General features: G+C 40.4%; 5 protein-coding genes and 2 pseudogenes across 18 annotated transcripts; 5 read left to right on the top strand and 2 right to left on the bottom strand.

Annotated features, from left to right (window-relative positions):
- Window positions 1-25,893: 25,893 nt before the first annotated feature.
- Window positions 25,894-32,360, top strand: LOC148850815 (mitogen-activated protein kinase homolog NTF3). The gene is made up of 3 exons (XM_088944789.1): window positions 25,894-26,790; window positions 27,224-27,650; window positions 31,358-32,360. Exons 2-3 carry the CDS (start codon window positions 27,228-27,230, stop codon window positions 32,039-32,041), a joined length of 1,107 nt encoding a protein of 368 aa, XP_088800915.1. The 5' UTR covers window positions 25,894-26,790; window positions 27,224-27,227; the 3' UTR covers window positions 32,042-32,360.
- A 24,940-nt stretch (window positions 32,361-57,300) lies between these two features.
- LOC148850814 (bZIP transcription factor 44-like) lies at window positions 57,301-58,852 on the top strand. Its single transcript, XM_088945081.1, has one exon. The coding sequence runs from the start codon at window positions 58,174-58,176 to the stop codon at window positions 58,633-58,635; it is 462 nt and encodes a 153-aa protein (XP_088801207.1). The 5' UTR covers window positions 57,301-58,173; the 3' UTR covers window positions 58,636-58,852.
- Window positions 58,853-71,854: 13,002 nt separating this feature from the next.
- LOC148850812 (HECT-like ubiquitin-conjugating enzyme (E2)-binding protein) lies at window positions 71,855-97,648 on the top strand. Its single transcript, XM_088943077.1, has 5 exons — window positions 71,855-72,347; window positions 73,799-73,880; window positions 77,982-78,782; window positions 80,364-80,624; window positions 95,493-97,648. The coding sequence occupies exons 1-5, from the start codon at window positions 71,918-71,920 to the stop codon at window positions 95,650-95,652; spliced, it is 1,734 nt and encodes a 577-aa protein (XP_088799203.1). The 5' UTR covers window positions 71,855-71,917; the 3' UTR covers window positions 95,653-97,648.
- Window positions 95,329-97,402, bottom strand: LOC148850813 (pentatricopeptide repeat-containing protein At4g21065 pseudogene; annotated as a pseudogene). The gene has a single exon (XR_016098821.1). The product of XR_016098821.1 is annotated as a pentatricopeptide repeat-containing protein At4g21065 pseudogene (transcript).
- Window positions 97,649-99,252: 1,604 nt separating the features above from the next.
- LOC148850811 (tetrahydroberberine oxidase-like) lies at window positions 99,253-100,425 on the bottom strand (annotated as a pseudogene).
- A 1,748-nt stretch (window positions 100,426-102,173) lies between these two features.
- Window positions 102,174-127,562, top strand: LOC148850810 (chaperone protein dnaJ 10-like). Of its 13 annotated transcripts, none has more exons than XM_088943654.1 (12): window positions 102,366-102,818; window positions 102,938-103,005; window positions 103,570-103,671; window positions 103,908-103,967; window positions 104,538-104,620; window positions 104,781-104,946; window positions 105,031-105,160; window positions 106,224-106,382; window positions 106,547-106,719; window positions 112,817-112,897; window positions 124,255-124,311; window positions 126,971-127,036. In XM_088943654.1, exons 3-12 carry the CDS (start codon window positions 103,585-103,587, stop codon window positions 127,019-127,021), a joined length of 1,047 nt encoding a protein of 348 aa, XP_088799780.1. In that variant the 5' UTR covers window positions 102,366-102,818; window positions 102,938-103,005; window positions 103,570-103,584; the 3' UTR covers window positions 127,022-127,036. The 13 variants fall into 13 exon arrangements, with proteins under 13 accessions (XP_088799783.1, XP_088799780.1, XP_088799786.1 ...); XM_088943660.1 differs by lacking the exon at window positions 126,971-127,036 and adding an exon at window positions 125,418-125,817; XM_088943650.1 differs by lacking the exon at window positions 126,971-127,036 and adding an exon at window positions 125,408-125,817.
- A 5,442-nt stretch (window positions 127,563-133,004) lies between these two features.
- LOC148850809 (protein CASPARIAN STRIP INTEGRITY FACTOR 1-like) lies at window positions 133,005-134,331 on the top strand. The gene is made up of 3 exons (XM_088942624.1): window positions 133,005-133,240; window positions 133,465-133,514; window positions 133,939-134,331. Exons 1-3 carry the CDS (start codon window positions 133,162-133,164, stop codon window positions 134,098-134,100), a joined length of 291 nt encoding a protein of 96 aa, XP_088798750.1. The 5' UTR covers window positions 133,005-133,161; the 3' UTR covers window positions 134,101-134,331.
- Window positions 134,332-144,179: the final 9,848 nt, after the last annotated feature.

The raw sequence follows: 144,179 nt of genomic DNA, 5'->3' as shown, positions 1-144,179 counted from the left end.
CCCCAAAAGGAGTCCCAAAAGGAGCCCGAACTCCCCCTTTGACCTCGAGCCTTACGAGGAGCGCAAAGGGCAACAACACGAACTGGCCCACCCCCAAGGCAGTTCGGGCCACACCTCTATCCGAACTCAAAGCCACCTCGCACACCACTCCAGCACTTCATCTCCAGGCCGCCGAACTGAACAACCGTACCTAACACCAAAGGAGTCTGTACCCTGAGGCGACGCACCTGACTGACTTAGGATGTGACGCTTGACAACCGCACTTCAACGACCACCTGCCACCGCCACCTCTAGTTATAGAGATGGCTCTGACAAAGAGAGCAGTGGCGGTTACCTGCCCCAGCAGAGATGATGACACCCGAACTGGCAGAAGTGCAGAGGTAATGATACCCGACCTAACAGGAGCCTGGGGGCGAGTGCATGAAGTAGTTATAAAATGCTCTCTTCCCCCCCAAGAAGGAGGTATGTGATAACTTTGCGCTATCTGGTTTTGATCTTGCCTTTGAGAAAATACTAACTTGAGCTTCGGAGCAATCTCACCGGGTTCATCCCCGGAGATTCCTTGCCTTCTTCTCCGTTTCAGGCACCTGTTGCTCTAGTCAGAGGCAAGGTCGTTGACAGCTAGGACCGACCGGATTGTGCTACATCATTTGGCACTGTCTGTGGGAAGACGCTTCTAAAAGCCTCCCTCTAAAACTTTCGTAGCATCTTTTGACCAAGAAACCCCAACACCTATGGCTTCTTCCAGCAATGCCAGACATAGCACGGAGATGAACGCCACCGGGAAACAACTTCAAGTCCCCATGGTATGTATCAAACAATTCACCATCCCCCTTTTGGTGGATGGGACCCCTAGCCTGAGTACACCTCGAACAGTGGCGCCTATGAATCTTCCCTCCGTGAACATCCCCCTTCCTCTTGTTGGAACCACCTTTGCTAAACCTACCATTGTTCCCCCAGCAACTAGCTAGAACCAATTCGATGACCTGATGCATGGCATGCGGGCCATCCAAACCCAGGTACAACAATTTCAACAACAGCAAATCCACCAGCAACAGATGTTGCACCATGTCTCCCAGTACCACTACCAGCAGCAATTCCCCCAACTACTTCAAAGTCAGCTTCAAAGTCAGTCGTAGCTCCCACCTCAGCACCCCACCGTTAGGTGAGCCAAGCCCTCCCCTCAAGGTGGGCTCCCCCACCAGGCGGCTTCCCAAGCTCGGGCCTCCTAGCCTCGGAGCCTCTCTAGGAGCCAGGCCTCATCCCCTGGCAAGAGAGAGCGAGTTGCAGCCCCTACCTCGCCACGCCCCGACAGGTCAGGAACCCGATCTGTCAAAACAGCATCACCTCAGCACCCTCAGGATGGGCTCCTTCACACCGAGAACCGGTTCAGAGCCTTAGCCGTGGACTACCCCCAACAGTCCAGGCCCATCGAATTTAGGAACACCGAGGCAAGTAATGCCAGCGCTGGGCCTTCCAAGCAGCAGAGGCAAAGAAGAAGCGAGCTACATGGGCTCCGAGGTGAAGTCGTCGAACTGCAACCCGCGTCCTACCCGGGCTCCGAGGCAAAAAAGAAGCGACCTAGGACGAGGTAAAAGCTACCCCTGTCCTCTCAGTCCCTTCCCCCTGTCATTAGGACTCCTTCCAGTCCCCATGCCCAGAGACTTCAAATTCCCCCCACTTGACAAGTATGACGGGTCCTTTGACCCCAACGACCATGTCGATGCCTTCCAGTCCCAGATGCACCTGGCGAGAGCCAGTGAGTCCTGTATGTGCGTAGCCTTCACCACCACCTTTAGAGGAGTGGCTCGCACCTGGTACAAGAACCTGGCCCCCGGGTCAATAAGGATTTGGGTCCAATTCGTACAAGTCTTCACTGCGCACTTCGTAACCAGCAAGCGGTGCCCCCGAACCGAGGAGAGCCTCCTCGACATGGTCTAGAAGGAAGGGGAGCCCATCCGCAGCTACATCAAGCGGTTTAACGACTCATGCCTATAGATCCCACGCCTGAACCCTGCAGTTCAGCTCGTGGCGGCCAAGATGGAGTGACGCACAAGGAGTTCAAATGGCACATAGTGGCCAACCAGTCCACAACCATCGTCGAATTCCTTGATCTCGCGGACAAGTTCATGTGAACGGAGGAGGAGATCCATCAAAGGACCGGGGGCGGGTTTGAAAAAAGAAAGAGAGAAGAACTCCCTAGCCAAGGAGACAACCGGAAGGATCCAACTCGGGTGCCGAAACCGAGCCAACCGTTTCGGGCTCCCGTGGCAAGTCGGACAGACTATATGCCCTTGAACACAAAGCGGGTTGAGATTTTAATGACGATCAAGGACGCCTCGTATGTAAAGTGGCCACCTCGCCTAAAAGGGAACCCAAACGAGAGGAACAAAAACCTATACTACAGTTTCCATGGAGATCACGGTCATAGTACCGAAAATTGTAATAATTTCCGCAACGAGATAGAGGAACTCATCCACCGCGGGTACTTAAGAAATTTTGTACAACATAGTAGTAACAATAATAATAATAATAGTAAGACATGTCGACAAGGGGAGCACAGCAATGATGCTCCTGAATCTAGCAGTAGGCCGGCCGAACAACCACAGAAGCAGCCTCCGGAAGAGAGGCCAGTTCGGGGGACCATCCACGTGATAGTGGGAGGTTCGGTTGTAGCAGGGTGCACTTCGGCAGCGGCCCAGACGTCAGTTCGCAAAGCTACCCGAGAAGACCAAAATCCTCCAAAGAGGCCGAAGACGGAAGAAACAATTCTTTTCACAAAAGACAATGCGCAAGGGGTCCACTACCCTCACGACGATGCACTTGTGATAAAGCTGAGGATCAACGACTTCGAATTCAGGTGAGTGCTTGTTGACTCAGGCAGCTCGGCAGACATTCTATTCAAATCGGCGTTTGACCAGCTCCAGCTGTGGGGAAGTGACTTGAAGCCCGCGAGCACTCCTTTGGTGGGCTTCAGTGGGGAAGAAGTCAGGCCCCTTGGGAAAGTAACAGTATCCGTCGAGGTCAGCACGTGGCCCTGTGCGGTCAGACTCAACCACGACTTACTGATGGTCGCGACCCCCTCCCCATACAACGCCAATAGTAGGGCGACCAATCACCCATGTCTTACAGGCGGTGGTCTCCACCTACTATTTGGTGATGAAGTTTCCCACGAACTTCGGTGTGAGAGTAGCGCGGGGCAACCAACTCGAGTCCCGCAAATGCTATGTGGCCACTTTAAAGGGAAAAAACAAGGTGATTGGCAAACTCGAACTAGAACACCCTATGGAGCAAGGCGAAGAGTGAGCTGCGCCCACGGAAGAAATGGTCATGGTCCCGACTTCGACGACAGACCTAGCTCGGACGCTACAGATTGGTGCTTTCATCCAAGAACCTCCACAATCCGAACTGGTAAGTTTCTTACTTCAAAATTTATATGTTTTTGCTTGGTTCACGGCAGAAATGCCTGGCATAAACCCTGTGCTCATAACTCACAAGCTCAATGCTAACCCCGTAGTTAGACCCATTAGACAGAAGAAACACAACCTAGCCCAAGAACGCTGGAGGGCGGTCGATGAGGAGGTCGAGAAGCTCCTCGAAGTAGACTTCATCAGGGAAGCTCATTACCCGAGCTGGGTAGCCAACCCAGTGCTGGTAAAAATGGCAAACGGAAAATGGCGCATGTGCGTCGACTACACCGACCTGAACCGAGCTTGCCCGAAGGATTGCTTCCCCCTCCCCAGGATTGACCGCCTAGTAGATGCGACCTTGGGACACGAGTTGCCAAGCTTCCTAGACGCCTACTCGGGCTACAACTAAATTAGAATGGACCCAACCGATGAGGAAAAAATAACCTTCATAACCGAGTTCAGCCTGTATTGTTACAAGGTCATGCCCTTCAGACTGAAAAATGCTGGGGCGACCTTCTAAAGACTTGTGAATAAGCTATTTCAGCCCTTAATTGGCACAAAAATAGAATGTTATGCAGACGACATGGTCGTCAAGACACAATTTTCGCATCAATTAGTACAAGACTTGCATTCAGTCTTCCAAATTCTTCGACAGTTTAACATGAAACTAAACCCAAGTAAGTGTGTCTTTAGTGTCACATTGGGTAAGTTCCTAGGGTACATCATCAACCAGCGTGGTATTGAGGCCAACCCGGACAAAATAAAGGCTATCTTATATATGAGACCACCATGAAAAGTAAAAGAGGTTCAGAGGCTAAACGACAGGATAGCCACTCTGAGTCGTTTCATGTCTAAGTCAGCAGACTGTTGCCTGCCCTTCTTCAAGGCAATAAAAGGCAAAGGGTTCGAGTGGAACCTGAACTGCCAGCTCGCATTTGACGAGCTCAAAAGATTCTTCGCTAGCATGAAGTGGTCAGTTTGGTACTAATAAAGGAAGCAGACCGGGTCCAGCGACCCATCTACTATGTTAGCAAGATATTGCAGGGAGCAGAAACAAGATATCTAGAGATAGAAAAGCTAGCCTATGCGCTGGTCATCGCGGCCTGCAAACTCCGCCCGTATTTCCAAGCCCATACCATCGTCGTCTTCACCGACAAACCCCTAAGGCAAGTGCAGCGGAGCTGGTGTAGTTCCAAGCATATGCATTGGATCCTTCACGTGGATGGCTCCTCGAATCAGCAGGGCAGCGGAGCCGGTGTAGTTCTTCGCGGCTTGAGTGGAATAAAAATGGAGTACACGCTACGCTTTGAATTCGCAGCATCCAACAATGAGGCGGAATATGAAGCGTTGATAGCCGGGCTAGCCCTAGCACAAGAAGTAAGAGCGAAGCACATAGTTGTTTGCAATGGTTCCCAGCTCATGGTCAACCAGGTCACCCGCGAATATGAAGCTCGCGAGTCAACCATGATCGCCTACTTAGCAAAGGTAAAGGAAGCTCTCCTCAACTTCCAGTCACACTTCTTCAAACAAATCCTAAGGTCAGAGAACACAGAGGCCAATGCTTTGTCCCAGTTAGCTAGCACTAGTGACAACACCATGAGAACGGTGTATATAGAGGACTTACCTCGGCCTAGTATTCTTATGGAGGCAGAGGAGGTCGCTCCCGTCCTTGAGGCAGAGCCAAGCTGGATTGACCCACTCGCGGACTTCCTGCTACATGGAACCCTCCCTCCAGATCGCAACGCAGCCAGAAGGGTGCAGCGCCAGGCAGCCAAGTATGTCATAATAGACGGATAGCTATACCGACGATCCTACACGCTTCCCTATCTGCGTTGCTTGGGACCTACTGGGGCCGAGCTCGTACTACGTGACACCCATGAGGGTCTATGTGGCGGACACTTGGGGGCAGGGCCCTCGCCCAAAAGACACTTCGACAAAGGTACTACTGGCCAACAATGAAGGCCGAGGCCACCGAGCTCATTAGAAAATGCGACAAGTGCCAGAGGCACGCAAACATCCACCATCAGCCTGCCGCCGACCTCAAGTACCTCACTAGTCCGTGGCCCTTTGCATAGCGGGGCATCAACCTACTAGGACGATTCCTGCCAGCAACAAGTGGGAGGAAATTCCTAGTAGTGGCGGTGGATTACTTCACGAAGTGGGTAGAAGCCGAACCTCTCATAATATCACAGCCTAAAACGTCTAAAATTTCTTTTGGAAGAGCAGAGTATGTCACTTCGGGTTACCTCGGGTACTGATCTCCGACAATGGCAAGCAGTTCAAGGGCATAAAATTTCAGGAATGGTGCCAAGATATGGGGATTCGGTAGAACTTCACATCAGTCGCACACCCGCAAGCAAACGGTCAAACATAAGTAATGAACAGAGCTATCCTCCGTGGACTGAAAGTGCGACTAGAACGAGCTAAAGGGTTGTGGGCGGACGAGTTACCAAGTGTTCTATGGGCTCACCAAACTATCGAAAAAATCACCACAGGAGAAACCCCCTTTAACCTCACCTACGGCACCAAAGCAGTAATACCAGTGGAGATCGAAGTACCCACATTGCGACTAGAAGCATACGACGAGCAGACGAACGGAGAAGAACTACGTACCAACCTCGATCTACTCGACGAGGTAAGAGATCTTGCGTACATCCGGACTGCAGCTTACCAGCAAAGAGTAGCTCGGTACTACAATGCCAAAGTAAAAAAGCAGAACTTCCGCGTTGGTGACTTTGTTCTCCGTAAGATCATGGCACCTGAGCCCAGTGTCGGCAAACTCAGACCGAACTGGGAAGGGCCCTATCGAGTAAAGAGAACGCTCAGAGGAGCATACAAGCTCAAAACTTTAGAAGGCAAACAAGTACCCTGAGCATGGAACGTCGTTAACTTGAGACGATACTATCTATAGATCACCAAGAGAAGTAGACTAAATCGCTACCAAAGCCAAAGGGCTAGAATACCAAGCTAACAAGGACCTCGGCATGGGAAAACAAAGTGCTAACAGCGAACTAGTAAGGACATCGGCATCTCAGAGGCCAAGTGTTGACACCAAAACAGGCCGCGCGAGTGCAATAACCTGGCCATAAAATAGATTTAGGCATATGGTCAGTTCGGAAGAAAGAGTGAACAACACTTAACCAAAAGAACATTTCACTGCAAGATACTTTGTTTACATTCCCAAAAAAAAAACAACATAAGTGAGCTCACAGGCCCGAAGGTACTTCTTCACCAACGGGAGGCACTTCAACGATACCCGAAGGTCCTGCCTCGTCCTCAGAGTCCGGTTCACCGTCAGCGGCGTCGGCCATCTCCTGAGTAATGCGTGAAGTGGTTATGGCGCTAATATCGAGCTCAAGGTACGTATTCCGGATCATCCACAGGCTCAATTTAAAACCCCTTCTGTACGAGCCCACTATTAGGTCGTCAAAATGCGGTGAGGCGATATAGTCTTCGACGACCTTCTTCTTGGCATCCTTGATGCCCTGAGAAAAGATCTCGGTCCTCTCCCAAATGTCCTCTTGAAGGTATTCGACCTAATGCTGCAAGTTCAGCCTCAGGTCCGCCATGTGCTTCACCACCACTCACATAGCCTCGGTGTCTCTCTAAGACCTCGCCAGTCTGGCCTGTGCAGTGAGAGAAGCTGCTTCGGCAGCCCGAGAAGCCTCTTCGGCAGCATGGGAAGCCTCTTCGGCAGCTCGTGCCCGCCTCAAGCTCCTTTCTGCTTGGGCCGCTAAGGCATGGATGGAGGAGTTCACCTACCAAAAGAAAAAATAACGGGTATGTTCAAAGAGCAATAGCAAGAAAGGTAATGACAAGGAGCCCGACAAGAAATCGCTGACTTACCACCATGGCATAAGAGGCAGCACGCCCGGTTACCTGGTTCAAAGGAAGCTCGGTCCATGCCGCGACCTCCTCAGGGTAAATGGCCTCCCTACTTTTTTGAAGAGCGTGGTTCGACGACAACACGCTCATGAACTCGCCTTGGCCTCCCAAGCCTGAAAGTCCAGCTCGCGTATAAGCAATCTCAGTATAAGGAGCCCCCGTATAAGTAGTCTCGGTGTAAGGAGGAGCCCCATATAAGCAGCCTCGGCGTAAGGGGCCCCCGCCGCTTCTTGTACCGGAGGAGCCATCTCGGGCTCCCTGGGCAGATCCAATGGCGGGTAGCCCGGTACCTCGGGCTCCGCATCTCGAGGCAGTTTGGCACGAGTTCCTTTGGAAACTCGCTTCCTCCTCTTCATGGCATGAAACAGGTCCCCACCACGAGTCTTCTCTGCGTCCATTACACCTACAAAAAGAGCTCGGCGTCAGGAAAACGAAAGAACGAAAAGCAAAATAAAATGCAAGCTTCTGAGCAAGGAACCTACCCGAACTCAGGCCAGCCTGGATGAGCTTGGCCTCTGTCAGATAATGGTGGCATTTTAGCCCAAGTCGGGCCCATTCCCGGAGGCCCTTCGCCGCCTCCCTATCTAGCGTAACACAGGGATCAGGGGCAGCCATCCCCCACTCGGTTTGGAACGGCCACCCATTGCACTTCGCACCCCAAAGTAGTCGTGTTTCCATGCCGGGACCTTGTTGGGAAGATTGTGTAAAAGCTTGGAACTCGGGCGAGGAAACAGGTAGTACGCCCGCCTACGCCCGGGAAGTGGACCCACTTGCTTCTTAAGCATTAAAATTGAGGAAAAGATCTTCAGGTATAAAGGAAAAATCTATTCGCGGAAGAGGGTGATAGTCCCAACCAAATTACGGATAGAATTCAGGTGGAGCTGACCGACGGTAACGCCGAAGTGGTTCATAACATCGACGATGAGGGGGTGGAAAGGTAGGCGCAACCCAACGACGAGCTGCTCCCGGAATATCACGATCTCGTCAGGACCGTGTTCCCATGGGAAATCGCTCGAGGGTATAAAGTAAGTATACTCCCCGGGTAGTTTAAACTGGGTGATTAGGGAGTAAAGTCCCTCAGGTGTTATGGTTGAGGGCCCAAACTTGTCTAACATCCGTCCTCGATGGGAGGAGGATGCAAAACTACCGGAGGCAACTCGGCCTACGGGTTCGAAATCTCCCTCGAGCTCTACCTCGGGTTCACTAAGGCTGTCAGGGGTTGCAGCTCGGTTCGTAGAGCCTGCATCTGACCCCCTTGAAGAACTATCTGAGTTGTCTGAGCCAGACATCGGAAGGAAAAGAATATCATGAAGAAAGTACCAACTCACCCAGAAAAAAGCAAACGGACTACGGAAGGTTGACACAAGCTAAAAACTTGGACGCGAGCTTAAGAAGCAAACGCAGAAAATGGCAATGGAAAGCGACTGGGGCCCCCCACTATTTATACCCACAGTGACCGAAAACCGACGGTTCTGATCGAGGTGAATCCAACGGCCCACGATCAAGCTGACTGCACGCCTCCTAAGACCGAGACGTGACTGGTCGCACGTCTTTTGAAACTGAAGCAACACCGCACACATGTCCCCGCATTGAAGGCAGCAGCGACACGTTTTTCAAATTTGAAATAACGCCCGCTATCACGACTCCCAGCGGCGCGTTTTTTAAACTTTGAAATAACGCGCACTTTCACGTCTCCCAGCATTTAAAGATGAATTGGCACGCCTCCTAACTTTTTGGCGCTCAGAGAAACCTAGAAATCTCCTTACAAATGCACACTTTGCACTATCAGTCAACCGGTTCGAAGTACGGGTCAAATCCACCCACCACCTTGCGAACTCCCCGCACCAGGACAAGCCCCTTGGCGCGAGGAGTGGGGGGCAATTCATGAAGGAAGATTTGGCCCGACCTCTTAACCACACAACACGTGGCAGAAGCAACAGCTCGGCATGACAGTACGCTCAAGGCACGAGCTTCAAGAGGAGGAACCAGCGGTCCGAGCTCCCCAGAAGGAGCCCGAACTCCCCCTTTGACCCTGAGCCTTACGAGGAGCGCAAAGGGCAACAACCCGAACTGGCCCACCCCAGGGCAGTTCGGGCCACACTTCTATCTGAACTCAAGACCACCTCACACACCACTCCAGCACTTCGTCTCCAGGCCGCCGAACTGAACAACCGTACTTGACACCAAAGGAGTCTGTACCCTGAGGGCACACCTGACTGACTTAGGATCTGACGCTTGGCAACCGCACTTCAACGGCCACCTGCCACCGCCACCTCCAGTCACAGAGACGGCTCCGACAAAGAGAGCAGTGGCGGTTGCCTGCCCCAGCAGAGGTGATGACACCCGAATTGGCAGAAGTGCAGAGGTAATGATACCCAACCTGATAGAAGCTTGGGGGCGAGTGCGCGAAGTGGTTATAAAATGCTCTCTTCCCCCCAAGAAGGAGGTATGTGATAACTTTGCGCTATCTGGTTTTGATCTTGCCTTTGAGAAAATACTAACTTGAGCTTTGGAGCAATCTCACCGGGCTCATCCCCGGAGATTCCTCGCCTTCTTCTCCATTTCAGGCACCTGCTGCTCCAGTCAGAGGCAAGGTCATTGACATTTGCACTACATCACCTAGTATTATCTTATTTTTTTCCTTGTGTTCCCTTGAATGGTATCTCAACTTAACTTTTCTTGATTTTTCTTTAGGAGAATGGAGGCATGTAACAGCAATTTGCTATCCTTTATTGAGTTTTTATTTTTTCTAATTTGGTTTCTTTTTTTGTTGCTAGTTGATTGCTAATTTGTTGGCTCAATTATTTTGCATAGCTTTTTATGTAGCGCATTTAGTTGCTCTCACGTGTTTGATGACTCGGACGCTGATTCAAAAGCTTGACTTATCAGGGGCCAAGTTGTTATATCTGCAAGAGGGGTAAAATTAGAGCACCCGGGTTTTTTTTATCAGGGGTGGGCACTCCGATGTTTAAGCCAAATATTTGTTTGAGAGTTCTTTAAGGGCTAAGAGTGTTTGAGAGCTTAATCGCGTGTACCTTCACTAGTAAGAATAAAGGCTTTATATAGATGTGAGTGACCTGAGTCTTCTCACAACGGGTTCATGTTCTCGAGGAGCTGTTTCCGTTCACTTGGGATAGTAAATACGTCAGTTACATAATCTGCGTGATGGTTGCAGTCCGTCTGATTAACTCTGATGCATACGATGCGTAGGCCGGTCTAACGATCGATTCATTAACAGTCCAGAGATCTCGGACTAATAACATATCTATGAGACAAGTCAGCAGATTCGCCTTATAGGTCGCCACAGGTTCTTACAACTTGACTTGTCCTTGAGGTAGGTCACAATATGGTGGGAGACCTGTTAACCCGGCCTGGCCGAGGTAATAGGGGTCGACCTGGTCGAGGTGTTTTATACTGACTTGCCGAGCTAATTCACTTACTCAGTGCCAAAGTATCGCTTAAATACCACATGTCGTGATGTAATTTAAAAGATCAAATTACCTCTGTAGGGGAGAGAGCTTCTACTAATTTCTACATTTAAACTACACTTTTTAATAGGTTAGGGGGGAGGGAGGGGGGCACTCATAACAGGCTAATATTTGTCTTTGTGTTGTTTTGGCGTGCTTCTACAATTGTAGTGGGAGGGAGGTGGAGAGACTTCTAAGCAGGTTTTGTATGTGTTTTCTCGGTATGATTCTACGGTTGTAGATTGGCTCATATTATCATGCCTGGGATATGGTTTAGATGTTGCAAATTTAGGATATTACTGACATATTCTTGCTTCTGCTTATTCAAAGCTCACATGCATGCGTTGCTACCCTTGGAATTTATAACTTTTTAGAAAAAAATCAAAAGAATCAAAAACGTTTAAAAGGAATGTAGGGATTTCATGGGGGATGGGAGATTTTACAATTTATAAACATTATCTGTTGAAGAGAATGATAGATGGAGGGGAAAGAGGACGGAAGATTTAGGAATGATCTCATTAGAAAAAGTAGTGATGATTTTATTAGACAAAACTGATGGCTAAGAGGGAGATAGTGGAGCTGTGGGTGGGAAGAGGGAGATAGGGGGATTTAGGAATGATCTTTATTAAAAAAGAGTGCAGACACAGATCATGTTGAAACATGTCAGGACATTTTTTTTTTGTTGGGAGTAGATCATTATAATTCATTGTAATTATGTGTATCATTATAATTCTAGGGATCATCCCAGATCCTATGTGCATCATTGTAATTAATTCAAAGTGAAAATATTCTCTCAAGCAAGTAATGCCTTGCAATATGAAACTGTTTTGGTTACTTCTTACGGTTTAATGGAAGAAAACATATGTATTTTATACGGTCTTCTAGTTGCTTAAAAATCCAAAACATATGTAATTCTCCTTGGGTTTTTTTCCTCTAGGGCTTGAACACCCCAATGAGAGAAATAATACTCCACCTAATAATAATGCCCATTTCCGTTATTTTGCTATCTTATTCTCTCGATTAATCAAATCAGCAATGAATATTTTGGTAAAATTATAGGAGCACATGGTAACTTTCAATCATAAGTGAAAGCGTGAGCCTTCAAGGCCTTGTTCGTTTTTTGGTAAGTTATTTATCCGAGTAAATGTAATTATTTGGATAAGTTTTTTCTCAGAAACACTTATCTAGGTAAATGCATTTACCTATATTCTTTTATTTCTCAAATAAATAAGGTAATGACCATTTTAGCCATAAAAATTCATAATTAAAATGGATATTTTGGTCTATTCAAGTGATTGCAGCATTCCCCTAGTGGGAAATTTATTTATCTATCTAGGAGATGGGTATCACTTACCTACCCAAGAAAATAAACTTTCCCAAGTCCTCACATAAATCTGAAAATGAACATGGAATTTTTGGTCAATGGGAACCAAAATCCTATTGATCAGCTTTCCTCCCTCTCAAAATCCAAAAGAAATAATGCCCCCTAAGTGTCACTACCTTCAAAGTACAAGGTAGTTCCTTGTAATTTTACAAAGAGAAAATGGATTGGTTCTAATACCTATTCAATTTGAAGAACTTACATTGTAACAGGATTAAGATAGCAGTTTAACTCTTTCCTGTGGGGCCCCTCCCTGCCCCTACCTCGATTGGAGTGGGTTTTTTGACCACTAATCGGGGTTCAGGGTGAGTTCTAAGAAACCCATAACTCTGGGGATTGAAGGTGGGTGGGGCCCCAACTATATTATGTGACATAATTTATATATATACATAACACTATTAATATATGCTATATTATATTATACTATATTATATTACATAATATAAAATAATTCTATGTAAGTTTAAAAAAATAAAATTTAAGTATACAAGTAGGAATGACCAAGGTGGGATAGGACAAGGCAAATTCGAGGAATCCCCATTCCTTGCGTGGATGGAGATGAGTTAAAATTTGTAGCCTTCCTAGAGATCGGGATGGGGCATTTGAGTTCAGAGTTGAAGATGGAGTAATCAAAACCCGGTCCCACCCTGCACTATTGCCATTCCTATATCAAGACCATTGAGGCCTGAGCCAATGATCCGAGGCAGGAGGCCCTTCAAATTATGATAAATGCTTGACCTTAGTTCGTACAATTTGCACCCTTTACTACTTGAAGATTGACATCTTAATTTGTGTATAACACTTATAATGGATTTGGCTTGCTTTTTTTTTTAAAACAAAATCTTCTAATTTCATGCATTAAAATGTAATGAAAATAATTCTTTCTATTTCTTGAGACATCATTTTTTCTAAGCATCTCTGCACATTGGAGTCCCCTTGCTATTTTTCAATATATAGGTTTGAAGCTAAAGCAGAAAAATCGATTAGCTATTCTTATTTGTTTTTGTATACATTTCTTTAGGTTTGTTTTCTTGATAGACAAATGGGGTATACAATTAACAGCTTCATTTTTTTTGAGGTAAAGCCTTTGAATGGGTTGATATTCTTTAACATGCCCCTCACACGAAAGCCCAGTAGGCCTGGAATATGAATAAGCACAAATCCATCCATACCTTGTATTGAAACTTAATTAATTATAACGGGGGCAATGAGGATCGAACAATAGACCACTTGGTCAAAGTGGCTCTAATACCATCTCAAAAAACCATTGAACCTAAAAACTTAAGCTTTCAGGTGAGGTTCTTGAATAGGTTGATATTCTCTAACAAATTCAACCACACTTTATCTTTAATCCTTTTAAAGTTTTTTTTTTGATAAATTTTTTTTTAAAGATTATGACTTAGATGGTTGAATAATTAGCTCACCACTTGAATGAAAAAAAAAAATGATTCTATAATATGTTTTGAAAACAATGGTTTCGGGTTTCTCATTGCGACAATTAACCTAATTCTTAGAGTTATCCGGATTTTCATGAATTTTCTCCCTGAATCAGACTATTCGTTTCCTCTGATTCCAAACATTATATCATTCCACACAATCATTTTCGTTATTTATAAGCCAGTGCTAGGGTTAATGATCATTTATGAGTTACGGACTTTGTATCGGGAAACTAGCATAGATACTAGGGAAACATTATCCATGACAAATCGTTTTCAAGTCGGATAAAAACGAGAAAGAATTCTATGAGCCCACGATCAAAATAATAAAACAATAAATGGGCCTCTGATTTTTTTTCTTTCTCTACTAATAGGCCTCTGATTTGATGGAATCATAAAAGAGCATATTCCCTTATTTAAAAGTCGAAAACGCCCCTATTTTGACTTTTATAATGCACCACATTCACAATTTCACATTTTCAGATAATAAAAAAGCTGAGAGCCGAGCTAGAACCTAGAAGCCGAGAAGCTGGAAGCGAAATATTGCATGCCAAGGCAGACGATGCTTACTTGCTTCACCTCTAACCGAATGTCTTTTTATAGGGTTGTTTTTGGTAAATTAATTCTGAAAAGGGATGAAAGGTGTGAGTGAGACATTCCGTAATCCAAAGTAGCCATCTTTCCCTCTTAAGCAAAGTTGCTCACTCCACGTGCCACCTACTGATGATGGGCCGGCTCACCCAAATCCCCATTATATGGGTCCCATTCCCTCTCCAGCCCTTTTCAATTTCATCAAAATACTAGCGGACGGGGCCGTGCTTAGCATCCGAGAATATTATCAATTGTTAAATTATCTAAGTTGAATTAATAATATATGTATTATTATTATAAAAGGATATAAATAAAGTATGCAATGTTATAAATGCATAAATCATAGATATTTTACAGTTAATTATGAATGTTTCCATCTAACTGAGTTATGTTCAATAATATTTTACAGTTATTATTAAGGAAAAGTATGCAGATTTCTGAATTGGGTTGCCACCTATAAGAAACACTCGAAAACCACCGCTAATGGAAACCTCCCGGAGACGACGGAGAGTGTTCAGTTTCTTATATTGCCCAAAAAAGAGGCAAAGTGCAGACAATCCTCACCGAAAGCATGTAGTAGCGCCATTGCCGACGAAGAAATCAAGGAGGAAAATAACACTGGTAGAGAAATTAAAACCACTACACAGAAGTTTGCTATTGGTTATTGATGGAGCGCGATCCGGCTGGTCTTAGCTGTCCGTTGCCCTGCTTCCGAACGGGGTAGCAGGGAACCTGAAACGGAGGAGATGGGAAAGCTCCAGGGGGAACTCGGTGTAGAGGCTCCGAAACTCAAGTTAGAATCCTTCAAAAGCAAAGTAATACCAAATAGGGCAAAGTTTGCATACCTCCGTTGTCGGGGGGCAGAAGGCTCTTATAGTCACCTCGTGCACTTGTCCCGGGGCCCTTGTCAGGTCAAGTATGATTACCCTTGTGCTTGTCAATTCGGTCATCGTCCTTTCTGCTGAGACAGAACCGTCGCTGCCTAACCACCATCTAACTGGAGATGGCGGTGTCAGTGGCGGTGGCAGGTGGCCGTTTAGGGTGCTGCCGCCAAACGTCAGATCCCAAGTCAGTCAGGCGCGGCGCCCTTGGGCACGAACTTCCTTAGTCCCAGGCATGGTATGACTTGTTTGGTTTTGGTGCCAAGTGATGCAAAGTGCTGAGCGAGGCGGTCTTGAGCTCAGAGGTATCTATAAGGCAGGTCAGTTCGGCGAAGTGTGTCCCGAGCTGTTACAAGGGTCAGTTCGGCGAAGTGCATCCCGAGTTGTTACAAGGGGTCAGTTCGGCGAAGTGCATCCCGAGTTGTTACAAGGGGTCAGTTCGGCGAAGTGTATCCCGAGCTGTTACAAGGGTCAGTTCGGCGAAGTGTATCCCGAGCTGTTTCAAGGTGGGTCAGTTCGACGAAGTGTATCCCGAGCTGTTACAAGGTGGGTCAGTTCGACGAAGTGTATCCCGAGCTGTTACAAGGGTCAGTTCGGCGAAGTCTATCCCGAGCTGTTACAAGGTGGGTCAGTTCGGCAAAGTGTATCACGAGCTATCACAAAGGGTGAGTTCGGGCCCCCGGTAGGGAGTTCAGTCCGCTCGTGTCCCCTTGTTCCCGCCTTGGCCCCTTTTGCCGAGCTGTTGTTTTTGCCACGTGTCACGTAATAGAGAGGTCGGGCCAAAACTTCCTTCATCAATTGCCCCCTACTCCTTGCGCCTGGGGTCTTGCCATGGTGCGGGGAGTTTCGCGAAGTAGCAGGTGAATTTGTCCCATCCTTCGAATCTTCACTGCGCGAGTTGCTTTTGCTAGGGTTCTTTCGGTTTTCGAGAAGGCTGGAAACGTGTTTACTCAAGAATGCTGGTGGTTGTGACAGCGCGCGTTTTAAATTTCAAACCAATTCGCGCCGCTGGGACGTGACAGTGGGTCATTTCAAAAAGGCGCGCCACTGCTGTACGTGCGCGGGCGACTGTCAGGGAGACGTGCGGCGCGTCAGTTTCGGAAAGACGCGTGTCGAAGCGACGTCAGTTTCAAAAAGACGTGCGCTGACGTTTCGCTTTTTTTGGAAAGACGTGCGCCAATCACATCTCGACCTTAGGGGTCGTGCGGTCAGTAAGAACGTGGGCCGTTGGATCGTCTTCGGTCTACACGGTTGATTCTTGGTTACTGTAGCTATAAATAGTGGGGGACCCCAGTCGGTTTGTCACTTCTGCGGTTTGTCTACTGAGTTCGCGTCCAACCTTTCAGCTCGCGTCCAAGTCTTTTCCAGTTCGCGTCAAGGCTGGTTATACAGTCTTCACGGTTCTTTGGCTTTGTCTCAAACTTTCCGGTGAGTACTTTCTTGAATTCATCTTTTCCCCAATGTCTAGCTTTGATAGCTCAGACGATTCTTCAAGTAGGGCCGACGAAGGTTCCACCAACCGAGTCGTGTCCCCAGACTGCCTCAGTGATCCTGAGGTGGAGCTTGAGGACTATGAACTAGTGGGCCGAGTCGCTTCGGGCAGTTTGGCATCTACCTCCCGCCGAGGTCGGATGCTAGATAGGTTTGGTCCTTCAACCATGACGCCTGAGGGGCTTCAATCCATACTTCTGTCTTACAATCTTCCTAGGGGGTACACATATTTTATTCCTTCGGGTAGCTTTCCTTGGGAACACGGTCCCGACGAGATCGTGATTTTTGAGAGCAGCTCGCTGCAGGGTTGCGACTTCCTTTCCATCCCCTTCTCGTCGAAGTCATAAACCACTTTGGTGTCACCATTGGCCAGCTTCATCCGAACTCTATTCGGAACCTGGTGGGGACAGTTTCCCTTTTTTGCGAGCAGAACTTCCCCTTAGACTTAGATATATTCTCCTCTATCTTGATGCTCAAGAGACAGGCGGGTTCTCTTCCTGGGGGGAGACGGGCGTATTACCTTTCTCCTTGCCAGGGTTTTAAGCTTCTGCACGATCTTCCTAATAAGGTCCCGGCTTGGAAGTGGGACTACTTCGGCGTGCGCAGTGCACAAGGATGGCCCTTTCAGACCGGGTGGGGTGAGGCCGCTCCCGATTTGGGCATAACTCTTGATAAAGAGACGGTGAAGGGTCTCCGGCAATGGGCACTGCAAGGCATAAAGTACCACCACTACTTAACGGAGGCCAAGCTTATTGCAGCCGGCATGAGTTCGGGTAGGTTTCTAGCTATGCGGTTTCTTGCTTGCTTTGTTCTTTCATTTTTTTCTGATGTCGAACACGTTTCTGTATGTGTGATGGACGCGGAGAGAACTCGTGGGGGGCGGTTGTTCCAAGGTATGAAGAGGAGGAAGCGGATCGCCAAGCGAACTCGTACCGAGCTGCCCCTGGATGAGGAGCCCCAAGCCCCAGACCATACGCCAGAGGATCTGCCCAGGGAGCCCGAAGTGACTCCACCGGTGCACGAGACTGCCGGGGTGCCTTACGCTGAAACCACTCATACAGGCGCTCCTGCGTACTCAAGTGCTCCTGCTCACTCCGAGTCTGCTCATACGCGGGCTGGGCCCTCAGGCTCGGGAGCTCAAGGGGAGTTTAGAAGCGTGTTGACGCCGAACTACGCTCTTCAGAAGAGTAGGGACGCTACTTTCCTTGAAGAGGTCGCGGCGTGGACCGATCTTCCCTTGAATCAGGTTGCTTGTCGCGCCGTAACACATGCCATGGTGGTAAGTTAGATTATGTCTTCCTTTTTTATTCTGTTGCTTCTGCTATCATTTGCTCACTTGTTTCTTTTGGTAGGTGAATTATTCGATTCATGCCTTGGCGCCCCAAGTGGAGAGGAGCTCGCGACAGGCACGAGCTGCTGAGGCTGCCGCTCATGCTGCTGAAGAAGTCTTCCGTGCTGCAGAGGCAAATACCCGGGCTGCTGAGGCGGCTGCTTATGCTGCTGAAGAGGCTGCTCGCGTCGCGATGGCCAGACAGGCGAGGCCTCAGCGTGACGCCGAGGCCATGGGGGTAGTTGTCAAACATATGGCGGACTTGAAGTTGGATTTGCAGCATCAAGTCGAATATCTTCAGGAGGACATCAGGGAGAGAACACAGATTTTTTTCCCAAGGCATTGAAGACGCCAAGTAGAAGGCAGTTGAAGACTACATTGCCTCTCCGCGTTTTGACGATCTGATGGTGGACTCTTACAGGAGGGGGTTCAAGTTGAGCCGGTGGATGATCCGGAATATGTACCTCGACCTCGATGTAAGTGCCATAACCACTTCGCGTATAACTCAGGAGATGGCCAATGTTGCCGATGGCGAGCCGGACTCTGAAGGAGAGGCAGGGCCTTCGGGTGTTGTTGAAGTGCCTTCCGATGGCAAAGAAGTGGCTCCGGGCATGTAAATTTTTTTTTTTTTGCCAATGTACTGTTTCTTGCAATGGAGTGTCTTTTTCCCCTTGCTCATCTTCCCCGAGCTGTTTCTTTGTTGGGTTTTTAAATTTCCGCGGTCTTTTATGCCACGAACAGATTTTTTGCCGAGCTGATAATGTGTTGTCTACGCCGAAGTTCCTCGGCTTGCCTTGTGGCATATAGGGCCTGATTTCGTCCACTTCGCTAGGTGGTTTATAGGTAGTATCGCCTTAAGTTCACGATGTTCCACGTTTGAGGTACTCGTTTGCCTTCCAAGGTTTCGAGTTCGTATGCGCCCCCGAGCGCTGTTTTTACTTTATAGGGCCCTTCCCAATTAGGTCCAAGCTTTTCGATGCCGGGTTCGGGCACCATAATCTTACGGAGGACCAGGTCGCCGACTCGGAAGCTTTGTTGCTTTACTCTGCTATTGTAGTAGCGAGCTACCTGCTGCTGGTATACCGCTGTTCGGATGTGCGCGAGGTCCCTTACCTCGTCCAATAGGTCGAGGTTGGTGCGTAACTCGTCTCCGTTCGTCCGATCGTCGTATGTTTCTAATCGCAATGTTGGTATTTCGATTTCCGTCGGGATCACTGCTTCAGTGCCGTAGGTGAGGTTGAAGGGGGTTTCTCCTGTGGCTGCTTTTTCGGTCATTCAATGAGCCCATAAGACACTTGGTAGCTCTTCGGCCCACAATCCCTTAGTTCGATCCAGACGTGCTTTCAGTCCGCGCAGGATGGCTCTGTTCATTACTTCTATCTGATCGTTTGCCTGCGGGTGCGCGATTGACATGAAATTTTTCCGAATCCCCATGTTCTGGCACCACTCTTGGAACTTGATATCCTCGAACTGTTTGCCGTTGTCGGAGATTAGAACCCGAGGTAACCCGAACCGACATACTATGTTCTTCCAAAAGAAGTTCTGTATGTTTCGAGCCGTAACAGTTGCCAGAGGTTTGGCTTCTATCCACTTCGTAAAGTAATCTACCGCAACAACTAAGAATTTTCTTCCGCCTGTTGCTGGTGGAAATGGCCCTAGGATGTCGATGCCCCATTGTGCAAAGGGCCACGGGCTAGCGAAGTATTTGAGGTCGGAGGCAGGTTGATGGTGGATGTTAGCGTGCTTTTGACACTTGTCACATTTTCTGACGAGCTCGACAGCTTCTGCCTTCATCGTTGGCCAGTAGTATCCTTGTCGAAGTGCCTTTTGGGCGAGTGCTCTGCCCCCCAAGTGTCCGCCGCACAGGCCTTCATGAGTGTCGCGGAGTACGAACTTGGCTTCGATAGGTCGCAGGCAACACAAATAGGGGAGCGTGTACGACCATCGGTATAACCGTTCATCTATTATGATGTATTTGGCCACTTGGTGCTGCACCCTCTTGGCCGCATTGCGTTCTGCAGGGAGGGTTCCATCTATCAGGAAGCTCGCGAGTGGATTGATCCAGCTCGGCTCAACTTCTAAGACATGAGCAACCTCCTCTATCCCCCCGAAAATACTAGGCCGAGGTAAGTCCTCTATGTACACAGTTCTCATATTGTTGTGACTCGTACTGGCTAACCGGGACAGGGCATCGGCCTCAGTGTTTTCTGACCTCAGGATTTGCCTGATAATGTGTGACCAGAAGTTGAGCAGGGCTTCTTTTACTTTGGCCAAATATGCGATCATGGAGAGATCGCATGCTTCGTACTCGCCGGTAACTTGGTTTACCATGAGCTGAGAATCGCTGCAGATGACCAAGTGTTTTGCCTTTACCTTTCGCGCTAAGTCCATCCCGGCGATCAGTGCTTCGTACTCTGCCTCGTTGTTGGATGCCGCGAACTCAAAGCGTAGTGCGTATTCTAATTTTGTGCCGCCCGGGCCGCACAAGACTATTCCAGCTCCGCTGCCTTGCCGGTTCGAGGAACTGTCCACGTGAAGGATCCAGGGCTCCTCATCCCAGTTCGCGCTTCGCCTGACCATGAGAGATGCCACACTGGCTGCTACTTCACGGGGTTCGGACTCTATGGGCTCAGGAGCTCTGGGTTCACCCGAACTGGGAACCTCGGGCTCGACCTGTGGGGCTTCGTGGCTGAAAGTGCACTCGGCGATAAAATCTGCCAAAGCTTGGACCTTGATAGCGGTTCTCGGTTTGTACTGGAGGTCATACTCGCTGAGTTCGATGGCCCATTTCGTCAGTCGACCGGAGACCTCGGGTTTGAGTAGAACTTGTCTGAGAGGTTTGTCAGTTAAGACGATGACGGTGTGAGCCTGGAAGTATGGGCGGAGTTTCCGAGCTGCTATTACTAGGGCGTATGCTAGTTTTTTATCTCCGGGTACCTTGCCTCTGCTCCCTGCAAAATTTTACTGACATAATAAATGGGTCGTTGGACCCGGTCTGTGTCTTTTATCAGTACCGAACTGACCGCCTCGTCGCTCGCCGAGAGGTATAGTTCTAAGACCTCGCCCACCTCGGGCCGGGCTAAGGTTGGCATACTAGCGAGGTAAACTTTTAGTTCGTCGAACGCGAACTGGCAGTCCTGGGTCCACTCGAACCCTTTGCCTTTGACTGCCTTGAAGAAGGGTAGGCAGCGGTTTGCTGACTTAGACAAGAAGCGGCTTAGAGCGGCTATGCGGCCATTTAGCCTTTGAACCTCTTTTACTTTTCGAGGTGGTTTCATATCTAAAATGGCTTTTTCTTTGTCCGGGTTGGCCTCAATACCGCGCCGATTGACAATGTAGCCTAGGAACTTGCCCGAGGTGACACCGAAGACACACTTGTTGGGGTTCAACTTCATGCTAAACTGACGCAGGATTTGGAAAACAGAATCTAAGTCTTGTATTAATTCTTGTGAAAATTAAGTCTTGACGACCATGTCGTCTACATAGCACTCTATCTTCGTACCAATCAGGGGCCGAAATAGCCTATTTATAAGTCTTTGGAAAGTCGCTCCGGCATTTTTTAGTCCGAAGGGCATGACTTTGTAGCAATACAGGCCGAACTCGGTTATGAAGCTGGTTTTTTCCTCATCGGATGGGTCCATCCTAACTTGGTTGTAGCCCGAGTAGGCGTCCAGGAAGCTTAGTAACTCGTTTCCCGAGGTCGCGTCCACTAGGCGGTCGATTCTGGGGAGGGGGAAGCAATCTTTCGGGCAAGCTCGGTTCATGTCGGTATAGTCGACGCACATGCGCCACTTGCCGCTTGCCTTTTTCACCAACACCGGGTTGGCCACCCAGCTCGGGTAATGGACTTCCCTTATGAAGTTTGCTGCGAGGAGCTTCTCGACCTCCTCGTCGACCGCTCTCCAGCGTTCTGGGGCTAAGTTGCGTTTCTTCTGTCTAACGGGTCTGACTACAGGGTCAGTATTAAGTTTGTGAGTTATTAGGTCGGGGCTAATGCCGGGCATGTCGGTCGCGGATCAGGCAAAAATATCTAAATTTTGAAGTAAAAAACTCACCAGTTCGGCTCGTAGGGGGTCTTCGATGGAAGCTCCGATGCTTAATGTGCGAGCTGGGTCCGTAGCTGAAGTCGGGATTGCGACAGTTTCCTCCGTGGGTGAAACTCGCTCCTCACCTTGCTCCGCAGGCCGCTCCACTTCAAGGTCGTCGGCCGCCTTGGTTTTTCCCTTCAGGGCGGCAACGTAGCACTTGCGGGACTCGAGCTGGTCGTCCCGCGCTACCCGTATACCGAAGTCCGTAGGGAACTTCATGGCCAAATAGTGGGTGGAGACCGCCGCCCGTAGGATACGCGTGATCGGCCGCCCTATAATGGCATTGTATGGGGAGGGGGTCGCAACTACCAGGAAATCATGGTTGAGTCTGACCGCACGAGGCCATGTGCCGACTTCCACAGGGACAGTTACTTTTCCGAGGGGCCTAACTTCCTCTCCGCTGAAACCCACCAGGGGAGTGTTCGCGGGCTTCAGTTCGCTCCTCTGTAACTGCAGGTGGTCAAATGCTGATTTGAAGAGGATGTCCGCTGAGCTGCCCGAATCTACGAGTACACGCCTGACCTCGAAGTCGTTGATCCTTAGTTTAATGACAAGCGCATCATCATGGGGGTAGTGGACTCCTCGCGCGTCGTCCTCCGTGAAAAAGATTGGTTCTTCGGTCTTTGGTCTCTTTGGGGGGTTCCGTTCTTCGAGGGCCGCTTCGCGAACTGAAGTCCGAGTTGCTGTCGAGGTACACCCCGCTACCACCGATCCTCCCACTATTACATGGATGGTTCCCCGAACTGGCCTCTCTTCCGGAGGCTGCTTCTGCAACGGTTTGGCAGGTCTGTTGCTAGACTCGGGGGCATCCTTTTCGTGCTCCCCTTGCCGACCTGCTTTATTGTTATTGTTGTGCTGTACAAAGTTTCTCAAGTATCCGCGACGGATGAGCCCCTCTATCTCGTCTCGGAGGTTATGACACTGTTCGGTGCTATGACCATGGTCTCTATGGAAACTACAATACAAACTCTTGTTTCTCTCGTTCGGATTTCCCTTTAGGCGAGGTGGCCACTTAACGTACGGAGCGTCTTTGATCGTCATTAAGATCTCTGTCCGCCTCGTGTTTAACGGCGTGTAGTCCGTCCAAACTGCTAGGGGGGCCCGGAATGACTGGTTCGGCTTCGGCTCCCGGGTCAGGTTTTTTCTATTCACTGGGTTGGAGAGCTCGCCTTCTCTCTTTCTTTTCTCGTTCCCGCCTTCGGTTCGTTGGTTGATTTCTTCCTCTGTCCTCATGAACTTATCCGCGAGTTTGAGGAATTCAGCCACGGTTGCGGGCTGGTTGGCCACCATGTGCCATTTGAATTCTTTGTGCGTGACCCCTCTTTTGGCCGCCGCGAGCTGCATTGCGGGGTCCAACCGCGGTATCTACAAGCATGCTCCGTTGAATCGCTTGATGTAGCCCCGAATGGATTCTCCTTCTCTTTGGACTACTCCGAAGATGCTTTCCTCTGTTCTGGGGCACCGTTGGCTGGTGACGAAGTGTGCGGTGAAGATCTGCACGAACTGGGCCCAGCACTTTATCGACCCAGGGGCCAGGTTCCTGTACCAAGTGCGGGCTACCCTCCTGAGGGTGGTGGTAAAGGCCACGCACATGCACGATTCGCTGGCCCTGGCGAGGTGCATTTGGGACTGAAAGGCGTCAACGTGGTCGTTGGGGTTGAAGGACCCGTCGTACTTGTCCAGAGGTGGGAGTTTGAAGTCTCTGGGTAAGGGGATCGCCAGGAGTTCCGATGCAAGGGGGAAAGGAACTGAGAGAACCGGGGCAGCCCCTACCTCGTCCGAGCTTGTGTCTTTGCCTCTGAATTCTGACAAGGCGCGGGTGGCAGTTTGGCGACTTCGCCGGCGCCTTCGCCGTTGAGCGGGCCTTGTACTGGCGTTGCTGGCCTCCGTGTTACCGAGCTCGATGGGCCCGGAAAGCTGGTAGTCTGCCGCTAGTGCGCTGAATCGGTTTTTGGTGAGCGTGAGCTCGGGCTTGGAGCGTCGGGGTGCCGACCTCGCGGGTGAGGTTCCCGACCCGCCCGCGGGTTGCGAGGCGGGGATGACACTTTTCTCTCTTCGGCCTGGGGACGAGGCCTGGCTGTTAAGGTGGTTCTGGGGCCGGGAGGCCTTCGCCTGGTGGGGGCGTCCATCCTGCAGGGAGGCCTTGACCGGCCTTGGAGCGGGGTGGCGAGGTGGAAGTAGTGGTTGGTTCAGTGGCAGTTGGGGGAACTGCTATTGATAGTGATACTGGGAGATGTTGTGCAGCACTTGGTGCTGGTGAAGCTGGTGTTGTTGGAACTGTTGCATTTGGGCTTGCATTGCCCGCATGCACTGCATCAGGTCCTCCAACCGGTTTTGGCTAGCTGCCAGGGGGACGGCAGTTGGTTCAGTGAAGGTTGTCTCAATGGGGGGAGGAAAGGGGATGCTTGTGGTAGGAGTGTTTACGGGTGTCGCTGCTTGTGGCGCGTTCAAGATGGGGATCCCATCCGCCGAAAGGGGGATGGTGAACTGTCCAACGCACACTACGGGGACCTGAAGTTTCTCCCCGGTGGCGTTTGTCTCCGTGCCACGTCCGGTGTTGCTAGAGGAGGCCATGAGTGTTGGGTTTTTTGAAGAAAAGGGGTTATCGAAGTTTGGAGGGAGGCTTTTTGAAGCGGATTTCCACAGACGGCGCCAATTGATGGAGCGTGATCCGGCTGGTCTTAGTTGTCCGCTGCCTTGCTTCCGAACAGGGTAGCAGGGAACCTGAAACGGAGGAGATGGGAAAGCTCCGGGGGGAACCCGGTGTAGAGGCTCCGAAGCTCAAGTTAGAATCCTTCAAAAGCAAGGTAATACCAGATAGCGCAAAGTTTGCATACCTCCATTGTCGGGGGGCAGAGGGCTCTTATAGTCACCTCGTGCACTCGTCCCGGGGCCCTTGTCAGGTCAAGTATGATTACCCTTGTGCTTGTCAATTCGGTCATCGTCATTTCTGCTGAGACAAAACCGTCGCTGCCTAACCGTCATCTAACTGGAGATGGCGGTGTTAGTGGCGGTGGCAGGTGGCCGTTTAGGGTGCTCTCACCAAACGTCAGATCCCAAGTCAGTCAGGCGTGGCGCCCTTGGGCACGAACTTCCTTAGTGCCAGGCGTGGTACGACTTGTTTGATTTTGGTGCCAAGTGATGCGAAGTGCTGAGCGAGGCGGTCTTGAGGTCGGAGGTATCTATAGGGCAGGTCAGTTTGGCGAAGTGTGTCCCGAGCTGTTACAAGGGTCAGTTCGGCGAAGTGTGTCCCGAGCTGTTACAAGGGTCAGTTCGGCGAAGTGTATCCTGAGCTGTTACAAGGGTCAGTTCGGCGAAGTGTATCCCGAGCTGTTACAAGGTGGGTCAGTTCGGCAAAGTGTATCCCGAGCTGTTACAAGGTGGGTCAGTTCGGGGAAGTGTATCCCGAGTTGTCACAAATGGTGAGTTCGGGACCCCGGTAGGGAGTTCAATCCGCTCGTGTCCCCTTGTTCCCGCCTTGGCCTCTTTTGCCGAGCTGTTGTTTTTGCCACATGTCACGTAATAGAGAGGTCGGGCCAAATCTTCCTTCATCAGTTATGTTTGTACATTATATATAAAATATATAATATAATATAAAATAACATATATATATTTATACATTATATATAAAATATGTAATTTTAAATATATGCAAGCTGGGTCGGACTCCAAGTATTAAACCCATGCCCGACCCCAAAATTTATGGGCCTAACGTAATCCCAGGCCTATATCAGACTTGAACACAAAACCGAGGCCCAAACCCGAAATTTCGGGGCCGAACTGAAATGATCACCCCTACTACAACATTGATCAGAATTCTATCGGTCTGTGTTACCGCCTTACCGGCATACACGCAGAAGCAATTCACCCGGCTTTCCCGGAACGTAGGACTCACGTTTGTAAGTTGGGTCGAGTCGAGCCGCTCTAAAAACTAAAATGAGCCGCTCTAAAAACTCATGTTAGTTTTTACTTTTTAGTAAAAAGAGAGAGAGAGAAATGGGAAGAAGAGGATAGTTTCCACACAAAGGAATCCAAGACACTGATGGAGTGATAGCTGTCGTTGGCGGAGACAGAATCGGGGGTGTTGCAGTTACTGTTACGCGACACGCCAAATTATCCCCTCATTTTGCTTTTTTTCGCTTAATCTCTATCGCCCTTCTAACGCGACTAGAAGATATGTCCAAGGATCGAATTCCTTCAAAGAGATCTTCACAACTCTGTCTCGAATTTTTCATACAAGAAGATATGTTCAAGGATCGAATTCCTTCGGATCTGTGATTATTCTGGCGGGAAAAAAATGAAGAAAGGAGGTTGTCGGGTTTGGGATAATTAGGGTTTAATTTCCGAGAGTGGGAGGTTTTACGTGGGAGAGATTTGGGAATTGTTCAAAATTTGAGTGTTTAAAGTGGGGAATTCGAAGGGGGAAAAAGGGTTCCTGCGAGTTGTTTGGCGGATGAGAGGTTTTGAAGGTTTGAATGGGGGTTCCAGAAGGAGTGAGGTTTTCACTTTGATTTGGAGAAATTTGGAGAATTTTCCTTGAGAATCTCCATAACGGGGAGAGCAGTGGAGCTCGATTTCGAGGAACGAGGGAGGATCTCAGTTTCAGAGCATGTAGGACAGTCAAGTGCAGCATTATTTTCTGCAACGAGGATTTTTTTTTTTTTTCTGAAGATTTTAATAGATTCTAAACTCGCATAAGGAAAGAAGAGGAAACAGAATAACGGCAGAAAGAGAGAGCAACTGAATTACAGAAGATCAAAGCGGGAACTGCTAAAAGCGAAGAACAACAAGCCTCTTTTTGAAAATCTCTCGAGCTTTTTTTCGTAACAAGTAAGGATTCGTTATGTTTTCACACATTAACCATCAGTTTCTTCCTTTCTTTTCCTACTTTTTGCTTTATTCCATTATTTCCTTTATTTGCTTTCATTAAATGGAGTTTCTTTACCCATGCGGCTGCTTGTTTGAAATGGCCCACGTTTCCATAGAAAGAAAGCTTCTTTGTTTTGTTGTAAAATTAAATGTGCATAGTGGTTTACTGGTTTTGGTGATCTTTTTAGGAATCTAGAAGACGAAAAAAAAAAAACGATTCTTATAGTTATGTAGTCGTAGATTAGCTAAATCGTACCATAATATCAGTGTCTTATGGTACAAATTTTTTTCGCCAGTATGACGATGATTCCACTTGTGGTTACGAACCATTGAAAGTCTGTTTGTTGATGAAAGTTCTTTGCCTGATGATTAATGTGATTATGGTGATTTACAGGGAGATGGCAACTTTGGTGGAACCCCCGAATGGGGTCGGATCCCGAGGGAAGCATTACTACACCATGTGGCAAACCCTGTTTGAGATTGATGCCAAGTATGTGCCGATCAAGCCCATTGGTAGAGGAGCCTATGGTATTGTGTGCTCTTCTGTAAACAAGGAAACAAATGAGAAAGTTGCAATTAAGAAGATCCATAATGCCTTTGAGAATCGTGTTGATGCACTGAGAACTCTGCGGGAGCTGAAGCTTCTCCGGCACCTTCGACATGAAAATGTGATTGCTCTGAAGGATGTTATGATGCCCATCCACAGGAAAAGTTTCAAGGATGTTTACCTGGTCTACGAGCTCATGGATACGGATCTTCACCAGATTATCAAGTCCTCCCAGGCACTTTCAAATGACCACTGTCAGTATTTTCTCTTCCAGGTATGCTATTTTCTGGGTCATAGTTTACTTGAACTATCCTGGAAAGTGTTAATGATTTGGCTTAAAGTCTAGCCATGCAGTGATACAATGATAACTTTTAACCATGTTAGAGAACTTCATCCCATGAGCTAACGTTTAGAATCATTTATTTATATCCATCAATCCACTAATTACAAATAGTACTTTCAAAAATCTGATCTGTTGTTTCATACAATTGATAGTCATTTGCTTCAACGTGATTTCACTTTTAGAATTCGTCATCTTATTATAGCATTACACCACAAGATATGCAAAAAATAAACAATTATTTAATTTCTTGTGGAATTTGCCTTCACCCTCAGTTATTGCATAACACAATTTAAGACTTGGTAGCAGAAGCAGAGCAAGATGGTTTCTTTCCTTCTTTCTTTGTTTCTTTCTTTTTGTGTGTGTGTGTGGTGGTTGGGGGGGGGAGATTCTTCCCTGGTTCCTCCTCTGCTTGGTAGCCATGGAGATTTCAATTGATATATATACATGTATGTATGTATGTATGTATGTATGTATGGATGTATGTATGTGATGGATGGATGGATGAATGTATGGATGTGTGGATGTATGTATGTATGGAAAACAGAAACAGATAAAGACATGGGCTTGGATATGGAAAACAGGGACACAACTCTTTAACAGATCCTTGTAGCCTCAACAGGCTGTTTCTGGGTTGATTAGCCAGCCTACTACTACCTTGGAATCCCCTTCTACTAGCAGATTGGTCACTCCAATTTGAGTAGCCATCTGTATACCTTGTACCGCTGCTAGTAGCTCTACCCTTGCTGAATCGCCTTCACTCACCGGTCCTGAAAATAGAGACAACATATTGCTGTCTTTGTCTCTCAGAATCCCACCTATTCCCGATGGCCCTGGATTACCTTGGCAGCTGCCATCAAAATTCAATTTTACCACACCACCCGGGGGGCAGGGGAATCCATTCAGCTTGTGATTTGATCTTGGTGGAGACTGTAGCAGCCACTGCAGCCCAATCTCTCCTGAAGTCATCAAAGGAGTAATCTGCCAACAAGTGTGAAAATTTTAACCATGAGATAGTCCTTGTCAATATGCATTCCTTGGTTTCAGCAAGACTTCTTCCCTGTTTTTGAAATATTTTTGCATTTCTCTCCTCCCATACAATCCACAACATAGCGGCTCTGACACATTTCCACATTAGCTTCCCTCTTTTTGTCAATCTCCCTAAGGTAGCTGGAGTGAACAACAGCTTTACTTCAAAAGGCAAATTCCACCTGCACCCAAATAAAGAAGCAACCCGGTTCCAAATATTGGTAGCGAAAGAGCATGAAAACAACAAATGGTTACAATCCTCACCCATCACTTTACACTGATAGCACCAATTAGGGGACAAGCACATAAAAGGTTTCTTCTTTTGCAAGTTTTCACAGTATTAATCTTACCATAATAGGCTTCCCAACAGAACACAACTATTTTGGGGGGAATTGGTTTTGACCATATCTCTTTAACGGGAAAGACCTGAGAGGAGGGGTTGGAGCAAAAGGCTTTAAAGAAAGAAGCACAAGTGAATGAGCCAACTGTGGTTAAGGACCATGCTCTTTTATTTGGGTTAGGGGGGGTCCAAACACACCGAATCTAGAAGCAACAATAGCTCTGAAACGCAAAGAGATTCTTCATCCCTTAACCCTCTTCAAAACCCAAAATCCCAATTTAAGGCCAAAGGGCAAACCGAAGGGAAATGGCCTTTTAGGGGTTGAGATCTCACCGAAGTATCTTCCCAAAAAAGAATGGAGTTTCCGAAGCAAGCATCGTATCTTACAAAATTGATGAACTTAGGGAGAATGCCAGAGATAGCCTTCCAATGTGTTGTAAGCAAAGCCCTTCGGGATACTCCCGCATCCCAACCTGATTCAGAACAACCATGGATATTTTTCACTACTTCATGCCACAACCTCTCCCTCTCCAGGGGCCACCTCCAAAGCCATTTACCTAAAAGAGCCTCATTCTTGCTCATAACGTTCGCTAATCCTAGACCTTCTTCTTCCTTACTCCGACACACCACCTCCCACCTAATCAAGTGATCTTTTTCCTCTTCACTAGGTTCCCATAAGAAATCCCTCATTAGTTTTTCCAACCCCTTTGCCTCCCTTTTAGGAATTCTAAAGATTGATAGGAAGTATAAAGGCAAGTTGGCTAAAGTTGCTTTAATCGAAGTAGCTCTACCCACCTTCGGCAAGCTCACTTTGCTCGCTTGCCTCTGCTTTGACAAGACCCCCCCTTTCAACTAATGTTATGCATCTTCATTCTTTTTAATATAAAAGATTTTTATTAAAAAAAAAAGAAAAAATGAGATCCCCCCTTCCTCTTCATCCTCCTCCTAACCCCCCTCCTCTTAAGGAGGCTTACGCCTCCTTGTGTTCGGGAGGCTTACGCCTCTTACGTTCTGAGCTACGCCTCATGCCTCTAGGTAGTGGAACGCCTCGCATCACGCCTCCGCGTTTTAAAACATTGGTTTAGTGTTAGCAAGGATCATGGGACAGAAAATAGAGGGATGGTAGTTAAGTGTTTGTACTCATTCAGTTAGAGTCCACGTAATGCGTCCAAGATAAGTCAGTGCATGTTGGTTTGTTATGAAGAAAGTGGTTGCATTGACTTGGGACGCATTGCTTATGGCGGGGCCAAATCTTTAGGAGTTAATTGTAATAGTGGGTCAGTAAGAGTCTATTCAAGTAGACAAATTACAATAAGAATCGTTTTTTTTTTCCGTCTTCATTTCCCTCGAAGTAGACAAATTACAGTTACATCCTACCTGGGATTGTAACATTCTCACTTACAAAAACTGAGTCTCTGTAGAAATAAAAAACTTGTGCATCAAACCATCTAATTTATGGGTTCATTCTGTAGTGAATATGGACAAAGTAGGGATTTAAAAATCAGTCTGACTTTTGAGCTAGGATTATCTGTGTCAATGAAGAGCTCATCGACTTTAATGGACCGGTTGGGCTGAAGACTTGTAACCATCTCAAAATCTCCAAACAAAGTGAGTCAAGTTATTATTTTCAAAGATAAATGTAGCTATTATTTTCAAAGATATTTTTATTTTTTTTATGTCACGCATTTGTTCCTTATTAGTGATCTAAATATGCTATTATAATTTGACCCCATAACATCCACGCTAGTAATTAAGGTTACTGCTGCTCAATAGTTGATGGTTATGTTGGTCATTCTGGTGTAAAACTACAAACTTGCCATTGGTGTGACCATGGTTCAAAGTATTGATACTCTTTATATGCAAATTTTGTGAATGGAGAGTTTCAGCTAACTAAAGTCATTACTTTTTTTAATATTTTTCTCTAACAGTTTGAAAGGAGAGTTGTCTAATCATACATTAGAATATTAAAAAGTTAAAATCTCAAAACTCTTTATATTTTCCATATTGGTAAGCCAAAGATACGATACCATATGTCCAATATGGGATGTATCGCATTGATACTTTGAAACTTGGGTATGAGTATAACTGCTACTGGAAAAGGGTGTTAGGTGTCACCCCATGCTTAAATTTGGCCTCCACACTGTCAGACTCACAATATACTAACATAAGAGGCTGATCAACATTTCTGTTGATTTTTTTTTTCTCCATATGAATGTCATGCCATCCAACTGAATACAACTATTTAAAACTTAAGAATTCATTTGAAATGCAGTTGCTTCGTGGACTGAAGTACCTCCACTCAGCAAACATTCTCCATCGGGACCTGAAGCCCGGAAATCTCCTTGTTAATGCAAATTGTGATTTGAAGATCTGTGACTTTGGTCTGGCACGCACCAGCAGTGGGAAGGACCAATTCATGACTGAGTATGTTGTGACCCGCTGGTACCGAGCCCCAGAGCTCCTCCTATGCTGTGAAAACTATGGGACTTCTATTGATGTCTGGTCTGTTGGTTGCATCTTTGCTGAGCTTCTTGGCCGCAAGCCTATTTTCCCTGGCACAGAATGCCTCAATCAACTTAAATTGATCATTAATGTCCTTGGCAGCCAGCGTGAGGTTGATCTTGAATTCATTGATAACCCAAAGGCTAGAAGATACATCAAATCACTCCCATATTCCCAAGGGAAGCCCTTCTCCCAATTGTATCCTAATGCCAATCCTTTGGCAATTGACTTACTGAGCAGGATGCTTGTCTTTGATCCAACAAAGAGAATCAGTGTTACTGAAGCTCTCCAACATCCATACATGTCTCCTTTGTATGACCCAAATTGCAATCCTCCTGCTGAGGTCCCAATCGATCTTGACATAGACGAGGATCTTGGGGAAGATATGATTAGGGAGATGATGTGGAAGGAAATACTTCATTACCATCCGGAAGCATCTTCAACCAATGCATAGCTCATGGAAGAATGTTTTGTTTGGTAGGAGAGGCTATTGCTGTGAAATCAGTATTCTCTTTATCCTTTTTATTTGACCTTTTCTTAATTTGAAGCACGCATATTAGGCTTGTAACAGTAATGGACAAGACTCGAGATTTTGTTTTAAGAGTTGTCTTATGAGTTTGAGCTTCCTCTGCATGATAAGTGGCCATAAATTGTATATAGGTGTGGTGTTGTATGTGGTATTTAAGACTTATCTCCCTTTGTATATCCATGGTGAAATTATATGACTGTATTATGAGCATATGACTAATAAACTCTGATTATCTCTTTATATATATCTTTTCCTTTTGGAATGTGTTCCATTCAACATTATACACAGACACGTATATGTATATCATTTCATCATCTTTCTATTTCGGAATTTCCATCGTACGTTTTACATGCATACATCTATGAAGCTCCTAAAAGGACATAGAATCTCTAGCAAATTATGCTGCTACTTATTTAGGCAGTTCTTCCCTTCGGTTCACATAAAATGTTGCAACTTGTTGGCTGTGAATCAACTGAATAGCAAAATGGGTAATTGTGGGAGCTGACTGTCAAGATGTGTTCGGGGGAGCAATGTAATTTTGAACTTGCAATCTCTTTCATACAGCTATATTATATGTTTTGTTCACTTTAGATGCCAGTGATGGTCTATTACACTAATCTCTTTGAACAAGGCGAAAAATTTATGGGGTGTTCTTCAAATTGCTTTTTTTTTTTTGTTGCGAGCTCTAAAAACAAATCAAAACCACATCTGGGTTTAAAAAAAAAAATCTGTTTTTAAAACAAAAACACAAAAAGCATGCTCTTGGTCCTACATGTCTTTTGTTTCTGATGGAGCACAATCTGGCCGGTCTTAACTGTCAACGAATTCGCCTCTGAGCTGGAGCAATGGGGAGCCTGAAATGGAAAAGATGAGGGAACTTCGGGGGAAACCCGGTGAGATAACTCCGAAGCTCAAGTTAGTAATCTCTCAAAGGCAAAGTATAGACCAGATGGCGCAAGGTTCACATACCTTGTTGTTGGGGGTAGGGGGCTTTTTATAATCACTTCGCGCACTCGCCCCGAAGCCCTTGTTAGATCGGGTATGATTACCCTCGCATCTATCAGTTCGGGTGTCGTCCTTTCTGTTGAGACAGAACCGTCACTGCCTTTTGTCGGAACCGTCTCTCTAACTGGAGATGGCGGTATCAGGAGGCAGTGGCAGGTGGCTGTTTGGAGTGCGGCCGTCAAGCGTTAGATCCCAAGTCAGTCAGGTGCACCGCCCTTGGGTACAAACTTCTTTGGTGTCAGGCATAGTACGGTTTATTTGGTTTCGGTGCCCTAAGGGCGATGTGGAGTGGTGAGCGAGGCGAAGTCTTGAGTTCGGAGGTATGTATAGGGTAAGTCAATTCGGCGAGGTGTATCCCAAACTGTTACAAGGCAGGCCAATTCGGTGAAGTATGTCCCGAGCTGTTACAAGGCAAGCCAGTTCGGCGAAGTATATCCCAAACTGTTACAAGGCAGGCCAGTTCGGCGAAGTATGTCCCGAACTGTTGCATGCAGGCCAGTTCGGATTCTTTCTAGTTTGGGGCCAAGGGTGAGTTCGGACCCCTAGTAGGGAGTTCGGACTGTTGGTTTCTCCCCTTGGTGCTCGCGCCTTAGGCTTGCTTTTGTGTCGAGCTGTTGCCTTTGCCACGTGTCGCATAACTGTGAGGTCGGGCCAAATCTTCCTTCATCAGTTTCTAAAACTGAAAGCAACATTTTGTTGAATTTTGGATGAGTACAAATACAAATATGTACAGTACAAATATACAAAATAATATAAAATACAAGGTTTTGCACTCTACATATTTGTATTTGTACTCTTTCCAAATGGAGCCTAAGGCTGTGTTTGGTTGCAATGGAAATAAATTTGTACTGATGCAAAATTATGACAGTGCAAATGATTTGAGTGTAAATTTTGACCTATTTTTGTTTCAAATTTTAACATATGTTTAATTACAGTACAAATGAATTAATTAAGGCATGAAGCAGAATAAGATAAAATCCAAAATAAAATTAAACAAAAGAAATTGCATTTTTTACATTTGCACTCATGCATTTGCATTAGTGCAAATAAATTTGCACTGCAACCTAACACAGCCTAAACCACATCAACATGTTTTTTCATCCAGTGGTTTGATGTGATGTTTCATAAATCATAATACCTATACTGAAGTTTTTTTTTTTTAAACAATAGTTTCAGACCTGAATTGCTTTTTAAAAAATAACCAACTTGCTTTTGGTTCTCAAGTAATGACACGGTTCAAGATTTTTATATTTTTTTTCTTTTCTGCAATTTAAAAATAAAAGAAAACAGAAACATTCATGTTAGATTACCCCCTTAACCGATTATTTCCAAGTCAGAGGTACAGGACAGCTACACTGATTTATTATAATCATTATCATTTTTAGGTGTTGCTTTTTGGTAAATTAAATATCACAAACGGATAGTCATTCTACAAAAGGAATTTCCTATTTTGATGGGCTTGGGTGCACATATAATATGCTTACTTACATGAGTGTGAATGTATGATAATGTGTTTTGTGCATGTCTGTATAAATTCGGTAGGTTAGGTTCCAACTAGAGCCCAACTTAGCCGAATATGGTTGGGTTATTAAAAAAAAAAAAAACACACACACAAATATGATTCGGTTGGGTTAGGGTTTGAGTTGAGGTTTCAACACATTGAATTGGAGTAGGTTGACTAATTAATTTTAACCGGTCAGACTGAGGATTTGAGGCCAGCATAATTTTAACCGGTCAAGGTGCTTCACTAATTAATTTTTAAGTTTCTGTTGGAATGTCATCTAGATATCGTAATCTGTACGTTGGCCTCGGCCCTTTAATTGTGGTGGTTCAAACCCCAAAAGATGCTTAAAATTAGGCTTAGGTTTCTATCATTTTCCTCCGTCTGCCCCTTTTTGCACTGGTTAACAGAGGCAGAGGGCCTGTACATCATTTATGCGCTACTGTTAAGCCCACTCTATGTAAATTATACATGGGCCATCCTAAATCATGGTTCAAAGTATTGGTATGATATATGTCTGATACCGAATGTATTATATTGTATCTTTTGAAAAAGATAGGTGTTTTGGACCCCTAATTTTTTTAATAATAAAAAATATCTTATAAGCTTTTCAAAAAATTAAAAAAAAGTATGTACCGGCCGTTTTTAAGTATCGATACAATACGACTGAAACTCGTATCGTATCAATACTTTGAACCTTGTACTAAATAGGCCGTAAGTAGAGTCGTAATTGGATGGCCATGTGGAACGACAATCAAGAAGAGTAATGGGGCTCCATTAGACATAAGATCTTAGATGGCCTGCTATAGATATCAGAACGCCATTAGACAGGTCCCAATTTATAAATGAGTCGGTTTCGGAATGAATCTACCTTGATTTGGATGCGACCCTACTAATGTTTGAATTCAATCGGATTTTATCCGTTGTTCCCTAATGATGATAACCATTAACCACTAGAGGAGATGTTGGTGTTCAAAAGAAGGTTGAGACTAGAGAGTTGAGACATGATATGGAGACAGGGAGACTGGAGAGCTATTAATGAGTCAGATCCAAAATAGTGGACAAGAACTGCAGTGATGTGGTTGCACTTAAAATAAACTTCTGGCACTAGACTAAGAAGGCCATGTCTTGGAGTTACTAGTGGCAACACGGTGAACGGATGCCAAACTCGGTTGGGTGGTTCAGTGGTTGTAACGCCTACTTCACTGGTCCAACCATGGTCTCCAGTTCACAGCAGCTCGGTTCTCAGGCCGGATTGGTCCAGTTGGAATGACTTGGCATGGGTTACACAACTCTCCAACATGAACATTATTTTCTTTTCTTGTTTTTAAACTATTATATATATATATATATATTATATAGGAGTCGGAATTTGTTCCTCACAAAACGCACCTCACAGCCCCACCCCACTATGTATCGGGAATATCTCCTATGAATAACAACATAAATTACGGGAGATGTTCTCAATATATGGTGGAATTGGGCTTTAAGGTGTGAGGTGCGCTTTGTGGGGGAACAAATCCTGATTCGTTATATAATTGTGTCTTCTAAAAACAATGTGAAAATATTTTCAGTTTCTTTAAAACAAGGTGAAAATATTTTCACTTGCATAAGGTTGACAGTTTGACACGTTTCTGGTTTCAGTTTCAGAAACAAAAAACACTACCCAAGCAAGACTACGTGTTCTATTCTTTCCTCTAATGCTTTTTCAAAGCAAGTGTTGTACTTCTGTTTCGGAACGACGAGAAAAAAAAAAAAAACAATTTACATGGGAGAGCACTTCCAAAGCTGGGAAAAAAATAAATGTACAGAAGAATATAACCATGTGATATATTGAATTTAATTAGTTACCCAATAAGTCGTTTTACAAAGTGAGAAACTTAAATAATAGTTGAAAATTAACCTATGTCAACCGAATGGCTCGGTTAAACGAGATGCGGTTTCGAACCTCACTACTACCCACTCTAAATATACCTTTTGAGAAGAATATAATGTTGCTAAGTAGGGTATTATACCATGGAAATTAAATTGAATTACGGCTGCCGGATAGTGGGATAAGGAGGATGCACGCCAGACCCACTAACTTACAGAACACAGAGTGTCTGCTTTTATAAGCCCATAACCTCTCTTCAATGGGAGAGATCAGTGATGTCAAACTGGCCTCTTCAATCTCGATGGTGACTGGTGACCCTTCTTTACATGGTCATTGGTGAGTTTCGCCTTTTTACCCTAAAACTTTGGTCAAAATCCTCTGCAACTGATCTGCCTAAAAAATCCTTTATCCACTTGCCCACCCCCAACAAGGGGGGGGGGGAAGTAAAATGAAAGGACAAATCAGTTGGCTGAAAAAAAGAAAAGGAAAAAGAAGTGCCCCGAAAAGTGGTCCCTGCAGTGGCAACAGTGTGGCCCGGGTCCATTCTGGAACCAGCCTTTATTTAATTCTGCCAAAGTAAGCTGAAATTGGGAGTCATGTCTTAGATCACAGACTAATAATAACAGCTGTTTTGTGCCATCGTACTTTGATCTGGTTATCCTGGACAGATTTTGGGAAGTTTGGATTAGCTGGCAAGGCCTAGCCTCGTGACATGCGGTCCAAATATGGTCCAGATTGGTCCAGCTTTTCCCTCTCCCATGTTCTCACATTCTGTGCAACTTTGTTATTACCAGAAGGATGGAAATCTCCCACCCCAGATTGGTATTCTTCTTATCTGTAGGTGGGTCAGGTTGTCTCAGCCAGTCTTTTACAAAAACTATCTTTTTATTTTTCTCAGACTCCGGTGCTCCAATTTGCTATCAGCATATACCCAACTCTGTAGGAATCTGAAGACTTTTGGTGGGTTAATTACCACTGGCCGTTTGGTTGCAGAGATGTTTTGACAAGGTTTGTCAATTACTTAAAACTTCTCTGTTTGGTTTTTGCAATCTAATTTTATTGAATCTCACCTTTTATGTAATTACCTTACCAAGGAAAAGTGGAGGAAAGAACAGTCTTTTGGTAAGATGGAATCTCATCTCATTCTCTTTGAGTCTTGACCACAAAAGTCCATGAGGCAGTTGCTAGTCATTCTAATCTTTAATATTTTGTGGGCCGAAAATTTTATTTTTTAAACTACTCACCTACCAAGAGACTGATAATTAAGAATAAACTATAATCAATTGAAGACACTCACTTGAATTAGTCATGCATAATACCAAAAAAATAAAAATAAAGGTTAGTCAGTACCCTAAGTATCTCAGGAGGTCTTCGTCTTGTAGTATAATTAATGGTGTTGAAAAGGTAATTAAATAAACATGGTTAGACCTTCTTTTCATCTCATTGGCAGTGATTGTTTGGTGAGGTCTAATAAAGCTTTTAGTTGATGCAAAATTGAAGGTTAAGAATTCAGGAATCAGAAGTGGAAATTGACAAGTAACATGTGATGTGGGTTTAATAAATTCAAGGAGGAGAAAGAAAAAAAGGCAACATGTGTATTGTGTAATGTAGCTTGATTTTGAGGCAGCCCATAGAATTATTAAAGCAAAACGTGTTAATATGGCTCCTCCATCCTTAACCAGATCAGATTGACAAATTAGCCAAGCTTTTAGTGCTTCTGCAGCTTTCCTGGTTTCCCAAGTTGAGTTGAGTTGAGGTGTATTTGCCGTTGATTTTTGACATTCTGTCGGTTAAGCCATCAACCAATCAACCATAAGGTTCTGAATGTATTCGAACCCTGATTTATCGATTTGTATTTTGTAGGGTCACAATTAATCAAGCCAAAGTTATCTGAGTACTGACATATTGTTGAAACTTGAAAGTGTTATTCCCCAGTCCCCACAGGTAGATACTCGACTTTTTTTGGTCTTCAATACACCAAGAATATGATTCTCATTCAACAGACAAAATTTGGCTATTTGGGAATTAGGATGAGAAGGAATGAACTAAGTATATAATATAGAGAGAGAGAGGTTTTCAAATTTAAACTGCATGATCATCAAAGATTAGGATTAAAGTTACCGAGTTCTATCCAATTCCAGCCTACAGCCAAGACCAAACTTGTTATTTGTTGGTGCTAAGCCTGAAAGAATGTTTTCGAACTAGACAGTTGGACCTTTTGGCCTGAAATCATTTAGGCAATCGATTCTATTTTATCCAAAATCTTAGTTTTATTACTTCGAATTTTTTTTTTTTTGTCAGAATAGGCCATCAATCTAAAAACTCATCGCCATAACGGTTCAATTTCATAATCGATTTTTAAAACATTGGCATGAAGCTACTCTATTAGTGGAACCTGGTGCTCTAGTAAGCATAAATTATATGTACAGATAGCACTACTGATTAATGAGATGACAGTTCTTTTTACTGATTCCTCACTTTTTATGTAATAACATTATACTCTTTTCAAATATGTATTTGAAACTGTTAATAGCGGGGGCTGAAAACCGCATCTCGTTTGGTACTTACCCAACTACGTGACAACCGAGCCACCACTCGGTTGGTGTTAATGAGATAACAGTCAGTCGACACATGTAGTTTGGCCTTTCTGATCAGGCCTCTGGTTTCTGGAGTGGAGTGGAGCCCCATCAACTCAACATTCGATACACATGCATACACCATACGCAGCTGGTGGAGAGGCATAGTTCAATCCGCTTCCTCACTTTAAAGTACAATTATACGGAAAGGAAGCAGCAGCACATAATCCTACTCCATACCCCAAACCTCAAACCTCATACATCAGATCAGACCTTTATTCATTTTCCATTTCCAACACATCCGCCCACGGTTTCCTTGGGATCCAAGGCAAATCCCCATGCTCCAACAAATTAAAAAGACAATAGAGCTTTTGAGGAAACACTGAGAGCTTTCAGCTTTTGAGAGATGGATCTCTACGATCTAAACTCTGGATTCTCTCCGTCTTGGTGGACTAAGCCCTAGGGGAAAAAGTAGGGACTACCATTAAATTAGGCACCCAAGAGGCCATGACCCACCAAATCTTCAGAGACTATTTAACAGAGCATATATACAATATACGAAGATGAGATGACTGATAAACACTAAAACCCTCCAATTCAAGGAGGATTTTTCTTTTCTATTACATGGTTGGAAATTGGAATAATATTCATGAACCCCATGCATCCAAGTCCATACTCTAGAGAGTGGTGTGTGCGTCCGAAACGAGTTGGACTCCCTGCATATAATATCCCAACAATCCATCTCCTTTGTGCATTGAGAATATCTTCTGTATTTGTCATGGGAGAACCCATCCGAATTGAACATGTATGCAGGAAGTAGGAAATCATCAAATGGAGGGTCAAGTAACTAGCTTCCAACAAATTTTGGGTTCCACAGTAAGCTGGGTTTTATATATTATCTATCTGCATTGTATTCTGATGAACATCAAACCTGTTCAACTGGTTCTCTTGGTTGTTGTTGGGTTGGCTCCGGGCTCCCCTCTAGTCTTTAGTCCGATTATCAATTTTATCACCGAGAGAGAGAGAAAAAGAATGGAGAAAGAGAAAGTTTAGAGATCCAGTGAGGTGAGATTAAAGAAGTAACAAGTGGTGAGCATGGGTCTGTGTCCTCTTTACAAATTAGAATTATGTCACGTGTATGGATGCTAGTTGCTGTCTAGATGCATGAAATATGAATCCCCCCCCTTGTCCCATACCCCTTTACCTTTTCGTCTATAGAAAAGTACACAAGTTTGAATTGATGAATTATCAAAATACCCATCATTTTCCATCTATATACCCTGTAAAATCACATATTACCAGGGCTGATGGAGAAAAAAGAAAATATCTTAGGACGAGGACGAGGGTGTGAAGTGTGAACCGGAAAAAAAAGGGGCAACACAATCACAATACAGGAAAAGAAGAATAGAGACCCACACCCCAAGCTGTTTTTCTGAACCCTCCAAATGGAGCCCACAACATACTTGAGAGCACGTGGGGCTCGCAACACTCCAAGCTACACGAGCCACTAACGTGACATCGACAAAAAGCTGGAACTGACCGAGACATTGCTTGTCTGTCCCCACCACAAACCGACCATCGGAACCCTTTTGCCGTTGAATGACGACGACTCTTTACTCTTTACTTCCTTGTTGGGTTGTTGCCTACTTGCCCATAGCCCATAGCATCTGCTGCCCAACATCAATCGACTGAGCTGTGTTTGGAACGTCGTAAGCCATTATTAGGTCGCTATAGCCTAGGTATACGATCAAATCAATTCAACATGACCCGAACCAAAACCATACAAACAAAGTGGCAACCAGCTATTCTTTTGTCTTTGTATTACGTAGTACAGTACGTACCCATGTTGATGTTGCATTCTTTTCAAAGTTAAAATACAAAAACAAATTACTCCGGATTCAGTCTTTACTACTACAGAAGGCCCAGAAGCACATAGTACAGACGAACCACTAAAACCGGTTGACAATGAACCGGCCTGCTCATGTTTGTGCTGTGTATATATATAACTGTAACAGGATGTGGTTCAAACCGGTTTGTTCTAGTATCCACGGTATCAAATTATGTTTATATGTTGGTTCCTTGAGATGGTAAAGCGATCATGAGTTGAATGAAAAAAAAAGGGGTTGTTGAGAAGAAGAAAAAGGAGAAACAACAAAACTAGAATCATCAAGAAATATTAATGGATCCCCTTGTGAATCCTTAGCTTTCTTTATGATTGATCGAGTTTGCTTGGTGTTTTGTCTCGAAAGAGGGTCTGAAGTAACGGGTGACATGTAACGTCCGGAAGCACCAGGGTAGAAAAAGAATAATATTCCTTTGTGACCACTAGATCCTTGCCACGTGTCATTTTGAGTAGCCTTTGTTACCAGGGTCGTGGTCCGTGAACAAACATGGACAAGGACATAAATTAATGTCATGACGGGAATATGTTTTGTTTTCTTGTTCAATTCAAAAGACCTCCATGTTTCAGATAAAGGGTTAAATGGAGTGCTTCAAAGTGAATCCATTGCATCTTCTCTCATTTTTATTATTTCACAGTTATTGGAAATATTCTCAATCCCATCCTTTTTTTTTATTATTATTATCAGTAGACATTAAGCAATCCCATCTACCACAAAGATAAATTTTCACCAATTTTAAGGAATTTCTCCTGCATGCAACAACTAGACCAGGGTTAAAGCTTTAACCAAGGTTGTGTATGTGTGATTGATAGAGAAAGAGCATCAATGTTCAAAGTTGTTTTTGTTTCTTCGTAAAAGGGCAAATAAGGAGGTGTTTGATAAGTATTCTTGTGTGGTCTTTTGGGCTTTTTAAAACTTAAAAATCCAAAATTTTTGTTTTTATTTTGTTTTCTGATTGGCACTGAAAGCCAAAAATACATATGCCTTAAGGGTCATTGTTGAGAAAATTGGACTGAGAAAGGATGGGATGAGAAAAGGAAAATTTATTTTCTCAGTTAGTTATAATGTGTTTGTTTGCTGAATAAAATTTTGTGAGAAAATCCACTTTCTAGTGTTTGTTTTGCAAGAAATTTTTTTGAGCTGATTGTCGCCAGCAATCAAAGACAGAACTTCGGATCGTCGCCAGCAAGATTGGATCCAGAAATCCGAAATTGCTAGAGATTTCAACTGTCCTGAGATAGCTGACAACCATTGAGACACGAAATTAACCATCGTGAGGTAGAGATCGTCGGATTCGTCGGCGGCATTGGGTATCCCCCGAAATGGTTTTTCAACACCAATAGAGCCACCGAGTTCTCTGGATTGCTCAACACGAGGATCGCTGTTTGCTTCATTATGATCTTTGGCGTGTTCAATTGTTCCATGCTGGGATGGCGCATCTTCAGAAGTCCTGGCAATGGTTGGCTGGGATTGGGGCTCGGAAGCGAGACAGAGCTTTCTCCCATTTTGCTTGGAACATCCACTATCTCCAACGCCTTCCTCTTGTTTGAAATTAGGGTTAGGGTTAGGATTTGAGCTAGTGGGGGCGGTGGTGCTGGAGATGCGAGAGAGAGCTTTCTCCCGTTTGGGGAGGAGAATCCTGAAATATTTGAGGGAAATGCGAGGGATTGGCATGAGCCATCGCCGAGGGACGTCAGGCACCATGTGCAGGTTCCCTCTGTACAGTGAGATCGCCACCATCTCGTTACTCGAATATCGATTGATCAAAAACGACGACGACCACCCTTCTGTTCCATTTCCTGTCGCTTCCTTCTATTCAGAATTTGGACTCTCGAGTTCCGATCTTGGATTTCACCCATTTTCCTCCTCTTTTGATGTTTCTAGGTCGCCTGAAGGCGAAGGGTGCCACCTTCGTGAGGGAATGCCTTTTTTCTTCATCCGATTGGAATCTATTTTACACCGCATCCTACCTTGTATTAGGTTGCTCAGCTTGCATTTTCTTAGCGTTTTCTTTTCTCACCGGGGTCGCACTGTTTTGGTGCAACCCCGCTCACTTAATTTTGGGATCCTGTGTCCCTCTTGTTTCGCATCCCAAAACATTGTTTATCAGTAAATAAAAACAAGAAAGGAAGAATAATTTGGGAATATTCCCTTTTTTCATTCATTTCTCAGCAATCAAACAGACCCTAAAAGCTTATAGAAGCCAAAAATGACAAAAATTTGGAAGTTTTGTTATCTTTCTGCACCTAAAATCTTATATTTAACAGCCTTATAGATCATGGCAGACTAAGATAGTAAGATACTTACCAAATAGCTTAGATCGATCTTTAAAGATATGACCCAAAAAATTCATTAATTACATCTTTTGGGCATCTAGGTTATTGAAAGATCTTCCTGAAAAGACTTATCAAACAGCACTTAAATATATTGAACTAAAATATTTCAGCTAACATATTTATCCTTTTCACAGCAGATTTACAGAAGAAATTTTATTTGCCAACCCTTTCAATTTGTTTTGATGCAAATGAAAAGGAAAATAAAGCATTAATGGTAAAAGGAATAAAAGTATAATTCAAATATTTCAGCCTGTAAAATTTTCTGGCCATTTCCCCCCAAATGAGGATCAATCTATCAAATTCAAATTCATTTCAATTATATTAACTTTTAGCCTGGTAGCTTTGAGCAACAAGTAACAACTGCAGTGATTTCTTGGTCACTAAGCATAAATCCAGCAAAATCCAAAACTAGCACTGTGCTTTATTAGTTTAAAGTTCATTTGCTGTTATTGGTGGGACTAGGGGCTTGCCGGCTTGTCATCTAAAGTGGTTTCACTAGTTTGGGACTAGGTGGTATCTTATTTTCTTTTACTCCGCTCCTTTTTCTGTTTTCTTTCTAGTTCATATTAAATTATTAATAGCATAGTATGATAAAAAATAAGAGAGAAACACAAAATTGAGGAAAAGTTTTCAAAAAATTTTATGAACTAAAAGGAAAAAGTAGGGAAAGTATAAAAAAGGTAAGGAAACATTTACCAACCTTGTATAGATTTTGATACCTTTTCCTTCCTTTCACTATCTTTTCCTTCAAAACAAACATAGCCTAAAGTTCTTAACAAATTTTCTCAACTCTCTCTCTCTCTCAAAACAAAGCAAAACAAAATAGCCTATAGTATAATAGAAAAACAGAGGTTGGGACGCCTGACAATACATCCTCTGCTAAGGAAAGTTGTTGATTGACCATATTTTTATGATTTTGTTCCTTTAAGAATGTGAAAGAGGGCACAATTTCAAAAAAATTAAGGAAAAAGGAAAGAAAGAATCAGTAGATCTGATTCTAAGTCAATTTTTTTTGTTACTTTAATGAGTTGATTTATTTTCTTTTGCGTTTTTTCTGTAGTTTCATACTTTCATATGATTTTTGTACATTTGTCTATACTTCCAAGTAATTTTCGAGCGTGGCAATAGTAACAAGATTACATATAACCGTAGGTTAAAAAGTGTCAAGTTTTAGTTCCTTATCCAATACCCTGGATAGCCGGGAACCTTTTTAGGTTGAATTGTAAAATGCAATTCTGTGTTAGTTTCAAGTGTTGTTCTTGAATGCTTTCTGGTTCTTAATGAATCTTTTTTCTATCAAAAACAAAACAAAAAGAAAGAAAGAAATCAAATATGGGTGTTTACTAAACCCGGGCTCTTGGAAATTTTTATAAACATGTAGTTTGCGAATAGTTGTTACTTGCTACAGCCTAGAATAAAAGGGTGAACCCACTGTTCCCTTAAAAGGGTCCTGCTATAAACAAACAGCCTATCTGGAGTGGTCTGTGTTGGGATATAAATGGCTTGGAATTAACACTCATGTTCCATTGTTTGGCCACTTTCATTCCCCCACCCAACACAAAAAAGGGGAGAAGCCTCCACTAAAATCGAAAAGTTTCAAATTGAGTGCTACTTTAAATTATTTTGGCTCAGTTTGAAAAAAGTATTAATGCAAATATATACAATACAAATAGATATAAAATAATACAAAATACAAAGTTTTGTATTCTACGTTTATATTCCTTCCAAACTGAATTTTTAATATAAAAAATAATCTTAATTTATATAAACTTTTAGACATTCTAAAATTGTCTGTGCAATGAATCTGAAAAGGTTCAGCGACAGAACATGATTTCAGCAAATTACAGTCGATATATGAGCCAATGAAAGAAGTGATCAAGCAACCTAACAACTCAGTGCTTAAAATATAGCCATAAGAATATTAATACAAGCACCATTTTCTTTTTGATTGTTCACTGTTGGGTTCTTTTAAGAATCTTTTGGATGCCTTAATTGGCATTTATGAAGGCAACTTTTTTTCTAATAACTTCTAGTGGGTAAAGATTTGTGGACAAAAAATCCGGACTGGAGTGATATAGCTTCCATGAGGAGAGAGTTCTGTCCTTCTAGACCTCAGCATCTGTTAAAGCATTTTTTCTACATCATCCTTCAATTATATGTGATGCAAGTGAAAATTTTCATTTCGATTTTTTTTTTTTTAATATCTTTGCCCTTATACATGCGTCACTGAGGTTGGCCAAAACTTGACCTAAATTTGAATGAATTGATATCCGCAAATCCATAAAAAATGGTGAATTTGAAAAATTTGGCTATTTTCCTCTCTAGAACATTATTAGCTCAGTCTCAATCATGCAAACCCTTCCAAATCCATAGCTATCAAGCTGAGGTGTGTGGTAATTGAGGGATCAATTCTCTTCATTTGTCTAGATTCTTCACGTTGATTTGTTTGTTTGGTAAATGGATCTATTAGAGGATCAAATTATGATATTAATTAGGACCAAAAATGTGGTAGGAAGGAAGGTCGCACCCATTATGACATTATCGTCCCCTGACCCACCTGGTAGGGAAGGAAAGGGATAAATTTCTTTTTCAGAATTTTTCGTTTATTCAATCTGTAGTTTTGATTGATCAATTAATCAATCGCTAAGTAGCTTAGACTTTAGTAGGTGAAGGAGAAATTTCACGTTTTTCTCTGCTCGTTTTTATTTTTTATTTTTTAAGGGAGATGTGTAGGACAGTAGGAGACTTCAAGTTCAAATCAGCCCTCCACAAGATTGTCTCGGCCGTGTATTGAAAACATCTCTTGATGATGATATCATCATTTCTGAGATTATCATCAGGAGATGTTCCAATACACGGTGGGGATGTACTGTGGGACATTGTGGGGGGCTGATTTGGTCTCGAACGCTTCTCCCTTATTCTAACATTTCACCAAATGACACAAAATCAAGTTTCAATACATATAGGTCTGTCTCGCTCTAGAAGTGTAAATGGGGCATTGCCGCCATACGGCCCAGCATGATCATGTGGGTTGTGTTGGGCCTGAGGTTTTTAGGTCTACAGCCCGGCACAGCACGACCCATATATATTATTTAATGTTATATATAAATATATATATAGTATATAATATATTAATAAATAAACAATTATTTTCAATTTTATTATATTAAATTAATTAATTGTTGTATATATATAAATAATTGTATACATCAAAATTCATATAAAATTAAAATTATAAGTTTTTTTTCAAAATTTTTAAATAAATAGCTTTGGCCTGGCCTACGGACCAGCCCAGCCAGTGGCATGGCACAGAATGGGCCCAAATGGGCTTGGGCAATGGGCCATACCGGGCCGACCCCCAAATTATCTCAGGGGAGGGAGACACGGCCCGTGGACCAACATAGCACAACCCACACTTTACACGGGCCACTTGCGAGCCTCGCCATACCAGCCCAGCACGACCCGATTTACACCTCTATCATCTCTATAACCTTTGCGGTAGCTAATTATTATTAGAAAGAGCATGTGAATGTGTACTAACATGTGTGAATCACTCTATGCACGGCTGTATCTGTGAACCACTGTAACCTTGCTTAGCACATGTTTTGCCCTTAGTTATAGTAATACATTTTAGAGAAAATTACAGGGAGGAAAGCTTTAATTTGGGGGTTAGTGACACCATGGTTTTTAAAACCAGATTGGACCAGACAGTCGGACTAGAAAAATCGGGAACCGGTCAGGTGGGGGGTTCTGGTTTTCCCCAAAACCGGGTTTTCAAAAAACCGTTGATTTTGGTCAGCAAACCGCTGACCCAGGCGGTTAACCGTTCGAATAGTTTTGACCTTTTTTTATTTTTTAACTTTTTATCAAAACGGGCCGACCGTTTGGTTCGAATGGCCAAACCATTCGACCTAGTAACCATATCCCTGACCGGTTTGATCTCTGGGTCAATTTTAAAAACCATGAGTGGCACTCTCAATTCGACTCCAGATCTCTTGCCCATAAGAACTCCATTCACATCGATCCACAAAAAATTACCTCTTTGTATTAGAAACATTTTCCCATGCATAATAATATATAAGAAGATGAGATGTTTTCCATGTGTGGCTGCAGTGCTATGTGGGTAGAGTTGGCGTGGTTAGAAAATCCAGAATATCTCAATTTTTACTTGTGACAATGAGATATCTATCTTGTATTTTAAGTCCAAATATGTTAACTAACGTCACTGTGAATTATAAATTTACCAACGTATTCATTGATAGTTTGAAATTTTGAGTAATTAAGACAATAAATTTGCAAAATGACAGAAATGGACATGATTGCTTCAGCTAGCATATCTTTTTGGAGGCAAATGCCATATTCAGTTCATTGCTCTAAGCCTCATTCTTTTAATTCTTGTTTAATTTGGGCAAGAATGAATAACATTAGAGTGTTTGGTTACAAAATTTTTGCCAATGGTCTCATTTTTTTCGAATGGAAAATCAACCTATAGTATAAAAGTTGAGATAGCCTGCAACATGAAAAATAATCATATCCCATTTTGCTCATTTTTCATTCTTTAAAGAAAATCTATGCCAACAATGATTTAATGGACATTGACTACCGGCTATCTATCATTAAATATCTATGCTGATGGTTTTGGAAAATTAGGCAGTGGTTTATGCCTGTTGGTAAGAGTTTTTTGAAGAATGAAAATGAACAACATAGGGCACTTGTCAATTTGAAAAAAAGAAATCATATTCTAAGAAAAAGTATTTGATTCATAACGATATTTTTTCATTCTGCCCATTTTTACTTATTCTTAAAATGAGAATTGAATCAAACATGAACAAAGCCTCTCTCTAAAAAACTTGATGCGCAGACAATTGGATTGCTTTAATACCCTATTCATTCAAGTTTGAAAATTTGGGGAAAAGGATTAAGAATATAGTTGAGGTTTCAGAGACGCAATAAAGGAAAGGATAAAACAGTCTCATAAGATATGCAAAGGGTTATTTGAGTATTTTTAAATGTTTTAAGGCAGACATATATCAGATGTAAATAACCGTCAGAATTCTAAAAATTAGTTTCCTATTGATTTTTGATAGTTGAAGTCCTTAAGTATCACTACCCCAAGGTACACGATAGTCCCTGTAATTTTCCGCAAAATTTAACATGAAAAACATTAGTTCAAAATTTGCTAATTAATTGGTTCGAGCCATCACCAACGTGGGTTGACCCACTATCCGACCCAACATGTTTTGTACAAAAAAGTTGTGGAGCGACTAAGTACTTGGCCCTATATTTAATCAACTAGGCATAATAATTCTGGGCAGGTTGAGGTTGGCATGTTCTAATGCAAGAATTAATGTTTTGGCTTGGTCTATTGTTCATCATTATCTAAACATTGTCTCGATTATGAGGTCAGTTACATCAATCTCATTCCATTTTGTCTAAGTGTCATATCCATTATTAAATTATAATTATAAGAGCAGTTAAAATTTAAATTATATTTGATAAATATAAATATAAATTTCATTGATTAAAATCAACGAAGTCAGAACAAACATCAGACTGGAACATTAATACAATTAGCTGAACTTGTACCACTAGTACTGGCACCACCGGTTTCCAAACCAAACTGTAGGCTTATTTTCAAACCAAATTAAAGTCAATCGTTTAACCAATTGATCATTCTGTATTTTATTATATATATAAATAAATATATAATAAAATATTCAAAATATATATAATATATTATATATTATAAATATTTATATAATGCATCTTTTTTCATTTATAATATATATATATATATATATATATATATATATTAGTTGGTTTGGTTAACTACCGATTTTTATATTGATGAATCGAACAAAACCAACCAGTTTGGTTATTCGGAAATTTTAATTCGATTTCACCAATTTGATTTTGCTTTTTTGATCTTTCAGGTTTTTTATGATCACCCTACTAAGGCATAGACCACACTAAGGCCCCGTTTGATTCATTGGAATAGGGGTCTGGAATCAGAATCGAAATGGGCTATTCTGATTTCAACTATTTGGTTGGAATAATTGGAATCCCATTCCTATTTTTATTGGAATGGCATTTCCCCATTTGAGGGAATGGCTATTTCCTGCCTTTTTCATGGGGATAAAATCCCATTCCTATTGATTTTAATTCTCATTCCCATTTCTGTTTGAATCAAGCAAACTATGAAAATGAATCATTCCAATTCCGATTCTGAAAAATTTGAATTCCAATTCTGATTCCAACTACAAACCAAACGGACCCTAAAAACCTTTCACACTGCAGTTTAAACTAGCTGGCTAAGCACCGACTCGTAAGCAATTCCATCTTCAGCTCTACTTATGCACCTCCATTCTATTTGATCAAAATGACCACATTAATTAATAAATTCTTCAACCAAGTAGCCAATTTATCAAAAAACAAAAAACAAAAAAAAAAAAGAAAGTAAAACCACCCATGATTGCCAAGATAGAATTGATGCAATCACATTCGATCCGGATCCTGGGAAGCTTCAAATGCCGACCAAACAATGAAACAATCACTGAATCACATCTTGTAGACATTGTTTAAAATATTTGTTTTGACATTTTTACTGAAAGTGAAACTAATGGTAAAGATGTTGAATATCGCATCATATATTTATAATGTGTTCCATGACAGTGACCACACGCCAAACACCATATATGCATGTATTAATCCCTGCACTTCTCTCGCGCATGCGTGCGGCGATGATGAGTAGACTTGGAAGTGGGTTTGCAGTGAGCGAGCTGAGTGGGCAAACAATGCAACTGTACTCTTGTACTCTGTACATTGTCTTATAAGAAAAGTACAGAAACTAGTCAACCTCTTCTCATTCTCTCAACTTCCTTCCCGCCTCTTGAATTCCCCGACAACATCCAATACTGGTGGTTTGATACAACTTAGCTTGGAAAAGTAGATAATTGAAGCGAGGCCCATTTCTTTACCCATTACACCTACTCGATTTCTCGGGTTAATTAATTAGGGTTTGCTGACCAGTAACCACAACTTAGCTTTTTCTTGTGCTCGTCACGGTAACCAAACAGGCATAGCTTTTTCTTGTGCTCGTCACGGTAACCAAACAGGCATTAACATCTGAAATTCTGGATGGTGAAATCTTGAACATAGAAATTGTGAGAAGGAGAAAAAGTTGATTCAAGGAGAATAAAAACAAGAGATAATTGATTCTTGAATAGGATTTTAAAGATCAAATACGGTAATGAAAGCTTGAGATGCTTAAGAAATTTTATTTGCTTTTTAAGTTGTGAGGACGGTCTTGGAGATTAATCAAAATTTGATGAATAAAGTAGAAAAATATCGTTAATGAAGAAAAATAAATCTAGCACATCATACGAGGAACTTCTTTTCCTGGTACGAGGAAATGGACATTTTAGTGGAGAATCCTCCGATTCATCTCCCATTTTGAGAGAGAGAGAGAGAGAGGAAGCAGGCGAGTGGAAGAAAAGTGACAACCAGAACCAGCTAATTTGACGCATCAACCAGATCATCCACCAAGGGTGTAGCGAAGAAGTTTGAACTTTGAGGTTTGACCTGAAAAATTACTTTGGACCAAAGTTACCCTAACGGTGGTTAGATTTCAGCCCATAACATTGCCGCGTGACCAATAAATTTCTCATTGCCATAAGCTTCCATGTTAAAATACTGGGAAAAACTTTGGCTGTTGGGGGCTAACAGTCGATGCAGTTGAAGTGTGGAGAGTTATTGGGAGTTCCACGTTACCATGAAAATGAGGTAAGATATAATTGTCCATTTTTTTACAAAATAATAAATATGGGCATGAATGAGTGAACGTGTCCAGTCCTAAAATGCTCTCAACGGAGTAGCCAAAATTATCCTAAAATACTGCTTTTTTCAAATGAAGTTAGAGCAAATTTCGTTTTGTAAATAAATTTAATATTATGCAAAATAGGATTTTCTCCCCACTTCACCTTGAGTTGCAGCCAAACATCGCCATCTTCTATTGTGATATCTGCCGCTGTAATATACTGTGGGTAGAGAAAGTGAGTAGGAAATCTGTTTTCAACTAAGAATATTACTCCAATAAAATTAGGATTTTGAGAATAAAATACAACGAATTGGTGGATGGTTCGGATTGACCATATGGTCCATATCATCCCTTGTTCCTCTCAAGTCTCAACAGGGATGATAACTGCGGAATTTCCACCTATTCAGCCTTTTTGGGGTGGGCACATTCACCTATTCACGCCCATGTCTTTCTTTTTTTATCAAAATAAAATAGGGGGAAATTACTAATTGATTTACTCTCACGGTAACATGGCATTTCCAAAATTGCTCTTAAGAGGTGTTTTTTTTTTCTTATTTTTTGGAAAACTAATTTTGGGGCTGAGATGGGTTTTGCTCATACATGTTCTGAATAGGGTATGATGTTAGGCTAAGTTTGACAATGCCGACCAATATATTGAATTTATTAAAATACCTCTGTTGCTTCTTGATGGTGCATGATTTGAATGTTCATAGCTGAAGGGTAGTTTGGACGTTGGTTCGCTTTGCTGGTCGGACGAACTACAAGGAAAGAGAGCTCAAAGGGCCTGGGGTGCGTGCTCCGATGCTTAAGTTAGTAATTGGTATGCGAACTGAAAGCTTATACGCTAGAAGGTTAGTGAGCAAATAATCGTGCGTACCTTGTGACCTTGGGATTGGTGCCCTTATATAGGTGAGTTTTCGTATGTCTTATGAAACACCTCCGAGATCCCTGGCCCATGCTATTAGGAATCCGTTCCACATTCGGAGGTGGACTTCGTCTGAACTGATAAGACTTATCATGTTTGTCCAAACTAGGCAAGATAAGGATAAGGCTTGCAGACATGCGGTATGATCCCGAAGAAATCGAAGATAACTGACTAGCTTCTAAAAGTTGGCTACGTGTCACCTCGACAGGTCGGAATATCACAAGCTACTTAGACCTCGATCTTGGCTTAGGTGCCCAAGATACTTGAGCTAACTCGGCCCATTGAAGTGGTAGGAAGCATTATCGTCTAATCAGTAGATTAGTTTAGTGTGTCCGGGTGTTGATATATATCAGACCAAATTATCCCTCATTACTTATAATTAAATTACCAATATATTGGGAGATATATACGTCTTAAATTGAAAACCTCAAGTCTTCCTCACTCAATAACCCTATTCATGATCTCAATAGTTGTGAATCTAACTCATGCCACCCTCAAATGTGAAGATGGTAAGATGAGAGAGGTTTTTCATGTATGAAGAGGTTTGGGGAGGTGGGTGAAGTCTAAAATTTACCTAGAAAAAATAAAATCATTGTATTGTATTGGTGAACAAGTCAACCTCCATCAACGAGAAATGAATATTGTATGATTTTAATCTAGTGATGTAATGTGGGCCCTGTCGGATAGCTTGGTCCAAATTTCTGTGTCGCCCACACTATAAAAGGTCGTGCTGGCCTGCGGCACACCTATTTTAGTGGGCTATGTCGGCACAGCCCATGCAGGTTGGGGTGGGGCCCAGAACAAGCCTAGGCCCGTGGCCCATGGGCCCGTAATATTTCATTTTCTTTTTTCTTATGTATTCATTACAAAAAAATCCAAAAATTTATAAAAAATAACGAAAATTTGAGGGGAAAATGACAAATTAAATAATTGTAACAAAATTTTGAAAAAAAAAACCATTTTAAATTATTATTTCATCAGAATAATCAATTTATACAATAAATATAAAATGATTAAGTGAAATTCAAAAAATACTATAATAAAATGATTACATGACATGCTTGGCATGAGCCATTCCAACACGAGCCCACATAAGCCACGGGGTAGGAGTTGTGCCCTGCTTGGCATGGCCCGTCACTGTAGCTGGTGGGCTGTGCCCGTAGGCGGTCTGACCTGTTTTACACCTCTATTTTAATCTTAAAAGTTCCTCGGTTTAGGGCTGAAAATGAATCAAATCAAGTCAAATATGGGTATATTCAATGTTGATTAATATATATTGGATTTGAATTAAATTCATATTATAATTGAATATTGAGTAGTATAAATAAATTAAACTAAAAAAATATCAAAATGTTATATATTATTGATAAAATGAATTAAAATGGCTTTAATAATTAATATATATTTCACAAACAAAACTAATTAAAAATTACTTTTATAAAACGTTAACTTACAACAATCTAATAAAAAACAACATTTAAATCAACTCCATCAATATATTACAATATAAATTTTAAATATATATTAAATATCAAATTACATTGGATCATATAGGAGTGGATTCGTATTTGATCCAATTATAAATGGATAAAATTGATATCGCTCTTGATAATATAAAATTCAAAAAATTCAAATTTGAACTCGAACAATCACATACTGTTTGCATCCCTAACTAGGTCAACTTTTTCAGTGTAGCTTCGCAAAATAATTACCAGCTCCTTGTGTTTCATATGTCTCAGTCTCGCTACCATGTCTACTATGATAAAATTATGGCGAGCCTCATGAGAAAATAGCAAGGACAATCTGTTTGTCCTTGTTAACATTAGAAGGAAGCAAGTGCACAGAGATTCCCAAATCGCACGGACTAAACCATCCAAAACATCCTTTGATTTGGAATTCCAATTTCCAAGTTCAAACAATGCAAAGCAGAAGTATAGGCAAATTTGAATGGCTAAAAATGTTAATTAGAGACCGACCAAAACCGATTCTCGGTGCTGGCTAAGCTTTCTCTTTTACTTTGTAAATTTCCTCATAATTCGCACCGAGAAAATATTGAAATACATGTAGAAAAAGTTTTCTAACACCGAATTTCACAAAATAGAGAAAGATAATAAGAAAAAATGGCCATATGATCTTTTTTTTTTTATTTATTTTTAGTTTTATGGACTATACAACCGGAATTCGATCCCAAATCTCCACTACAATCAGATAGACAACCAATCAAAAACCATATATACCAGCTTTTTTTTTCTTTGAAGCGAGCGGCCAAGCGAACTTTCCAACTTGCCAATTGGCAAGTGGCACCTGTATTATTGTTATTAATTATTAAAGCAAGTGCCCAAATCTTTTGTAGGTTCCACAAACCAGGCTAATAGGGTGTATTGTGATTGGTCCCATTTCATAATTATAGTTAATTATGATAATTCAAACTAGATTATTTTAGTGTCGCATAAAACATAAATAGCGTTTTTTTCCTATGCAGATGAATAGGATTATGGGGTGTGATGCTAGCATTCACATTGTAATTGTCGTTGTCCTTGTTATATAGCTTACTCCACAAGGTTTGGATTAGGTTTGCTGTTTTGGTTGGAATTAGTTGTGCTAGCTTGTTTGGTTTGGTTGCGATTGCTTCTCTAAAAATGGATGCAGAACATTTTAGATTGAAATTAATCTTTGTTTTTATAAAATTTTTATATTGAAACATTTCAGTTGTATATTATTTCTATTCTGGTTAGCTTAATTTGTAAGAAGTACAAATATAAATATGTAGAGTGCAAAATCTTATCTTTTGTATTATTTTATATGTATTTATACAGTATATATTTGTATTTCTACTCCTTTGAAACTGAGCCGTTGTAACAAAAGCCTTTCTGTTTCATAACCCATCTAATTTAATTTGTTTGATGTATAAATGGAATGAAAATGAAACTTTTTATCATAAAAAACAAAAATATAATTTGAATATTGAATATTTCAGTTCGAAAAATTTTGTACCGAAAAAAAGGATGCATTACAATATTGTAAGTTTTTTCTTGGTTTCTAGATTAATTTTTTGTTTTTTAACTCTTGGACATACTTAGAATAAAAGAAAACAAAAAAACTCTTGAACGTACTTGTAATTAATTGCAGCCATACTTTGTAATTGGATCACATTAATTCATCATAAATTGTGGAAAGATGATAATATTGGTGGGTGGCAAGGCCATCAAAATTAAGTTATAGTGTTCTACTTTTGATGTCTCCACTCCAGTCAGCACTCAGCCGGCAAGAAGAAGTGAGATTCGAGAAAAGACACAGTATGCTTGATGAAATGAGGAGAAAACGGATTCCCATAGACAGCCTCCTTTGGGTTTCTTTCTTTCTTTCTAATTGGCCACGAATCTTGAAACGGAACTCTGGTCTTTCCACCCAGCCCCTCATTCTCTCTCTCCCTATGCTTATGCGGCACTTTTCAGCACAACAATGCCCCCTACGTGGTAAAAAAGCAACCCTTTCTACTTCAGAATCTCCAACATTTTAAAAGGACAGAGAGAGAGAGAGAGGGTGAGGCCCGTCACCAAACCAGTCTAGACTCTAGATGGTCCACCAAAATTAATTGACAGCTCAATTTATCCCTCTCCATGTGGCATCGAAGAGAGTCCAGGGTAGGAAAAGGAAAATGCAAAACAAACAAACAAGACGACTGTTTGGGCAACAGTATGAGCGATAATTATGATTTTGGCGTCACCCATGTCCATCTGCCATCATTTAAGTACCTCAATCAACTTCATGACTATCTCATGTCCCCGACCTTTAAATCCATTTTACGCAAAGGTAAAATGATCCATTCCACCCTAATCAACTTACGGTTTCGTGGCCCAGCTCATGCATTCATCTCCTCTCCTGCACTCAGACCCAGAGGCCAGATCCCCAGTGGAATTCTGCAGCGTGTGCACCCTGGCACTGTGCTATTGGGTTATTATTGGCATTTGCAGACGTTAGATTACAAATATATAATAAATCAATGCCCTAAAAACATCATCATATTCCGATCCTACCGTGTAGAAGCTCCATCGGGTTAGTATCTCAGCCTCTATCACTCTGTGCAATAAAAGACCATGGATGATGGATCATGGATGGAGAGAAGGTTTCGCAGTAATATCTCGATACTTGATGCTTATCGAGGAATGGGCCCCCATACAGGAGTCTCTTACTCTCTTGGCCCAGAAATTATCCTTCGGAATTCTGATTTCATAATCGCCGGCTATCATATGACATATATGGCGTTTCTCTCATTTTTTAAGTTTTAAGTTTTCAACTTTTCACTAACAGCGTCAACATCTCTAACATTGCTTCTGATCCCTGCCGCGACCTCTCGATGATCGAGGATTCGAGGCCAGCTTAGAAGAGTTTGGCTTTGTGAAAGGACATAGTTGCCCCTGACTACTGACAAATGTATTTTTTGGTAATACCGATCGATGTATTTATGGCAAGGATATTGTGAACATACTTTTATCTACGTGGAACCGTTTCTCCCTCCATTTTCCAAGTTGTGACTTCGTATCGCAGGATCTTGATCTGAACATCTGATCATGAAGAGCACGACGGACGATACGTATCGGAGGGCTGTGCACTCAAGTTGCATACATCCTACCTTTCTATTCTACGCCAAGGTTACATATGATATTATCCCTGTTAATCCAACGCCTCTGGTCTGTCTGTTCCAATACTGTAGGACGAGAGGTCAGAACGCTGAGCCCTGTAACATTTTTTTGTCGTTATATTATCACATCAATTGAGACTACCAATTCTACCAAAAAAAATTGAAACTACCAATATGCACTTTTATAATGTAAAGACCAGAATACCCTTGGTAAATAGTTTTAATACTCTCTCCACCCTTTATGGCCCATGCGGCCATGCCAGTGACTCAGTGAGGACTGAGCACAGTGACAGAGTCTGAGAAGCACGCAGTAGATCTAACGGTGAATTTCGTACAAGTGGTGAAAGAGAGGTAAAAATCTTTTCAAAGGTATTGGTTTTCTGGCTTATAATTTTCTGTTTTTGTTGCTCACCAGCTGGAGTTGGACGGTTGTGGAAATTTTCGTTTCCACCCCACATGCCTCATCACCCCTCCCAACAACTTTTTTAGAAGAGATTCCAAAGTCCTCCACTCTTTTTTTTTTCTTCTTTCTTCAGTTGTTATTTTTTATCCTGTTTTTATTAATATTGGCCTATCTTTTTCTGAGTATTTTATTTTATGCTGTTGTGCTTTTTGGTTCTATAAATCCCTCTATCTACATCCTTCAAAACCTCTTCCCTTCGCTTTTCTTCCCTATAGATCTTGGGGATCCTTCTCTCTCTCTCTCTCTCTTAATTTTTCCCATAGTGCTGAGGTTCTGAAGCTCTGCGGGCATAATCCTTCTGTTTCTTTCTATTTTCAGGGTGGGGTTGTGTTGCCAGTGTTTATCTTCCTGAATTGAAGGGTTGGTTTTGGTTTTCAGAACGAAAACTGAAAGCCCTTTTGCTGGTGGATCTCTGGAAGGTTTTTTTTTTTTTGGTTTTCAGTTAGACAAGAGTCCCGTCTTTTTGGATAACAGGATCTCTATTTTCGAGGGTTTTGTTTTCGCTCGCTTTGACAGCGCCTTATGCTGTTGAAGTTGGCTTTTTGGTTTCAATACCGAAAACCCTTCTGCTAAATCTTGTTGCTGCTTTATCTTTCTCGCAAAAAGCGAAGTTCTCCGTTGAGCTCCTGGTTGCTCTTCTCTTCTTACTATATTCATATCTACGCAATAAGCAGTCTCTTTTCGTTATCTTGATGCTTAATACCTTGTTCTTGATGTTTCAGATTCATGTCTCCAATTGTCAGTGAAATCCTTCTCTCGGGGTTTATGATAAATTCGTCACTGAGACGCAGGACCCACTTAGTTCAGTCGTTCTCGGTTGTGTTCCTTTACTGGTTCTATGTTTTTTCATGAACTAATTCTCATACTCTGATAATATTATCTATTATATTATCGTACGTAATAGCCTGAAATAATTAGTATCTGGGTCCTTCGTTTTTTGCTTCTAAAATCTAGTCCAATCAGAAAATCCTTTTCTTAAAACTTTTCTCGTATTACAATCTCTTTGCTGTAAATATACCATGGCTTCCTCAAGTGGGACTTCGTCAGGGTCTTCCACGCTTCAGAGCTCTGGTTCTGAAGAAGACCTTCAGCAGGTAATCGATCAAAGGAAACAGAAGAGAATGCTATCGAACCGGGAATCCGCCAGGCGATCGAGGATGCGGAAACAAAAGCACTTGGATGATTTGATGGCCCAAGTTGCTCATCTCAGGAAGGAGAACAACCAGATCCTTACGAGTATCAACATCACAACTCAGCACTACCTAACAATTGAGGCCGAGAATTCAGTACTGAGGGCTCAGATGGAAGAGTTGAGTCACAGATTACAGTCTCTTAATGAGATCATTAGTTGCTTAAATCCCGGCAATAATGCTTTCGAAACTGAGGATTCTCAAATCAATACTGATAGCTTCATAAACCCGTGGAATTTGATGTATCTAAATCAACCCATCATGGCTTCTGCAGACATTTTTCAGTACTGATCTTTGTGAGCTTTAAGGCACAGAGGTCTTTTCTTACCTCTCGTCGGCCTGAGTTGAAAAAGACAATGAGAGGGTGGTGCAGCGGAGGGATTTGGTTATTGGGTTCTTGGTTTGTAAATGGGATAATATAAAAACATGGATTCAGTGGCTATCGCCTATCGATTTCTGTAGTTTGCTTCTCTATTTATAATATAGTAGTAATATATTATATTATTTACTTGGAACCGTTCCATTACTGTTCATAGCTTTCATCTCTCGTCTTTGTTTATTTTTATTTATTTATTTTTCAATTTTCCTTGGCCGAATAGTAATAGCCACTCATTTTTGGTAGCTAAATTTAAATGAAATAATGGGATAAAAGAACAGAACAGATGGACTTTGTAGAAGAATTTAACTACTGAATTGTTGTTGTTTTTATTGATTAAAAATACTATCATTATTGATGGTGATGCACGTTTACGTCTTCTCGGAATTATTTTGGTGGACACATTTGAAATAATTTTTATAAAAAGTTGGGTGGTGGTGTGGGTATTTGATATTTGTTGATTTTGTTTTATTTGATCCAACTGAGGTATTTTAGTAATTGTATTTAATGGCTGAGATCTGTTGCTTTAAGTAAGAAAAAAAAAAAGGATGAGATCACGGTTCAGTTTTCCTTTTTATTTCACTATTTTTTTTCCTTCAACTATGGTAAGAATCAAAAAGTTCTTGCATCTGCTTATGGAAAAGAGAAGAAGAAAAAGAAGGATAAGAAAAGCGGCTTGTTAATTTTTTTTTTCGCTCCATACTTCTGGTAATTCATTAAACGCATAAAGGTGAAAAGATCTAGTATGAGCCCTAAAGGCTGAAGATCACTTGGACCAGTTGTCACTTTTTTTATGCTTCCGAGATGAGAGAAATATCAAATATCCTTCCTTCCTCGTGCTCATTACCTACCCTTTGTTAGTCGATTGGATGGATAAAAATAGTTAATTTCTTTTATTAAGAGCAGAAAAAATGAAATTAAAAAAAAAACAAACAAACAGAACCGAAATAAATAACGTATAGTTAGTATATGAATTGGATGTTAGAAAAACCTGCATGGCCGGTGGTCCCTAGTCCCTACTGTAACATGGGACGAGAGTGGGTAGAACTGATGGTTAACAATTAACATTGCTTGATCAGGCCGATCTTTGGAAGGAAACAGCACAGTGGGGTCTGCAAAGCATTCTTGGTTGCCAATTTGAAGTCATGAACAAGACAATAGGATTCTGCCAACTGCCATGACTCCTCATATCACATGTTCTCAATGGAGGAGAGGACGAGGGGTGGGTTCGGAAACCAGTTTAAACCACTAACAATCCACTGCGGTAGCACCCATGACGATCTTACAGTACATCTCACTATACATTGGGAACATCGAACGACAATATGCATTTCACTCCATGAATAACAATATACAAGTACATAAAAATATCATGGTTTTTAAAAACAAACCGGTGATTAAATCGGTCAGCGGTTCGATTATCAGTTCAAATGGTCCGATCGTTCAATCCAAATGGTCGCCCCATTTTGACAAAAAAATTAAAGAATTAAAATTTTAAAAAATTGGAAAAACGGTCAAAACCGTTCAAACGGTTCGAACGATTAACTGCCCGGTTCAGCGGTTTACTAACCAAAATCAACGGTTTTAGGGGAAAAGGCGATTTTGGAGGAAAACGGAACTGGTCAGGTGACTGGTTCCCAGTTTTTCCAGTCCAACCATCCGGTCCGGTCCGGTTTTAAAAACAATGGAAAATATAAACAATTTAGGGCAGGGACGTGCTGTGAAGTTGGTGTGAGGAGCATTGTACAAGGAACAGATCCGAACTCTAATCAAACAGCCCTAATTCCCAAAGCTTTTCGGTGTTTCAGTCCTTTCCCTCATGGTTTTTAAAACCGGACCGGACCAAAAAAGTTGGGAACCAGTCAGGTGACTAGTTTCGTTTTACCCCAAAATTGTTATTTTGTCAAAAAAAACATTGATTTGGTTAGTAAATTGATGATTCAAGCGATCAAATTGTTCAAACTGTTCAGCGATTTTAACCTTTTTTTATTTTTTTAATTTCTTTTTATTTTTTATCAGAATAAGCCATCCATTTTGATTCGAATAGTCGGACCATTCAACCCAAAAATCGGACCCTTGATCGATTCATTATCCGATTCAATTTTAAAAACCTTGATTTCCCTATATACCGACTGAAGGTATGCTAGCTGGTTTAATCCAATATAGATGTGAAATGGATTCCCACATCCTCCAACTTTGGAGGTTATCGTGGCTGAGGTTCAAAATATTGATATATACCAATGTATTGGATGAGGTATATTGACTTGCTTCGAAGCTCACCTTCATTGTTTTTAATTTTTTCTCTCAATCTGATTCAGGGGGCCGGTTTAGGACCCGTCTACTCCCTGAAATAAGTGAGTGAGACCCCGAAACATGATGTATAGGGACATATCGGGGGAACATCAGATACATGGTGTGGCCTTATACGTGGCGAATTTGCGATCTTTCAATCATGGATCGTGGTGTGTATCACCATATACCCAATTCATAATAAATCAACAAAATTTATAGTGACCAAAATGCCCATCATTTGGTACAATTAATCTAGAACGAAAAGTAACATGGTCTAATGGTGAGGCTCATGCTTTGGATCTTTATGGAGATTGGTGCTATGCTAGTTTAAACTTTAGACTGCAACTACCCACAGCAACATTACAATCGATCGAACAAAATCATTAAAACGATTAACTTTTATATGACACTTTTGGTACGAATTAATAAAGAAATGCTTACTTAATTTGTTTTATCTTTATTTATTTCATCTTTGTTAAATATATATTCTTTGTAGCTTAAACTAATATAAACCTAATTTTTCTCCAGCTTCATGTGAAGCAAAGAGGGAACATGGCAAATGGGTTCAACATGATCATTCTGAAAATACAGCCTTGGTTGTCTCGGAGCTCTCATCAATCTGTACTTCGCCCCAATTAAACAACTATCCTAATAAATTAATTCAAGATTCTTTGTAAAAATTCAATCAACCCATTTGTCCTTTCATGCTTCACTGTCTCATCCCTTATTTTCTCCTCAAATTTCACCCATAAATAAAGAATGCAAATTGCAAGCAGACAGAGCCTGTCACGTTTTGGTCACGGTCTTATGTTAATGGTTCCGTAAGCACTAATCTAACTTTTCATTTCCTTTCCTTTTTCTTTTATTAATTTTCTTAAGAAAAGTAAAATAAAAATATTTAGTCAATGATCAAAGTTCATACTAGTATACAATCAAGGATGTATATGCAAATTGCCTAGTTTGCCCTTGACATAAATCACGGAAAGGGACCCTCAGAGTACTTTGCAATTTTGCATCAGGCGCTAGATAGGGGGATATGAAATCTGAACCGCCAGATTGTTTCAGATTGTTCTAACTATTATTAATTGTGTTCCTTCCGTCCTTGACATCATAGAATGGTTTAGGGATTTCATTATGAACTTGTAAGGTGCACTGGACCCATCATACCAAAAGTGACAGGTACACAGTTGGCGTTTTGATCAGTCGTGCTTTAAGTAGGGGTAGATTTGAGTATAGCTGAATCGAATACTTAGTTATTCAAGTTTGATTCGTAGGAAAAGTATCAGGATTGAGCCCGAACTTAAGCTCAATTCGAATTAGAGACTTGAGTTCGAGCTCGGCTTGACTTCGATTATAAGTCAAGTTTTTTTTTGAAAAATAAAAATTATGTGTAAAATTATTTTTTAAACAAAAAATTAAGAATTATAAAAATTATTTAATATTATATATACAACAAATAATTATAAAAATTATTTACTATTATACATATATATGTATGTATGTATGTATGTAATAAAAATGATTTATTTAATACTAGGCTCACGAGTTTCATGCCGAGTTTCATTAGGCTCGAACTCGGCTCGACTAGCAAACGAGCTTATATATTAAGCTTTAATTTGGCTCAAAACTCGGTTTAAACTTAGCCGAGCCGAGCTCGAATAGCTCATGAAAGGCTCAGCTCGTGACCACCCCTAGCTTTGAGTATGAGGTCTCTTATTGTTGGAAAGCTATTAAAATACATGTGGGAATATATCAAAATACTGAAATATTTTAGTACTAATCAAGGGCTTACATTGTTTGAAGCTTGGCATTGGTACTTTTTGTTCCTTTTATATTAATAAAAGTCCTTTCATCACGAGATTGGCTTCAATGTTCACAAAGCCATGTTCATGATGCTCGCATGGTGTTTGTAGCCTTACATTGGGAATATATCCATACTTGTATGTTTTTTTATGGAGAGATATTCCCAATGCAAGGCTGGAAGGGATCTACGAACAACGTGACCATGGTCTTGTGAGCAATGAAGCCAATCTCCTTCATCACCTGGACATATATAAACCTTAGTATGAATAAAGGGATGAGAGAAGTAAGAGAAAAAAAAGGAAGAAGAATGAAAGTAGAGAAGGTGTGATTCTTTTTTATTCATTTCTTGGCGATTGCATGGAGAAAGAGAGAAGAAAAGTGTTAAAGGGTGACAAAAGAGTGGGTAAATTTATGTGCATTCACAAGTAATTCTTTAGCAATGCCATAAAAAAAGTAATTCTTAATTAATTAGTAGAATTAAATCACCATCTAAGAAGGAGAGGATGTTGAAATCACTTCTCATGCATTTCCATGTTTGGACTTTGGATTTGATTTCATGTTAGAGGAAATGAGATATATAGAATTATGTGGCGTTTGATTACATTTTTCAAACCTCTGAAGTTTGAAAATGTTGCTTTTCAGACGTCACCTATGTTTGGATTTGAATTTAAAAAAAGATATGAAATGTATTTTTAGATCTGAAACCATAAGACCCAGGCCAAGCATTGAACGCGGTCAAATGCGTTTCAGACCTGGCCAAAAGTCTAAAATATCCTCAATTTTTTAATAATGACATATTATACCCCTATTTAAACCTGATAGAAGCCCATTCGATTTGTGGTCATCGAACGAAAAGAGAGATGGTGATGGAGAACTTGAAGAAACCCTATAGTCGCCAGTGATAGAGAACTTGCTGGAAAGAAAACCATCTTCAAATTTCATTCCTCTCTCTCTCTCTTCCTGCCACCAACACTACAACTCTCAACAGCATCAATTAACACCCTTGTCTTTAGCTAGTTGAACTCTCAACTGTTCGATTTCCCTTTCTCTCTCCCTCCATCCATCTCCCATGTCTTCCCACCACCATCACTACAATTCTCAGCAGCGGTGGTCCTGTCTTTAGCCACTTGAGTCGTTTGATCGAATCCACTACAACTCTCAGCCGTTCAACTTCTCTCTCTCTCTCTCTCTCTCTCTCTCTCTCTCTCTCTCGTCTTCGCACCACCACCGCTACAAATTTCAGTAGCGGAGGTCTTGTCTTTAGCCACTTGAGTCATTTAATTGAATCCACTACAACTCTCAAACAATGCAACTCTTAGCTGTTTGATTCTCTCTCTCTCTCTCTCTCTCTCTCTCTCTCCACCACCGCCGCTACAATTTTTAGCAACTATGGTCCTATCTTTAGCCACTTGAGCCATTTGATTGAATCCACTACAACTCTTACCCATTCAATTTCCCTCTCTCTCACTCTCTCCATCTCTTCTCCACACCCGACCACTGTCATCATCTCCACTGACAAAAGCATGAAAATGTATATCTAAAGTGCGCTCAACAATTGACATTTGTAAAATAAAGAGCTTAAAAGTAATATTTTTTTCATAATAATTTTATAAGTATCAATTTTATTATTTGTGCAATTTTTATACCGAAAGAATTAATAATTGAGTGGAGGAAAGCCCAAACATAGGTCCAAGAAACCCAAGCCCAAGTTCCATGACCTAAGTATGAGTGTTGATTCGTTTTCCGCATTATTCTGAATAGGATCCGGTATTTTGGGCATATCTTTCTCTATAGATGTCAAAACTTGATGATTCTTGAGGCTATGGATAAATAAGAGATAGAGTTATAATTCATCTGTTGATAACTTCCTCTAAATCAATCTCTATCTAGGCGAAAATTGGGGGATGGACGCGGATCCGGGCTAAGTAGATTGAGGAGCCTGCTAGCACAATAAAAAGGAAAAATTACGCGGATCCGAGCTGAGTAGATTGAGGAGTTTGACAGCATAATAAAAATGAAAAATCAGACCTAAAAGGGGGACGACTTTTAGAGGTTATTTTAACATTATTTTCTCAGTCTTTCACAGAAGAGAAGAGAGGAGAATGGTGTCCAAGCGCGAATAAAGCTTCAACAAGGCTAGGGAGGATCTTGATCGATGAGTTTTACTTGTTATTTTACTTTGATTCCTTGAAAGATTTCTTTTATTGTTTTAATAAACCCTGAAGTTATATTCTTCAAATTCCATATAAGATTAGTCATTCTCTTTTTATGTGCAATTTGTTAGAAAATAATTGATTGGGTATATTTATTTTATCAGTTGATCATTGACTGCAATACTGTCAATATGATATATTGTCGTTATTGGGTATCTTGTAAGAATAAATCATCTTGTTCTTCATCGAAAATTAATTCTTTCAGAACAAATACTTTTGTTCTTGTTGTTGGTTTCAAAGTTATATTTTCCAATTGTTTGTTTGGGATGTGAAACTTGCAATTGAGTAATAAATAGGAATCAAAATCAATACCAGTTAAGCAAATCGATAAAGTGAATCTCGAAGCCTTGTTCATCACAATACTACTTTTCATCCTTTAATCATCGTTACTTTTATTCAAATATTTTTGCTCTTCTTTTTATTTTTAGAAAAAGCATTTTCTCTACGTTATTCACTCTTAGCGATAACACATTTTATTGGTTTAATCAGCTTCTCTATGGATTCGACACCTAAAGCTACGCTTCAACGACCGCTTAGCCAAGGGTAATAATTTTGGGCAAGGCATCAACCCCATTCTTTTCCTCTACAACTGATGTAAAACAAAACGACGTTGCAACAATGTAAAATAGAACACCACTATAACTGATGTAAAATTAATTATTAATTATTACATATTTAATAGTTTTTAAGATATTAATTTGCTAATTATTAAATATTTTTAATTGCTCCATAGACTTTATTACCATTATTATTATTATTATTATTATTATTATTATTATTATTATTATATTTTAATTCTTAATAATTTATTTTTAATTTATAACTTATGTGTTCTTTCCAATTTTATTATTATTTTAATAATTTTTTATAATTTTTATTTGTATTTGTATTAATAATTAATTGCTTTAAGTTTTATTAATGATTAAATATTTTAATAGTTTAAGATATAATTTTCTAATCATTAAATATTTTTTTTCATTGCTTCATGGACTTTATTAATATTTTTATTATTATTTTAACTTTTAATCATTTATTTTTTAATTTATAAATTTATATGTATTTTTCAATTTTATTCTTATTTTAATAAATTATTTTCATGAAATAATGCAAATTAAACTCAAAATTACCAAATAGTCTATTTTAGGGGTAAAATAATAAAATTAGAGAATTTTTTATACTGAATGATTGATCCAACACAAACAACCTTATTTATTTAGACTGTCTAAAAAGTAGAAAACCATATATGCCTCTTTTTAGATTTCAAACACTTTTAAAGTCTTTTTAACTTTTCAAATTTCCGATTTATTAAACGCCACCTTAGAATTGTAGTTAGAGATGATGAAAGCATGTGGCCAGCCATTAATGAAAAAAAGTCTCACATGTATTGAGAGAAAAGAGATATTCCACTTGGTTTTGTTGTAGTGGTTTGTTTTTAGTGCGCAATTAGTTGTTTTAATTGATTATGTGACTGAAAACGGGTTCTGATGATGATGTTAGCCAAAGGGTGACTTGGGGTCTTCTTGCCCAATTATTACACCAAACACAATAAAGATGGAATTGCAGTATTGTCAATTGAAAACTCATGGTGGGTGAAAATGGTCGTCATCACCTGAAACTAATAAAATATCTTGCCTGATTGTGAGAGAGAGAAAGAGAGGATGGGTTGATGGATGGTAGACCTCATGAGCAAGACACAGCATGCTAGCTAGTGTCTTTGTATATATCCTTTCTGTGGATGCTGTTGTTTCTTTATACTGTTATCTCGTGGCAAGTTAAAGTTGAATACGTCACTGAAGAGTGAAGCATTCTAGAGGACTAGAACCTCTTTACACAAATTATCTGAATACCAATGGATGGAAACGGTTTAGGCCTTTAGAATTCTAATTAAAGGCTCAGTTAATAACCTTTTGTGACTTTGATGGATAATGGTATGGGGTGCACCGAGGGATTTCTATATGAGTCAAACAGAATATATATTAGCGAACGGATATCTTATCGTTATATATTTCTTTATATTTCATGTTTTCTATGTTTTTTTTTGGGTGGGGGTGGGTTAAGAATAATGTTTAAAAATTGACTTAGAGGCTAAATGGTTTTTTCTTCTGGATTGCAGGTTACCAGTTTGACCATTCAGGTCAGATGGGTCAGACTATGCCACAATATGTATGTATTTTATCAATAATTAATATATAATTGTGTTATATATGTAATATTTTATATTTTTAATTCAAAATTTAATTTTTTATTTGTAAACAAGTATTAAAAGTTGTGATTTGATGAGGTCAAAAGGGGGTTTTCTCAAAATTAGCAGGGCAAAGCACCTATGACATCTCAAAAAGTTACCCAAAATAAAATGTCATCCCAATTGGACATCTGAGTGCGAAGGTATGGCTTCCAACAGTTTGCATACACATTTAGTATGCAACTTGTGAATCACCAAGTCAAAAGGGTCAATGGTTCAACCACCTAGGTTGGATAGGTTTTGACCAGGTCAACAAATTTTGACAAATTTTTTGGTTTTAATAGAACCAGACTTAAAATCTTGACTGGGTAATGGTTTGAACGGTTCAACCAAGTAAGTCAACGAAGGATTGAAAACATTAACTGAGAACCAACAAGTATCCAATCCATTGATGATATTCACTTAAGAATAGAACAAAATAAAACAATCATTTATGAGACTCTCAGTGGAAGAAATTATTGAAATTCAATACCACTGTTAAAGAAAAACAAAATGAACAGCTTGTTCTTTAAATATTAGTCTTTGGAGGATGGCAAAGGTGTTTTCGCCCCTGGAATTTGCATTCCTTTGGAGGCCAAATGGCCTTTTCTTCGCATTTGTTAATCATTTCTTTCATAAACAGCCTGCAACATTGAGAGTGATGTAAGACTAAAAGCAGATACAAAGTGTATATATATATAACATTAGCAATTATTAAATAGGTCAATAGCATTTGCCACTGTCTCACGCATGACATCTGATGAAATCATAGGCACGGCAAGTTAACTCACTAGTGCTGAAAAATTCAACCATGTAGAAAAATTTACTTTAATATTGCAAGTAGCTTTGTTTCTCTTTCAATTCAATTTTCTAATTATAAGTTGCCTAGCACTACATTTTCTGGATGGTTGAGTGATTATCCAAGTTTACAGTGTTAGTTTAAACTAATTAGAACAATTGTTTAAGTATATATTTGGCATGATGCTGCACATGCAGAGGTGCTGTATGTGTGGGTTGGAAGCACTGTTTTCTGAGAAAATATTGTTTTTTTTTTTTTTTTTTTCTTTGTTTGTTTGGAAACATTATTATCAGGTAGGACGTTTTCTGGGGTAATAGCAACACCTTCTGTTGGTACCGATGCTTTATATCTGTTTTCAGCACTGATATTTTTTATAAGAAGTCCATGTCATTACCACATCATGTACTTATTGATAGTAACGAGCTCTAAATTGAGAAAACGACAAATTCGACATTTCCCCAAGTCATACCTTCTCGATTTCTAAGACATGATTTAAAATACCGTTTTTTATAAAAAAAATTCTAAACATATTACCATTTTCTGGAATACTGATTTTTCCAATATAACGTAGTGTATCACCGTTTTCTAAAACAATGACATCAATAGCAAACACCACCTAAATTCATTGTTATCAAAGTATCAAACTCTAGTGGCACTGTGAGCTGAATTAATACGCGACGAATAGACAAAGAGAACTTGGGGCCCATGATCATAGTTTCGTAGAGAGGCTTTCTACTTGATATTTAAAAGGTTTCTTCTTCTTCTTCTTTTTTTTTCTTTTTATTTCACTAACTCTTGGTTGTTTGGGCAAGGCCATTACAGTATTGCTTATTAATAGCTAGTGGTGTGCTTTTTCTAGTGTTTTACATAATTAACTTTATGCATTGTGAACTCAAAAGTTTGCATAAAAATATCCACCCTCACCCTGAGGTAAGCCACAGTTACTGGATAGTCAAGAGCAACCCTTGATTTCTTATTACTAAATACATTGGGTCTTCTGCAATTTGAGGACCGATGTGGCCCATCTGAAAGGCCTCCTATTGGTGGACCATGGTTGTCCGGCTTTAATTTAGTGTACCGGCTGTCCACTTGGAAATCTTTAATATTTGTGTCGATTTAGACTTTTTCTTCAAAGTCAGAAACTTACATTGCCTACATACAAGGTCGGCCGCAAATCAACAAGGCTGCAATGCCGAGAGGCTATCCACTGTTATATTATTTTCATCATCTAACCCTTTGTTCTAACTATATGGGTCAGTTATATATATTCTATTTTGCTATTCTGTTCTGTTTAATATTATTTCTATTATTAAATTATGAGTACTTAAATAATTTTTTAGGTCCCATTTGATTCATGGGAATAGGGGTCTGGAATCGGAATTAAAATGGGCTATTCCGATTCCAACTGTTTGGTTGAGTGGAATCGGAATCCCATTCTTATTCCTGCTGGAATGGCATTCTTCCATACAAAGGAATGGTCATTTTCTGCCCCTCCTTTAAGAATGAAATCTTATTCTTATTTATTCCAATTTTCATTCTCATTCCTGTCTAAACCAAACAGAATATGAAAATAGATCATCCTAATTCCAATTCCAAAGGATTTTGATTTCGATTCCAACTGTGAACAAACGGACCCTTATTACTTCCATCTTTGCTTTCTTTTTGTTCTATTCCTATCTCTTCTAACCCCTTTAATACGTAACAGATTATTTTTCTTAACAGGCTTTATTTTGGATTCACAGGTCTCACAGAACGGTCTGATCCCCTTAATAACTTTGGAACATGAACATGTCGCATTAGAATCATGGGCAGTCTTCAGTTGGTCCCACCATGAAGATTAAGTGTGCCAAAAATCAGCCAAAAGCATGATTGTTAGGTTGGACCCTTTCAATTTTCAATAGTGGGCTCTAATATTCTCTCTATATACACCAGGTTGCAAGTTATATATGAAGCTTCAGTTGCAGTCTTGCAGATCCTCTTCCCATGATTCTTGGATTACCTGGTTTGGGGTACCGGAGTTTGGGCATATGTCCAACGGCCAAACGCCAAACGGCTTCATAAATGGGTTGGATCTACGTAGTGGACCTCATTTAAATCGAATAACTCATTTGCTGGAACTAGGCCCATGTCTCAGATTTGTGCGAGCTTTTCAAACCACAAAACAAAATTTTATTGGGCTGGGATCAATTATCATTCTTATGATATTATAATTGTAAACAATCATCACTAACTGGACGGACTATCTTCTGCAAGCTATTCTTTCTGTATGTGCTTCTTGCTGGATTTCTTTTGCACCCAAAATAAGGGGAAATCCATTAAAAAAGGCAAATGGTGAAAAGTGAAAACTCATTGAAAGAAGAAAAGAAAAACAAAATAAGAGAGATGCGTTTGACTGTAAAGCTTACGTCCATGGTAATGGCCTAATGGAAAACTCTGTCAACGTAATTGTCTTCTTTGCTAGTACAGTCCTATATAAATGAAACCCTAATAGAGAAAAGAACCCAATCACAAGCACCCATGTGTCAAATAACGGGTATTGTCTGTTGTGTGTTACGTGGGTTTTAAAGCTTGCTATGGCAGTGTTTCTGTATCACATGTCAAACCAAATTTTTTAAGTACTGGTTATACAAGTAAGTCCTTTAGGCTGCATTTGAAAACGATGCAAAATGTATAAATGTAAATATGTAGTGTGTAAAATAATTTATATAAATTGTAAAGTTAGATAAATTTTGCATTAACAGATTTATCTTCTTATCAAACAGACTCTTAATTGTAATAGATGCAAAGTGTAGTTAATTCAATGAAATCCGACAGTTAACTAGTTGAGATTAGGTAGGTATACAACAATGTTCATCTTAGCTTGTATTTGGTTTGAAAGAAAATCAAAGAGAAAACAGAAAGTTGAGAGTAATATTTTGAGAAATTTCATAAATTTTACTTCCACTTTCTATCTTTTATTTTCTATCAAACCAAACGTGACTTTAAGGGCTGACTTATTTACAAATTGCCTTTTGTGTATACGGAAAGTAATTAGGGATGCAAAAATATACGAGAACTAAACCGGAAAGTCTGGCATATGCATAATGTTGCAAACCTCAGTTTTTTTTTTTTTTTGATAAAACGGGATAATAACATAAATAACATAGGGGCTACACATGTCAGGTTATGTATTGATTACACATAAACAGTTCAATCGTCTGATCTGAACAGATCAGTCAAATGACATTTTTTTTTCTAAATTAAGAAAAATAACTAAAATAAAAATGGGTTTTCAAATAAAAATAACCTAAGTCTGGGTTGAATGGCCGGTTTTTGGATGGAACAGTTCAACCGTGGGTCCGGTGAGGTCAATTAAAACCATGGTTTTGCCATTTTGGAAACCGACACATTTCCCTTGGGTCTTAAAAGTCTTTCAACTATTTTGGAAACCAGTCTATACCTTGTGCTAAAATTTAATTAATTATAATGAGGGTGACGAAAATCGAACATTAAATTATTTGGTCAAAATGACTATAATGCCATCTTAAAATCTTAAAGCTTGCCGCGATTAAGTGATATGATTGAATAGATTTTATTTTCTAACATTGGGAGCATATCAAATAATAGTATTAGAATCAATGATGTCATCGAAAAATGTTGTCAATACACAGGGGAACGTTGTGTGGCGCCCCCGTGTGGGGGCAGATGTGAACTCTTGTTTGTGACCGGAAGGGCATACGTGATTTATCCTAGACAGGGTAATGGCAAGGGTATATTGGGAAAAACGTTTTTCTTCCTCCTACTTTTTTTTTCGTTTTTTGATTTAAGCGGGAGGAGAGAACAATGGTGCGAACTGCGAAATCTCGTTAGAAGGTAGAAAGTAGAAACTGATGGATTGTGAGTTTCGCGCCCTCGAAAACCCTAGAAAGTGGCGGTTTACATGGGAAACCCAAGCTCACATCCCAATCCTTCGGTTGTTTCTTTTCAATCCGAACATCAAACCTGTAAGTCAATGCCAGAATTTGAAGGTCTCTTTGAACTTCGAGGACTTTATGCTTCAGGTTGGCTGGATTGAAGGGATCAATGATGGAATTCTCAATTTATCACTTACGGTTCCCGTACCCAGGGTTTTGGTTGATTTGGACTCTTCCGTAGATTTTAGAGCGACGGAGGATCACATTGAGGTTAAGCTTGCTCTGCTTCTTCCAGTTGATCATCCGATCGTTACGAGCCTCATTTCTGCACAGGATTTTCCCGACGAGGGTTTTGTTAATGAAAGTGGGCTTTTGGATAGATTGCAGCCTCTTTCAGTGGATTCTGGTAAGAAAATTTCATGGTCTTTTCATTTCAGACTCTGACAGCAACATGTTATTGCTGTACTTAGCTTATTTATTTTTTCATCTATTTTGCACTTACTTGTGTTATCGTTATTACGAGCTAGTAGTCTGTTGTCACAGACTTAAATATGATATGAATTCATCGTTCTTTAGGTTATCGCTTGGAAAGTGTATCGTCCTTTGCTTAATTGCTTCTTTAATTTTAAGTACATTCTTATTTGCATGGACATTCACAGGTATCCGAATTTCAAATAGTTATAGTGTTGATATTAGGTAAACAATGAGAAACTATTTCCCTAAGAGTGTCTTAAAGGTGGTTTGGGTAATCGCATGGAAAGCATTTAGGCTACCTCATTGTGCTAATTAGGGAATTATATACTGCCAATTAAGCTATGTTAGGGTAATTTAAATGGTTTTACTTATCTGGAGCATGCGGTTTCTTTAGCCCCCGCCCGTTCTGATGGTATAGGAAGACACTGTAATGCCATTTATAACACTTCCTTTTTTTCTTGTGAAATGAAACCAATGCTTTCCTGCCTCAATTGATGCATATGTTGCATGTTAGCTATTAGGCAAGATGGTTGTTTCTACGACTAGCAATGCACAACGTCATTATTTTTGGGTTGGTTGGATATATGACATTTTCTAGTTTTGAGGCCCTGCTGGTAATGCGATTATGCTTTACTTTAGATGAAAGGTTAGCCTTTTTTTATGGTGATTCAAGGGAATCCCGTAGAGAGGAGATCAATTATTTATATTGGTAGTACTTGATGACTTATCAGGTATTTGGACTTCATTGGGTACTAGCAGTGATCTTTCTCACAGTTTCTGTACTCAAATTGGTCTTATTTATGTTTAAGACTCATATTACCAGTGCCTATGAAGTTTACAAATGAGTATAATCAGGGTAAGATTATAGAGACTGCAATTAATTGCCATACATAAAATGTATTCTTCTTTTGTCTGGTGGGGTTCCTCAGATGACTTGCATTTACAGAATTATGCATCTCGTTTACTTTGCGAGATACATTATCTCATTTACTTTCATGTTGATTAGTTCTATATCTAAAAAAACATTAGCTAAGTTTATGGTTACACGGTTTTCTCTGCACATTGATTTGTTTTATTCTTGTAATATATTTTCTGATCATTTTATCTTCACCATGGTATGATTTAAAGTGTTTCTGTGGCCAAAACAGTTGCATGCATTTGTCTGTGTGCACAAAATCAAATTTTATTTAACACGGTTCAATTTGGCTTGCACTCTGGGTTATCTGTTGTTTGGTAATTACTTGGTCCAGAAGAATCAGGCAGTATAGGGGTTTGTTCATGTAAAACATGTTCTATTATCTACTATCTAGCAATACAGTCACTAGTTTGCTTGTAGGTTCTTTTTCTTCTGCATTTCTAACACTATATTATACAATTATTTAGATATAAAGAACCTATCTTCTTGTGGAGGGGTGTATTTCTACTGCAAGAATTGCTCAACTCAGTTGACAGTGAGGCCTCTGAGGTAGTAACCATTTTTTCCACTTTTCCTTCTATTGCTTTTAAGGTTTCAAATATCTGCTTTAATTCTAGATTTCTAGTTACTTGCCTTTACATGTTGAACACTCATTGAGAATGTGTCCTTGGCCCTTGGACTCCTTTCTTGAATCTTTTTTTTTTTTGATAAGTAAAAGTTCATTAAAATTTCATTAAATCAGTAATGATAAGCAACTATTACAAGCTTCCTAGGGGGAGGCATGAGGTGCAGCCTCACTCTTAAAGAAAAAACTGCACAAGAATTACAAATGAGCCCAATACAACTGATCCCTAATTACCCCTTGCTTAGCTAAGGAATCAGCCAAAGCATTAACCTCCCTCCCCACCCATTGTATAATCAAACTCATCTGTTGTGTTAACCATATGAACTTCTTCATTTCATCTCGATAACACCACATCACTGAATTCGACTCTTCTATCCAGCCCACCACCACCTTGGAGTCCCCTTTAGTCACTAGGTTCTCCAAGTTCATATCTTTTGCAATCTGAACACCTTGTAGGACTGCATACAGTTCAGCTTTTAAAGAGTCTTCATTCCCCACTGGTCCTGAATAAAGTGCTACCATATTTCCTTCCTTATCTCTTATGACCCCTCCAATTATGGGACTTGGGTTGCCTTGATTGCTCCCATCAAACTTTGATTTCAAAAAGACCTTCAATGGGAGGTACCCAAATCAACCTTCTTTTAGCTTTCTGTACTAAGCTAGAAGTCATTGAAAACCAGTTCCTCCAAATATCATCAAAAGAGAACTGTCTAAACTAATCCAAAGTTAGTAGCCAATGTATAACCCTGGTCATTAGACTCATTACGTAGTCCATAACTTGTTGTTTACTTCTCTCCTTCTCTTGGAAGATCTTAGCTTGTCTTTCTTCCCATATGGTCCAAATCACTATTGCTCTAGTGCATCTCCATGTTATCCTTCCTCTTCTCTTTGGCCAAGCAAAGGTAGATGGATCAAACAACATCCTAGGTCCTATTTGGCAGTGTTCCTACCTGTTCCTATTCTTTTAGAAATTCCTGTACTAGAACAAGAATTTTATTTCTTGCTCCTCGGGAGTAATAGAGGCGCTTGGCAAGATGTTTTTTGAGAACGCATTTTTGTTCTATTGAAATAGGAATGACGTTTGGATAACGAAACTATTTCTTAATTTGAATAAACGAATTCAGATGATGGAAACTCGACATCTGTTAGAGATGATTGTTGTCGGAGATTAGTTTGGGTGAATCTAGCTAGAGCAATGATAGGTAAATAAGGTATGACGAGAAGGAATATACCTACCTGTTTACGTGAATTTGGCCGGAAATGTTGCCGGAGCTTTGTATCATTTGCTTGACATTCGGTTGTTGACGCAACCGAAGCCAAGGGAGTTCCCTCCTCTGAGATGTGCAACAGCAATGAGGTAGTGTTGAATGAATGAAAGGTGGTTGTTTAGGGCTTGTTTCTATCATTTCGTGTGAAATACCAAACATACCCCTTCTCTTATGTGGGAATTGATGGCATGTGTTTGTTAATATGCATTAACGCTGTGAGAACCACGCATTCTCTAGGAACACGTTCTTTTAGAGTGTCGATTTATCACTGTTCTCACGCGAAAATAGCTTGTTTCTTTCTTTTTTTTGGTACCAAACACATTCCTGCTTTGCGAGAACATCAGGAATGATAGAAATGTCCATACAAAAAAAAAGAATCAATCCCAAATATTTGCAACAAAGGAATAGAAAATTAGTAAGTGGTGTTAACAAGATTCACCTTTAGATTTACAATGATTGCACTAGTTTGGGGAAATACACAAAAAAGGCCTCTTCTTTTGCAAGTAATCCAGAGTGTTAACTTTTCCCATAAACCACTTCCCAACAAAAAGCCTTAATTTTAGTGGGAATCATTTGACACCGAACTTCCTTAATAGGAATGAAATGGGGAATGGCAAAGAGCATTAAAGAAAAAAAAGAGGCATAGGAAAAGAAACCTTTAGAACTTGGGCACCAAACCCTTCTATCCGGTTTAGAAGGCTCTAAGCAGACATTCAAGAAGAAACAAAAGCTCTAACAAATAGATGACTTTTTCATCCCTCAATCCCCTTCAAAACCCAAAATCCCAATTATGACCCAAAGGTAAGATAGGAGGGATTAGAAATTTTGAGATATTCTCATTTTTGTATAAGGAAATGGAATGCAAAGAAGGAAACAAATCCTTTAGAGGCTGGTCACCAAACCAAATGTCTTTCCAAAAGTGGATTAAATTCCCTGGACAAACATCATGCCTAATAAACCTGAGGAAATAAGGGAGGATGCTATGGATTGCTTTCCAAGGTGTCGGCATAGTAGCCCGATGTGATACACCAACACCCCATCCACTCTCCAACCTCCCATGAATACTATCCACCACCTCATGCCACAAGCTATCCCTCTTTAAAATCTATCTCCATAACCACTTCCCTAAGAGAGCCATATGCTTCTTTCTCACATTCCCAATTCCTAAAGACATAAACTACCTTCTTTCTTGCTTTTACACACGATCTCCCACTTAATTAAGTGATCTTTTTTAGCCTCTCCCAACTCCTAAAGGAAATCCCTCATAATTTTTTCTAATTTCTTCTCTTCCCTTGGTGGAATCTTAAGCACAGAGAAGAAGTAGATTGATAGGTTAGTCGAAGTTGATCTTATTAGGGTGATCCTACCCCCCAACGAGATATAATTCCTCTTCCAAGTGGTCAATCTCCTTTCACATCTTTTTACAATGACCAAGGGTTGATAGGACCCTCTAAGCAGCCCACTACCAAATTTAAGGCATTGTCCTCCATGTTAATCCTTGCTATGCAACTCTTATCTAAGTTGATTTTCAAATTTGAGATCCTTTCAAACTTCTTGATCTGTTCTTTTAATCTCCTCACCCTCCTAGCATCTCCCCCTTCACAAAATATTATGATATCAACTGCAAATTGGAGATTAGTACTTGGAACGACTCCTTTCTTGAAGCTTCGTTCATATAGCTTCTTGTTCAACTATGAATTTATATAATTATAGAAGCAGTGTATGTGTAAGATTGCAATATGCTTGTGTGAATTTCATGCACAAAAGTTAGTCTCCAAATATTAATTATATATTAATTATAAAATTGTGGGTTTTAATCTGTGTTTACAGAGGTATTCATTAGTGTATATCATTGCACTTATAATCTATATTATGTGAGAGAGAAAATATACAAAAGAATTTCAATAGAATGGTAAACAAAGAATTGTACAAATAATACAATAACATCAGAAAATGAGAAAGGAATTGTGACATCTTTTAAGTTTTGCAGAAGCTTGTGACTGTAGTTAAGTGGTGAGAATTGTATGCTGTGGTAGCTGTAGAGACTTGCTCTTGAACCCTAAGAGCAATACAATATGTGTAGAAGGGTCTAGAAGAGCTAGGGTTCTGCCAAAATGACTTGGTTGAAGGTATTGAGAAATGACTTGACAGCTAACAATTTGACAGTGGATGTTTCACTTGATAGAGTGGAATGGCCAAACATGATGTTGTAGTAGTTGGGATAAGGCTTTGTTGGGTTGATTTGAGTTTGGCAGAATATCAGCAATGAAATTGTGGCTGATGATGATGCTATTATTTCTCCTTTATGTTGTCCTCACCTTTATTCATCTTCTAGAGGCTTTACCAGGGTTTATACCTGGTTCTTGTCCTTGCCTTTGGTTTCCTAGCTTTGCCCTTTGAATTTGAATGCACTGAATTTATGTAAATTCATCTTTGTAAGGATTATACTCAAAAAGAAAAAAAGGAAAGCCGTTTGAAGTGGATTTGAGTGCCATGTCTCATTCCTTTCGGATATGCTCCTATAAATTTTCTCGTAGTTGTTGAGGTAGTGTTCTCACTGCAATTGTGATTAGTAAACTTACACTGTCCTTCACACATACTGATTCAGAAGTTCTTTAGAACCTTGTACTGGTCAATGGTAATAGGGTTCCTATTTATATCACTTTATCTTTTAATTTGAATACAGCAATTCGAGTGACCCAGTTAACTTTTATAGAAAATCAACTTTAAGTTACTCTTGAGAATTTTCTTGTACAGATTTTTTGTGGAAATGCCATCGGTTAATTGGAGAGAGGTAGCTGATAACTGGTTTGGAGCCTGCTGCTGTTCGTTTGGAGGTGCAAGTGAGAAGATGGTAACTAAGTATGCCAATTCATATGATTGTGCAGAGGGTACTTGCCTAGTAGATGCAGCATCTGTTGTTGTCTGCGAGAGTGACCTTGCTGGATTACCGTTCCATAAGTTAAAATGTGGCTCAGAACCTGATCTTATTGGTGAAGTTGATCGTGCAGAAGCTCTGATAGATTCTTGCAGTACTGATTGTCAAAGTGACCAGACATCTGATATCAATGAGAGATTATTCTGCATGTCGCTTGTGAACAAAAATTGTTCTGCAAACATTGAAGGTGGCCATGCTGAAAAGAAAAAGGACTCTAGTGCTTTACTTGGCACATCTCCTACAATGTCTGATGGATATGTGACACCAGCAGATGAACTTTCTGCCAAGAATCTTGGTTGTTATGAGCATGAAGGGTGCTCACATAATGCATCTGTAATATGTTCTAAGTTTGAAGCACAAGAGTCTAGAGAAAGTATTGGACATCTAGTAAATCAAATGCCACTTCTGAATGGATATCTTGGAAGTGGTTTTATGGTCAGATCCTCCAATATCTCAAAAGATGTTAAGTGGATTGAATTTCTGTGTACTCAATGCTCATCTCTCCTTGGAGCTTACCCATGTGCTAGTAACAATGACGTGCCACTAGATGGTGGCATCCGGCTATTTAAATGTTACATTTCCACTGGTTTGCCAGTTGGTGGATCAGGCGACATATTTAGGTGAGAAAATATTATCTGCAACTTGATCTAAATTACAATGTTATGTAGACCAATCAAACCATAAGAAGCATGTAAGTTCCTCTCTTTTCCTCTGATAGTAAGATGCATTAATGCTCTGGGTTATTGTTATAGTCACATAACATGTAATCATTCCCTACTTATTTAAGGTATTTCAAAAACCTTCAATTTCAGAAAGGGGTACTGGTATGCTCTTGACGAGTGTGGATCTTGAGATGGTGCAATGGATTCATTTTTATTTTTTTGGATCTCACATTCTTTTGTATTTCTGGTAATTGATTTAGAAGTTTAGTTTATGGATCCCGCATTCTTTTAATTCTGGAAGCTTTAGTCAAGTTGCCTTGTGATGGTATTCTGCACTTTGAGTTCAATGACTTTACTTTAAGCACCCAAAAAGATGAGGTCAGAAAGAACTCATTCAAATTAACCCAGGAGTAGCTCCAATAGATGATAAAATGAGGGAAAATACACTTAAGATGGTTTGGTCATGTGCAGAGAAGACCATCTGCAGAACCTATAAGAAGTTATTTGTTACAAGTTGAAGGGGTTAGAAGCGAGGTTTTAAAGGACAAGGCAGAGGCAAGGTGGTTGGGTGTAAGCCTCAAGTTGGTTTGAGGAATAAGTGTCACTGTCTCTCTCTCTCTCTCTCTCTCTCTATATATATATATATATATATATATATAATTTTATGTATGTCAGTACAATTTATTTCTTTTTTATAATATGAATCTTTTGTTTTTGTATTTTTTATTTTTTATGTATATTGCCTTCTCTATCTAAATTAAATGATCTATACATACATACTAAATTTATTGTAATTTTTATGCATTTAAGGATGCAATGTATTTTTTTCATAGCAATTTTTCTTATATTTACTTTCATATATATATATATATATGTGTGTGTGTGTGTTTTAATATTGACCCTATGTTTTTAAAGTTCTATTTTTAAGTTTGTTTCAAGGTTATAACCTTCTTTACCTAAATAAAATTAACCATCTACTTAATTTACATATTTCCTAGTTTATTCACACATATATAACGAATTGAATTTATTTATAATTTCTTTATGCAATTTGGATACAAAGTATTTCTTCCATAGTTAATTTAAGTATTTGCATTTTATTATATTCTTCTCAATATTATGATATTTTTATATTTTATTTTACATTTATAACATTTTCTACTAAAGTAAAATATATGTCACTAAATTTATGTATATTCTAGTATTTTTCAATATAATCTAATTTATAAATGAGGAAGAATGTCTTGTGTTTAGGTTGAGGAATTAATACCAGCAGAGGGGTCTGTGAGGGGAGATAAATGGGCAGACATTTTATTAAATTTTAAATGGCATATGTTTTCATTTGTGGTCTAGGTGTGCTTGATAATGATTCTAACTTTTCTCTTTTATGTATTATTGCATTTTCTTCTCCATTTTCCATATGAGTTCTGTTTTCTTGTCTGTGGTACTAATCTCACCTTGTTGTATTGGTCATTTTGAGTACATATATCCAATGTTAAAATAATTTCTTTAATAATTGATCTGAAATGCCTTGAGCAGGAAGCACACTCTGCAAGGCATGCTTGTCAATCAGCTATTGGAAAGTGCAATGGATGAATTATCATTCCGAACATTGGTCAGGGATCTGAGTTCCAAATTACCTGTTCTATGTATTGTCCTCCTAAATCCTGATGCTTGGTGTTGCACTGGACATTGTTTAGAAATGGAAGGGACTGTTGGACCTGTTTCAAAAATATATCTGCACCCTGTTGTTAAGGTGTTATTTTCTGAATGCAGTGATCCTTCAGAAGTCCAAACAAGGTTAGTTGGTTAGCTTTGATTTGATATATGTTCTATTTTCTTTGCATTTGCACAGTTAAAGGATGAAAAAAAGAGTATCATCTAAAAGCCGGACTTCTATTTATTTTACAAGTATTCTCAGTTGTACTTGAATTAGGTAAGCATGGAGAACTGAGAAACCTAATTCAATGATGAAAACTAGCTCACTCTCTAGGGTTGTGATCTTTGATTGGGAAAAGTAAAATTTTACAGGGATTCATTTGTAGACATGGTCACAAATCACTGAACCATGTTAAAGCTTGTTTGTTCTTCTCTGTTATTGCATTTACTTTGTTTTTTTCTTGATTTCTAACACAATTATATCTTCAACTTTTTTATTCATTTGTTTGGACAAAATTTTGTATAATTTCTTGAAATCTAACTCTTGTTTCAAGGCCCATGTACTTGCAAAATTAATGTCACTTTGCAAAACATGTGAGGAATCAATTTTCCATTTTTCCATTGTTAGTATGTAGGTTCATTTTGTCAAGCTATTTGAGAGGTAATGGGTGACTTTTCCAATGATTTGTTTTGGGTGGAGCTAGCTACATTTTCTATTACATTTAAAGGAAATAGCTTCTTAGTTAGCATATGATTGGAAAAGTGGAGCATTATCAGGTTTTCCTAGTTATATTTGTTAAGGAATTTGATGATCTGGATGGTGTTTGGAAGAAGGGAAGCAGGATGAGGGAGGGGAGCAATGTAGGGTGGGCTTGGGTTTGGCAAAAGGGACATTTCGATGGTTCAAAACAGAAAGGATGAGGGTGGTTGGAGTGGTATCAGCTTTGGGTTGGAAGAAAAGCAAGGAACCAGAGCCTCTTTTGCTGAAAAAGCCCAATTGCTGACCTGGTCCACTAAAGGAAATACAAACTTGAAAGTCTGTTTTGGTATCTGTTATTTTGAACTAGACAGATGTGGGGAGTGGGATCAAAAAGTGTTTCTTGAAGGTTGCTTGTTAGAAGAGGTGGACATGAGCTTGTTGATGGCAAAGCTGCAATGATGGGAGGTAATGCAGTAGGGTATGATATTGGGGGTGAGGGTGTGTCATGAGTGAGAGAATTTCTCTTCATCCTTTCATTGAAGAACTGAGTTAGTAGGGTGCTGAACACTGGGGCAAGAAATGTTGGAGGGGCTTTGTTCCATCTTTACCGGTGGGAACAGGGGGTTGATGTCTGGAACAAGGGAGTTTCTGAGCCGACTAAAGTTTGGGTGCACATAGTGGGCTTACCTTTGTACCTTTGGTGTGAATATTTGGTTTGATTTTGGAAGATTGGTGATTTTTGTGGAGGCTATATTGAAACTGAATACTTGGAGAGAGCTAAGGAAATAGTTGAGTGGATTGGAATAAAATGCAAATGGAAGGGCTATCCACTGAAGGAGGTGAGTGATTGACCAAAAAAGGACTTTAGTGGTACCCTTGTGGATGGAACTCAAGCTGGAGGAGGTTGAAGCTTGACCCTCCATTGGAGATGCGTGAAGAGTAGGTCTAGTAGGATGTTAATGAAGTAAGCGTGTTTAAAGTGAATGGAGAGCTAGATGTGAATAGAGTTGAGAAAGGAAAACAAGTAGCAGTTGCTAATAGTGGCGATGTCATGGGTGGTCTTCCATTAGAAAGAAGATTGGTTGCCAGTGTTGTGGAAGGAAAAAGGGCCTCACAATCCAATGGAAACAAGGGACACGTGGCTTGTATTATAGAGGTTGGATTACCTAGGATTGAAGGTGATGGGGCTATGGGTGATCCGAACTGTAGCTGCTCTGTAGTCGATTTGCAAAAAGATGTAGGAGGTAGTAGATTGTCAAAGGTTCAAATTTCAAACTAGGAGCTTTTGATCGAAGCGGTGGTGGGAAGGTGTCTTGACTCTTGAAAGACTAAGGGTGATATTGGAGAGTTGGTAGGGTGATCACGGGCCAAGTCGAGCTTTACATTATAGCCTAGGCTCAGGCCTGGCCCAGCTTGGGGTTTCGGGCTTGAAACATAAGCCCGAGCCTAGATCTACTGATCTACACGGGCCTAGGCCAGGCCGGGCCTGATTTTGGGCCAATGTTTTTCATATATAAAACATTACATATATATAATATTTTATATTAAATGACATATATACTTATTATTATACATTATATAATATAAATTATACTTGTCATATTATAATATTTATATAAAAAATCTATAATGTAATATTAAATAACATGTGTACATGCATATACATTATACATAAAATGTGTATGTTTAAATATATGTGGGCCAGGCCGAGCTTGAAGTATTAGGCCTAGGTTCGGCCCTAAAATTTGTGGGCCTGATGCAGGCCTGGGCCTGGGCTGGGCTGAAATGATCACCCCTAAGAGTTGGTCTCAAGTTTAATTGGAGGAAAGGGAGTGGGGCCCAATGTTTCATCTAATGGGAGGGTAGAGGACTGGCTTCAATGGGAAGGACATGCCCATCTAAGTGCAGCCAATGGATTTGATCAGGAAGGGCTGGACACTTCTTTTGGGCCAAATTGGACTTGCACTGTGGACCCAATTGGGGAGTATTACTAACCCGATTCATACCCAAAACCTTGTTGAGGTGGGAAATAAGGAGTTAGTAGGCTCGAGAGAAACTGGTTCAAATGTTTTTGGCCTGGAGGGTATGGAGGTTGAAGAAAGGGGTGGTGAGGAGGGAGTGACCGTCCAAGTTAATAAGAGGACAGCGAGAAAGGTGTAGAGTGTTTGGAAAGTCCTCTGGCTACTATTCTAGCAGCCAAGTGGAAAGGAAGCACTTTAGATAGCATGGTGCTTGATGGTGGAAATACAGGTACATTACTGGGTTATCCTTTTGGGGATTGGGGGGGGGGGAGGGAAGAGGCATTGCCTTGGGTTCTCTCTCAAAGCTTCTTTCTATGGGGGAGTTCCTTGGGGAGTGGATTAGAGGAATGGAGGAAACAAAGTTTCTCCTTATGGAAATCGAAAAGAAGGCTATTGAGGAAAAGTCGAAGAACTAACAAGGAGTTATTTTGTTTAGCTTGGGGGCTTAATGATAGGGATGGAAGCAGTGCTCAAGGGGGAAGGGTGTAAACGGTTTTGAGGATTTTTCTTGTTTCATTGAGGGTCTCAGGATAATTACTTGGAATGATACATTATGATAGGGTCTAAATTTTAGTAGAAGCATTGTTACTAACAATTTTTTAAATAAGTGGCACCCAAGTATCTTGTGTCTGCAGGAAACAAAGTTGGAAAGGGTAGGGGTGGTGGTGGTGAGAAGCATTTGAAGGCAGAGAGATTGTGATTATGCATTCGCTCTATTAGAAGGGATAGTAGGTGGAATTCTGGTATTTGAGGCCTTACTGTAGTTAGGTTAAGGGATAAGTTTTTGGGTAATATTTCAGTTTCTCTGCACCTTGAGTTAGTAGTGGATGATTTCAGTTGGGTGCTGGTGACAGTTTATGGTCCTAATGAGGATGGTGATAGGGCTCTATTTTGGGATGAGTTGGATGTAATCCATTTAAGGTGGGACTCTCCTTGTGTATTGGGGGAGTTTTCAGTGCAGTGAGATTCTCTTTTGAGAAAAAGGGGGTACATGTAGAGGAAGCAGGGTAAGGAGCTTCAACCAGTTTATGAACAAGTGGAGCTTGTTTGATCTTCCTTTGACAGGAGCGAAAGTTACTTGGACTAATAATCAGGAAACCCTTGTCTTGGTTAAATTGGACAGGTTTTGCAAGTCAAGAGGCATTGCAAAGACTTGTTTTTGATCATGTTATAGTTTTGCTAGATGATGGAGATATCTCGCCCAAGAAGGCACCTTTCAGGTTTGAGCAAAGCTGGTTTGAAGTTGAAGGTTTTGTGGATTTGTTGCGTAATTGGTGGGTAAGTTGTGAGGTGTTTGGTTTTGCCATCCATATTTTTGCTACAAAGCTTGCTTTCTTAAAGGAAAAGCTGAAATTGTGGAAGAAAGAGATTTATGAGAAGAATGAGATCCTCAAGAGGGAATGTCTATTGACTGTTGCAGAGGACAATAGAGCAGAGGAACATGGTCCCATTGCTCATACGGAGGACAGAAGATTGAAGGCAAATTGACAGGTTGGCATATCAAGATGAAATTAAATGGAGACAGGGATCTTGTTGTTTGTGGCTAAAACAAGGGGACAACAGGCAAGTGGAAGACGAAGGGAAAACCCTACTAAAAGTTGGAGATCGGTGGGGGAGCATAATTGATTTTTATAAGGAGCTATTTAAAGAGAAGTGGCACCGTAGACCAAAGCTTGATGGGCTGGAGTTTGATAGTTTGTCTTCAGAAGAGGAGAGAGAGTTGGAAAAGCCTTTTGAGGAAGAGGAGAAGCCGTTTACGAAATGGAGGCCAATAAAGCCCCTGGCTTGGATGGGTTTATGATGGCTTTTTATAAGAATTGCTAGGGTTTTCTCAAAGAAGTCCAGTTGAAGGTGTTCTTGAAGTTTAATTTTGATGGTGTTTCGGAAAAAAGTCTAAATTCAACTTTTATTTCCTTAATCCCAAAGAAAAAGGATGCTGCAAACATGAAGGATTTTCGTCCTATTAGCCTGGTTGGAAGTGTATAAATTATTGCAAAGGTGCTGTCTTGTAGAATAAAAAGAGTAGTGGGGTCTATTATCTCAAAATATCAAAGTGCATTTGTTGGAGGGAGGCATATTTTGGTGGAATTTTGGACTCTTGGATGAGTAGAGGTGAAGAGGGGTGTGCTTATTAAAGTGGATTTGGAGAAGGCCTCCTGGTTGGAAGTATGCATAAATTATTGCGAAGGTGCTGTCTTGTAGAGTAAAAAGAGTAGTGGGGTCTATTATCTCAAAATATGAAAGTGCATTTGTTGGAGGGAGACAGATTTTGGACTCTTGGATGAGTAGAGGTGAAGGGGGGTGTGCTTATTAAAGTGGATTTGGAGAAGGCCTATGATCATGTTAGCTGGTCTTTTCTGGACTATATGCTCTCAGCAAGACGATCAAGAGAGTGGAGGAGCTGGGCATGATTGAGGGTTTTAGGATGTGTGAGGTGAGGAGCATCCCTCTTTTACAGTTTACAGATGACACTCTCTTCTTTTGTAAGACTGTTCCAGACAAAGTTTTGAATCTGAGTTTCATCTTAAAATGGTTAGAGGCCGTCTCAGGTTTGAAAAGCATCTTTTTTAAGAGTGAATGCTGATTTATTGGCTAATTTGTTCAGCTGTAAAGTTGGCAAATTACCACAAGATACTTGGGGCTTCCACTGGGAGAGAAGTGAATTGCAAAATCAGTTTGAAATCTAGTGATTGAAAGGGTGGAAAGAAGGTTGGAAAAATTGATGAGGGATTTTTTATGGAATGGCTGGAAGGATGGGGGGAAGTTCATTTAGTGGGCTGGAAAAAGGTTTGTCAACCTAAAGAGAGTGGTGGTGTGGGGGTAAGGAACTTGTTTCTCTTAAACAAGGGTCTTTTTTGCATTGTTGTTTTGCTAGAAGGCTGTGGTCCAAAGTTTTAGACATTTTTGGGCTACACTTTTGTTTTCCATAATCTGTTCTGGAACTTTTAACTAGTTGGCGGATGAAGGGCATGAGTGAAAAAGGGAAAGTAGTTTGGAAAGTGATTACTCTGGCAATTTTTCAACTGTGGATGGAAAGAAACGACAGAACTTTTGAAGCTGTTGAGATATATAATTGTATAGGAACTATGGGGTAGAATTCATTCTTGGGTTGCAGTGAACAGAAGTTTTACAAGTATTCCATTCAGCTCTTTTTTGAATTCCACTTTGTTATTTTTGTAATGGTTGAGCAATACTTTTTGTACGGGTGGATATAATGAATTCACAGTTTCTTGCTGTGCAGAGTGGGGGTGTTTTTATCTTTAATACAATAGATTACCTTTTCTCAAAAAAAAAAAAAAACTGCAGTAATTGATAGATTGTATTCTTTGAATGTCATGTTGCTTAAATCAGATAGTTGCAACTTCCTTCACTTGAGGCTGAGCCCCTTCATAATGTTAATGTTTTCTAGTTAACTTGTTCACAAGAACAACTATTACCGGTAATTACAGTTGTATTGCTAATAATTATCGATAATAATTGTAATGATAAAGTTTGATGTGGACCAAGAGAGAGTTCAAAATTCCACATTTGCTAGTGTGCTAATGACACAACCGTCTTTTCTGAGACTATAGACAACTCTGCAGCCGACTTATATAATCAAGTGTCTTGTGTATCAGGATTGCAAGTAGATCTAAATAAGACACTCCTGAAATTAAATTGGAGGAATGGAATCTCCAGCCACAGTTATCAGTAGGTGATAAGGCGTTCATGGCGGATTGCCTTGCTTAATCACTGATTTTTTTTTTCTAATCAACACATATTGATTATTTTCATCATCACCATGTTCTTATTTCTTTCGTCCTTTTCTTTTCTTTTCTTCTTTTCCTAGGACAAAAATAGAGGCTCAACCCCTCTATTTTCTGAAGTTTCATTAATTTCTTACATCTTTTTCTTGAATATGTTGATTTTCTATGTTTCAAATGAAGCTTATATGGTTTTTATGAAGATTATAGAAAATTAATAGTGCAAGATGGTTGTAGCTTGCTACGAAACCTAAGGCTGTGTTTGTTTGTGTGATGGGAATGGGAAAAAAAGAATATTATTCCGTTCCTAGGACCATGCGAACTCATTGTTCTGCATGTTAAGCTATCTTTGTATTTCTTGATTGTCAATGTAAGGTAATAGACCCTAGAGGCATATTTTCAAGACATTGAGGTGAGGTTAGGTGCAAGGTTCAAAGTATCGGAAACGCAATTTTAAAAAACGCATCGGGATACGTTTTAGACACGCATAGATATGGATGAAAAATCAAGATACACATAAATATGATAGAAAATTCAAATAAATCGTAAAAAATATATTAGTAATAATACTTACAAGTTTTATATGATTGTAAATAAGCCATTTAAATGTAAAAAACATATTTTAATGTTTATATAAATGTGACATATCAAGATATAATTAGTAACCGTTGAAAAATGATGGAATAACTAAAATGTGAAAAAAAACAAAAAAAACCTAAAATGTGAATATATATATATATCGATTTTCAAATAACCTAAATAATTTATCTTAATATTTATAATTAATTTCAGCATTTATTAATAAGCACTATTAAGAAAAGATAAAATTTACTTAAAACTAAAAATGTATATAGTTATAACAAGAAAATTGGAGTGGCTTAGTGGCGAAGTTATGGGTGTTAAAATCTAGTGACCAAGGTTCAAGTCTTGCTAATGTTAACATTTGTAGTTTTTATATTAACGAAGTGAAATTAATGAGAGAGAGGATCATTAATTAATCGAATTAATGAAAGAATTGGAATTAGGCACTAAATTTCAAATTTGAATTTAAATTTGTCTTAAATATAGGACTAATTAACTAATTAATGAAGGAGAAGTTAGACATAAATATAGGAGTAACAAATGACATTAATGGGAGAGATTTGGTATTAAATATAAATTAACCAAATTAATGGAAGAAGGGAAACCAAAAGGATTCGGTTTGTATCGGCCTGTTTCGGGTTTGTATCGACCGACACATATCCAAAACATCCCGATACAGGCCCGTATCGATCGATGCATACGAAAAAAATGAAATAAATGATTTAGATGCGTTTCGTGTATTGAGTTCTTATCGAAACGGTACGTACCGGTCGATACAGACCGATACGTTATGATATTTTGAACCTTGGTTAGGTGATGGTTTTTTTTTTGGATAAAACCTATCTTTAACTATTAATTGTCGTTTAGTAGGTGATGGGTGTTTCTTAGAATAAAAACCAGAAGTCCTAGGGTAATTCATGGAGACTACCTCTATGATCCACTACCTTACCAGGAATATCAAGACATATGAAGGTAGCCTAACACGTGGAGCAATGAGTTCATATAATCATGACAATGGCCTTTAAAAAAACCTGCACATGCTATATAAGTCAAAGAACAAACCAATTTATTCTCAAAAAGCCTCCTATTTCTTTCTATACATATTGACTAAAATCATTGCTGCCAGCATTGCTAACCATATGATCTTCTCTTTTTTCGATAGATCTCTCTCTCTCTCTCTTTCTCTCTCTCTCTCTCTCTCTCTATATATATATATATATATATATATATATATATACAAGGATTTAAATATCAATACGATACGTCCAATACGGGGTGTATCGTATTGGTATCGGTTAGTAATGATACGGGATACACTACAAATACAAGCGTATCCCATCAATTGTTCGTATTGAACAGATATGGATATGTATTGGCCTGTATTACATTGTATCGGCCGATACACACTAGTACGTGCTGCGTCCATTCAGTAATCTCCATAAAAAATGCAAATTAGGTGATTCGAACTCGGGTCACCTCACACACATTTAGAATTTGATGCATTTCCAAACCAATAAGCCACACTACATTTCGTGATATAAAGTAAAATAAAATAAGTTTTATTAAGGCTCAGTTTGGAAGGAGTACAAATACAAATATGTACAACACAAATACAAACAAAATAATATAAAATGTAAGATTTTGTACTCTACAAATTTGTATTTGTACTCCTTCCAAACTGAGCCTAACGTTTTTTGTTCACATGCAATTCAAATAAAAAACACATTTATATTTAACAACTCTAATTAAAAATTAAAAAAATAATATTTAAAAATAGTATATTATAAACCAATAGAATAAATAATGTATCAAATTCACATTTATATAAAAAAAGATAATTTTTAATATCAAGAAATTTATACAAATAGAATATTAATAATAGAATAATTATTTTAATACTTAAAATTTATAAAATTGCACACAATATAGGTCTTAAAATTTTTATATACTTTTATTAGTTATTAACTAATATTTTAATTTACATTAATAAGCAATAACAACATATTTATTATTTACAAAGAAAATGAAAATATTATATACAAAATACTGAAGAATATAATATTAAGTTGAATCTATCAAATTCACTAATCTACATTTATTTCAAAAAATGATTTTTTATTTAGTAAAATTTATATAAATTAAAATTTTAATAATGGAATAATTATTTTAGTAATTAAAAACTATGAATTTTTGTATGACATGCATCTTAGAAATTTTAGCAAATTTGATATACTTTAAGTTAAGATTATATTTTTATAAATTATTAATTGATATTTTAATTTGCACTTGAAAATTTAATATTTAGTTGACTTTTTCTTTTTGTTAAAAAATTAAAATAGTAAAACAAAAAATAATTGATATAATAATTAAAATATAATAGGTGCATATGTTTAGTGTCTTGGACTCTTGATTGATGCACTATAAATAAAGTTATGCACCCCGGTTCATTAATCGTAATATATTTCTTAATTTATTATCCTTAATATTTACATTTTTTCATGTATTTATATACTATTTTGTGATCGTTTTGATCTTAAATTTAGTGTTATTAAATATGCTTATGAAAATTTGTATGTATTTCCCTAGTGTATCCATGCATTTCCATCTTTTTCGTCCGTATCAATGCTTTTCCAAAGCGTATCCGTATCCGAGTTGTCCGATACAATACCCGATACCGATACTTTAATCATTGTATACACACACACACATTATACATCTGCTTGGTTCCACCATCATACCTCCGGTAGGCAGGGTGTCACCTTATGTGACTGCCATGCCAAAAAAAGCTACTTCAAGGGGAGCTACAATTTTCCATTCTCCACCTCTTCATAATGCAGCTTGTTGTAAAAAGATTTTACTGTGAAGTCTGTTGATTTTTCCCACACCCAAATCCTTTCGTCACTTCTTGCTCTGTCTGGCCTGATTGTGGTAATTCTTTACATCAACTTCATCCATTGCCCTAACTCCCAATTTTTCAGGTTCCTTCTGAAAACAGGGCACCAAACACCTGCATCCCTTTCCTGTAAAAAAAAGCCTCTGTACTACTAATCAAGCATTCCTTGTTCTTTGCAATCTCAAACAGTGTTGGGAACATCTTTCGTAGAGTTTGATTTCCATGCCAAGTGTCCTGCCAGAATTTTATACTTGTTCCATTTCATACTTCAAAGTTAACTCCCTTTAAATCTTCAAGGTTGACTCCCTTTTTTAGATCAATCTTCAAAGTTGTCTCCCTTCTTAATTTCCCTTGCTGATTTCTGGATACTATATGCTTGTAGCTGCATTTCAAGCTCATACTTTGCTCAGTTAATTTCCATGGTGGGTTGCAATCTTCTAATGATTTAAATATGGGCATGTGACAGTATTACTGAAAAAAAATATGGACATGCCACAACTAGCAAGTAATAGGGCCCAGATTATTTTAGTAGGCTTCAATTTATACTGCACTTCAGCTAATGAAATTGTTTAGATGTAGTTTTTTAGTCAGTTCACATCCAATCCTTATCCCAACTATATGGAGGTGGCTACATGAGTTCTGTTTCGCCAATCCATTCTATTTAAAGCCATATCCATTGTTAAATTATTAGTGCTTAAATCATTTCTTACTACTTCTACCCATGTCCTTTTTGGTCTACCCCAAGTTCTTCTAGCCCCTTCAATGTGTAACGAATCACTTCTAAGTTCTAACTAGTGCAGTTGGTGGTCTTCTATGCATGTGCTCAAACCCAAACCATTTTAGTCTATTCTCTCTCATTTTATTATATTTTTTGATAAATTAATAGATTTTATTGACCAGAGATTAAAGCAGTTACAAGCTCCCCTTGGGGGGCACAAGATGCAGCCACATCCTTGAGCCCAAAAAACTGAAAGTTGAACTGAAAAAATTAAGTATTACAACTCAGCCCCAAATAGTAACTCCCTAACAGCCTCTTGTTTAGCCAAGACATCAGCCATAGCATTGGCTGACCTGCTCACCCATTGTATTCTGATGGTCATATCCCTTGCTAGCCACTTGACTTTCCTTAATAAGTCCCCGTATTTCCAAATAGCAGAATCTGGACCTGTAACAACCCTACCACCACCTTAGAGTCTCCTTCATTACATAATCTGTTGACACCCAGTTGGCTTGCAATCTGAATTACTTGTACTGCATCTAGTAGTTCAGCTCTAGTAGTCTCCTGATCCCACTGGGCCTGAGAAAGGAGAGAATAAGTTGCCAGCCTCTATTTTATGAACCTATCCACGGGTGGAAACCAATATGAAATACTTCTAGTGCTTCTTGTGGAGCTATTAGCCACTGCAAACCAGTTTCTCCATAGATCATCAAATGTATTAGAGTGGAATGAGATAAGGGTTCTCAACCAATGTGTTGCCCTTGTTAATCGTGGCCAGTCCACACCTTCCACACTCAACCTAGTACTCAAAGGCCTTCTGCAAATTGACTTAAAATGCTCCACAAAGGTCTTGGCTATTTCATCCTAAGAGAATATTTTCTGCCCATTGATCTCTAATTTAGTCACCAAGTATAAACTTCTCTCATTTGCAATAGCATGAAAAAATTTGGTGTTCCCATCACCCTCCTTAATCCATGTGTATCTTGATTTTTGTCTCCAGGGTATTTCCTCTCTATAAAGAACCTCATCCAACTCTTTCAACTTCCATCTCAACTCCCTTTCTTGTTCATTAATGAGCCTTAAAGATTCTTTTTCATACAGAGCCTCAATATTGGAAAACAGGGAAAATTTTTGCTCCTCTATCTGCCCAAAATGGGTCCTATTCCACTTTATTATTTTGGATCCGAGTCTTTTCAGTTTTTTTATGAAATTAGACTCCTTTCCACGTTATCCCTGTTAGCTCCTCATTCCACCATTCCTTAATCTTGTGAACAAAATCAGGATGAGCCAACCACATATTCTCAAATCTGAAGGGTCTGGGTCCACTAATTAGGGGTTTCGGGCCTAACTTAATTGGGTAGTAGTTAGAGGTTACTTTGGGCAAGGCTCTAGCAACCAAATCCCTCCAAGGAGTCTTCCAACCCTCATTGAAAAGGAATCTATCGAACTTCGAACAGATTGGGTATTCTTGGAAGTTGTACCACGTGAAGTTGGCTTGCAGCGAATTTCCTTTAAATGGAAAGTATTGATGAATTCATTGAATTTTCTCATGCTGGTTGTTATAAATTGATTAGGGTTATTTGACTCGTTACAAAATCTGATCACATTAAAATCTCCTCCCAAACACCAGGGCCTTTCCCACAAACCTTGGATTCCAAATAGTTCTTCCCACATCTCATTCCTTTCTCTGTATCTATTTGGTTCATACACATTAGTTAGAATCCAAGTGAATCCATCCTCACAAATTTTCAACTTTAAGGCAGTGTTTTCAAAACCGGACTAGATCAGACGGTTGGACCGGAAAAAGGGAACCAATCACTTGATCGGTTTCGTTTTACCCCAAAACCTTTGGCCAAAAACTGTTGATTTGGTTAGTAAACTACTGACATGGGCGGTTGAACCGTTGACTTGGACAACGATTTTAGGCCATTTTTTGTTTTTTGTTTTTTTTTTTAATTATTTTTTGTTAGAGCGAGTCATCCATTCGGACTGGATGGTCGGATTGTTTGACTTGGGAACCAGACCCCAGAATGGCGCCTTGTCCGGTCTGGTTTTAAAAACCTTGCTTTAAGGAAACTGAAAAGTTACCTATAAGTTCCTCCGCTGGTTCTACTGCATCATTCCTCCAAAGAGTAACCAATCCCCTCGAGGCACCCAAGAGGGATCCAAGGTCCAATTCACTTCTCTAGCTCTCCACACACTTCTAACCCATCTTTTGTCTAACTCTGCTAGCTTAGTTTCCTGCAGCATCACTATGTCTGGTCTTTCTCTTCTGAGTAAGTCCTTGATCGTCCTTCTCTTCTAATAAACCCCTCACATTCCAGCTGATTATTTTCATTATAACCAGTCAATAAGTGACCCACTTGTAATGCAGAGCCCTAATTTGGAGCCTTCTTCTCCCTATTCTTTCTCATTCTATTAACTACTGGAGCTACTCCTAGGTTCCTTTGGATAACTTCATTCCCAATCCTATCCTTTCTAGTTTTCCACTCATCCAGCTTGCATTCACATTTCTGCCACATTCATTTTTTGGACATGTTTCTTGGCTGCCCAACATTCTGCTCCATACAACATAGCTGGGCCTCATAACTGTTATAGAATTTTCCTTTTAATCTAAGTGGTATTTACTTGTCACATAAAAGTCCAGGTGCACCTCTTCATTTTGCCTATCCTGCTCTAAATCTTTGGGTGGCATCCTCAATCTCTCCCTGTTATAAATTATCGAACCAAGGTACCAGAAATGGTTACATTGAGTTTATCTCTTGATCTCCAATCCCAAGTGTATCATGATTTACTTTTTTAGTAAGTTTATTATTAAGATAATTATGATTTAGAATTAAGTAAATCAATCAGTAGATAGAAATGAAAAAACTATAAAAAAAGTTTTGCAAACAGGAGATTAATAGGGTTATAAAGAACCTTTGCTTTTAGAGGCACTTGTATAGCTTTCAAGGCACTGAAGCGAGGCTAGGCAATGGGGATGGACCTTGTTGCCCAGGTAGTGATTATTTCTTCTTTTTCTTTTAAAATAAAAATATTGAATCCTAGGTAATTACTTTGGTTTCATGGCAACCAGCAACCATCTTTCATGAGTAATTACCAATAATCTTCATAAAAAATTGTAAACTTCATATTAAAATGGAAATATTTACCGAGGCTACCCATTCTCTGTACTGATATTCTCTTTTTTAATAAAATCATTTTCACTGATAAAAAAAATATTTACAAGAATGATAAAAGTGCCAAGCACTCCAATCACCCCAAAATGATGACTTGTCTCTCTTTTTCTATACCCAAAGTGTTTGAAATCATGTTAAAATTGAGAACCATAATGGAAAGTCAACATAGTCATGAGAAGAAAAATAAGAAAGAAAAGAAAATTCAGAAATTATAGGGGTTGGATTGAGCCCTAGTTTTTTGTCCTAGGAAAAAAAATTAAGAAAAGAAAGGGTAGTTTAAGTTCTTCCTTGTTTATTGGTTCAGGTCAAGGTTGAAAATATCAATACACCCGATATGCCAGTAGAGGCGCATCGGTAGTTTTTTTTTTTTTTCAAATCTGGTTCAGAAGGGTCGGTTTAAGGTCGTCCACCCCCTGTACCGGTCAAAACCCCGATACACTCTCTGTAGGGGTGTATCGGGAAGCTCCCAATACGATATATATATATAAATTCCCAATACGATATGTTTTCGGCCGATACGTATTGATACTTTGAACCTTGGTTCAGGTTTTGAAGTCTTCAGGGGTGCAAGACAGCATACACCAACATGTTTGTTGATTGAACCCTGACAAATGAGAAAATAATAAAAGAAACTAGTATATTAATCCACAGAATGAATAACTTAGTGTAATAATGGGTGCCTTGTCACCTAGGCATTGCCTTGACCAAGGATGAAAATATCAACACCCACAGAACCAAAAATTGGGTATCATGTGTGTGTCTGTGACTCAATTTGAGTGGAGAGTTTGGCACTATTAATGTCTTTTTAGTTGGACTCACCCTTTTTGTCACTGCATGGTCAACCCATAATAGGTTTTTGTGATGCAGTAAATCTCATATCTTCAGATGTCTAGGGTGAACCTCCAGGCCCTCCTTGGGCTTATAGGTATAAATCCTAAGATCAAATCCCTCTTCTAATAGCTAGTCCATCAACTTGTTTCATTGAGAGAAAAAAATGTTAATGAGCACATTTTTCCAATTCTAATAGTTATAAAGCTTGGTCTGTGTTGTTGGTACTTGTTATAGAGTCAAATATAGTATTCTGTGTTTCTTGAAGTACTTTGGTACATTAGCATCCCATTCTCTTTTTGTTTTCCTCTGTAGAGCAGCTAATGAAATTTGAGGTTTATGCAGGATGATGGAGGAGTGGGCAACTAAGAATCAGACAGACGAGGTACACATGATAGCACATCAAATAAAAGAATTGGTTAAATTCCTCAAGTCGGCTCAGGATAGATTTCCACCTTCATGTTCTTCTCTTCAGGGATTGTGTTTAGCATGTCTGGACAGATAATAAATAGCTCGTGCTCAGATCCTTGAAAATAACATTTTTCTCATTACCAGAAATCCCCACAAGAACATTTTCCATTCTTGAAATGGTGGAACCTGATGCGATCTCTAATAATGATCTCTCGCTGGTATATTTTTGAGATCAGTTTCATCACAGAGTGGCAATCCTCACAAGATCGCAAGTTCTTCACAATCCTAATTTTGGTTGTGGGGTTTGTCTTTATTAGCCCAAAAGCAACAGCAAGCTTTTCACTATGGTGGTGCAATTGAAAAGCTTTCTCCTCGTCCTCGATATCAAGCATGACTTCTGAAAGTTTTGGTTGGTAGCCTTGTCCTATCAGTCGCCTTGCTATGTCTTCCAACTTTGTATATATTTTTTTTGCTTCTTGATGACACGAGTCCCCTGCTACAAATTCATGGGTGGTACCTTCCACTTCAATCTTACTAGACCCTGGTGGTTTTTCGAGTTTCTTCTGATTCATCAACTCTCTCACTTTTGCCTTTTCATGCCATTTTCCAGCTGAGGCAAACACATTTCCAAGGAGAACATAACTTCCACTGTCATTGGTTTTGACATTTTGAAGGTGGTTCATCAAACGCTCGCACCTATCAGTATCTCCATGAACTTTAGAGGCCCAAATCAGGGTTCGCCATAGCACTGCATCAGGTCTTATTGGCATCTTCTGGATAAATTCTTCTGCATCTTTCAGATGCCCAGTTCGAGCAAGAAGATCAGCCATGCATCCATAGTGTTGAATTGTGGGTCTTACTCCATATATCATCTCCATATTTTCCAAGTAGTAGTAGCCCTTGCTAACCCAACCTGCATTTCTGCAAGCAGATAAAACTGCAGTTATTGTTCGTTCATCTGGTCTCAGATTAAATTCTCTCATTTGATCAAACAGATCAATGGCATCTTTACACCGTCCATGGCTGGCGAGGCCGGAAATCATGGCTGTCCATGCGAAAATATCTTTGTTTATAATTGCTGCAAATACCCGTTGAGCACTATCTACACACCCGCATTTTGTGTACATGTCAATCAGAGCTGTAGAGACATTAGACTTTGAATCAAGTCCAATCTGTTTGGCAATCTGATGAACTTTCTGCCCGATACCCAGTGCTCCTGTGTCAGCGGAAGCTCTCAGAACAGACACTAAAGTTGCATCATTTGGTGTAATGCCATCATCTCGCATATGTTCAAACAACTTTAATGCTTTGATTGGTTGATCGTCGTCAACATGCCCATCAATGATTGAGGTCCAAGAGACAACATCTCGATCAGGCATTTTCTCGAATACATGTACTGCATAACTAAGCTCTCCACATGAGGAGTACATATGGATGAGAGAATTTTGTATGAACCGATCGGATTCAAGGCCTGCTTTGTAGATGAGTGCATGGAGTTGTTTTCCTTCATGGTTCCATTGTAGGCGTGCGCAGGATTTGAGGAGGAAGGGGTAGGTGAAGTTGTCCGGGTTTGGTGCATGCTCTTGCTGCCACGTTGAGAGGAAAAAGAGAAGTGCCTCGCTAGGCTCTGCGCTTGCTGCATAGCCTCTGATCATGGTGTTCCAGAAATATGAATTAGGGTGTTGGAGGGAATTGAAAATTTGACGGGCATAGGTGAGATTTCCTGAATTCGAAAGGGCAGAGAAGGTGAAGATTTTGCTCAGGGAGAGGGTGTTTTGGTCCTCTCCCCTCTTGATTAGTTGGGCGTGGAGTTGCATGGCATGGTTCATGGTTGTGATTTCCATATTGGGTTGGGGGTGGAGTGGGTCTGGGAGATCGAATGGACTAAGCTTCTAGCAGCTATAGTTTGTATCAGAACTAATATTTTCGGTCATAGTTATATGTGCACCAAAACAATAGTCAATAGCACCGGTTCTGTTTTTCCCAAAACTGTTGATTTTGGTCAGCAAACTGTTGAACCGGCCTGTTAATCATTCGAACTGTTTGAACGGTTTTGACTTTTTTCAATTTTTATTATTTTTTTATTTTTTGTCAGAATAGACTGACCGTTTGGGTCAAATGGTCAGACCGTTCTAATCGGTGACCGGATCCTGATCGGTTTGGTTTTAAAAACCATGATACAAGGTTTTGCACTCGATATATTTGTATCTGTACTTTTTTCCAAACTGAGTGTTAGAGCCTATCTCGTCTATAATAATTCAAAAAAAAATGTTGACAGTAGGTTGTTCGTCACACAACTCGATGGCCATGTATTTATATACCCAATGTTTGTTTTTCAAACGACCACCAAAAAACCACCAACTTTTATCGATAAGGCCATAAGGGATCCATCTTAACCGACAAAATTCATGAGATTGATGTTAGGTCTGAATTAAATGAAATAGATGATGGGTGCTTTTCAATTTTAACTTTCAAGTTTCATGGATATAACATTTCAATGTTTAGGTTAACACACAATTGGTGGCAAGATCAATGTGCTTTCTTGTTTCCTCTAAAGATCGTGTCATGACGAGTAACTTTGAATAAACTGATCAACAAAGAGATTCAATGATGTTAGTAGTTCTATGGCCCTTATATATTGGTTAGCATGTGTTTGGGCCTTTGTCATTTAGAAACTATTTCTGGGTCATGCTGCATCCCTTAATTTTGTTACGAATTAAACAGAGTTAGCAGAAGAGAGGGATATGGTTTGTAAAACCTTCTAAAATGGGGTTCTTTGGAGGTATCCAAAAGGTTAGGGGTGTTTTAGATATTTAAAGAGAAATTTTAGGTGATTTCCCATAAATAATTCTTACCTTCTTCGCGTTAACCAATAATTAAAGGAAATGAAGAGCTACCTGTTAGTGATATTAGCACAACCGTACAGGCCAGCTTATGATATGAAGCACTGGTGGACAGGGACGCCATATTGGTGGTTAATCTAATCGCTCTCCATGATTGGTGTTGGTAAATTTAGCTCGACTCATCTTTATTCCCAACTATTTGAGTTAGATTGTAGTGATAAATTACACCGGTTTATTGGTTATCACTTATCAGTTTTTTAAACATCAACGTTTTGGCAAATCCGGTTGGTTCTGCTCCACTCTTTGTAAGTTTCAAAGAGATCGAAACCAAGCCTGGTCAATCACCATACCATTAGCCAGTTCACATCTGCGCCCCACAAGGGGGTGCCCCACAATGTCCCACAACACATCCCCACCATGTATTGGGAACATTTACCCATGATAGTACCAAATCTAATTATGTCATCATCGAGAGATGTTCCCAATATAAGGCAGGGATGTGCTGTGGGACGTTATGGGGCACAGATCTGAACTCACCATTAGCGGGCCTGAGTTGGCATTTTGAATCTATGGTAATATTTTCGGACGTTCAAAAAAAACCCGGTTGAACCAGACACAAAAGGACAAAAAACTTTAAACCCACTTCTTTCAAAGGAATTCATTCAAACTCCCTCCCATTTCCTTCTCTTCTCTGTGCTATAACCCAGAGAAGCATCCCACCGGCCATCTCCCTACGCACCCGCGTTGGTTAACATGAGATCCACCGGTTGTAAGCATAGAAAGGTGCTCTCTGATCTCCCCAGCTACTCTCTAGTTCTCTTGTTTCAAACCCAACTCTGAGAAGCTCTGGTTCACTTATCTGCAATATATTACCACTTGTGGACGAGCTTCGTTGCTCCTATTGTCTTGGACGGATTGAAAATAATAATAACTAATGGGATTGGATCCAATGTTTTAAAAAACAACCCGGAACCAGAACCGTTATGGCCACTGGTTTCTAGGTTGATGGTTTGACCGCCTGATTTGAAAGGATGGCCCATTCTGACAAGAAAATTAAAAAATAATTAAAATAAAAAATGGTTAAAAATCATTGAATAGGTCAACGGCTTGACTGCCCAGGTTAACTGGTCATTGACCGATTCAACAGTTTTTGTCCAGGGACTGGGTTTGGGGTAAAATGAAACCGGTTGGCTGAATGATTCTCGGGTCAAACGGTTTGACCGCCCGGGTCAATGGTGGTTTGAAAATCATGATTGAAAGTTTGGAACTAATCTCACTTTCCATCGTAGAATGATTCCAAAGTTTGCTGCGCCTCCTCCTTTGATGTCCCATAATAGATCTTCTCCCATGGTTTCTCCATTGAGGATTTTGCCATTTGCATGAACCATTTGTGCATCAATGACTTGATCAGCTCTAAGGCCATATTTTATCAGCATGTAACCACACCCAACACTGCTAGGAACTCAGAAACGCTTACAGTGTGGCAAGCCCCACATGAGAAGCCATGGACGTTACTCTTCTCTGCAATTCTGTAATAAAGTTCACCTAAGGTCGCACCAGCCTAAACCCATGCATTGCTGCCTTTTTTGTCCACAGTGATGGTTTTCAGATTGGACATGCCAACAATGGAAAATGGGACTTCAGCCGAGGCCCTCATAGTCATGGCCTCCGCCTCATCTTCTGATCTCCAACCCATTCTCTTTTGCGCAGATAACAGCTGTTTGGGCGTGGGATTCGTTCAAAGGAGTAATGATAAACAGAAGTTTCAGAGTGTTAGACTATAGGAACCTGAGATTTTGTATAGTAGACGAGTAGATGGATTGATAAGAGGAGTTATTGGAGGAATAAACCACAACAGAGATTGGAGAGGAAGGATTAGAATGAAGGGAAAGGCATTTAAGAAAGCTCTCCTCCAATGAGGCTGAGGTTGCCCATGGAACCAACATAAGGATTGAAAGCAAGGAAAGTATTGCAGAAGTTGATGAATTCCCCATGAGCTTACCACCGGTGGATCCCACATTCATGGATGCCGATGTGTAGTGAAATGGCCGATGGAATGCTTCTCTGGGTTAGTGCCTGAAGGAGAAGAGGAAATGGGAGGGAGTTGAAAAAGCGGGTTTAAGGTTTTTTTGTCCTTTTGTGTCCAGTTCAAGTAGGTTTCTTTTGAACGTCCGTTAATGTTACCGCAGATTCGAAATGTCATGCGGTCATTTCTGATTGTTGGGTTCACACTTTCTGTTGGAATTGAAATCAGAATGGTCTATTCCCTTTACCTATTAGATTCAAGCTGGAATTGGAATCAGAATCAAAATTGGGTGGAATGGATTTTCATTCTCAGGGGAGGAGGGAATGGCGCCATTATATTCCCCCATCTACGGGGAATGGGAATGAGAATCATCCAATCCTGTCCCACCAAATAGTTGGAATTGGAATAGTTGGATTTGGCTTTCGAAGAACACAAGCTGGAATTTAAATTTGGATTGCTTAGGCTCCATTTATTTGCGATACAAAAGCCGAACCAGGGTATTTATGTACCCTGGTTTGCGTTTGTGAGCGCTTATTTAAAATGTAAAAAAGTAATGATTATTAGAGTAAAAATGTATTTTCTGACACTTTTATATTCTGAAAAGAGAGCATTACTGTACCTATTGTTTGGATACAATTTTGTGTTCTATTGATAATTAACTTTTTGACCAAAGTTAGCATAAAATAGTTGGAACATTTAATGATGGGTTCACAATTTTGCACTGATTTCAACCAAACAAGATGAATGCAAAAATGATTTAAAATGTGAATCGTATTTATATTCATGAACCGAAAAATGGATAAATATGTAGCTTACATATTTACGTTTGCATTGCAACTAAACACAACCTTAACTTTTTATTTTCGACACAAAATATGATATAGTACTAACGGCTAAAACAAGGATGCCAAACAATTATCCTCCCTTAAAACATCAGCAACATGCACTGGAGGTTGATAAAAAAACCTACATCAACTACCCTGATTTATAGTGACAATAGCTAACTTGTGAGCACATATATTAGCTTCTAACAGACCTGCAAACCCAAATATAGAACCAGTAACCTGAGCTCCACAACTAAAATATATTTAACTTCACTATTTTCTTATAAACCAATTTTGATCCAATGTAAGTCCGTTCAAGCTCAACTAAAGATCCAATATATTTTAGTTAAAATATATTTAACTAAAATATATAGTATTCAATCAAGCTCAATTTTGATCCAATGTAAGTCCGTTCAAGCTCAGTTTTGGTTCATTATGGGCCCATTTAGCACGTCTTTCCGTATGATTTTTTGGCTGTTTACAAGTTGGGAAAACCGAAAATTAGTCTATTTTCATTTGGCACGTGGAAGATCTAACTGCCAAAAGACGGGATGTCAAAATGATGCACGAAGCCTATTTTGGGCTGATTTCATGAAGCTTCAACCGCGTCTTTTGCATTTTAACTCATGCAGGAAGACCTGAAATGACACATGAAAAGACGTGCATCTGCCAAACGGTCTTCGGGCTGCCCAGATCTTATGTCAAAAGCTCAACGCATCTTTAGACTGTTAGAGCTACAAGATCTTTTCAAAAAGACTTGCCAAACGGGCCCTATGTTTGTAAAACAATCTTAGGGGACGTAAGGATTTTAGTGCATTCAAGTATGATAGTAGTCACCTGTGCATTTGGAACATCTGTATTTGAAAATATTTATTCATGGGAAAATATTCCTAATATATGGCTGAAACATGTTGTGTGAGTCGTGCTTGATAAGAAACAGATCCAAACTCAACCCCTCAACCCATGTACAGGCGAGGATTTGATCCTAAGTCTCCAATACAATCAGCAATAAACCTTACCAGCCAATTGGCTCTCTGTGAGCTTATATTCTTTTCAAACTAAGCTTAAGAGACCAAAATCTATAATCCATTAATTCATGCGGCATGAGGGGAATGCATTATTTCTGGATCTGTTTGCGGCTTCAAGCAATTCTACCAGATTACCACTATTATCTCCGAGATCGCCGTGTTCACACTGTTCGCACTTCGCACTTCGCACAGTCTCTTGCAGCCTTGTATCGAACTCATATTGGATATTCCTAATACAAAGATATTCCGCAGCTTCCGCTATATGTCTGTTTCACTTTCGGCTTCAGAGCCTCCATGGTCTACAATCTCTATATAACAGGGGTAGCTCCAGCGCCAGCGGGATCCAAGTCTCTGTTACGTGGCATTCTCCGGTTGCCCTTGCTCCCAAAAAGAAATATACTATCCGACGTGCCAAACCACTATTGTTGAGGGAGTTCCACACTCTCAGCCTCTCAGGTATGGTTGGTGGGACTTGGGAGTGATGTCAAAACCCTTGGCTGGCTGTTTCGAAGCTTCATGGCTATGACACGTTAGCACAGGTTTGGGTACAAAAGTAATTACAATCAATATTTTTTAATTAAAAAGACAAATAAAAGAACTAAGTGGGTTAACGGGGCATGTGCATTAGATTTCAAATGTTTTTTTTTTTTTCAAACAGGCAAGCTTTATTCTGACGGAACCGAGTACCGACCAGCCCAGCCCCAAACGCGAACTGCCACTCACTCGGTAAGGCGAACTCGTGACCTGGTTATATTTTCATCTGTCTTTCGCTGTTTTTGTCGAATTGGATTACTTGGGTGATAGATCTTGTTCAATTTGCGCCTGACCATCTGAGTATGTCACTCATTCAGTTAGATTTTACTTCTGATCTAATCTCAATCTTGGAAGAGTTTTTGGTGTGATGATCTTTGTTCAATTTTAAGTTTTCAATGTTTGCTTTCAATTCTCCCTTTTTCTCTATATGGATCTGTTCGGAATGTTGATCTTCTGATGCTTTGCTTCCTCCAACTCAACACGTTTGTGCCTTTAATCACTATAATATTATTTTCACCTTTTGTGAGATTTTGTGATCCAGTTTTTCAAATCACTGCAAATTAATTACACTAATTACACTGTAATGCTGGCAGAGAACTCCAACATGATGGTTTTCTTTTTCTATTTATTTTCTCCGCCTTTCCTACCAGTTGATGCCAGTAGACTGATTTTGTTGGGTTTTACTAGTGTTCTACTGTTTGAGCAATTGTCTTATGTTTATTTCTTTTTTAACAATATTTTAGTTTTATTTTCCAGTTAGGTTTGAGAGCAATGGTGAAGGATACTGAATACTACGATATTCTGGGTGTGAGATATGATGCTACTCCAGCTGAGATCAAGAAGGCTTACTACCTTAAAGTAAGGTCTCTCCGTCAGTCACCAATTGTATACAACAGATTTGGTTCCCCGATTTTGACCCAGTTAAGGTTGCATGTTAAATTGCTATTTTTCGTGTCAATAAACTGTGAAACTTTACTGCTGCTGGGTTGTAAATGTAGGAAGAACGATATCAATGATTATGCCATCTTTATTATCTGAATTTCTACTTAGCAAAAAAAAATCATTATTATCTAATTTGTATGTTGCTTTTGTAGGCAAGGCTGGTACACCCAGATAAAAATACTGGAGATCCCAATGCTGCCCACAATTTTCAGGTACTTTATTTGGTTTTATTTTTGGAAAAGTACGGACGGGCCCAATGCAGGATTCTGAATTCCACTGCAGAGCTATACACATTCAAAATGTCAAAAATCCCCACTCTATACACCAATACCCGCCCGTGAGTTGGCATCAATTCCAAGCTGGCACCCACCCCAACTGTACTTTGGGCCTAAAAATTCTGACCCTGGGCTGAACCATCATTTTCCCTTTTATTTTTTGAGATATAAAAAATGTTTTATCATTGGAAATTGTGATTCTTTGTCATGATTGGTTAGTAATGCTGACGAATGCACAATCCTTCTGATCAGTTAAAGGTATTTTTAGCTAAAGCCTAGAATAGCTCCAAAGCCCATTCTTTGTGGTTATTGTTTCATTAACATAGTTTTGGTATTGTGTCAACTAGCCACTGTGGTTATCTTCACATGGTGGTAAACCTTCCATTGTATCGAGTTCCTTTGTACAATTCAAGAGCCATGGCCAAAATGAATTTTTTTTTTTTTTTTTTCTGGTTATCTACTGGATTTCTACATAATTGTTCATTCAGTCATGTTTTATGTGCCAAGGTACTTGGGGAGGCTTATCAAGTTCTTAGTGACCCAGAAAAACGTGAAGAATATGACCAGAATGGAAAGGAAGGGGTATCTCAGTAAGTTTCATAGAAATCAAAATGCAGTTGCACAGGCAACTACTGCATATACCCATTCTTGTACAAAAAGTTGTTTTTTTCCTTTTTTTCCATTTTTATCCATCCGATGATACTAGGGGAGAAAAGAAATTAGTATTTACTAAATCATTTCCCAACTCAGGGATTCTATGGTAGATCCTTCTGTAGTATTTGGGATGGTTTTTGGGAGTGATTTCTTTGAAGAGTATGTTGGCCAACTAGCCTTGGCTTCCATGGCATTTGTGGAGCTTGAAGAAGGCTCACAAGTTCCAGAAGCTCGGACACAAAGAGTTCAGGACAAGATGAAGGTATCTGTGATTATTCATTACTAGTTCTGAAATGTGCCAACTGTTCTATGCACTTCATTAATCTATAATCTTTAAAAAATGCAGGAGTTGCAGAAAGAAAGGGAAGCAAGACTTGTACAAATTTTGAAAGACCGCCTTCAACCATATGTTGAGGATCGAAAGGATGAGTTTGTAGATCGGGCAAAGTCAGAAGCTCATCGTCTTTCACAAGCTGGTAAGTGCATTTTGTTCTTATCCTTTTTGTGATAACATTTTCTTAATAAATTTTAGTAGTGAGAAAAGTGAAGAACTTTACATGGCTAAAGGATCAGTTACATTAGCCATCTTCCTAAAAGAATCTCAGACAGATCTTTTACCAATTCCAGTAAAATTTTTAAAATAGAAACAAGTTGTTACCAATGCTTTAAAAGGTGTCGGAGGTGTACTTCTAGAAGTGTGCCCTCAAAACACCCTAAGGTGCATGCAGGAAGCGTTTATAGTTATAAGGTATTAAGGCGTATACCTCAAACACCTTTTGCATGAGGTGTTCTAGAGGCATACACCTTATGTGCCTTATGCACGCCTTGCATAAAAAGAAAAGGAAAGAGAAGGGAAGGGAAATCTGAGCCCCTGGACCCCCTTGGCTGGGAGGCAAACCCTCCCCTCCCCCCAATGCCTTTTTGATATATCCCAATTTGGTTTTTCTTTTTTCCTTTTTTGGTGTCATGGGGTCCTGCATGCATCCTCAATTCTTTTTAATACAAATCATCTTTCATCAAAAAGAAACAAGAAAAACAAGAACTTCTCTCCCCCTCATTCTTTTTGATACAAAACTTCTCCTCTTCCTCCTCCTCTCTTCCCCCTCCTCTTGAGGAGTCTTATGCCTCTTGCGTTCTGATCTATGCCTTAGTGGAATGCCTCATGTCACGCTTATGTGCTTTAAAACATTGGTTGTTACAAACTTGACTCTTTGACAGTTCATCATAATCAAGTTAATTCAGTCACATTCCAGTAAAAAGTTTGATGTGATCATTTTTGAATGCTTGAAGTCTTCTCCTCTTCTATATTTGTTGTTAAGAGTCCTTATGGTCAATCAAATACTGAAAGCCAATTTAAGATTCTTTTATACTTAATATCAAATGAGTTTACACTAGAAAAAATTAATCATCAACATCTTTCTGTGTCATCCTTTATAATGAAGAGCTCCAGGGGTGGGGTTTTCCTACAATTTCCCCCTCCCCCTTCTCCCATTGTAACTTTGCAATTTCTGTTAACTCATATTTGTTGTAAAATTTCAGCTTTTGGTGAGGCTATGCTGCACACTATTGGTTATATCTACACAAGGCAAGCTGCAAGAGAAATTGCTAAGAACATACGGTTTATGGGTGTGCCATTCTTGGCAGAGTGGGTCCGAGACAAGGGTCACCATATAAAATCGCAAGTGGTGGCAGCTTCAGGTGTGCTTGCTTTTCTTCCCCCATTTCTTTCTTGGATCAATCTTGAAGTGTGCTTTCATTGGCAACTCGGGCTTCTTTGGAAGAGAAATTCATTATATGTCTCTCAACTTTAATCCAAGTTTCTATATGAAAGCATTGAATTTGTTTTTCTCCCAAATGTGTAGGTGCTATCTCTTTAATTCAAATACAGGAAGGGTTTTTGAAGGTGGAACAAGGTGAGAACAAAGAAGAGAACCTGATGAAGCACATTGAAGATAATAAAGAAGCCATGGTTAATTCCCTTTGGAAGATAAACGTTTTGGACATTGAATTTACCCTCTCACATGTCTGCCAAGCGGTGAGCTTTATTTCATTATTATTTATCATTTAATTTTGCTTGAATTTGAAAGCCAATCAGTACAATCATATGACATAATGCACCTCCATGCTGGTTCGGTGACAACCATTTTGAGGATGTGGAATCCCAACTTTGGGTACAAAAATTAATTTGTACACAAGAATGGTCCACGGAGTATAAGTCCGAATTCTCATAATAGTTTCTTAATAATCCATCACATCAATAAGGTACTGTTCAGCAAGAGCAAGAGCAAGTGAGAGACAAGAGGAGAGAAGAGAGGGAGAGAGGAGAGGAGAGCCGAGAGGACTGAAAGCCCCTATTGAACTTAGGGGGCGAAAGAATGATCTATTATTATTTATACTAGTACAGCCGAACAATGTAATCAAAGAGGAAATTACAACAGTACCCTTATGGTACTAAACCTGAATACATAAACATAAACAACTGACAACACTCCCCCTCAAATTGGAGCATAGATGTCAATCATGCCCAACTTGTCACAAAGATCATGATGTCTGGAAATGTCTAAACCCTTTGTAAAGATGTCTGCAAGCTGGTTCTCAGAAGTGACATAGGGGGTACACACTTCGCCTGTGATAACTTTCTCTCTAATAAAATGCTTGTCAACTTCGATGTGTTTTGTTCTATCATGTAGCACCGGATTGGCAGCAATGCTTATAGCTGCTTTTTATCACAAAATAGAGTTATAGGTCTGGTCACTAGGAAACCCAACTCCCCCAACAAATTTTTTATCCACATGCCTTCAGCAACCCTGTGGGCCATAGCATGATATTCAGCTTCAGCACTGGATCTAGCTACCACATTTTGCTTTTTACTTCTCCATGTAACAAGGTTCCCTCCTATAAAGGTGTAGTAGCCACTAGTAGACTTTCTGTCACTTTGGGATCCAACCCAATCTGCATCTGTATAAACTTCAACTTTCAAATGTCCGTGCTTTTGAAACAACAAACTAGTACCCGGATACTTCTTCAAATATCGGAGGATTCTCTCTGCTGCTTCAAGATGAGAAGACCTAGGAGCATGCATGAATTGACTGAGGACACCAACAGCATATGCAATGTCTGGGCGAGTCATAGAAAGGTATAACAATCTCCCTACAAGCCTCTGAAACTATTTCACATCCTTGAGTGATTCACCACAGTTGTCACTTAATTTATGGTTGGGGTCGATGGGAGAGTCAACTGGCTTCACCCCCATCTTTCCAGTGTCCTGAAGTAAATCTAGGACGTATTTCCTTTGAGAAATGAAGATACCCTTCTTTGATCGGGCAACTTCAATTCCAAGGAAGTATCTGGCAGGTCCTAGATCCTTCACTTCAAACTGAGTTGCAAGGAAAAGTTTCAATTTCTGAATTTCATCATCCCAATCACCAGTAACAATTATGTCATCCACATAAACAATTAGAGCAGCAATTTTACCTTCTCCTTTTTTCACGAACAATGTGTGATCTGATTGACATTGCCTGTATCCTTTCTGCTGAACTGCCACATGGAATCTACTGAACCAAGCTCTTGGTGATTGTTTCAGCCCGTATAAGGACTTCTTCAACTTGCACACTTTCTGTTCATTGCCTTGGGCTAGAAACCCAGGAGGTTGAATCATGTACACTTCCTCTTCAAGGTCACCATTCAAGAATGCATTCTTGATGTCCAGTTGGTGTAAAACCCAATCCAGATTGGCTGCAAGAGAGAAAAGGACCTGATGGAATTCATCTTGGCAACGGGGGCAAAAGTTTTAGCATAATCAACTCCATACACTTGAGTAAATCCCTTTGCCACTAAGCGAGCTTTATACCTTTCCACTGTTCCATCAACCTTATGCTTGACTGTGAACACTCATTTATATCCAACTGGAACCTTTCCCTTGGGAAGATCAACAAGTTCCCATGCGCCATTTTTGTGAAGGGCATTAACTTCTTCTCTCATGGCATTTGTCCATTCAGGAACTGAAAGAGCTTCTGCCACATTCTCAGGGATAGAGACACTGTCAATAGAGGTAAGGAAGGCACGGAATGAGGGTGAAATGTTCTCATAGGAGACAAAGTTGGAAATGGGATGTTTTGTGGTGCACAATCTAACACCCTTCCTGTGAGCAATAGGACGGTCAAGATCATTAGCAGTAGAGGAATCATTTTCAATAGATTCAAGGACATCATTGGGAGCTAAAATACCTGAGTGAGTATGATCCTCCCTCGAGGAGTCTGGTGGCACTGGAGGTACAGCTTCCGGATTCTCTACAGCTCTTGGATTTGGTTGGCCTTTGCGACGACGAGAAAAAACACGAAAAGGTGGAGGGTCAGGGAGAGAGGGAAGTTGAACTAGTTTTTCCTCATGTCTACACTCCCCCTGATGAGAAATAGGATAGAAAGACTCATCTTCAAAGAAAGAAACATCCATGGAGATATAGAATTTATGAGAAACAGGATCAAAAACACGGTAGCCCTTTTGAGTGAAGGAGTAACCAAGAAATATGCAAGGTATAACATGAGAGTCCAATTTCCCACGGGTGGGAGACAAATTTTGGACAAAACACCGACAACCAAAGACACGAGGAGGAATAGAAAGAAGGGGAGCCTTAGGAAAGAGAAGTTGATGTGGGGCTTTGTACTCTAACCGACGAGAGGGCATACGGTTTATAAGGTAAGTGGAACAAAGAACAACTTCAAGCTAAAACCGTTTGGGAACATTCATATGAAGTAGTAAACCTCGAGCCACTTCAAGGAGATGTCGGTTCTTCCGTTCGGCCACACCATTTTGTTGTGGTGTGCGGGCACAAGAGCTACGGTGAAGGGAACCATGCGAAGCAAAAAATTCCGTGAGGTCACTATGAAAAAATTCTTTTGCATTATCTGATTGGAAAATTTGGATTTCAGTTTGAAATTGAGTGAAGACCATCCGTTGGAAATTTTGAATGATTTTTGATACTTCTTCCCCGGTTCGCATCGGGTATACCCACGTAAATCTAGAATAATCATCAATGAGGGTAATGAAATACTTGTAGCCACTCTCAGATGGTAAAGTAACAGGGCCCCACACATCAGAATGAACAATGTGAAATGGAGATTCAGATTTACTATGTCTTTGAAGAAAATGAGTTCTACAATGTTTACTCAACTGACACGTTTGACAAGAAAATTCAGAGACAAACATTGACTTAAACAGTTTTGGGAATACAACTTTCAAAGACTCAAAAGACAAATGACCAAGACGACAATGCCATAAATAGACTTTTTTCTTACAGGACTGACTCATAGACTCTGTAACATGAAGACTACCCTTATTCTCCAGCATGTAAAGTCCATCAGCCATACGACCCCTACCAATCGTCCTCCCCGAGGCCAGATCCTGAATCACACAATGAGAAGGGAAAAAAGTCACTGAGCAATTAAATGAATTAGTAACACTACTAACAGAGAACAAATTAATGGGAAAGTTTGGAACATGAAGAACATCAGAAAGGGTAAGGCCAAGAGGAAGAGAGTGAGTTCCTTGACCAGCTATGGAAGAGTATGATCCATCGGCTAGTCTCACCTTGTCTCTTCCAGAAAGAGGGTGATAGGTTTGAAAGTAAGAGGACGTACCAGTCAATGTTTTGATGCTCCAGAATCAATGATCCATGGAGAGTCATGGGTGTGAGAAGCAACATGGAAAGCAGTGGTAGGGTTACTTGACGTAGATGCAATTGAGGTTGAGGGAGGAGTATCCATCTGACGAATTGCTCTACCATAGAGCTCTAAATGGTCACGAAAGGAATTCATAATGTCCTCCCTCGGGTCAGGTCCAGTGAGATGTGTCTGAGTCACAGTAGAAATAGTAGGCTGATGCTCCTGAGTAGCCATGTTGGCCATGTGATGTTTCTTCGTATTTTGCTGCCCGTACTTCTTATTCACCTATGAACTTTGCTTCTTAGTCAGATCTTGAGCCCATTTTGGTTTCCCATGAAGATCCCAACAGGTATCTTTGGTGTGTCGGGGTTTCTGGCAATGAGTGCACCACAATTTTTCCTTATCTTCTGTTTTTTTTTCTGGAGATCTCCTTTCCGGGAAGAAGATCCCCCACCAGTAGATACACCCCCTTTTGCAACTAACACAACAGCATCCCCACCAAGGCTGTTCATCAAATTTCTCCTGCTTTCTTCAGATTGTACAAGAGCATAGACTTCCTGAACAAAAGGGAAATCCTTAGAGCTGAGAATCTGAACTCTGATAGATTCATACATAGGATTCAGACCATGTAAGAATGCAAACACCCTTTGCTGGGAGACAATCTGTTTGTACTTCTTAGCATCCTCATCACACTTCCAATCCACACTCTGGTAGTGGTCCAACTCCTTCTAGGCAGATGTTAAGTCAGAGTAATAGACCGATAAACACCTCTCCCCCTGTCTACAAGTAGAAGATGTTGCCTGCAGTTGATAAATTTTGGCATAGTGTCTCAATTCTGAATATGTAGACTTTGCTTGTTCCCAGATTTCATTCGCAGTTTCAGCCCACATGAAATTCTTCCTGATTTGAGGTTGCATGGAAACCAAGAGCCAGGACATAACAATACTGTTCTCCTGATTCCATCTATCATATTCAGCACTCCCGGAGGATGGTTCTTTTATCCTCCCATTAATGTAGCCTATCTTCCCTCTTGCAGTGATGTATAACTTGATCCCTCTTGACCACTCTTGGTAATTTAAACCATCAAGAGGGACAACAGCCATAGGAAAGGATAGGTCACCCCCACCCATTCCATTCGGCATTGAGGAAACTCCAGATGAGGCTGAATCTTCACTACTCATGATTTCTGGTTTAAAAACAGCAACCAAAGGAGTACTTCCGTACACGGCTATTATAGAAACAGGTCCTTCTGACCTACGGTTTCACTGGGAGCCAAGACTGAACACTGCTGTTGCAGTACTGGAATAGGTCTGTATAACCTACGGTCTTGTAGGAATCCAAGAAAAGAACATTGTAGTTGTAGTACACAATCAGGTCTGTATGACCTACAGTTGTATAGAGGTCATATGACCCTCCAACAGAATAGAAAACACAGGTGAAGTTCACCACACCCCTAATCGGCAGGTCTGGTAGCCGAACAGTCAATGACTGAGATCAATACAAAATCTGTTTTAGGACATCAACAGTCCATCGAAGGGGTAAAGGAATACAAAACAAAGTTGAATACAACTACTTTGTTAAAAAAAAACAGTCCCTCAATAGTCCATCAATCGGCTGAACAGTCAATCCGTAGGGCAGCTGAACAGTAAATGAACAGTACCTCTTTTAACTTCAGATGATAGCCTCTCTGTAAACTAAAAACTCCCTCTACGAACCTCAGATGATAGCCTCTCTACAGTCGAATCGACAATGAATACCACTTCTGGGCTGGAAGATGAAAAGTCTCTACAACTTCTAGGTCGAACTGAATACAACTGATTTGCAGTTCGATGGATACAGCCCTGGGAGATGAAAAGACTTTCTGCTTGACATTGAACAACAGGTTTGCCTGACACCACCCTTCAGGCCTGGACGACTTGCTCTGATACCATGTTGAGCAAGAGCAAGAGCAAGTGAGAGACAAGAGGAGAGAAGAGAGGGAGAGAGGAGAGGAGAGCCGAGAGGACTGAAAGCCCCTATTGAACTTAGGGGGCGAAAGAATGATCTATTATTATTTATACTAGTACAGCCGAACAATGTAATCAAAGAGGAAATTACAACAGTACCCTTATGGTACTAAACCTGAATACATAAACATAAACAACTGACAACAGGTACCTACATTTGGTGAGCCACAACTTGACCAGCCAGTATTTACTCAACTTAGAGTCATGCCATCAATGGCATTCAGTGGACTGTGGGAGTGAGGTCTGTACTATCTATCTTCAAGCCTACCAGTATGACCATCAACTTAAGGATGTATAATTCAGAACAGAAGCCCTAAGTCATTCTTTGTGTACAACAATCTGACATATCCATGAAACTAAGTTGATTTATTGCGTGGTTCTGACAATGTTGATTAATTTGGTTATTCTAGCAGATTTTTCAAGTTGTATTCCAGTGTGCAAGTGCTAACTCATTGTTCTACTTCAGGTTCTCAAAGATCCTAATGTTTCCAAGGATGTGCTTAAGCTACGAGCCAAAGCATTGAAAAAGCTTGGAACCATTTTCCAAGTAAGAGATGGATTTATTTTCTTTATGTGCATGTTTAGTTGTCATGCTTGGTTCTTCTAAATGTTTTTCCAATTAATAATTGTGTCTTGATTATTTACCTTACCTGGAAAAGGAAAGAAAAATCTTAAATTTAAGATTGATTTTCTCAAAATTCTTGCGATGACTTATGTTGGAAAAGAGATCCTAACTCATGTAATCACATCATTGGCTATTTGGCTGGTGAAGGTTTCAAAAACAAAAGAAATTACAAGACAAAGGATAAAAAGTTCCACTCATCTGTTCTTATTTTTTTCCCAACTTCTCAAGAAAAAAAAATGGAAAAGGTAAAAAGTAGTTCTTTAGACAAAGGCATGTCAAGCTCATTTCAAGCAAGAAATTTTTTCATTAAGAAAGGCTGAAAGTTGGAAGGATAGGAAGGTTGGAACTGACCAAACATAGAAATAAGCTTAAAGCTCATTTATATAAAACCTTTTCTTTATACATGTTAATATCTTATTAATTCTCAGGGAATTTTGATTGGATACATGATTGTGATAGCTTGACCTTACCTGATATGAAGTTGGAAGGATAGGAAAGTTTGCAACTGACGAAGGGTTGAACTAGCCAAGGGCCAGCTTGAAACTTAGAGTCTGAAAGATGATGCTTAAGCTAAATACAAAGAGGGGAGTAATGGATTTACTTGTTAACCATCATCTTTGAAGTGGTTGCTATTGCTCCTCAATGGACTAGCTCTTCTCTTCCTTCCCTCCTCAAATTGGCATGGTAAATAGCCCTTTGAACAGAGCATGTAAAACTCAGAAAGTTCCATGTTGGATTAACTTCTTTCTGAAAAAAATGCATCCAAGATATCCAGGTGACACTAAAAGTGTTTCGGCCATTTAAGCAAGATGTTGAAGTGGACTACAAGCAATATATATATGATCAGTAACAGAAATTTCATTAAATGATTGAGGAAAAAATAATACAAGGGGGGAAGCTAAACTATCTTTACTCCCCACAACTGTCACTAAACACCCAAAATACAAGAACAATTACAACTGAGCCCAAAAACAGAACTCCTATTCACCCCTTGTCTAGCTAAGCCATCTGAAAAAGAATTCACACTTCTCTTTACCCATGTGCATCGAACTTCCATGTCTTTGGTCAGCCATTTAAATTTCCACTTTTCATTGCTGTAGTTCTAGAGCCTTGAGTTGTCTTCTTTTAACCAGCTCACTACAGTCTCAGAGTCGCCTTCTATGATCAGTTTGTTTATGTGCAGATCTTCGGCCTTTTGAACCCCTTCCAAAGCTGCTAAAATCTCAGCCCTCAATGAGTCTCCCACTCTAATTGGGTCAGAAAACATGGCTATGGCATTTCCTTTTTCGTCCCTCATGACTCCCCCTATTCTAGAAGGCCCTGAATTACCCATACCTCTGCCATCAAAGTTCAGTTTGGTGAAGCCAAGAGGTAGGGGGTTCCAGTAGGAGCTTAAGGCCTTCCTGACTAAGGCTGAATTTGCAATTTCCTTCCAATTTCTGATTAGATCATCTACTGAAAATTCTGCAAATAGATCCAAGGTTTTCAGCCAATGAATTACCCTTATATGAATCACTTCTACCATTGCTTCCGCACTTCTCTCTTTTTCTGAGAAAATCCTTGAGTTTCTTTCTTCCCAAATAGACCAACACACTACAGCCCTAACACATCTCCACATAATCTTTGCCCTTTTTGTTGGCCAGTTGGGGGGAGAGGAAGTAAACAAGCCTTGCACATTCATTAGAGAGTTCCACCTGCACCCAAACAGAGAAGTAAACCATTCCCAAATAAAGTTTGCAAATTGATAGGAAATTATTAAATAATACCCAAACTCACCAGCAGCTTTGCAGTGGACACACCATTGAGGAGACAAACATCTATTGGGCCTTTATCTTTGAAGCAAATCTCCTGTGTTAACTCTTTCCAGAAAGGCCTCCCAACAAAAATTTCCCACCTTCGGAGGAATAGGTTGGCACCACACCTCTTTAACAGGGAAAGGCAAACCAATAGGAAGAGTCGGCTGTATTAGGGCTTTAAAGAAGGAAGCACAAGTAAAGGAAGTAGAGGGAGAGAGGGTCCAAATTCTTCTGTCTACCTTTGTTGGCTCTAGGAAAACCCCATCGTGGATGGATAATAAGGATAAGGTACTGTCCAATTCTGTGTTCCTGATGTCTCTTCTCAATTCCAAATTCCAACCAATCCCAGAGGTCAAGCTAGGTGGTACAAGGAAAGTAGATATCGGTTCATTTTTAAAGGTAGAGATAGAAAAAAGAGCCAGAAATTGGTCTTTTAAAGGATAATTCTCAACCCATACTTGTTCCAAAAATTTAATGAGGTGGCCTGAGTGCAAGTTATACTTGATCCAGGGAGAAAACAGAGGCAAAATAGCTTGGATTGCTTTCCAGGAGATGCCCTTGTAGTCCTTGCTAGAATACTAGAGTCCCATCCATTCTTTGCAAGCCAATGAATACTACCCACTATCTGAGCCCATAGCTTTTTCTTTTTCCTGTGAAAATCTCCACGACCATTGCCCTAATAATGCCAAATTTCTCTTCCTTATGTTCGCAATGCCAAGGCCTCCGTCCTTCTTACTCCTACACACTACCTCCCACCCAATCCTATGGTCCTTTTTCTCCTCCCAGGTTCTCAAAGGAAATCTCTCATTAATTTTTCTAGTTTACTAGCCACCCCTGCTAGGATTGTAAAAACTGACAAAAAGTAAATGTGCATGTTAGCTAAGGTGGACCTAATTAGGGTGATTCTCCCTTCAAGAGAGAGATAATTTTTCTTCCACAAGGCAAGCCTCTTCTCAAACCTCTCCACAACTGAATTCTAGAACCCCCCCTCTTTGCGGATTATCTCCCAAAGGCACCAATTAATTTAATGCCCATTAGACACTGCACACTCTATATCAACACACTCCATTATCTCCTCTATCCCCAAATTAACTCCTACTATATAACTTTCCTCAAAATTTACTTTAAGATTTGACATTTGCTCAAAAAATTGTATTGTGAGTTTCAAGTTCCTAACCCAATTGAGACCCCCTCCTTCACAGAACAGAACCGTATCATCTGCAAACTACAAGTGAGTAAGTGGTACATTCTCCCTCTCAACTCTCCACCCCCTAATTAAATTCCTGGAATTTGCTCTAGAGATTAGTCTCCCCAACACTTTTGCAACCAAGGTAAATAGAAAAGGGAAAGGGGGTCTCCTTGTCTGATTCTTCTCAATGTCGGAAAGAAGTCCACCATTGTCCCATTCACCAAAATAGAGTAGTGACAAGTCCTAATTGTGATAATTTGAGAGAAAAAATGAATTGATTGTATTGTCTTACAAGGAGCATATACACAACTTTATATAGAATTACAGAGCTAACTTACAAGGTGATAAAATAGGAAACTAACTTTTCCTAGAAAACTAATTTCTATATCAATGGGATTCTCCAATTAATATCCCATGATTCTAGGAAACTAACTTATGTATGTTTCCTAAACTGATGGACCTAAAATTATGGAGAATCAATCAGAGAGTCAATCTTCTACTTTCCAACACTCCCCCTCAAGCTGGTGAATATGCATCTTTCATTCCCAGCTTGGAGATAAGTCCTTGGAATGCCACACTGCAAAGCCCTTTTGTCAGCACAACTTCCAGTTGACCATTCGTTGAGACGTATGGAGTGCAAATTAATCCGCTATCCAGCTTTTCCTTTATGAAATGCCTATCTATCTCAATGTGCTTTGTCCTGTCATGTTGGACGAGATTGTGAGCAATGTTAATAGCTGACTTGTTGTCGCAGAATAATCTCATTGGACCTTCCCATCTGATCTTTAGGTCTTCCAAAATTATCTTGAGCCATAGTAATTCACATATTCCCCGAGCCATTGCCCTGAATTTTGCCTCCACACTTGATCTAGCTACCACGTTCTGCTTCTTACTCCTCCATGTTACAAGATTTCCTCCAAGGAACGTACAGTAACCTGTAGTGGACAGCCTATCCACGGGAGAGCCTGCATAATCTGCATTTGTTTATGCCTCTAGGGCTAATCTAGTATTTCTTTTAAACAAGATTCCTTTGCCAGGATTAGCCTTTAGGTAATGTAGTATCCTATAGACCGCCTGTAGGTGAACATCTTTTGGGTTGTGCATAAACTGGCTAACCACGCTCACGGCATATGCTATGTCTGGCCTTGTGTGGGCAAGATATATAAGTTTTCCTACTAATCTTTGGTACATTTCCCTATTCACGGCTAGATCTTCATTTGCTTCTCCCAATGTGTGATTTGGCTCAATCGGTGTGGAGGATGGTTTGCATGCTAACTTTTTTGTCTCTCTTAAAAGATCTGTTACATATTTGCATGCTAACTTTCCTTCTTTGGAATGAGCTACTTCAATCCCTAGAAAATACTTCCATCTCCCAAGTTCTTTTATTTCGAATTCTCTGACTTGGCATCTTCTCAAGGCTTGCTTCTCCTTTTCATCATTTCCTGTCACAATTATGTCATCGAAATATACCAAAAGAGCCATGACTCCCCCTGCATCTGAATGCTTTATAAAGAGTGTATGATCTCCCTGACTTTGTTTGTATCCGATGGCAAGCATAACTTTAGTAAATCTTCCAAACCACGCCCTAGGTGATTGCTTGAGACCATATAGTGCTTTCTTTAACCTACAAACTTTATTTTCTTTTAGATTTCCTTTGAAGCCCGGAGGAATATCCATGTATATCTCCTCCTCTAAATTACCGTGAAGAAAAGCATTCTTTACATCAAATTGCTCCAAGTACCAGTCGAAGTTAGCTACTAGTGACAACAAAATTCTTACCGCATTCATCTTATAGCCACTGGAGCGAATGTCTCTTGATAGTCAACACCATAGGTTTGTGTATATCCCTTTACCATGAGTCTTGCCTTGTACCTTTCTAGAGGGCCACCTGACTTGTACTTTATCGTGAAAACCCACTTGCAGCCCACGGGTTTCTTTCCTGGTGGTAGGTCAACAATTTCCCATGTTTGATTCTTATCTAGAGCCTACATCTCTTCTCTCATAGCATCTTTCCATTTCTCATCAGATAATGCCTCAGATAAAGTATTAGGAATATGAATGGTGTTTAGACTAACTAGGAAACTCCTATGTGATGGTGAGAATTTTTTAAAGGACACAAAATTTGCTAAGGGATATAAGGGATGTTTAGTGCATTCTCTTGTGCCTTTCCTAAGGGCAATAGGAAGATCTTGGTCAGATGCTAATTCAGAAGAAATTTCTGGAACTGTATTTACCTCATTCTCAGGATTAGGAGTTGAATCTTGAACCTACACAAGATTAGGATATTGGTCTCTTCTTCTTGAATATACCTGCAATCTCATAGAGTCACAAAGGTCATCATTCTCTGTCATGGATCTGGTATGAATGGGTGAAGAAGTTGGTTTGGTTTGAGGTGGTTCGATAGGTGTAGATACGGATTGAACTGGTATAGATGCTGAGTTTGGGTGTTGAGAAACTGTAGGTAGACCAAGCGGGAACAAATCTCTATCCTTATCTTCAATGAATGACAAGGGCTCCCCCCTGAAGATAAGGTTGAGTGAAATATGGTGTTTTTTCTTCAAAAGTGACATCAATAGAGATAGAATTTTTTGGTAGGTGGATGGTAACACTTATACCCCTTTTGGGTGGACGAATAACCCACAAAAATACACTTGACGGCCTTGGATCTAACTTCCCTCTATTATGGCTATGGACGTGGACAAAAGCAGTGCATCCAAAGATTCTTGGGGTGAGATTATTTGTTGTATGTAGGTCGGGATAAAATTGAGAAAGTGTTTCCATTGGTGTTTTAAATCCCAACACCCTCGAAGGTAATCGATTTATGATGTATGCGGCTATAAGCACAGCTTCCCCCCAATAGGTTTTTGGAACATGCTGGTGGAAAAGTAAGGCTCAGGTTGCAACTAGTAGATGACCGTTCTTCCTTTCTGCTACTCCGTTTTGTTGTGGAGTATTAATGCAGGAGGATTCATGGATAATCCCTTCTTTTTGAAAATATGGGGATAAAGTTTGGTTGAAATAATCCCGTGCATTATCCGATCTAAATCTTTTGATTCTGACCCCAAACTGATTTTGAATCATGTTATGGAAATTTGGGAGTACACTACTTACATCTAATTTAGATTTAAGAAGAAAGATCCAAGAGACCCTAGTGCAATAATCAATAAAAGAGATGAACCATCGTGAGCCAGACACATTTGGAATTGTGGAGGGTCCCCATATATCACTATGGATCAAAAAGAATGGGACTGAACTTCTCTTGTTGCTGATTGGAAAGGGCACATGCTTGTGTTTTGCAAATTCACACACATCACAATGAAAATATTCAACACTCAATCCTTTAAACAAGGAGGGAAACATAGTTTTCAGAATTCCAAAAGATGGATGTCCTAATCTAAAGTGATGAAGCCAAATGGTGTCTTTGTTGGATGATGAAAGGAATGACAGATATACCTAGACAATATTTGATTTGCATGATTCTTCAAGATAGTAGAGTCCATTCTTCTCCTTAGCAAGTCCAATCCTCTTCCCCGAATCCTGGTCATGAAATATACAGTAAGAAGGATAGAAAAGCACATTACATTTCATGTCATGGGTGAGTTTTTGGATGAATACCAGGTTAGTGGACAATTTGGGAACATGAAGGACATTTTTTAGAGTAAGTGATTGATTAATATGGATATCCCAAAGGCCAGCTACGGTAGTAAGGGAACCGTCTGCAATGACTATTTTTCGATTGCTTGGGCAGGGGGTATAAGTGCTAAAATGTAGTGAGGAGTGAGTCATGCGATCTGTGGCTCCTGAGTCAATAACCCATAAATCCCTAATAGGTTCATCTGAGACATTTAGTCCATGAGGAACAGAAAACTTACCTGAGATTGCAAGAGAGCCTGCACCACTAGGTTTCTCCAACGATCCCAGAAGCCCCCTTAACTTTTCGATCTCCTCCTTATTGAACTCGGTCTTGTCTGGAGGCTTTTCTTGGCTCGGCTGATTCGTGGTGAAGTTAGCCTGATTTTGACTCTTCTGTTGTCCTCCTCGGTAGCCCCATTCTCTATTTGATGGTTTACCATTCAGCTTCCAACACTTCTCTTTGGTGTGCCTTGGTTTCTTGCAATAGGTACACCAAAGAGACTCCTTGTTGGCCCGTGCAGAGTACAAATCTGTCTTCATTCCTTCCAGTATTTTCGGTTGTTCCATCCTTGTAGCCATGGCTGAATCTTCTAGTACTTGGGGTTCAAGCATAACCCCCCTACGGCTTTCTTCAGCATGAATAAGAGAAATAGTCTCATTTAGAGATGGTACCTCTTCTTTTCTGAGAATCTGGACCCTAACTTGATCAAATTCTGCGTTGCGTCCTGCAAGAAAGTCATAAACGCGATCTTTTTCGATAAAACTCTTTAGGATTGCTGCATCCGCTGCACATTTAGTCTCAATGCACTGATAATGATCGAGTTCTTGCCACAGGTTCTGCAGTAAATTTGCGTACTCGGTAACTGTCTTGCTGCCTTGTTTATTCGCACTAGTCTTGACTTTAATTTCGTACACTTGTGCTGCATCACGTGCCTTTGAATATGCTTGTCGGACGGCATCCCAAATCTCTTTAGCCGTGGATAAAAACATACACGTGTCGCTAACTTCAGGGTTCATTGAATTCCATAACCATGACATGATCATGGAGTCAGCTTCGTCCCATGCATCAAATCTTGGATCTCCTTCCTTCGGTCCCATCCTTAAGAGATGGCTAAGCTTTCCTTTTCCCTTTAAATATGTTTGAACAAAGTGAGACCGCTTCAAATAATTTTTCCCGTTCAACCTATATGCTGCCTGAATGTTTTGCAGGTCGCCAGATGATTGATGGAAGGAAACTTCTTCCGATTGTGCAGTGGTATTTGATATGGTGGCTTCTGACATATTGGGCGGGCTTCAAGAAAGAGAAAAAAACAGACAATGAAATTCTGAAAAATTTAGTAAGGGTTGGTGATGAAGGCCTAAAGAATTTTTCAGCCAATGTCCAAAAAAGGTAACTGTAATGCTCCGCCAAACTGAAGAGTGGATCGAAATCTCTCAAAATCAAAACTGATTCAAACCAAACCAAAGGGATTTAGTAAATCTGCTCCGGGCAACACTAGATCTAAGATTTCAGACTGATCTGATGTCTCTACAAAGAGATCCAAGAAAAAGGATGATTCCGATGGCACAGTAGTCCAGAAGAAGAAAAAATGTAGAGTTCAGATCTGTAGCCGATCTCGAAGAAGAAGAATCAAGGACACTCAAGAACCTCCCAAATACTGTTAGAGAGTTCTTGAACCAGCAGCAACAGAGATGACTGAAGAGATACTATGTGTAGATTAGGTCGTGACCAGCTCTGATACCATGTGATAATTTGAGAGAAAAAATGAATTGATTGTATTGTCTTACAAGGAGCATATACACAGCTTTATATATCAATGGGATTCTCCAATTAATATCCCATGATTCTAGGAAACTAACTTATGTATGTTTCCTAAACTGATGGATCTAAAATTATGGAGAATCAATCAGAGAGTCAATCTTCTACTTTCCAACACTAATACATCCCCATCACCCATCTACACCATTTGTCTCCAAACCCAAAGTTGATCATCACCTCCAACAGGAAGGACCGGTCTACCAAATCGTAGGCCTTTTCTAAGTCCAATTTGCAAACCACCCGCTTTTTCTTTGATCTCTTGAAATCCTCAACACTCTCATTGGCTATAAGTATTTGATCTATTACTTGCCTTCCCCTCACAAAATCTCCTTGGTTATTTGTTACAATGGTAGGGAGCACCTTCCTAATCCTAAGGGACAACACTTTTGCTATAATCTTGTACAAACTATTTACTAGGCTGATTGGTCTATAGTCCCTTGGATGATTTGCTTCTTTTTTCTTGGGAACCAAGGCTATGAAAGTGGAATTCAGTTCTGGGTTGATCACTCCTCTGTTATGAAATTCATCAAACACCATCAATGGATCCTCTTTTAGTATCTCCCAACAATCCTGATAAAATGCCATTGTGAAGTCATTTGGGCCTAGTGCCTTTGACCTATCCATAGAGAATACAACCTCCTTCACTTCTTCCAGTTAAATCTCTTCTCCAACCACTCCCTATCCTCTAAACTCAAGAATAGCCGATCCAACCCCTCAAGCCACACTATTATTTATTGGTCTTTTGAAGATTGATCTAAAATGATCCGCAAAGGCTCTAACAATCTCACTTTGATTGGATAGTGTTACTCCTTCAATTTCCAAGCTTGAGATGAACTTTTTTTCTCCTATTCCCCTCTTTCAACCACATACATCTTGATTTTTGCCTTCAACTTATTTCCTCCTTGAGCAAATGATCTTCTAATTGTTTTTGTAGTCTCTATCTATATTCCTTATCATCTTCTGTAAAGTATCCCCTCACTTCCTTCAAGTCCAGGTCTTCAATTTGTGCAGTCACAGATTGCTTCCTTTCCTCCAATCTCCCAAACTCTAGGAGATTCCATTCCTTAATTCTATCTTTCAAATATTGGAGCTTCTTGTGGAACCTCATTCCACTGGCCACCAATCTTTAACCTTCTTGATAAATCCTAGGTGACCTAACCACATGTTTTCAAACCTAAATGGAGCAGGTCTTGCATTTCCCAACTCGTCCTTACATATAACAATAGGCCAATGATCAGAGGTCACCCTTGGAAGTGTTCTAGATGTCAAGTCCCCCCAGTGCTCTTCCCAATCATTTGAAAAGAGAAATATGCCCAGCTTAGAGCATATAGGATTCACTTGGAGATTGGACCATATAATGCTGTTATGTGACAATGGGATCTCTTTAAGCTCAAAGGCATCCACAAATTGGTTAAATTTCCTCGTGCTTGTAGTCACCCTTTGACTAGGATTATTTGTTTCTTCCAAAAACTTGATTACATTAAAATCGCCTCATATACACCATGGTCCTTCCCACAACCCCTTGATATCACCAAATTCTTCCCATAATTTCCCCCTCTCTATAGTCATTTGGCACATAAACATTTGTTAACACCCATTCTAATCCATCCTCCACCTGCTTAAACTTCAACAAGACTATAAATTGTCCTATCAATTCCTCCAAGCCTATGAGAACATCATTCTTCCACGTTGTCACAATACCCCCCTGCAGCCCCCCAAGAGGAAGTCATAGCCCAACTGATCCCCCTAGCTCACCAAACACAACTTGCCCACCTAATATTAAAGTCTGCTATTTTGGTTTCCTGCAACATTAGCACATCTGGATTTATCTTCTTGATTGCCTCTTTAATAACTGCTCTCTTTCTAGCACTTCCCAGACCTCTAACATTCCCCCAAGCATAATATATTTTTGCAAGAAATGAAATCTTGATGTACTAAATTATTACATATGTAAATATAAATATGCATTATAGTTTTTCTAAGAATGATAATATTTCTAATTATCATATCTGTGTCATGACTTTCTCCCATCTCTTCATCAAACCCCCTCCTCCCCCCAATAAAAAAATTACATGATCTGAACTGTTGATAAGGGATTAGAAATAATTTACTTAATACTGGTGTGATGACTCCCTTGTAGCCACCAAGTACTTAAGATCCTATGCAGTCTGTAGGGTTCCTTGGGCCTTGACTAAATAGGTCTACTGCCTAGGGCATTATATAGGCAATTCTTTTTCTTAACTAGACTGCCCTGAAGTGCATACATGTAACAACTTGTATAGAACTCGCTCCATAGATATGTCAGGGAGTGATTATTATTTTCAGTATTCCACTACTTGCGCATTTGTATAAGTAAAAAAAAAGGCCAAAGTGAACCCAAGACTTTGGCATTGCATCGTATAGAAAGCAAAAAGAAAGTGGTGTTGCATTCTATATCAATATAACTTGTACTGGATTTGAATGGTGAGTTTGTAATTAGTAGTGTCATCATGGATATGGCTCTTGATTAGCTGCATAGCTGATGAAGGGTTGAAAAATAAGCTACACTATGAGAAATTTAGCATCAGAGGATAAACCCAAGAGTATGGGTAATCCTGAAACTTGGGCCATGGGAATCACCATGTGGTTCTGAGGGAAAAAGATATCTTTAAGTCAAACTGTCCACAAAAAGAGGGCTAAAGAGTAAAGACGAACTCTGGTAGCAAAATCCAAAAAAAGTGGGCCCTGTGATTTTTCAGGCAATCACCTTATGGAAATGTTTCTATTCTTCTGGTGAACTTGTGTTTATCTGACTTGTGCTACCGGTTCATGTCAATTAAATCTGACTTCCTTTACATGTCAGGGTGCCAAGGTCCTTTATAGAAGAGAGAACAGTCTGCGCCATGAGGATGGCTCAAAGGTTAGTGTTACATCATCATCGAAGGCAACATGATATTTTGATAGCGTAGCCTGTCTAAATATATGTAAGGTGGTAATGTTGATTGTACTTGGTCCAGTTTATACATGGCTGTATCATACTCATCCATATTTTAAGCTCCTTGAACAGTGTTTTTTGTTATGTATTTTTTTTTAAGATCTAGATCAGTAATTTGGATGTGCTCCTATTCTGGTTTTAGCACCCTTCAACATTTTAATTAATGATTTTTTTATTGCTTCTGTTTGCAAGTGTCTTTCTTACTATTATGAGCTGTGGCTTCGCCTAAGTATACAACCACTTAGGGTTTTAATAATGATCATTTTAATAGCCAGTGATGGCATTATAGTAGAAAAAGGCAGTAGATCATTATCTTAAAGTAATGGCTTCTAACTGCTTTAAGTGCTTTAGTATCATTTCAATGCTAGTATAAATATATCATTAAACTATATTAGAATGTGGTAAAAACTTGTGGCAATCGTATCAATATGATTGTCAAAGATTCATCTATACTGGGCTTCCATATTCTCTGAACCTGTCTCTATGTCCATTTTAGATTTGTAGTTTTTGATTATTGAAGTAAATCTTGTTTAGATGCCTGATAGATGATTATATTCTTTTCCTTCTCTGGCTTGCTTTTTATATATTTGAGAGTGGTCAATTTATGCAATTAGAAGGGAAAAAGAAATCAAGGGTTTCATGACCCCAGATAGTTGGACAAATATTGGGCCCAACATGAACCATTGAACCTGACCAGATTAAAATAAAATAGAGATATTGAGTCCAACACAATTCTAGTGGTCATGGTTTCACATTCCATTTAAAGAAAAATATAGTTTCAATGTCACTGTTTTACAAGTTTCTCAATGTCATTGTTTCTTATCATAAAGTTTCATGACTGTTGGTTACTCATTAAGGTTTATGATAAATATAGTTTCACATTCCTTTTAAGGAAAAAAACATATTTTTAAGTCGTCTTATAGTAAGAAAGATTTGCATAACACAGCATCACAAAAGTATAGCTAACAACACCCATGACAATATGGAAAAAAAAATGACTTAATGATACCAATGGGTTAAGTTTGATGCAGGTTTTCCCAACCTGAACGTTATGCAGCCATCCTCATTTGCACGATCTGATCCAAAATCCGATTTAAGACCTGAATCTGCTCCGATGAACTCAAGGTGGATTTATCATTTAATCCTACCCGTTGGCATACCTATTTGCAATTGTTTCTCACCTTTTTGAAAATTTCCTCTTTGAGGCTGTGGTTAGTTTCACAAAAAGATAAGAGAAAGAAAGTAGGAAAAGTTCTTGAAAGGAAATTGTGAACAGAAAGTTCTCCCTCAACTTTCTATTTCTCTTATTTTTCTATCAAACCAAGCATAGTCCCAACATAGCCTAAGAAAAACGAGATGGAAGCTAAGATGTTTTGGATGTTATATGAGTGCAAGGTCTGAGGCTAAGAAATCCTTGTTTTTGTTTTTTCATTTTTAGGGTTCATATCACGTGTTTTTTTTTTTTTTTTGGTCATTTATTTGTAAGACTCGAACTGTAAGTCTAAAGTGCTAGGCGGATCTAGAGTTGGACTCAATTCTTATCCGGTCTTAAAAAACTTCACGACTTGAATTGGACCAAAACTATTATTGGATCCAGAATCTGTTGACCGAGGCGCTGCTTCAACTTTGGAGAAACCCGTGCGTATGGTTACAGACTCGAATCAGTTATAACAGAAGTGTACATATGGCAAGTAGACAGCTACCAGATAACTAACTCAATTATCTGGCAGCTGTCTACATGCCACGTGTGCATTTCTGTTATAACTAATACGGGAAAAGCTTTGGCTGTTGGGGGCTAACAGCCTTTTCCTTTTGAGAGAGTTTCTGGGTTGGGCACCACTCTAATGGTAACGTGCCCAACCCAGAAATTCTCAACAGGAAAAACTGTTGGCCCCCAACAGCCAAAGTTAATCCGTTCTTGCTTTGCTTCCGCTGCGTGTTCTTTTTTATGCTCCCCACCCCGGAGATCCAGCTTTTGTTTACTGCAAGCATATTCTTATTCGAGTATTCCCTCAGAGATCTTGGTCGTTCGAATGGAGATCAGATCATCATACCACGCTCCCACAATAGAAAATTGTCACCGGTGAATAGACATGAGACCAACACTACTCCCGGGTAGACCTGGCAATTGGGTTGGGTGGTTTGGGTTCAGGTTGGGTCAAGACCCTTTAGATTGATTTTGAGTTGGGTTGAATTTCGGGTTGGATTGTCAAATGCTAGACCCTAACCTTAAATGTTCGGGTTAGGGTTGATTCATGAGTCAATTTGGGTCATCCCAAAAAATAATTGAAATTAAAAAAATAAAAAAAAACTACATGAAAAATGTCAAAATGAAAAGAATTAACCTTAAAACTTTAAATATAAAACAAAAAAACTTGAACATTTAACAATTTAAAGAGCAAATAATAAAGAGTAAATGTTAAATAGAAAAAATTAAAAAGTGAAAATTTCTAACAATCGAGTCAGCGGGTTGACCCATGACCCAAACCCACCCAATCCAGTTTTTTCCAGGTTGGGTTGGGTCATTCTTGCATTCAGATAGCTAAATATGAGACCCTAACCCTATTTTTTTGAGTTGGGTCAGGTCAGGTTGTGTTTGCAGATTGGATCAACTTTTTGCCAGGTCTACTCTTAGGCTATTGGACGGATACAAGAAGTATAGAGAGTTTGCTCTGATATCCATTCGAACGACCAAGATCTCCGAGGAAAGACTTGAAGAAGAATGCTCTTAGAGTAAACAAAAACTGGTTCTTCGGCAAGAAACTCGAAGAACATACAATGGAACAAGATAGTGGATCACCGCTCTGATATCATCAAGACAAATATATCTAACAATAGAAGTAAGAAAAGTTGAGTGCTAACTTAACACACACGTATAGTTACAGATTTATATTAATTATAACATAAATGTGCATGTGGCAAATTGACAGCTATCAGATAACTAATTCAACTATTCTAAATAATAGATACATCAAGTACCACTTCATGGAGGCTTGCGATCTACAGGCACTCCACAGCCGCAGTGAATCGAGATTTGTTCCTACACAGAGTGCTCCCCACACCAATCTCAGAAGCATTGTAGCCATGCATTAGGAATGTCTCGTATGAATGATAACATACAAATATGATAAACGTTCTTAATGTGTGAATGAAACATGCTGTGAGGTTGTTGTGAGGACTGAATTATTTTGTGAGTAGATCAAGATAAATGCTAATAATTTTGGTCTCATTCAAAGTGGACAGATCACCAATTAGAACTCCAATTGATGACAATTTTACCAAGTAGACCCCTATATTAGAATCTTTTAGAAAGAGGCATGAAAATATATAAAATATTCATGCAATTAATTTTGACAAAATTACTGTTTATTTTCCAAATTATCTCTTCATATGAATCACTACCCCAAATCTTGCCAATCTATTTTCTGAAATTGATTTATTTTCCAAACTTGCCCTTCATATCAATGGCTCAAAGGTAAAGTTACAACTTTAAATTCTCTCTTTTTTATTGTTCATAAAGTTTGTACTGTTTTTTCTATATAAATTAAACTCAATAGTAACTGTATGGGTATTTTGGACATTTTCATAACTCTTATTAGAAGATTTTAACAAAAGGAATCCACTTGCAAAAGTTCAAGAGATGTGATTGTAATTTGATAAGATGCATCGGGTTTTGTACATAGGAATAGGATGGACAAAAACTATGGTATCAGGGTTTCTCAATTCGTTTCAGTGACTATAATCCTCTCTGTATTTGAACATACATCACCCTAGATTTTTAACAATGTTGAATATCAAATTGTAGTAGTCCAATGAATTTGGTTCCGATTTTCTATTTATTGGTTGATTCTATAAAGCAATTATATAATCTGCTCTAATTCTAGGATTTCTGGGCAATCAGATTCCAAGGGGCTTTTCTATTTTATAACAGTTGAAGTGACATGCTGAATTGGATGAATTATTGCTTGTCTTTTTATAGATGATATAAAGAAAATAATGTACAGGGGTATAATAATCAACCCAACATGCAGTTTAGCCATTAAGGAACTCACAACAGACTTAATAGCTTATTCATCAGTCAATTCAGTTTAGGTACTTCAGATGTGCAGTGAGATTATTCGTCACAGAGCGCTTTTCACATCGACCTCACAGCCATATCTAAGGGTGTCAATGGACCGGCTTTGGATTGGCCTCGTCCAGTACAAAATCAATTTGGATGAATTGAACAGACCAACAAGATATATTGGATTGGATTAATTTGGTCTAAAATATTTATTAGATTAGATTGGACCTAGTCTGTCTGTAATAAATTTATATTGGGTTGGGCTTGATTAAGCCAATATCTGATTCATTGATATAAGATAAAAATATATGTGTCAATGAACCGAGTTTGGATTGAAACCAATCTAAATCAAAATGAATTTAAACAGATTGGATGGTTCAAATATTGAATTGGACCAGTCCAAATTGATCCAAAACATAAACTGAATTGGACTAGACTTGGTCCATTTATAATAGATTCACATTGGACTGAATCAGATTGGACCAAATCCAGTCCAATTGACACTCCTTGGGCCCATATCCCAGTGTAATGGGAATATCTCCCACGAATGATAATTTGTACGAGAGATGTTTCATACTGTGAGGCCGATGTGAGGAGCGATACGTGAGAAATAGATCCGGATTCTTTTAGATGTAAACAAATCGCCATACGTCACCCTCTTAAGCCTTTTGGAAAATGGATGTTGACAAAATGATCACAATCTCAATAATCTAATTTATAAGATTTTTTTTTATGAGCTTGAAGTTTAGAAACCAGATTTATGATCTCTCCTTGTCGAGATCGAGGGGGGTCTGCAATCACGCAAAGACTTCAATCTGGTGTTGTCCAGTGGCTGGTATGAGAGACGTCTTATTCCTGTAAACTGGCAATATTCTATTCATTCATGTTTGGCAATAACATTAAAAAAAAATGCAGAACTCCTTACAATGTTTTTGGCTTTTTTGCCATAGCTTTGCCAAACCGACGTCAAATGATCTCAACTATTAGTTTCAAAGTACACTCCACAATATTGTTATTGAAAAATATATAAGCACCAATCAGAACGAAAAGCACTGACCACACTCAACTCAACAAGTCAGTAGCTCCACCTATCAGTTTCTAAGCTCAGGCCCACGAGTACAATTAGATCATATCTTTGTCTTAATATCCAAATAGATATCTAAATGCAGTGTTAAAAAAAAAAAAAAAACTAATTCAAATTTGATTAAAGGGAATCCAATCCATTTACATACCTACATCCAATCCAATAGGCCATTTTCGAAAATCATATATACCAACTGAAACCCACATGGGTATACGGCAACTGACCATTGGATTCTGTAAAATTACAGTCATTATCTACATCAGGGGGGCTGTCTCAACTCTCAAACCATATTAATTTAAATAGGAGACGGCCAACAAAATTGAGTTGTTTAAACCGTAAACCTGGTAGTGACTGTCTCTCTTTATTCTCCACCACTGTCTTTTCAGTGGTGTTTGGTGCGTTGGCCTTGTCTTTATGGATAATTGGAAGCACTACGCCACTACCCATCTGAAATCCTTTTTTTTATTTTTATTTTTTGCCTATCAAAATTATCTATAACTATAAGCTTGAACAAATGCCCGATTCACTAACCATGCGCTCCATCTCAATATCTTTTATTTTTTTAACGTGTCATCTGTCATGCATGCTATTATACCACCACTTTTTTACTTTTTAGCTTCTCTCCCTCTCTCTATATATATGGTTGACACGGCAAAGCTAAGTAGGTAAAGACCGTAAAGTATAAAACTAGTCTCTATTATATAAGAAGAGTCACTCTATACTTCTACAGTTCAGTGCAATGACCGAACAAACCTTTTCCTGTCCTGTCATGTCATCTATGTGTCTCCTAATTCCTAAATCAGCGAGGTCTACCTGGATCCGCGTACGTTATCTATTGTCTAGCTAGTTTAATTTATTTCTTTGGTATTTAGAATATTTGAGAAGATCAATAACCTTTTAATGGCTAGTGTAATCGGTTTACGTGAGACTGCTACTGTTAAGTACACCAAATTAGGGTGTTCATGAAAAATCGTAAACTGAATTGAGAAAATCGAATTGTGGTTAATTGAATCGATCGGTTTGATTTCAGTTTGAAATTTTATTCGATTTTTAGTTAACCTACAAAAAATCGGCTGTTAATCGAATCAATCGGTATATATATTTATATGTATATTTTATATATATATTTATAATATATTATATATCATTTATTATTTATAATATAATATTGTACATATATCTATATAATATATATTATAAATATAAAAAACTAAAAAATCAAAGAACTGAACCAGTCAAAAACCAAAACCAGTGATACTAGTTCGGTTTCAATTTGGCAAAATGAAAAAACTGATACCACTTGTTCGGTTTACAAAAAGGGTCACCAAGCCATGGACACCCCTACACCAAATTACCAACCAACTGGTCCATCTTTTTTCTGGGTTTTATTGGCTATTCTGGCTCCTGGTCCAACATTTTCTTTTTCCTTCTAGTTCAGAATAACGTAAATTAACCAGACCAAAATTTCTGGATTAGTTTTGATTAATCTCAACCGTCTTTTTCTTTCCCTCAACATATCAACCCATTTTAGCTAGACTCTGAGGAAGGCAATATATAAAGGATCATGACAACCCTGCTAACAAGAGAACCAACAGAGTTTAATCTATGAAACCCTAGTTCCATGGTCAGGCTCTGCAGTTAAAGCATATAAAGCATGGTTTTGAAAATCGGATCGGCAATGGAACCACTTTGACCCTTGGTTATTGGGTCAAATAGTTTGACTTTTCGATCCAAATTTTATCAAACAAGTAATTTTTGGGTCCAAAACCAGATTTGGAGCCATGACCAATTCCCATGTCAATTGGTCCAACTGTTCAGTCCAATTTTTAAAACCATGATATAAAGAATTACGTACGCAGGTAGATTTCAACTGGGTTGCTCGCATTGTACTTAAGGGAGGATATGAGTTGAGTTTTTCATGAGTTATTCGAGTTTGGTTCGTAAAAAATTCAATTCAGTGCATTCTTAATTGAGTTTTGAGCCAAACTCGAGCCCAACGTATAAATTCATTTGCTAATCAAGCTGAGCTCAAGCCTAATAAAACTTAGTTCATGAGGCTCATGAGCCCAATATACAATATTTTTATTTGTTATATGTATTATAATAATAACTAGTTTTTATGATTCTTAATTTTTTATATACAAAATAAAAAAAATTATATGTATTACTTTTTATTTTTATAGGAAATTTAACTCACAATCGAGCTTGAGCCTCAGTATTCTTGTGAGAGTTAAACTCAAATAACTAAGAGTGCAACATTTCCTGGTTAGAGTTGAGATTTTGTCAAAATTTCAATAGGCCCAATCCGAAGCTAAGCCTGAAAAAATGTTAAACGGGCCACCCTGACTTGCACCAGTACAAATAGCTAGATAATCAGCAGCTTAGCTCGACTCGAATTCACTCGTAATTGTACCTGACCCCAAACTCAAGCTGGAATTGATATGCAAGCCTGGAACAGTAATCCAGTTCAGCTTGCTTCAGTTGGAGTTCCACTTGCAGTCTTGATATCATCTCAAGTTATGATCCTATAACTCTGAGTCGAAATGAAGTGATGGTTTGGAAGTTCCACCTTTTAGTTATTAGGCCCTTATAAATGAAGGATGAAAACGCCCATAACTTGCTATCGTTCCGACTCCCGAGGATCAAGAACCCCATGTGGCAAGTGGCAAGTTATAAGGACCCAACCCACTACCCACAGGAAACACAGATGCTGTGGCTCAAGTTCGACTAGAGCCAACCCACTACTCACAAGTAAGACTTTGATTAGTATGGAAAAAAGAAAAACCAGTTCCGATCTCATATTCACACCTACCCATGCTTTACTACGGCTATACATTGAGAACATCTTCTATATTTACATATTATCATCATTCAGGGAGGAATGTTCCTGAGGTATCTTATGAGTAGGAGTGGGTAGAATTGAGATCTGAACTGAAGAAAACCGAGGGATAATTCCAAACGGATGGGATCAGATTTTGGATATAAGTGGATCGATCAAGTTTAATTCGTTTATATTCAAATTTGAATTGGATTCTATCGATGCCATATAAAACACTAATAGTATATAATATTAATGTAATGAATTAAAAATAATTTTGATATTATATTTTATGAACAAAATTACTTAAAAATTATTTATATAAAACTTCAACTTATGAAAATTTAATAAAAACACAATATTCAAATAAATTTTAGTAATAGATACAAAACTGTATTGGATAGGATAGGGTGGATCCATATTGAATCTAATTAAAAACGCATCGAATTCGGATCAGATCGAATTTGAATTCCTTGGATACCGTTTGCAGCCCTAAGAAAAACCCTAGGGGGTAGTTGCATAATTTCCACCAGGATCGACATGAGGAGTAAACCGGCCAGTTAAAGTATTAATTTAGTTAAATATGTATATCAATCCAATAACTTGGACCTAGTGCCCCAACAAAAGGAGAAGTGCTCTCATTCACCTTTCCATTTTGAATTTTAAACTATAAAGCAATATTGACGATTGCATCGATCGTTTCTCATAAACTACCAATAATTTTCAATTCAATTTCTAAGACTCTGTCCTTCCAGAATAAATACCATCTTCTCTTTAACTCTACCTCTCTTTGATTCCAAATCACTTAATATGGATATCATGCTTCTCAAGAAGTTTGCTTTCCTCTTCCTCCTTGTCTCGGCATCACTTCTTTCAGTTGCATTTGCAGGTTGGTTTGTCTGAATCTCTTGCATGCACCTTAATTAGTATAGAACAAAATTCCTCCATTTCACTGATTCACTCATTGGGAGATGTTTTCTTAGTAGCATTGAATCTTTCGTTTTTCTTTTATTGGTTAAGTATATATAACTAGTGAATCATATTATCCAAAGCTGAACCTTCTGAGGGATGTTTCTGAAACTTTTCATTTGTGCCCTGGTTTGATTGTTGCAGGTCGACAGTTAATGGGTAAACCTATTGCCGAAGTGAGTGCAAGTAATAAGGTGTGCTCGACTCCATGGAGACAAGAACAAGATATAGCTAATTTTGATTTATATTTCTTTTTCTCATATATAGTAACTGACATAAAAATTAATTTCTATCAAATAACACTCGGTATTAAAACAAGAATACCTTTTTAACTTAGCTTTATACTATAGTACTATTGCTATCTTGTAGCAGATAATTAAGATGAATTGCAGATACCATTTCCATCTTATTCTCATCCCACCATCATCATCCTTATCAAGTTTTGTACACCCTAAATAATTACCAACCATTCTATATCTCAGAGCAAATTAACAACAGAGAATGGAATGGTCCTCCATAAATATAAATATTTGCAGAGTTTTTATATATAAAAGGTTTTTATTTTACTCTCTAGTTACATCTCTTTTTAATACAAAATTTCCTTGGTGTGCTTGATAGGAAATACCAGGGAAGTCCCTCCACCACAGCCACAAGGAAGCAGCAGCAGCAGCAGCTGCTGACGTTCATGAGAGGATTCTTCGAGTTAACACCAGAGACTATGGCATATATGATCCTGCACCATCCCTTGTTAAGCCTCCCTTTAAATCCATACCCAACTGACTTTCATATTATAACGAAATAATAATTAAGCTTATAAATATGTTATATATATATATATATATATATACTACATGCCTATACATATATATTACTAATAAGTAGTGAAAGTATGAGTGTGATCACACTCTTATTATAATAAGCAATATGTATGTATGTATTGATATCTCATGGAGAATGAATGATACAATGTTGATATAATAATGAAATACATGAACTGACTTGCGTGTTCAAGAGCTTCAGATATTGCACATATATATGTGTATGTATGTTTATATATATATATATATATATATATATATATATATATATTCATATTCATGCAGTTAACTATAAGTGTTACTATCCATGTTCTTGCGTGTTCAAGAGCTTCAGATACCCTTCTAGGAACCTACTTACCCAGAAAAAAAACTTGTCCAGATAAGTGTTATTATCCATGTTCTTTTGTTTAATTTATCCCGGTAGATGTATCTTGTGGGGGCAGTTTTAACCATTTTATTTATTTTTTTCATTTACCCTCTAATTGGAAAACTCAACTTACCCATGTATAAGAAGGGTATCACTTACCTGGGTAGATACCTGGAAAATCAATTTTACCGTGGATCCACAACATGTTTCTAAAATAAGAACATGCCTAAGTTGGTTAAGTTGGAGGGGAATGTGATTCTCATTGACCAACTTTTCCCCTTCAAAATCCCCAAAATAAATAAGACCTTTAAGTAAATGTGAAGCATTATTAGAGAGTGAGTGGATATAGATTCTGTTTTGTTGGGGATCCACACGTCAATAGGCAACCAGCATATCATGACTCTTGATTTTGAGTTCTGTACTTGTGTCCTTATTCATGGAGAGATGTTCTCAATCCGGTGTGAGGAGGAAATCCAGATTCCATTTATCTGGGTACAAAATGTAAATGGACCCGGGCCTGCCAAGATACCCTAATACACTGGCTCATGCTTGGCCAACCTAGCAAACAACCAACACCAGTCAATCACGATCGGCTACAAGTCTACAACATTCAAGATAAATTTTGCTATTTGGAAAAAGAAACAGCCTGGGTGTGTTTTGAAGCTTCCTGCACTTGATGCATCGCCTCATTAGGAATCCAGGTATCCTCCCAACAAAAACATGCTCCAACACATTCTAACATGATTTGTGTCCACACATTTCATACATGATGTGATATGAAGCAACAGATTATGTTGGAAGCATGCTGGGACAGTTTTGTTGGGAGGAGATCCCAACTCCCCCACCCCCTTCGTTTGGAAAAGCTTTGGCTGATGGGAGTCAATAGACTAGACCATAGTTTTTGAAACCAAACCGGTCAGGGGTCCGATTACTGAGTTGAATGGTTCGGCCATTCAAACAGAACACTCGACCTGTTCTAACAGAAAAATAAAAAAATTAAAAAAAAAAGCGGCAAAACCGTTCGAACAGTTCGAATGATTACTCACTCGGTTCAGCAGTTCGCTGACCAAAATCAATGATTTTGGGGGAAAATCCGGTTTTTGGGGAAACTGAACCGGTCAAGTGACTAATTCCCAATTTTCCGGTCTGACCATCCAGTCTGGTCCTGTTTTGAAAACCATGGACTAGACTGTTGCAAATGTTTATAGACGTGACATAACCATGGGTGTGGGGGTAAAAGAGTAATTACCTAAACATTCTTTTAACTTTTAAGACAAACAGGCACTATTCGAAAAAAACGGTTAAAGCCAGCAGTTCTAAAACCGCTGGCTAAGTTCTCAACGGCCAAAGTTTTCTACATTAGTTCTTTATTTACCTTCGTTTTTTTTTTTCAAAAGTAAACACATCAACCACATTTTCATAATTGTGAAGCATGATTTGGCCCGACCTCATAGTTATGCGACACGTGGCAAAAGCAACAGTTCGGCACAAAAGCAAGCCTAAGGCGTTTTCACCAAGAGGAGAAACCAGCGGACCGAGCTCCCTACTAGGGGCCCGAATTCACCCTTGGCCCCAAACCGGAAAGAAATCCACTGGCCTGCCTTGCAACAGTTCGGGACATACCTCGCCGAACTGACCTGCCTTGCCACAGTTTGGGACATACCTCACCGAACTGACCTACCTGGTAACAACTCGGGATACACCTCGCCGAACTGACCTGCCTTGCAACAGTTCGGGACATACCTCACCAAACTGACCTACCTGGTAACAGTTTGGGATACACCTCGCCGAACTGACCTGCCCTATACATACCTCCGAACTCAAGACTTCGCGTCGCTCACCACTCCACACCTTCAGGGCACTAAAACCAAACAAACCATACTATGCCTGACACTGAGGAAGTCCGTTCCCAAGGGCGCCGCACCTGACTGGCTTGGGATCTGACGCTTGACGGCCGCACTCTAAACGGCCACCTGCCACCGCCACCTGACACCGCCATCTCCAGTTAGAGAGACGGTTAGACAGTGACGGTTCTGTCCTAACAAAAAGGATGACGGCCGAATTGACAGACGTAAGGGTAATCATACCCGACCTGACAAGGGCCTCGGAGCGAGTGCACGAAGTGATTATAAGAGCCCCTTGCCCCTAGCGAACAAGGTATGTGAACTTTGCGCCATCTGGTCTACACTTTGCCTTTGAGAGATTATTGACTTGAGCTTCGAAGTTATCACACCGGGTTCCCCTCGGAGTTCTCTCATTTTTCCTATTTCAGGCTCCCCGACGCTCCAGCTCAGAGGCGAGTTTGTTGACAGCTAAGACCGACCGGATTGCGCACCATCAATTGGCACCGTCTGTGGGAAAGCTTCTAAAAGCCTCTATCTAAATCTCTTCTACCTACCCTTCTTTCAAAAACTCCAACACCCACTCCAACACTAAAATGGCCTCCTCAGCAGTGCCGAACATGGAACCAAAACAGCCACTACCGGAGAGCAACTTCATGCTCTGGCGGTGTGCATTGGGTAGTTCACCATCCCCCTTTCAGTGGATGGGATCCCAAGCTTGAATGTGCCACACGCGGTGGCACCTCTCCCACTCCCCATCGAAACGAACTTCGGGGAACCAACTGCTATCCCACTAGCAGCCCACCAAAACTAGATAGATGATCTGATGCAATGCATGCGGGCAATGCAGGCCCAAATGCAGCAATTCCAGCAGCACCAACTCCAGCAACACCAGGTGTTGCACCACCTCTCCCAACACCATTATCAACAACAATTCCCTCAGCTACCCTTGAACCAGCCGCTCCCCCCCCCCCGACACCCTGTTTCAAAGCCGGTCAAGGCCTCCCCCAAGGTGGACGACCTCACCAAGGAGAGGCTTCCCGACCGCAGAACCCCCCTAACAGTCAGGCCTCTTCCCCGGGCCGAAAGCCAAGAAAGACCACACCAGCCTCGCAGCCCGCGGGTGGGTCAAGAACCTCGCCAACAAAGTCACCTCGACACTCCAAGTCCGAGTTCCCACTCACGGAGAACCGCTTCAGCGCCTTAGCAGCAGGCCAGCAATCCGGGCCCATCGAGCTCAACAACACAGAGGCAAGCAGCGCTAGCACCAGGCCCAATCAAAGAAGGCGACGGCGAAGTCGCCAAACTGCTACCCGCGTGCTACCCGAGCTCAGAGGCAAGGAAGAAACGAGCTCAGGCGAGGTAAAAACCGTCCCCATTCTCTCAGTTCCTTCCCCCCTTTCAGCAGAACTTTTGGCAGTCCCCTTGCCTAGAGATTTCAAACTCCCTTCTCTGGACAAGTACGATGGGTCCTTTGACCCCAACGACCACGTCGACGCGTTTCAGTCGCAAACGCACCTCGCCAGGGCAAGCGAGTCGTGCATGTGCGTGGCCTTCACCACCACCTTTAGAGGGGTGGTCCGCACCTGGTACCGGAACCTAGCTTCCAGGTCAATAAAAAGCTGGCCCCAGTTCGTGCAGATCTTCACTATGCACTTTGTTACCAGCAAAAGGTGTCTGAAAACCGAGGAAAGTATCTTCGGGGTGATCCAAAGAGAGGGAGAACCCATCTAGAGCTACATCAAACGGTTCAATGAAGCATGTTTGTAGATCCCTCAGTTAGACCCCACGGTACAGCTCGCCGTAGCCAAAAGAGGAGTGACTCACAAAGAGTTCAAATGGCATATGGTAGCCAGCCAGCCAGCAACCATGGCCGACTTCCTCAAGCTCGCAGACAAGTTTATGAGAACAGAGGAAGAGATCAATCAGAGAAACGAAGGCGGGGTTGAAAAAAGAAAAAGAGAAGGCAAGCCCTCCAACCCTGGCGACAGAAGAGGTCATAACCGAGAGGTGAAGCCAAGCCAACCGTCCCAAGCTCCCTTAGCAGTTCAGACGGATTACACGCCATTGAACACAAGGCGGACCGAGATCCTGATGACAATCAAGGACGCCCCTTACGTAAAGTGGCCACCTCGCCTGAAGAGCAACCCCAACGAGAGGAACAAAAATTTATATTGTAGCTTTCATAAAGACCACAGTCATAGCACCGAGCAATGTAATAATATCCACGATGAGATAGAAGGACTCATCCGTCGCGGGTACTTAAGAAATTTTATACATTATGACAATAGTAATAAAGTAGGTCAGCAAGGGGAACACGGGAAGGATGTCCCCGAGCCGAGCAACAGACCGGCCGAAACCTTGCAGCAACCTCCCCTAGAAGAAAGGCTAGTCCGGGGAACCATCCACGTGATAGTGGGTGGTTTGGTGGTGGCAAGATGCACTTCGGCGGCAGCAAGGACGTCAGTTCACGAAGCAGTCCGAGAGGAGCAGAACCCTCCCAAGAGGCCGAAGAAGGAAGAACCGATCTTTTTTACAGAAGACGACACGCGAGGTGTTCATTATCCCCACGATGACGCGCTCGTCATAAAGCTAAGGATCAGTGACTTCGAAGTCCGGCGCGTACTGATAGACTCAGGCAGTTCGGCGGACATACTATTCAAATCGGCATTCGACCAGTTGCAATTGCAAAAAAGCGATTTGAAACCCGCTCACACTCCTCTGGTAGGCTTCAGTGGAGAGGAAGTCAGGCCCTTGGGAAAAATAACAGTACCTGTGGAAGTCGGCACATGGCCGTGCGCTGTAAGACTCGACCACGATTTCCTGGTGGTCGCGACCCCCTCCCCATACAACGCCATAATAGGGCGATCAATTATGCATATTCTGCGTGTAGTGGTCTCCACCTATTATCTGACAATGAAGTTCTCCATGGACTTCGGTGTGGGGGTAGTGCGGGGCAACCAACTTGAGTCCCGCAAATGCTATGTTGCCGCCCTGAAGGGAAAAACCAAGGCAGTCGACGATCTCGAACTAGAGCGACCTGCGTAGCAGGGCGAGGAACGAGCTTCGCTCACTGAGGAAACAGTCGCCGTCCCAGCCTCGGCTACAGATCCGACGCGAACACTACAGATCGGTGCCTCCGTCAACGAACATTTGCAAATTGAACTGGTGAGTTTCTTACTCCAAAATTTAGACATTTTTGCATGGTCCTCGACAGATATGCCCGGTATTGACCCCGGCCTTATAACTCACAAGCTTAACACTGACCCTGTAGTCAAACCCATTAGACAGAAGAAACGCAACTTAGTCTCGGAGCGCTGGAGGGCGGTCGACGAAGAAGTCGAAAATCTCCTCGCAACGGACTTCATAAGGGGAGTTCATTACCCGAGCTGGGTAGCCAACCCAGTGCTGGTGAAAAAAGCCAACGGCAAGTGGCGCATGTGCGTCGACTACACCGACCTTAACCGAGTTTGCCCAAAAGACTACTTCCCCTGCCCCGAATTGACCGCTTGGTGGACGCGACCTCGGGACATGAGCTACTAAGCTTCCTGGACGCCTACTCAAGCTACAACCAGATTAAGATGGACAAGTCCGACCAAGAAAAAACCAGCTTCATTACCGAGTTTGGCCTGTATTGTTACAAGGTCATGCCCTTCAGGCTAAAGAATGCTAGTGCGACCTTTCAAAGACTTGTAAATAAACTTTTTCGGCCTTTAATTGGCACGAAAATCGAATGTTATGTAGACGACATGGTCGTCAAAACACAGTTTTTGCGAGAATTAATAAAAGACTTGGATTCTGTCTTCCAAATTCTACGTCAGTATAACATGAGACTAAACCCAAACAAGTGTGTCTTCGGTGTCACCTCGGGTAAGTTCCTAGGGTACATTGTCAACCGGCGCGGCATTGAGGCCAACCCGGACAAAATAAAGGCCATCCTTGATATGAGACCACCTCGGAAAGTAAAATAAGTTCAAAGGCTAAACGGCCGCATAGCCGCTCTGAGCCGCTTCATGTCCAAGTCGGCAAACCGCTGCCTGCCTTTCTTCAAGGCAATCAAAGGCAAAGGGTTCGAATGGACCCGAGATTGCCAGCTCGCATTCGATGAGCTAAAGACTTACCTCACCACCATACCAACCTTAGCCAGACCCGAGGAGGGCGAGGTCTTAGAACTATACCTCTCGGCGAGCGACGAAGTGGTCAGTTCGGTATTAGTAAAACAAGTAGATCGGGTCCAGCGGCCCGTCTATTATGTTAGTAAAATTCTGTAGGGAGCAGAAACAAGGTACCCACAGATCGAAAAAATTGCCTTCGCACTAGTGGTATCAGCTCGGAAACCGCCCGTACTTCCAAGCACACACCGTCGTTGTCTTAACCGACAAACCCCTAAGACAAGTTTTGCTGAAGCCCGAGGTCTCCGATAGGCTAACGAAATGGGCCATCGAACTCAGCGAGTACGATCTCCAGTACAAACCCCGGACCGCAATTAAGGCCCAAGCTTTGGCAGATTTTATCGTCGAGTACACTTTCAGCCACGAAGCCCTATAGGTCGAGCTCGAGGTCCCCAGTTCGGGCGAACCTGGAGCTCCCGAGCCAATAAGGTCTGAACCCCGTGAAGTAGCAGCCAGTGTGGCATCTCTCCTGGTTAGGTGAAACACGAACTGCGATGAGGAGCCCTGGATCCTTCACGTGGATGGTTCCTCGAACTAGCAAGGCATCGGGGCTGGAATAGTCTTATGCGGCCCGAGCGGCACAAAATTAGAATACGCACTACGCTTTGAGTTCGCGACATCCAACAACGAGGCAGAGTACGAAGCACTGATAGCCGAGCTGAACCTAGTGCGAAAGGTAAAGGCAAAGCACTTGGTCATCTGCAGCGATTCCCTGCTCATGGTCAACCAAGTTACGGGCGAGTATGAAGCACGCGAGCTCTCCATGATCGCATATTTGGCGAAAGTAAAAGAGGCCCTGCTCAACTTCCAATCACACATCATCAGGAAAATCCTGAGGTCAGAGAACACTGAGGCCGACGCTCCGTCCCGGTTAGCCAGCACAAGTCACAACAACATGAGAACCGCGTACATAAAGGATTTACCTCGGCCTAGTATTCTCGGGGGGGGCAGAGGAGGTCGCTCCCATCCTCGAAGTAGAGCCGAGCTGGATCGACCCACTCGCGAGCTTCTTGATAGATGAAACCCTCCCTGCAGAATGCAATGCGGCCAAGAGGGTGCAGCGCCAGACATCCAAATACGTCATAATAGATGAACGGTTATACCGACGGTCCTACATGCTCCCCTACTTGCGTTGCCTACGACCTACCGAAGCCGAGTTCATACTCTGTGACACTCACGAAGGCCTGTGCGGCGGACACTTGGGGGGCAAAGCACTCGCCCAACGATGAAGGAAGAAGCTGTCGAGCTCGTCGGAAAATGCGACAAGTGTCAGAAACACGCCAATATCCACCATCATCCTGCTTCCGACCTCAAATACCTCGCCAGCCCGTGGCCCTTTGCACAATGGGGCATCGATCTCCTTGGGTCATTCCCGCCAGCAACAGGTGGAAGAAAATTCTTAGTTGTTGTAGTAGACTACTTCACGAAGTGGATAGAAGCCGAACCTCTGGCAACTGTTACGGCCCGAAATATACAGAACTTCTTTTGGAACAACATAATATGTCATTTCGGGTTACCTCGGATACTAATTTCCGACAACGGCAAGCAGTTCGAGGATATCAAGTTCCAAGAGTGATGCCAGAACATGGGGATTCGGCAAAACTTCACATCAGTCACGCACCCGCAGGCAAATGGTCAAACGAAAGTAATGAACAGAGCCATCCTGCGCTGACTGAAAGCATGTCTGGATCGTGCTAAGGGACTGTGGGCCGAAGAGCTACCAAGTGTCTTGTGGGCTCACCGAACTACAGAAAAAACCGCCACAGGAGAAACCCCCTTCAACCTCACCTACAGCACTAAAGCAGTTATCCCGGCGGAAATTGAAGTACCAACATTGCGACTAGAAACATACGGCGATCGGACAAACGGAGATGAGTTACGTACCAACCTTGACCTACTGGACGAGGTAAGGGACCTCGCGCACATCTGGACAGTGGCCTACCAGCGCAGGTAGCTCGCTACTACAATGCTAGAGTAAAGCGACGAAGCTTCCGAGTCGGCGACGAGCTACCTTGGAAGGGCCCTATAAAGTAAAGAGAGCGCTCAGGGGGGGCATACGAGCTCGAAACCTTGGAAGGCAAACTAGTACCTCAAGCGTGGAACATCGTGAACTTAAGGCGATACTACCTATAAACCGCCAAGCGAAGTGGACGAAATCTCTATAAGGTCCTATGGGCCACGATGCGGAGCCAAGAGGAACCTCAGCGTAAATAAGCAAAGAAAAGTCGGGCATATTATCAGCTCGGCAAAAAATCAGTTCGCTGCAAAAGCCTTCGCGGCAAAACAGGTCACGAAAGTACAATAACCCAGACAAGTGGCATATTATCAGTTCGACAAAGAATCAGTTCGGGAAAACTACCCGAGGGAATGAAATATGTATACCCCCCAGGCATATTGTAAGACATGAGTATAGATTGGAGCCCCTCGGGCATCATGGTGGAGGGACCAAACCTATCTAGCATCCGACCTCGGCGAGAGGTAGATGCCAAACTGCTCGAAGCTGCTCGGCCTATGGGTTCATAGTCATCCTCAAGTTCCACTTCGGGATCACTAAGGCAATCGGGGGATATGGCTCGGTTTGTAGAACCTACATCAGTCCTACTTGAAGAGTCGTCTGATCTATCAAAGCTAGACATCGAGGAAAATAGGTGGATTCAGGAAGGTACTCACTGGAAGAAAGTTTTGAAGGCTCCGGAGATAGGAACAAGCCAAAAAACCTTGGAAGCTAAGTAACCAGCCTAGACGCGAGCTGAAAAACTTGGACGCGATCTAAAAAGTTGGACGCGAGCTCAATAGGAAAACCGTAGAAGTGACAAATCGACTGGGGTCCCCCACTATTTATAGCTACAGTAACCAAGAATCAACCGTGCAGATCAAAGACGATCCGACGACCCACATTCGCGTTGACAGCACGTCCCCTGAGGTCGAGGCATGATTGGCGCATGTCTTTCCGAAAAGAGCGAAACGTCAGCGCACGTCTTTCCGAAACTAACCGCGCTGCACGTCCCCCTGCAACTGACAAAAACCGCCAGCGCACGTCCGTTTAGAACGACAGAGGCGCGCTTTCTTCAAATTTAAATGACCCACTATCACGTCCCAGCGGCGCGAATTTTTGAAATTTAAAACGCGCGCTGTCACGGACATCAACATTCATGAGCAGTAGGCACGTTTCCCGCCTTCTCGAAACCGAAGAACCCTGGCAAATGCAACTCGCGCAGTCAAGATTTGAAGGATGGGACAAATCCACTTACCACCTTGCAAAACTCCCCGCACCAGGGCAAGACCCTTGGCGCGAGGAGTGGGGGGCAATTGATGACGGATGATTTGGCCTGACCTCATAGTTATGCGACACGTGGCAAAAGCAACAGCTCGGCACAAAAGCAAGCCTAAGGCATTTTCACCAAGAGGAGAAACCAGCGGACCGAGCTCCCTACTAGGGGCCCGAACTCACCCTTGGCCCCAAACCGGAAAGAAATCCACTGGCCTGCCTTGCAACAGTTCAGGACATACCTCACCGAACTGACCTGCCTTGCCACAGTTCGGGACATACCTCGCCGAACTGACCTACCTGGTAACAGCTCGGGATACACCTCGCCGAACTGACCTGCCTTGCAACAGTTCGGGACATACCTCGCCAAACCGACCTACCTGGTAACAGCTC

This window comes from Nelumbo lutea, chromosome 5 (genome assembly GCF_056320005.1).
Source record: "Nelumbo lutea isolate HS-2025 chromosome 5, American lotus-T2T, whole genome shotgun sequence".
Taxonomy (NCBI): domain Eukaryota; kingdom Viridiplantae; phylum Streptophyta; class Magnoliopsida; order Proteales; family Nelumbonaceae; genus Nelumbo; species Nelumbo lutea.
The sequence above is the reverse complement of the archived record's forward strand: the minus strand, read 5'-3'. Positions and strand labels throughout refer to the sequence as shown.

Coding starts and splice junctions, on each gene's coding strand:
- LOC148850812 (XM_088943077.1), top strand. CDS start 71,918: ATGGATTGTGAGTTTCGCGCCCTCGAAAACCCTAGAAAGTGGCGGTTT. Junction 72,348..73,798: donor GCCTCTTTCAGTGGATTCTG/GTAAGAAAATTT, acceptor ACAATTATTTAG/ATATAAAGAACCTATCTTCT. Junction 78,783..80,363: donor GGATCAGGCGACATATTTAG/GTGAGAAAATAT, acceptor TGCCTTGAGCAG/GAAGCACACTCTGCAAGGCA.
- LOC148850810 (XM_088943650.1), top strand. CDS start 103,585: ATGGTGAAGGATACTGAATACTACGATATTCTGGGTGTGAGATATGAT. Junction 103,968..104,537: donor ATGCTGCCCACAATTTTCAG/GTACTTTATTTG, acceptor TTATGTGCCAAG/GTACTTGGGGAGGCTTATCA. Junction 104,947..105,030: donor GAGTTCAGGACAAGATGAAG/GTATCTGTGATT, acceptor TAAAAAATGCAG/GAGTTGCAGAAAGAAAGGGA.
- LOC148850815 (XM_088944789.1), top strand. CDS start 27,228: ATGGCAACTTTGGTGGAACCCCCGAATGGGGTCGGATCCCGAGGGAAG. Junction 27,651..31,357: donor GTCAGTATTTTCTCTTCCAG/GTATGCTATTTT, acceptor TTTGAAATGCAG/TTGCTTCGTGGACTGAAGTA.
- LOC148850809 (XM_088942624.1), top strand. CDS start 133,162: ATGGATATCATGCTTCTCAAGAAGTTTGCTTTCCTCTTCCTCCTTGTC. Junction 133,241..133,464: donor TCTTTCAGTTGCATTTGCAG/GTTGGTTTGTCT, acceptor TGATTGTTGCAG/GTCGACAGTTAATGGGTAAA. Junction 133,515..133,938: donor AAGTGAGTGCAAGTAATAAG/GTGTGCTCGACT, acceptor TGTGCTTGATAG/GAAATACCAGGGAAGTCCCT.
- LOC148850814 (XM_088945081.1), top strand. CDS start 58,174: ATGGCTTCCTCAAGTGGGACTTCGTCAGGGTCTTCCACGCTTCAGAGC.